Source organism: Opisthocomus hoazin, chromosome 8, assembly GCF_030867145.1.
Source record: "Opisthocomus hoazin isolate bOpiHoa1 chromosome 8, bOpiHoa1.hap1, whole genome shotgun sequence".
In the NCBI taxonomy this organism is placed as follows: Eukaryota; Metazoa; Chordata; class Aves; order Opisthocomiformes; family Opisthocomidae; genus Opisthocomus; species Opisthocomus hoazin.
Genome location: NC_134421.1, coordinates 15228672 through 15365823, shown reverse-complemented (window position 1 = coordinate 15365823; position 137152 = coordinate 15228672). Strand labels below are relative to the sequence as shown.

At 49.6% G+C, this 137152-nt stretch overlaps 10 protein-coding genes across 29 annotated transcripts in view; 7 read left to right on the top strand and 3 right to left on the bottom strand.

Moving 5' to 3' along the window:
* Positions 1–6726, top strand: part of RAC2 (Rac family small GTPase 2) — a 9906-nt gene extending 3180 nt beyond the window's left edge. Inside the window, exons 2-7 of the mRNA XM_009937775.2 lie at positions 1–70; positions 1398–1515; positions 3400–3462; positions 4172–4331; positions 5599–5733; positions 6473–6726. The exon at positions 1–70 is cut by the window's left edge and continues 2 nt beyond it. Coding sequence (XP_009936077.1) covers positions 1–70; positions 1398–1515; positions 3400–3462; positions 4172–4331; positions 5599–5729 — 542 coding nt within the window. The 3' untranslated portion in view covers positions 5730–5733; positions 6473–6726. The remainder of the gene's footprint in view (positions 71–1397; positions 1516–3399; positions 3463–4171; positions 4332–5598; positions 5734–6472) is intronic.
* Positions 6727–8579: 1853 nt separating this feature from the next.
* Positions 8580–15791, top strand: SSTR3 (somatostatin receptor 3). Of its 3 annotated transcripts, XM_075429576.1 has the most exons (3): positions 8580–8704; positions 9692–9825; positions 12975–15791. In XM_075429576.1, the coding sequence occupies exon 3, from the start codon at positions 13030–13032 to the stop codon at positions 14233–14235; it is 1206 nt and encodes a 401-aa protein (XP_075285691.1). In that variant the 5' UTR covers positions 8580–8704; positions 9692–9825; positions 12975–13029; the 3' UTR covers positions 14236–15791. The 3 variants fall into 3 exon arrangements, with proteins under 3 accessions (XP_075285691.1, XP_075285690.1, XP_075285692.1); XM_075429575.1 differs by lacking the exons at positions 8580–8704; positions 9692–9825 and adding an exon at positions 9418–9657; XM_075429577.1 differs by lacking the exon at positions 8580–8704 and having other exon boundaries at positions 9674–9825.
* A 6408-nt stretch (positions 15792–22199) lies between these two features.
* Positions 22200–33860, top strand: C1QTNF6 (C1q and TNF related 6). Of its 4 annotated transcripts, none has more exons than XM_075429087.1 (4): positions 25180–25276; positions 26135–26372; positions 27974–28419; positions 32352–33860. In XM_075429087.1, the coding sequence occupies exons 1-4, from the start codon at positions 25193–25195 to the stop codon at positions 32442–32444; spliced, it is 861 nt and encodes a 286-aa protein (XP_075285202.1). In that variant the 5' UTR covers positions 25180–25192; the 3' UTR covers positions 32445–33860. The 4 variants fall into 4 exon arrangements, with proteins under 4 accessions (XP_075285204.1, XP_075285202.1, XP_075285203.1 ...); XM_075429088.1 differs by lacking the exon at positions 32352–33860 and adding an exon at positions 30624–31135; XM_075429089.1 differs by lacking the exons at positions 25180–25276; positions 32352–33860 and adding an exon at positions 22200–22272 and having other exon boundaries at positions 27974–31135.
* A 9354-nt stretch (positions 33861–43214) lies between these two features.
* On the top strand, positions 43215–58097 carry IL2RB (interleukin 2 receptor subunit beta). Of its 2 annotated transcripts, none has more exons than XM_075429075.1 (10): positions 43215–43464; positions 44744–44841; positions 45171–45297; positions 46830–46935; positions 48118–48226; positions 49219–49367; positions 49783–49954; positions 51732–51828; positions 53662–53746; positions 55131–58097. In XM_075429075.1, exons 2-10 carry the CDS (start codon positions 44760–44762, stop codon positions 55956–55958), a joined length of 1755 nt encoding a protein of 584 aa, XP_075285190.1. In that variant the 5' UTR covers positions 43215–43464; positions 44744–44759; the 3' UTR covers positions 55959–58097. The 2 variants fall into 2 exon arrangements, with proteins under 2 accessions (XP_075285190.1, XP_075285188.1); XM_075429073.1 differs by lacking the exon at positions 43215–43464 and adding an exon at positions 44462–44607.
* Positions 58098–59672: 1575 nt separating this feature from the next.
* Positions 59673–81873, top strand: TMPRSS6 (transmembrane serine protease 6). Of its 10 annotated transcripts, none has more exons than XM_075427720.1 (19): positions 59673–59880; positions 60220–60380; positions 62434–62590; positions 62762–62904; positions 63099–63166; positions 64403–64587; positions 67349–67390; positions 68219–68423; positions 68779–68915; positions 69493–69605; positions 70073–70182; positions 71242–71387; positions 72333–72431; positions 74454–74567; positions 74864–74980; positions 75734–75902; positions 78359–78630; positions 79926–80062; positions 80764–81873. In XM_075427720.1, the coding sequence occupies exons 3-19, from the start codon at positions 62443–62445 to the stop codon at positions 80920–80922; spliced, it is 2364 nt and encodes a 787-aa protein (XP_075283835.1). In that variant the 5' UTR covers positions 59673–59880; positions 60220–60380; positions 62434–62442; the 3' UTR covers positions 80923–81873. The 10 variants fall into 10 exon arrangements, with proteins under 10 accessions (XP_075283835.1, XP_075283834.1, XP_075283832.1 ...); XM_075427719.1 differs by having other exon boundaries at positions 60198–60380; XM_075427717.1 differs by having other exon boundaries at positions 59673–60121.
* Positions 81874–82299: 426 nt separating this feature from the next.
* On the bottom strand, positions 82300–89578 carry KCTD17 (potassium channel tetramerization domain containing 17). Of its 3 annotated transcripts, none has more exons than XM_075427726.1 (7): positions 89366–89578; positions 88634–88742; positions 86781–86872; positions 85736–85831; positions 85236–85361; positions 84366–84510; positions 82300–82996 (listed from the first exon to the last, which is right to left on the bottom strand). In XM_075427726.1, exons 1-6 carry the CDS (start codon positions 89576–89578, stop codon positions 84415–84417), a joined length of 732 nt encoding a protein of 243 aa, XP_075283841.1. In that variant the 3' UTR covers positions 82300–82996; positions 84366–84414. The 3 variants fall into 3 exon arrangements, with proteins under 3 accessions (XP_075283841.1, XP_009936072.2, XP_075283842.1); XM_009937770.2 differs by lacking the exon at positions 84366–84510 and adding an exon at positions 83911–83984; XM_075427727.1 differs by lacking the exon at positions 84366–84510.
* A 6769-nt stretch (positions 89579–96347) lies between these two features.
* Positions 96348–99038, bottom strand: MPST (mercaptopyruvate sulfurtransferase). 2 transcript variants are annotated; one of them, XM_075428109.1, is made up of 3 exons: positions 98981–99038; positions 97927–98579; positions 96348–97367 (listed from the first exon to the last, which is right to left on the bottom strand). In XM_075428109.1, the coding sequence occupies exons 2-3, from the start codon at positions 98519–98521 to the stop codon at positions 97069–97071; spliced, it is 894 nt and encodes a 297-aa protein (XP_075284224.1). In that variant the 5' UTR covers positions 98522–98579; positions 98981–99038; the 3' UTR covers positions 96348–97068. The 2 variants fall into 2 exon arrangements, with proteins under 2 accessions (XP_075284224.1, XP_075284223.1); XM_075428108.1 differs by having other exon boundaries at positions 98916–98990.
* A 32-nt stretch (positions 99039–99070) lies between these two features.
* Positions 99071–107839, top strand: TST (thiosulfate sulfurtransferase). 2 transcript variants are annotated; one of them, XM_075428110.1, is made up of 2 exons: positions 99071–99762; positions 107348–107839. In XM_075428110.1, the coding sequence occupies exons 1-2, from the start codon at positions 99168–99170 to the stop codon at positions 107644–107646; spliced, it is 894 nt and encodes a 297-aa protein (XP_075284225.1). In that variant the 5' UTR covers positions 99071–99167; the 3' UTR covers positions 107647–107839. The 2 variants fall into 2 exon arrangements, with proteins under 2 accessions (XP_075284225.1, XP_009936070.2); XM_009937768.2 differs by having other exon boundaries at positions 99074–99753.
* Positions 107840–110099: 2260 nt separating this feature from the next.
* Positions 110100–114058, top strand: CIMIP4 (ciliary microtubule inner protein 4). Its single transcript, XM_075429546.1, has 6 exons — positions 110100–110285; positions 110674–110749; positions 111368–112014; positions 112518–112665; positions 113665–113775; positions 113973–114058. Exons 1-6 carry the CDS (start codon positions 110100–110102, stop codon positions 114056–114058), a joined length of 1254 nt encoding a protein of 417 aa, XP_075285661.1.
* Positions 114059–118734: 4676 nt separating this feature from the next.
* On the bottom strand, positions 118735–136551 carry LOC142362168 (cytokine receptor common subunit beta-like). The gene is given in 15 exon segments (XM_075428197.1): positions 118735–119835; positions 119837–120547; positions 122078–122175; positions 126264–126333; positions 126607–126697; positions 127740–127914; positions 128018–128163; positions 129060–129220; positions 129323–129455; positions 129552–129723; positions 130196–130344; positions 130910–131055; positions 132812–132941; positions 135581–135766; positions 136287–136551. Coding segments are annotated over 14 exon segments (2511 nt in total). The 5' UTR covers positions 135669–135766; positions 136287–136551; the 3' UTR covers positions 118735–119594.
* Positions 136552–137152: the final 601 nt, after the last annotated feature.

Sequence of the window (137152 nt, the reverse complement as noted above, 5' to 3'; positions counted from 1 at the left end):
CTGTGGGGAAAACCTGTCTCCTTATCAGCTACACCACCAATGCCTTCCCAGGAGAATACATCCCCACTGTGTGAGTAGTGCATAAACAGGTCCTGGGGTGGGTGGGAGGCATGGAAAGCAGGATGCAAACAGGTGCAGAAACCCCCTGTTCTGCAATCTGAATGCAGAGTCACAATCTCCATGCCAGGAGAGGAAAGGCTGCCAAACCAGCAAAGGTGCCCCTACGCTTTGGATCTGTCACCTTTCCCCAGAAGCACAAGTGGCCTTATTTATGAGGTTTTAACCCTGGTATAAATGGGATATTTGGGAGACACAAACCAACCCAAGGGTCTATCTGCCTGCTAAGTTTACAAACAGTAGATGGGGTCTGCTGGCAAAACAGCCAGGCACCACTACAAAATCTGGGGCAGACCCAAAAGAAGGCCGTTGGCTGAACAGGGGTTCCCGGTTCCTTCCTAGTCACAGGCACCCACAGTTGTTGGAGCAGGCACTGATAACCCTGACGATAAGAGCACAGGATTCAGCTCAATGCCACAGTAGAAGCACTGTGCAATCCAGGAGATGCAGGCATGAGGCTGGGATAGACCTGCAGACTGTTGGGATAAGGAGCAAGCTTAGAGCTGCTTTAGTATGAGTGGTCAGATGCATTTGTGTCCCCACAGTGCATTGGGATATCTCTGGGCATGCACACCACACATATTCACACTACACCATCACTGAGGTGTCTAATACAACTACACGCTCCCTGAGGTGGAAAAAGGAGTTAGGCACAGTGTGTCAGACCGCCAGCTCAGGTTCAGATTCCTTGGGAAGGAGAGGTACAGGAAAACCTCAGAGCCTCACAGCCTTTTTTACCACAAAGTCTTTGCCCCCAAGCATGCAATACTGACTTCTGTTCTCAGATATTTCATGCTGGGTTGTCAAAGAGTAAGGGGACACACCTTGGCTTATTGGCTTCAGTTCCAGCAGGGGTGCTGAGGACTGCAGGGGTCTGGGGGAGCTACAGAGGCATGGGCTCTTCTTCTTCACTTTTAAGAAGAAAGCTGAGTTTTAGAGCACAAAAAAAAGACAGGGGCTTGGCTAAAGCAGACGCAGCTGTGTGAAGGATATTGGGGAAAGTAGTGGGAAACTGAAGGGTTTATGGATCTGCATGCGCAGTGGCAAAGGTGGAGCTACAGTCAGGCACATGTCCAGGACAGCTGGGTGAAGGGGAGGAGGTTGATGCGGAGTGGGAAGTCCGTAAGATAGAGGTTCACAGGAAACCAGAACCACTCATGTGAGCTGAGAAGAGGAATCACTACCCTTTGCTCTGGGGTGCACGTAGTGAACTCCACCTAACCCCTAAAAGAGCTCCCTCTGCTCCTGTCTGAGCCATGGCCTATGTCTTTGCATTTCAGGTTCGATAACTATTCTGCCAACGTGATGGTTGACAGCAAGCCTGTAAATCTGGGGCTATGGGACACTGCTGGACAAGAGGATTATGACAGGCTGAGGCCGCTCTCTTACCCGCAGACGGTGGGTGACGCTCCATGACCCTCCTCCCTTCTTTCTCCCTCATTTACGCCTCCGCCCCCCTGCAAAAATCAACATTTGCCATAACACAGTGACAAGACTGTTGCCATCTCTCTACCTTTTTCTGGGAATACCTCTGTTGATACACAAGTGCCTTGAAACCCTAAAGGTAAAAGACATTGAAGGGTATTTTGGACCTTTATCAAAACTTTATTACTGGGTTAACTTAGCAAGAAAACTGAGATCTTCAACGACACTATGAGTCCAGCTGACACTGATTTCAGTGTGAGACAGATGTCTTACACAGCCCTGGTGAAAAAACCTCCCTCTAAAGTGGCTCAGGGAATTTACAAGCTTGTCACATTTCTGTGAACGCCACTATTCTGGCATCTGCCTTTTAAAAGAGTTCTGATGTGTGCATACATGCGTTTGATTTGCTGATGCCTCATCTACACCCAAGTCTCTAACAGAGCAAATGGATGCCTCTCCTCAGATACTTTGTTAACCAGTTTTTCACCATGTTGACAGTGTGATTTCAGGGTTTCAAGATCACCTCTCCTGGAGGACGTTGTTTCAAGCAGCTTTTTGGCAAGCTCAGAAAGTTCCTGCTGCCTTAAGGCAGGTTGCCATTACAACCAAAAGGGCTAGGGATTGAGGGCACTACTTGTTTCAGCTAGGTTCAGCCACCTAAAAGACAGACACCTGCTGTAAGCTGCTCGCATAGGCTCCTTCAGCAGTCTGTGCAAGCAAGCGCATTTCTCAACGACATGCTTGCACCCACCCTGGGACACATCCCAAAGATCACAGAATCACAGAATCACAGAATGGTCGGGGTTAGAAGGGACCTCTGTGGGTCATCTAGTCCAACTCCCCTGCCAAAGCAGGGTCACCTACAGCAGGCTGTACAGGACCTTGTCCAGGTGGGTCTTGAATATCTCCAGAGAAGGAGACTCCACAACCTCCCTGGGCAGCCTGTTCCAGTGCTCCATCACCCTCAGAGGGAAGAAGTTCTTCCTCATGTCCAGACGGAACTTCCTATGCTTCCGTTTGTGCCCATTGCCCCTTGTCCTGTCGCTGGGCCCCACTGAAAAGAGCTTGGCCCCATCCTCCTGACACCCACCCTTCAGATATTTATAAGCATTTATTAGGTCCCCTCGCAGCCTTCTCTTCTTCAGGCTGAACAAGCCCAGCTCCCTCAGCCTCTCCTCGCAGGGGAGATGTTCCAGATAGGTGGGGGAACTGTTCTCAGGGTACTTGGATGGACTCCAAGGTCCTTGCCTCTGACAGTTGTAGAAGTATGCAAAAGCATAGATTGGGCTTGACACTCTTGTTTCAGCCAGGTGAAGTTGGATGAAATAAAAATAACCTTGAAGAGCTGGTTTGGTTTGGTTTGGTTTGGTTTGGTTTGGTTTGGTTTGGTTTTTTTGGAAGTCTAAATTCTGCCATGCCCAGGAGAATTGCTTATGCAGATAACCAAGCCTCTGCCTCATTTACGTCCTACATGTGCAGTTCTTAGGCTGAGCCTAGCTCTGTGTCAGCGGCAAGCAGAATTATTCTGGCCTGAAAGCTGTCTGGTGCTCTGCAAGAAATGAGCAGGACACTGTCAGGCTGTTTCCCATGAGGATGAGTGTGCCTACCGCAAAAACCCCATCCTCATAGTTCAACATTTGGCTCTTCTGATAATGGTGGCTATAGTTACCATGAGTCAGGGGAGCAAATACCCTTGTCTCCTCTAGAGGCAATTAGCAGCAGTTAGCACTGTGTTACGTTCTGAGGGACAGCTTTCTCTAGCATGCTGCCCACCCAGCTCTTCTCTCCCCTCCCTGCCTCCTGTCATGCAATCCCATGCTCTCATCCTAACTCTGCACCATGGTTGTATGCCTACAGGACGTCTTCCTGATCTGTTTCTCCCTTGTCAGCCCAGCATCTTATGAAAATGTCCGTGCTAAGGTGAGACAGAAGTATCCTAGTGCGTCAGGGGCTGAGGTGGGTGAGATTGGTGGTGGCCTTGCAAAGAGAGTGACTGTGGGTGGAGACTGCTAATAGGACATCTAGAATCAGAAAGAGAATATCTTTTTTGTGTCAGTCAGCTGGAACTAAAATATCTTCCTCCTTCAGATATCTTTTCTGGGTCATCTCAAAGAAGGTGTCCAACCCAATTAAAGAGCTAGTATTCATCTTGCTGAGCTATTGAGCTGTGAGGTCATAGGATTATTTTCTGATGGCATCTTTCAACCAAGACTGTCACAGCACAGACACGCAGGACCAGTCCATAGGGTATGAGAAGCAGGTACCCACAGCCTTTGGACTGGAAGTGAGGGAAGAAGGAAGAGATGGATGGAGAGGAGAACAACATAGTATTTCCTTCCTACCACTTTCAGGTTCCTACCTGGGTTTCAAGGAGCCGTGAAGGGTGGAGAGCAGCTTGTGCTTTTGCTTAACATAATTTGAACTCCATATCAGGGATTTTGCCTGTGGACCCAGTAACAGGGGCTGGTCAGGGCTGGGCTATAGTGCCAAACACTGGATGGAAGGGCTGTGAGGAAGGACAGGGTGTTAGCTATCTTGCTGACATTTTTTCAGAGGTGCCTCTTTGTTTCCCTTGTGCATGCCCATACGTGTGACTTCTCATATCTTCACCATTTTGCTCCCTTGTTAGTGGTTCCCCGAGGTGCGGCACCACTGCCCTAGCACGCCCATCATCCTTGTGGGCACAAAGCTGGATCTTCGTGATGACAAGGACACCATCGAGAAGCTGAAGGAGAAGAAGCTGTCCCCCATTACATATCCTCAGGGCCTTGCTCTGGCCAAGGAAATTGGTATGTGCTTGGGACAACATCTTGGACCTAGAGAAAGGCAAGAGGCATAGGATAAGGTCTTCCCCTCAACCTAATGAGGCTTCCTTAGAGGTATCTCGCAGTGGTATCTCTGAGGGACACAGGGAGACACATCAAAGTTCACAGGACAAAATGCACTTCAGGAGTCTCAGGAAGGAGATCTGCTCCTTGAGGAAGCCTCAGCCCCTCAAGTCTCTGTTTTCTGCCTCTCTGGCCACCACCCTCCACACACACACGCACAAATACACATTTGTACCTTCCCCTCCCCTTTTACTCTGCTATTTCTGTCTGGGCCAATATTTTTCTGTGAAAGCTGCAGCTGCTCTGTGGGCAGACGCCTCTCCTCCACATCCGGAAAGGGGCGGAAGGTTGAGTTTTCTGACATCTCTCAGGAAGAGTTGCAACTGCAGCTTCCTGTCCCTGCCTCTGACTACCGGGGTTTACATACGCAACCCCGGGGATGTGTGTCTCACCCCACCACTCATCTCAGGGGCATCAGCCCCCTCCTCTGTTTCGGGACAAGCATAAATGCCTGTTCCAGGTAATCTCCCTTCCCAGATGCAGAATGAACAGGCAGCAGAGAGGGTGGGAAACACAGCTTGAGGGAGAAGTTTTCAACCAGGAATTCAGAGAAGAGGGTGTACCACCAGGATAACGTAGGCAGCCTCACATGATGTCTCTGCTCTGGCTACAAGGGTGGAGAATAGACAAACCATGGTCTTGTAAGCTGCTGTGCTTTGCCTTGAATTCAAGACTGCCTGAGTGAGCAAAGTGTGTCCTGACAATGCTTAATGGCTTTGATCAGCTGAGCTGTGTTTATTTAACTCAGCCAAGATCCAGATGTCTTGCTCTTCAGCACAAGGTCGCTGAGAATTTGGGGGTACAGAGTCCCAAAAGGGAGGTGTCACATGATTTGAGATGCCACCAGAGGTGCTTGACACTCAAAGCCTGAGGAGACTTGAGATCTCATCTCAAGACGCAACTCAGGGAGTGTTTAGCTGGTGTGTTTGTGCCTCAGAACACTGTAAAATGGGCATTGAGGGAGGAGGGTGTTGTGGCTGTGAGGTGATGGGAGCCTGAAACGTGCTGGTGACACAGGCACATGCATGTCTTCCTGCTTGACACCATCTCTGGTATTCCTCCTGCGTGCTTCTCTTCTGAGGACACTTCACAGCACACTCCTGGGTACCCCCACAGCCTACCCCAGTTCCCTCCCTCCCCATTACAGCACCTGCTTTCCTCTCAACAGACTCCGTGAAATACCTTGAATGCTCAGCTTTGACGCAGCGTGGCCTCAAGACGGTGTTTGACGAGGCCATCCGAGCAGTCCTCTGTCCGCAGCCCACCCGGACAAAGAAACGAGTATGCAGCCTCCTCTAAGCGAGTAAGTCTGAAAGGATCCCTGGGAGTGACACCAGTGGCCCTTTCCTGCTCCTGAAAGGTCAGGGCCACTGGGTTCCTATGACCTGCTATGCCTGGTGGGGTGGGTCACCCTCAGAGAGAGAGCAGTCCTGCTTGGGGAAAGGACAGGACAAGGTGTGAGGGAGCACATGGACCCCTGAACCAGTTCCCCCTCCTTGCTGCCTGCCAACGGGCAGGTTTGCCCGCATCTCCTGGTGCGGGGTGGCCCAGGATTTTCCACCTGTACCCTCACAAAGAAGAACTATCTGTCACCTTCTGCCACAGAGGGAACTGGGTCCAAGCTGCCCTGGGGATGACCTGCTGTGAGAGCTGTGAAGAGCAGCCTTTGCCTATAGGAGAAAAAAAAAAGCTGTTCCTTATTCGTGGCAGTTGCCCAATGGCCCTTCCCCTTACCAGGCCCTGCTCACCTAAAGGGGGTTTTTGTGCTGCTCTTCATTGGCAGACAGCAGCTTCTCCCCCAGGACTCCTTTACTCCTCATATTGTCCTCACCCGTCCTTCCCCTTCAACTCAAGGCAGCAGTGGGAGGAGAGGGTCTTCAGGATGAGAGGTAAAACTGGCCAGAGCCTGAGGAGAAACAGGAGCGTGAGCTTTTTAACTGAGACCCTGCCCCTTTGCTCTCCCACCACAACCAGGGCAGGGGAGGGAGAGGAGGAAAACAGCCGAGCTGGTTTCACGAGGTCTGTCATGTTTTTGGCTGCAGATCAAGTCCCCATCCTGACGCCAGGCTCTGCCCAGCACGCAGGAAAGTGATGGCTCCAGCATCCCGGAGCTCAGTACCTTGTCACTGCGCTTTTTACTTCTGCCGGCTTGAAAGACTGTTGTGGGTCTGTAGCACTGGTTTGTCTCTTTGCACTACTTCTCCACACTTGCCCCACCCCAGCTGCCCCTTCTCTTCCTCACCAACCTCTGAGGTTACAACGTAGTGAGTAAGACCCAATAAACAGACCGTACGTTCTTGCCGTGTCCGTGATGTGTTGCACCTCGGGGGCACACAGCCCCGAAAGCGAGCAATGGGACGGCTGGGGTGGAGGCACCTGCCAGCCGTGGCCCTTCTTTGGCAGCACCATGCTGAGCTTGGTGCCAGGGAGCCCTGACCACTATAGGATGAAGAAAGGAGGCCTGATTCGTGCACCGAGTTGCTAAGTTCTCAGCTGAGCCCCCTGCATTCCTCAGTAAAGTGCAAATATTGTGTGCTGGCCAAAGGCAGCAGGGTGATTACACCTTGGCTTTTGCCCTTCATCTTCTCAGCCTCCATGTGTTCAAAGGAAAGGTTGTCTCCCCTCCGAGGCACGCAGAGGATGAGATGCAGGCTTTGGGAGGGGACAGCCGGGCTCCTCTCCATGGGGGCTGCCCCTGCAAGTTGCTGGAGACACCCTTTCACCAAAGCATTAATGCTCCTAAGCTCACGTCACAGGCAGTCATACCGGTACCAGCACTCACTCACTGCCAGGCACAGGCAGAGAGAGAACAGGAAGGGGGAGGGCAGGGGAGAAAAAAAAAAAAAAGAAAGAGCGAGGAATGAGTCATCAGTCCAGACAAATTGCCTCCAAGTCGCTAAAATTAAGCTGAAGAGAGTGGTCCCAGCGGTGCTATGGATCTAGCAGCTGTGAGCACCTGCCTTCCTGATGCATTGCGGGGACTTGAGAATAAGGAGAGTTACAGGGTGGTTGGGGTGGTTGCTGCTGCCACTGCTTGGGGGAGAGAGGAGGGCTCGGGGTGCAACGATTGGCACTGCAAAATCCTGCAGTCCTAGGAGGGCACAGGGAAACTGTGGAGTTGAGCCAGCACACCGGTCCCCGATGCGGCACCACTTCTGGGTTTCAAAGGCTGCCTCCTGCACTGAGGAGGTGCATTGGGTTGTGTCAGAAACAACACGCCACAGTGAAGCCCCTGAAGGTACCCTGCTGCCAGAGAAGTTTCTGCAGATTCAATTCATGGTTGGATCTGAGCAAGGAAGTTAATTCAGTGATGTGACGCATTATCCACTGATAACGTCCAGAGAAACCCTGGAGGACATCCTGTGGCAGCGAGTTCCACAAATATCTGCACTGCACACGGGCTGCCGGATGAATTACCCAAGCCCCATCTAAAGGTAACGTAAATTGTGTCAATGTTAGTCTAGAAGAGCAGAAATGAAGTCTCTGGTGGAAGGGCAGGGGGCACAAAGCCCTTGAGACTGGGATGTAGCCTCCCTTAAACATCCTACACATCACTCAAACCAATTCCCAGGGGGTTATTACTTCCTCTCCAGTTTTCAAGCCCTGGCTTTCACCTTCTCAGTATTCTCTGTCCCTTGTCAAGTACAGCAACGCGGAGAGGGGAGGTTCACCATGTGCATGAAATAGAATTCATGTATCTGCCTACCTGTGGAGGGATGCGGGCTGAGCTCTGCTTCCAACACAGCTCTAGGAGTTTGCACAACCCCACTGGAGCTGGGGCAGAGAACAGGGCAGGACTGTGAGCATTGAGAAAGAGAGCTGAAGACCTGGAAGTTCTGATCCTGTGACTGTGTTTATGCTAATAAGTCCTGCAAGGGGTAGATGGGCTGGGCAGAGCTCTGCTGTTGGGCGGCTCTGTTTCTTCCAAGACAGGAGCTCGGGGGCTCTCTGCATGGTGCTGCAGATAATACCTGCCCTGCCATGACAAAGACAGCCACTGGGTGCTGCCCATGCCATTCCTTCCCCAGAATATGCCCTAGGAGCTTAAATGCCTGTTACAGCAGTGCCAAATGTGAAGAGCTGGGTGACTGCACAGCACAAGGAGTCACTGCTGTTGGCTGCAGGGCAGGGCATGAAGACTATAGGGAAGCACTTTGTGCAGGGAATGGAATGGGAAAATTCCTTCCGGGGAGAACTGCTCACACAAAGGAGCTTCATTTCTTGCCCTGTCCCATTTCTTCTGGGTCCACTCCTTGCAGCAGAGATGAAATCTGGTAAGATAATTTGGGGCTGTTGAACTGGAGCTTTTTCCCAAAGAAGGCGCAAAAGATGTGAGATTGTGGATGGAGCCACGGCAGGGAGAGAGTTGAAACAGACAGCCCCCCCTGTTTGCCCATCTGCCCTCATCTCCATCCACCTGGAGGTGCTCGAAGGGCGGAATAGCAGGGAGAAGGGTCTGCGTGCTCACCGTCCACCCCGGTGCCCGAGCATCTTGCCAGCCAGCAGGCTCTGCCGTGTGGCTGCGGCTCTGAGCATCACCGGTCCTGCCCGCAAGATCATCGGAGCAGGGAGCCCCTCTCCTGCGTGCCCGTGGGCATTCGCAGGGCGCTTTGCACTGCCACAGCTCCCCCCGCCTAGGGGAGCCGAGTCGAGTTCCCCCCCCCCGCCCCGCCACGCCACTCTCCCACCGCACAGCTGCTCCCTGCATCCCTCTATTCCTCCTCTCCCTCTCCCCTCCACTGTCCCCAGCTTCTTTTACCGCACTCTTCATTCCTCCATCCTCCCCTCCTCCGCACTCCCCCTCTCCCCTTGCTCCTCTCCTGCATCCCTTCCCCCCTTTATCCTCCATCCCCGCTCCTCTCGGTTCCCCTGCCCCACCGCCCATCCCTTCCTCCTCCCCCCCTCCTCCCGCCCGTGTTCCCGTGCCTGGCTCCCACCGGTAGCCGCCACCCGTCCCCCGGCGAGGGGAGCCCGGGGGGGGGGGCCCCAGCCCGGCCGGCCGGCCGCCCGCGGGAGCGGGGCCCAGCCCCACGCCGGTCGCGGAGGGGGCGATGGGCAGGTCCGGGAAGGAGGACTTGCCTCTCCGATAGTGCCTGGTGGGACTCGCTCCCCCCCCCCCCGCCCCCTCCGAGACCGCTCTGCTCAACTGCTTTAAGAAAGGGGAAGGGGAAAAACATGACACGGATTCTCCCGGCGAAGCAGAGGAAAATGCGCATCCCAGCGACGCGTAAGTACCAGGCGGCTCTGCCCGCTCTTCCCAGCTGTCTCCCGCGGGAAGGACTCCACGCAGAAGTTACCTCTGCAGTCCCAGAGAAGGAAACCTGCCAACCCCCCACCGCGGGACCCCCAGCTTCGCCAGCCCAGCCTGGTCCTTACCAGAGAGCGCGGCCCCGAGGTAGGGCAGAGGAGTCCTGAGCTGGAGCAGGGCCCTGGGAAACAGGGTGGACGGGAGGGGAGGGAGGGTGGCAAGAGGGGCTGCACGTTATTGGACTCTGTGGTCCCTCCCAGCTCCTATTCCTGTTTTGTAACCAGGTCTAGGCTCAGTTTTTAGCATCCACCTCCTCCTCTCATTCAATGCAGAAAAAGATTTTTTTTTTATTTTTTCCTAAAGGAAGCAGTAGCACCAATTTACTGTCTCTTCCTACCTCTCTGCCTCCTTCCTGCTCCTAGATGTATGGACCAGGTGTATTCTGGCAGCACCTGTTAGAGGATCCCGAACCTCTTGCCACAGGTGTTATCCACATCAGGGACACACCCTAAGCAGATGCCAACACACTGTCAGTGTGAGGCCAAGGTTCCTCATCCATTCCTACCTGTGCCAAAGCATCCAGCAGAGTGGATCCAACCCAGATGAGGCACTGGTGTCCACTGGTTGTTCTGTCAAACTAGCCAGCATGTGTGACACAGCGTTTGAGCTGGCAGATGATACTTGACAAAGTTAGAATGGCACAGAGAGACCATGCCTGCTTAAAGACAAAGTCTCTCCACTGCAGCTGTCTGAGCAGGAGAAGGAGTTTGTAGGGAATCAGTGCTTTGTGTTGTGTGCCTTAGTGTTTTTGATCGGGTTATTGGAGCCCTGAAGCTGGGTCTCTTGTATTGTTAAACCACAGCCTGAGCAATCAGCTTTGAGGTCCAGACCCCAGACACTTCCCCAAATGATTTTCAGCCCCAGAACGAGTGTCCCTGTCCATATTTGATATTTGTAGGGCTCTGTCTCCAAATGAGTTTTTTTTTAAATTCCTTTGAATGCAGAAGGAAAGTCCAAAGGGATTCCTAACTATGTCCCCACCTTTTAGAGCACCATCTTTTAATGAACGTACTGTTCTGGTCTCTGTCGCCGTTTGCAGGGATCTTTGGCCCTTGAGCAGCCACTGCCCTCCCTTTTCCTCCAACACATGATTTGCATCACTGGGCAGCACTGGAAGAAAAATACCAGAGGAAAGCTCCTCGAGCTTAGAAATAGAGTTTCAAGTCACTTCATACTCTGCCCATTCATTGCAGCCACTCATAATGTGTGGGACAACCTAGTACTGCAGAACCCCAAGAGATGTGCTTCTGTCAGGACAGTGTGTCATAGCCCGAGGCATCTGCAAATAAAGAAAGTCTAAACAATTCCAGTCCTTCAAAGCTCATTTAAGTATAGCAGGAAACATCTATGCAGTAGCTTGTAGAAATGGCCTTAAGACATAGTCGCCCAATTGCGTTTTTATGGGACTTATCAGATGAGGTTCTTTCAGCATAAGATTCGACACATCTGTGGAATTTGTTGGGTTTGCCTATCTGATATCCAAGGAATCCATCCAAAGCTCAGGTCTCCCCTAAGGTTTCCAGAACTTGAAAGACATCTACAAAAAAGAACAAAAGCTGTAGTATCAAGACGTGTGAACAAAGTTGCAATGCTACAGAGAATCCCATCTGGGAAGAAAGTCTCTGGAGCATTTTTGGCCTCCTGAAAGTAGCTAATATTGGGAGTCCTTTCCTTTGAGATCTCTAGTTTTTATTTGAATAGCAAAGAAGCTTCAGAGCCCTAAGAGATTTGTTGGGATAGGTAAAGGTGAGCCTCAGGGTCCCTGTTCTCTTCTACCAAGTTGTCCTCACTTCCAAGGAGCTAGTTCATCGAGAGAGACCCTGCCAGTCCACTGTTCCGGAAGATTTTGCCAGAGCCTGGGTGATCATGAAAGCATCATAAATATCCCCTGAATAAGGTTTTCCAGGGTGTCTCTGGTCTGGAGTACATGCTAGGCTCTGTATCTCGCATATCTGGAGCCCTGGCAAAAGACAAAAGGCACATCCTTCCCTTCTCTGTCTCTTCTCTCCCTGCAGCTTCTCACCCAGTGTCAGCAGAGAGCTGGTGGAGAGTGGAGAGCTTGTTTGTTCAAGGCTCTCTCTGAGTGAGCTGAGTGCTGTTTCCATGCCAAACCTTGATGTGAAGGGCAATTGGGCACCTCAGATTAGGAGGGCTGGGACACTGCTTTGGCGTTGCAAACAGCTGGGACAGGCAGAGCCTCTTCCATCAGCAGTGTGTTGCAGGGTGCAGAAAGAGAGAGAGAAAATACAAGAGAGAAAGAGATAAGAGAGATCTGGACTGATCCCTCTTGGTGTACCAAAAATAATCTGGCTCTTCCTTTACTCTCAAACTGGCATGATACAAACCAGCTACCCTCTGGCTCCAGTGCTGAGCTCAGCCTCTTGACTTGGATTGAGTGGCAGTGCTTTAGTTTCTGCTAGCGGGGCTAACAACCCCATGATAACCTGGCCAGGCCCAAAAGAGCTTCAGCAAGCAGGAGAATACTCAGTGAATTGGGGAACAAGAGTTGGAATGGCACTTTGCCACTGGATGCTCCTCCCTCTTTTGTTCATAAGGCACCTGCCACTCATAAATGCAAATGAGGCCCCTGGTGACTATCACAGAATCACAGAATGGTAGGGTTTGGAAGGGACCTCTGTGGGTCATCTAGTCCAACCCCCCTACCGAAGCAGGGTCACCTACAGCAGGCTGCACAGGACCTTGTCCAGGCGGGTCTTGAAGATCTCCAGAGAAGGAGACTCCACAACCTCCCTGGGCAGCCTGTTCCAGTGCTCTGTCACCCTAGAAGGGAAGAAGTTCTTCCTCATGTCCAGACGGAATTTCCTATGCTTCTGTTTGTGCCCGTTGCCCCTTGTCCTGTCACTGGGCCCCACTGAAAAGAGTCTGGCCCCACTATGTCCTCAGTACTGGAGCCATTAGCAGAAAATGAGAAATATCCCTGTCACTCTCCTAGACTGTGGTTCTTCCCCCAGAGGATCTTTCTGTAGGAGAGAGGATCCACTGGCCTGGATTGAGCCATGTCCCTGTTTGTCCCTCCACGCCCACTGTGCCTCCCAGCTCTACATGGGGTCAGTATTGTCCTACATCTTCCAGCGGGTGCCAGCATCCACAGACTCATCTTGACTTCCCATACCTGTCTATACCTACACACTGTTAATATGTTTATTTTATCTGTGGCTTGTTCAGCTGTCATGTCCCCAGTATCAATGGGTTTTTTCTCCTCCTTTCACCTCTAGATTGCTAACTGATCCTGCAAGGACATCACCCCCCATCCTCTTCCCTGGCTCTGCTATGGACACTTCTGCTTTCAGCCTCCCCACGCCGACAGTGTCAGAGGAGGGGAATGCCTCTGGCAGCTGGGCAGGCTTCACCACCCCCAACGGCTCCACCACTGCCAGCCCTGGTGTGGTTGTCAGTGGTGTCCTCATCCCCTTGGTCTACATCATTGTCTGCGTGGTGGGGCTGGCTGGGAATTCTCTGGTCATTTACGTGGTTCTACGGCACTCTGTGAGCGAGTCAGTGACCAATGTCTACATCCTGAACCTGGCACTAGCTGATGAGCTCTTCATGCTGGGCCTGCCATTCCTGGCTGCACAAAATGCCCTGTCCTACTGGCCATTTGGCTCTTTCATGTGCCGCCTGGTGATGGCCGTGGATGCCATCAACCAGTTCACCAGCATCTTCTGCCTGACAGTGATGAGTGTTGATCGCTACCTGGCTGTGGTCCACCCAGGGAAGTCCTCCAAATGGCGGACAGCACGAGTCGCCAAGGCTGTGAGTGCAACTGTGTGGGTGCTGTCTTCCATAGTGGTGATGCCCGTGGTTGTCTTCTCAGATGTCCCTTTAGGGATGAGCACATGCCACATCCAGTGGCCAGAGCCTGCCTCGGTGTGGAGAGCTGGCTTCATCGTTTACACTGCCACCTTGGGCTTCTTTGGGCCACTGCTGGTGATTTGTCTCTGCTATCTTCTTATCGTTGTGAAGGTTCGTTCCTCTGGAAGGCGGGTGAGGGCTCTGTCCTCCAAGCACAAGCTTTCAGAGCGTAGAGTGACCCGCATGGTGGTGGCTGTTGTGGCTGTCTTCGTCCTTTGCTGGCTCCCCTTCTATGTCCTCAACATAATCAATGTTGTCTGCCCACTGCCAGAGGAGCCGTCCCTCTTTGGTGTCTACTTCCTTGTGGTGGTGCTGCCATATGCCAACAGCTGTGCCAATCCTATTATCTATGGCTTCCTCTCCTACCGCTTCAAGCAGGGCTTCCGGAGGGCCATCCTCAGGCCGTCCCGCCGAGTCCAGAGCCAGGAGGTGCCAGCATGCCCCCCAGAGAAGAGTGATGATGAAGGGGAAGAGGGTGAGATCAGCAAGATCACCCAGAATGGTAATGACAGGCAGGAGCACCCTCTAAGCAGTGGAGAAGGAGAAAACAATGAGCAAAAACCACTCCCTGAGGAGCCCATGGGATGCAAAAAGAGCAACAAGTTGCGTGTCAGTTATTTATGATGAAAGGGATGGTGCAGGGGAAAGAGACAATGGGACATGGGATCCCTTTCATCCTCTGCGCTTTTCCACCTCAAAGGCAATGGGAGACATTGATATAAGGGAATATTAAAGTCCAAGACCCTGCTTAAAGATGAAGAGGACTCTCCATGAACTTGTGGAAAAAGCAAGGCATTGTTCTTGGCTTTGGAAGGGACATCTGAGGTTTGTGTGGTACCAGGTAAAGGAAGGACTGCATCCAGGGAGAGCTGAAGAGGTGATGGGCACTGACAGTAAGGAGAGAGCGAAGTCAGCCTTCAATTGCATGATCCGTCCTCAGATCACCCACCTGTGAAGGGCATCAGCTGCCATCTGACTGTGGCACCTCAAGGAAGTCCTCAAATGCCATATACAATGAATAGGCATCCCAGTGCCTTGATTATCTTCTTGTATACATGAGGAGTGGTTTACCCTATAAGAAAAACAGGAAGAAAACATGTATGCAGTGAATACATACCAGCTAGTTGCATGAATGGCTGACTCTTCTGTAGCTCTCCAATAAGTCTTGGGGACAACTTTCCTACCCATGCTGGCCGTGGCTGGAGACCACTCTGACTGCACAAAGCCTCCTCTTTCTTTCCAGGGCTCTCATGGACTCTGGGCAGGATGATGAGACTTACCTGGAAGAGCAAATGGGATATTTCTTTCCTGAATCTCTCATTCTTCAGGGTTTTCCTGGTCCATCTGCACCCTGGTGGAAGGTGTAACAAGGGTAAAGAAGAAGACAAGGAGTCACGGGTTGGAAGCAGGGTTTCTTAAAAGCTGAGATGCCCTTTCCCTCTTCTTCTCCCTAAGCCTTGTTGTAAATAAACAAAAAAGCCTTTGGACTTTAAAGGTCAACTGAGCAGAACCATTCTGTGTCTTAAGAGGAGGAGGGAGCTATAGATTTGGCTCTCCTGAGAATACATGACTTCTTTGAGATAAGTTGATCTCTGTATGGAGTAACATTTGGCTGGTACAGGAGGTCAAGGCATGTATCAGTACAGGATGAGGGCAGAAAGCAGAGGGAGGTCAGGGGATCTCCAGTGTGTGAGAGCTACGGTTGCAGGATTCTGGGCAATACTAGGAACTGACTCATCTTGTGGGAAATGGTAGAGTATTTGGCTCAGGATGGAGAAGAAATGATGTGTCTGCGGGTGCACAAAGGTGATTGTATGCAAAAGTTTGATCGCTGGACTGTACGTGTATGAGAATGGATGAACAGGACCAGGGATCGAGGAGTCACTGCTAGTGGGAGATGTGCATGGGTTTGGCCCTGATGCTAATCTGTCTGTGGCTGTGAGATGTGTATAAATGTGTACAAATGCGCACAAGGGGACATGCGTGTGTAGAAGTGTATACAAGGACAGATGAGGAAGTGTGTTTATGTAATTACGGGATGTTCAAGCATAGATATGGTTGTGTAGGCACGCAAGTATGTATGGAAATGTGTGCATACATGTGAATGCTTGGGTAAGAGTGTGAGAGCATGTGTGTTTCTGTGAGCACTGGATGAGTGCTTACTTCTGTGCGTTGGTCGTAGGAGGGAAGCTGTGGGTGGGCCTGCCTGAATGTGCAGGCTAGAGGAGCAGCAGTGTATGAGGGTGGGTGGGATGAAGGTCTCTCTCTCGACTTTGGCTTCTTTCCTGCAGGCGCTGCTAAATGTCTGTCCCCACACCTTGAACTTCTCCATGAATGCTGTTGCTAAGCTACAGCCACCAAGAAGGCTCTCATACCAGAGCCCTTGGTTGTATCTGGGCACTTTTCCCCACAAATAATTTTGAGAAATGGGAAGGAGGGACCCACCAGAAGGCAACATACCTCCCTGAGGTTAGGAGATGTTGGAGGAGGCACTCTGTGGAAGGTCAGTGACAAGAGCTCCTTGGGTGATGGAAAAATGTTTCAAAGATCACTTGAGAGAAAGGATGAGATATGAAAGGATGGCATGGGGTCAGGTGTGCTGGGACAGGAGACAAAGGGGCTGGGAAGCAGAAGAAGTTGCAGCAGCTGAGGATGATGGCAACAGAACTACTTTACGAGGATGCAAGAGATAAGGTCACCCAAAGGCAACATGAGAAGAAGTGAAGGCCTGGCAGGTATGAGGAGAACTGCAGTGCAGGGCACCCCAGTTCAGAAAAGCACTGTTGCAGAGCATCTGGTGAGGAGACATGTCCTAGCCAGGCCAGAGAGCAGAGGAAGGGTGGAAAGGGACTGCAAATGTGACCAAGCAAGACAGTCATCTGTGCTTTCAGCCACTGGTACACCTGTCACCTCCCTGACAAAGAAAGATTGTCCCTATGAATCCTCCATCCTCATTTCCTCTCTGAGCCTGGGATGCTGGTGCCAAGCTCTCCATGCCCGTAGGCTCACCCCCAGGATCTGAGCTACCAGCGATATCACACAGCTATTGCTTTGCTCCTCTGACAAAGTGTGTTTGCCCCCCTGAACGTGGGCAGTCAGACACCCAGGAGTGCTGGCTCGTCTCATGGGGAAAAGACAGTGCTTGGTAGCCAGTTTCCATCCTCTGCTACCTCTTCACATCTCATCCTTCCATCCACGCATCAGGTGCCCACACTGTGGGCCTCAGTGAGAAAAGCAGCCAAACTATTCATGGGTGTTGGATACACAGTCAGTTGGACTAAAAAAGCCTTTTTCTTTTTTCACTTGGAGAGCTCCTGCAGCATCCACTGGATGAAGCACAGTCAAGAAATCCTAGCAGAATGAAGATAAACTGTCAAAGCTCCTGCCTCTGTATGGGGCAACAAACAGGAGGAAGATTAAAAGGTCTGGCTACCGAGTGGTCAACTAGACGGACAACACAGCACTTCAAATGGGAGTCTGTGTTGCTCCTCTTGCAGTGAGGAGCAGGCCAAGGTGAATGCTGGGCACCACTGGCACGGCAATCACTGCAGGACAGCGGAGAAATGGTATTAGCTGGGGAGCACGTAGTGCTGTTCATGGCTGATGACCAGGCTCTGGAGAAGGTGTGTGACAGTGAATGAAGACCGTGTGGGAGGCAGCTCAGATGGGTGGGGGGCAGATATAGGAAGGGTTTCCTTCTCCGCAGAGTGGCTGCCCAGCTGCCTTGGGGAGACAGGGGAGTTCCTTGGCTGCCAACACACTTACCAGAGATGCTCTTCTTCACCACTGAACTGAGCTAAGACTTCATTTTGCACGCCTTTGCAGCTCCATCTGCTGCAAGTTACCACTCAAGAAACTCCACCGGCTGGTTGGCTTCTTAAAATACCTGCATCTCCGAAGAGCCCAAGCGCTTCAACGCCAGCACCAAGCAAGTGCGCCAAGGAGACACCACTTTGATACACGGAGTATGAAGCTCCCTCGCAAGGCAGCTCTGCAGAGGAGACTGCTGGGGAAAACAAAAGGTTTTCCAGGGAGACCTGCAGAAAACTGGAGGTCTTTAGTTTAAACAGGAGGGTCACAAGCATCATAGTCTTCTGTCTTGTGTTTTCTTCTTCCCGCTATGCTGCATCCTATTTTTCAGTGACAAATTGGGAAAAAAAAAATGGAGATGAACCAAAAATAAGACTGGGGGAAGGAAAAGGTATTTTTTTGTCTGAAATTTATGAGAAAATAAGCACTACAAAATTATGCAATGTATCACCATTGATTAAAAGGCTGTTTTTCATAGGAACAGACGTTTGGGATGACGGACAGTACCTTGCTGCCTCCTGACGCCTGCCACTGTCCTCAGCTCTGTCTCCCTCCCGGTGAATCCCCAGCTTTCTCTGTGGTCACAGCATTAATGTGGCTGCCCTTGTGATCCCTCGCCCTCTCCTAACGATGCGGTGGTTGACTCCGGGCAACCCAGAGGCCACTGGGTTGTGGCGCAGTGGCTAGGTGAAATTCTGGCTGTGTTCAGTGGGATTTGTTCCAGTCAGATGTGGAAATGGATTTTTCTATTCTGGGTGCAGAGACACGGAGATAAGGGCTCCATCAAGCCCCGTGCTGCACAAAAGGTTTTATTCTCATCACGTAGAGATCAGAGCTGCAAGACTAGAAAAGGCCGCAATGATGTCAGCAGCATTGTGCAATGCCTCTTCCCAGCGAACGTTTGATCACAGACGGGGTGTTGGAGGCGCGGAGAGCCCATTCTGCCGGCTGCTCGGAGAGTTCACGTGCATACGTCAGGGTGCACGAGAGCAGATGGAGAGAGGCATATATATGTGATGAGTATACATGCATACAAATGAGTATTTATGTGATTGCGTGTGGGTGCGTGTGAATGTGTATATATATAAATACATATTCATGACTGGGTGCTTTGATTCACTGTACCTCCATGTGCATGAGACCATATGTGGCCACCCACACGGATGCACACAAACCCAGACATGCATGTACCTCTTGGCTTAAGCATGAAGGCAAGAACACAGCGGATACGCCTTCACACAGCCAGCCCAGGTATGGGCTAAAGCCGGGAGACGATGACTGGACCTTGCAGATGACCCTCCCCGCACACGGACCCACCATATGTACACACCCAGGCGTGTTTCTGCCAGACCAGCAGTGGCCTGGGGCAGCTTTGGACCCACTCAGCGTGAGTCTTCTGCTCTGCAATGGATCTTCAGGAGGGAAACTGGAGCGCAGTGAATGGCGATCGGGGAGGGGTGCCAGCGCGGAGAGGCGAGGGCACGTTTCCAGGCTGTCACTAACACAGCCCGCGCTTAATGTCATTTGAAGTCGTTGTTAGGGAGCCCGTTGTATTTGTCATCAGCAGAGGAACACAGCAGATCAGCTCAGGGAATGGCAAAACTGTCCAGGCCACGTTCTGCTCCAGCTCCTGTGCAGGACGGCGGAGCGAGGGGCTCGGGGGAGGGGGCGGCAAGCAGTTAGCCCGTTGTTGAAATAGGGGAGGCAGCAGATAAAAGAGACAGGGGGGTACAAGGAGGGGAAACACCCTGGAAAAGAAGATGCTGCCGGCCCTCCTGAGGATGCAGCAGGGAACTGAACTGCTTTATCTGCTCGAACGAGTGGAAAATATGCAAATATTTGCTCGTGAAAACTTGGTGTTCTTTGCCTTCCCAAGCATAAAACATGCCAACACCACGCAGAAGGCAGCCGGCTCGCTCAGGTCTGGCACCCACCGCATCACGCACACACGCACGCACCCGGCACACGCCGGCGGCACGTCCTTCTGTGCGGGGAAAAACGGGGCGGCGGGGGGAGGAAACCAACGCGCCTCGGCTCACGCACCGCGCGTGGGTGGGCACCGCCGCTGCCTCCTGCGGTGGTCTTTGGCCGGAGCCGCTGCGAAGCTGCGGGCAGGGGTCTGCGGGGGGGGGGAGGAACGCGAGCCCACCCCAGGCGTGTCCCGGCGGTGGGGGGCGCGGGGCGCGGCGCGGCCAGCAGGGGGCAGTCGGCAGCCGCCGGGCGGGGCGGGAGCGGGCGGGGGGGAGGGGACCGGGTCGGGGAGGGCGAGGGGGCCGTGCCGTGCCCGCTTGTCGCACCCCTGTGCCCGGCGGCTATCATAGACTCATAGATAGAATCATTAAGGTTGGAAAAGACCTCTAAGATCATCGAGTCCAACCATCCACCCAACACCACCACGCCTGCTAAACCGTGTCCCCAAGTGCCACAGCTACTCGTTTTTTAAACACCTCCAAGGACGGGGACTCCACCACCTCCCTGGGCAGCCTGTCCCAGTGCCTGTTCCAACGCCTGACCGCTCTTTCAGAGCGATGGTGTAGCTGGTCCCAGCGCCCCTGCGCACCCCTTGGAGTGCTGACTGCAGGAGCGAGGGGTACTCGTCGGGGCTTTCCCCGTCTCCCACACCGCTGTCTCCTTGGAAATCCCATATATTCACCATGTAGGTGTGTGGGCCTGGAGATCCATGCAGAGCCTTCTGTTGGCCCTCAGAGGCTTTGTCGCTACTGCAAGGCTTCACACAGTTTCAGCAGAGATTTGTTGCGGTGAAAAAGCATCCGATTTTACTGCACAGGTATCAGATGATGCCTATGCCCTATGCCTTGAAGCCAGAGTGATGAACATTCTTGTGCTAAATTAAATGGCCAGAGAACGTGGCCCGACTCGTGTCCTGTTGTCTGGTTTTAGGACCAGACTCAGGACAGTGCTACTGAGCGACAGTGGAACCTCTCTGTTTCAAACCCCACCCCAATGTCAGGGTGGTTCCCACAGTGGGAAGTACCAGCCAGATCCAAGAATTTCTGTGAGCTCCTAAATACCAACTTCTCCCCTCTTGCCACAAAGTGCTTGTTTCTATGTTGAGAAAGCTCATGGGTACCTCTGAAGAAAATTTTCTTGCCCTAATCACTGCCTACATTTCTCAGCATCCCTTGTGAGAGTTGAGATAACCCCAGAAGTGACCTACTGTCGATAACTGCTCAGGGCAGGGCTAGAAGGATGTGTAGGAGAGGACAATATGGGGGTAAAAACTCCTGGGTCTACACAGGAGTGGATGGGAGGAGGAGGCATCAAATACATTCAGACGCAGAAGGCAGCAGGCTCGGCTGAAGGCTGTATTTGAGAACTGGTTCAAACAGGCTGCAGTGTCACCTGGTATCTCCTACCCAGCCAAGCTGTTGGGCCCAGATGCTCCCAAGGCAGAGAAGTCTTGCGGGTTGCAGTAGGGTTAGCACTTGTAGTCACCTGCCAGAGTTTGAGGCGGACACTGGCACAGTTTCTTATCCCAGTGGCCTTGCAGGCAGAGGTGGGGGTAAGAGATGGGACACTCAAGCTGGAAAAGCTATCTGTGGGGAGAGGGGCAGCCTGGGCAATGCACCCGTAGCTGCAAGACATCTCCAACTGATGCAGCCTGTCAACCTGTGTCTGCTACACGGTTCAGATGTGTCTGTCAGACGTGTGGTGTCTGGGACTAGCTGTGGGGGCAGTGGGAAGTGGGAGACAAGCTCACACCTTCATGCTCAGTGACGGAGACTGCCAGGTCTAGCAAGAGCTTTGCTCTAGCGATGAGTACAGGTGAACGGCTCTTCCAGCTGCTCCTCAGCCACGTGGCGTTTTAGGAATGCACAGTAAAAAAATGCCGCAGCTTTGCCAGACCTTGATCTCTGCGTGAGACAGTCCAGGCCGCCAAGCAGCCCACAGCAGAAATCCCTGCTGGCAGAAGTACCCTCAAACTCGGTTGCAGCCTGCGTAAAGCCAGGGAACGTGTCGTTCCTGGTTGGCCCAGGCCCCACATGGGCAGAAGTTACAAGAGAAATGTAGCCACGCAGCTGATGTCCAGTCAGCCTGCCCATCCTCAGAGACGTACAGGATATTCTCAGCCAGTAATTTCATACTGCGTTGGTGCTCTTGGGTAACAAGGGCTGGCTGTTACACAAGCCTCATGCACAGCCGTGGAGTCCACAGCCTGGAAAAGATTCATCTTATCATAGAATCATAGAACAGTTTGGGTTGGAAGGGACCTTTAAAGGTCATCTGGTCTTCCCAGCCCCCTCTGCACCCTGGCCAGAGATGATCAGCGATCCCAATACGGCAGAGGGACGGCTGCTCTTACAGGGTAACCCGCGGGCACCCCAAAGTACTGAAGCATGTAAAAACACATGGCCACCTCTCCATGTCTCAGGGGTCCCCCTCCCCACCTGCAGGCACTACAGAAGGGCAAGGCAAGGGTTCCTGGCAGCAGCTGGGCAGTGATGGAGAGGAGGTGAGCACAGAGCAGTGCTGCCCTTCGCTTCCCAGCCCTTGAAACACGTGTGAGCTCTCTTTCCAAGGGCAGCAACGGCAGTAGCCAAAAGCCCGAAGTTTGCTTCCAGAAGGAATCAGATGTTGAGCTGAGCAAATTGTGATGCTGTGCGGGGTTGGTGGAAGGAGGGAGGGAGAGAGAGCCAAGCTGGAGCAGGGGGGAGGCATGCAGGAAAGCCTGGGAGGCAGGATGGAAAAGACGGTAATTACATAAGAGCACTTGGCGAGCATCTGGCTGGAGTCAGCTGGGCCCTGCCAGCCCTCCCTCCCTGCGCTGCTAACCAGGAGCAGCTGAGGATACGGATAACTCGGCGCGGGACCCCTCGGAGGGGAGCGGAGGTAAGAGGTCCTTCTCTTCCCCTCCCGGCTTGCGATGCTCTTGGAGAGCAGGGGCAGAGGGATGGGGAAAGGGAAAGCGGCTGCGGTGGAGGAGAAGCAGCCAGGAAGGGGAAGAGAAGGGGGCATTTCTCTGCCTCTTGGTGTGGAGGACACCTTTGCTCCGAAGGTTTCGGTGAGGGAGGAGCTGTGAAGGGCGAGCGTGTGGGTGTTTGTGGGTGGATGCGAGCATGTGTGTGTGTGTAGCAGGGCAGGGGGTCCACATGTGCAACAGGGGAGCTGAGCTGTGCACAGGGGAGAAAACCTCGAAGCCGTTTCCTTCCTTCTGTACCTGTGGTGGAAAGGCTTAATAGGATGGAGGCAGTCACTAGGGGAGAGCCAGGCTTTATCCCCCTGCTTTGTCCATGCTGGGGGAGTTGCAGGGGAAGGGAGGAAACATAGAAGGAGGAAGAGGCAGCCGCTTTTGAGCAGGGATTGTTGCAGTCCAATCTGGCCAGAGCTCCCCTGGGCTGCCTCCAAGGCAGGGGGAAGACTGTTGAGCACACAAGGTGCCTTCAGGCTTGGGTTACACTTAAAAGCGTGGCTGGCACAGGGTTATTGCATAGCATTCTCAAACCTTGCGTCTTTCAGTATTCAGCCTTACAAGCCAAACCCTCCTGCAAATGTGGCTACCCTGGCAAAATGTCGCTGGTACAGCCAGTTCCCTTCAGGGAGCTGGGCAATATTACCCTGGTGAGAGCGTCTTTACTGGCATAAACTGCTGCCCAACTGGGCAATGCCACCAGTGCAAGTCTTTATCTGCTGGCTCCTTGAGGGTCGCTACACAGCTCAGATGAGACATTAAATACAAGGTCCTGCTCACTGCCCACTGCGAGCTGCTCTTGCAGTCAGGTGAGACAAAGGCAAAGGCCCCAGCTGATGAGGTCCTCCACAAAGAACATTTGCTCTGAGCATCTTGAGAGTGCAGATGGGAAGGTGGGATGGAAAGGAGGGCAACGGCCTTCCCTGCTCCTTGTTCCCTTTGGAAAGGTAGAGGAGGACAGACGCAGGGCAGAGAGCTGCAAAAGAGGGTGATGTCAAGCTTGGAAATAAGCCAGGCAGGAAAACCTGAGGGAGTGAGCCACTGCAACAGCTTTGATGGGACAGAGAGGAACTTTGCCTTCAGTGTCAGTCTCTGAGTTTTAATGCACCCCGGAATATTTATTGGCTTTCAGCAACGGTGCTGTCAGCTGCCAAAACCCCCACCAGCAGCAGGCAGGAGTAGACAACACAACTGATCACAAAAACCCGCCTCTGTCAGCTGGCAAGGCTCCGTTAGCAAGAAGTGTTGCCCTAACCCTTCCCCCTCTCATTTTCCAAAAGGGGAAACTGAGGCACGGGCAGGCATGGGAGACTTGCAGTGGGTCTCATTGCATGTCAGTGCTGGAGCCTGGCTAGGAACTCACGAGCACAGCAGCGAATTTCTTGGTCCTCTTCCCACCCCGGCTGGGAGGCATGTTCGCTCCATGTTCATTGAGCTGTAGGCTGACAGGCAGCCTGAGAATATCTCCAGGCCTCCCAGCCCCCCTTCCTCCCTTCCCCCCACGGCCTGCAGCACATATTTTCCCAGAGTTTTCCGCTTGCTTCTCCAGTGGTGCTGGGGTCCTGCCAAACGCCAGCCACTCTCTGGGAAGCGGGGCCTCCCATTCCCAAACTGAATAATTGGGAGAAGGAAAACAAACAAACAAAAAAAGTCCAAGCACACGTAGTCATGCACAAAACCCTTTCCCCCTCAGAACCCTTGGAGCCTTCTCCAGCTTCTCTCGGAAACTGCAGGAGGCACCGTGCTGACTTGGCACTTCTGGCCCCTGCAGAAGAGAAGAGAGCCATTGCCCATCCTTCCTTCTGCCTCCCAAAGATACATATGTGCACCCTCACCGGGTATAAGATCCCAAATCCAGTTTTGCTGCAGGGTAAGAACACCCAAACCCTCTTCTCAACCTATTCTGCAGTGTAAGAAAAGTCTGTCCCCTCCAACCCCCCACATTTCCCCCCTAAAATGCCCCCATTCCCAGGTTCTGGTGCAGCCACGTAGTGCTCACTCCGACAGCAGCAGCACGTCAGCTCGGCGCCAGGCTGGGAGCAAAGATCACGGCCAGAGATTGCTCCAGATCCTCAGCTTTGCTGGCAGGCAACCCCCCGCAGCGGGGCTGTGCTTCAGGCCAGCCATAGCCCTCCGGTGGGAAGTGCTCAGCCCAGGACCTGACCGGGTGATGACACGCGCCGGAGTTCAAGGCTTGGGTCTCTGCCCAGGGAGAGGGGATGACCAGAGCGGGAAAAAGCTGATGCCTCTCCCAGTTGGCAGCTGAGCCTGATAGAAATATCATGCCTGGGGCAAGACACTGCAGTGGCGTGCGGAAGAAACAATGCAAGCGAGAATGAAAAAGGGAGTTTGGGGGCTATGAGTGGGACAGGCACAGCTGGGGAGAGGGCACGGCCAGCCAAGAGAAGGGCTAACGCGTGGCACGAGGGGCTAATGCAGGGGAGTGAGGGCAGAGTCCTGCACCATCCCGTCTGCAGGAAAGCCTGTCTCTTGCACCAATGCACACCACCTTGCCCATCCTGAGATGCTCAGGGTGGGATGCTGCCCTGCTGCCTGCCCACCCTTTGTGCAGAGTGCCATCTGTGCTGCCTGCATTTTGCTGACCAGGGTTACGCTGTTTGCAAGTGAAAAGACGTAGAAAAAAAAAAAAACATATGTAAGGAAGAGGAACTACCTAGGAAAGAGTTAAAAGGCGCCGATGAAACCCAAGCAATGGAGAGCTCGCAAAGCCAGGGAGGGAAAGGGAGGGAGAGGAGAGGGGAGGGAGCAGGTCCAAGCCCAGCCTGTGCACCCAGCCAGCCCTTAGCAGTCCCTGTGCCAAGAGCCAGCATTCTTAAAGCCATGGGCCCGGGGGCCGGCCGTGCAAGCAGAGGGGACCCCTCGGGCAGCGGCTGGAAAGAACGGAGGGAGCCCTCAGCCTCCCGGGTGAGCTGCCACGCTGCCATGGGGTGCAGGCAGAGGGGAGGGGGGCAGAGCCTGGGCGAGGGGCTTTCTCAGCTTGTTTGTGCTTCTGTCTTCCGTAAGCATACTTCTCCGGAGGCTGCCTGCTCCGAGCTTTGCTGCCTTCACCCTCTGCAGTGGAGCAGCTCCCCTCTGGTCTGTCTGCGAAGGCTTGGCGCTGCTCACTGCTCTCGGAGGAGCCGGCCATCCCTTTGGGAAGGTGCTGGGCTTTGGCTGAGAAGACAACTGAGCATGGGTGGGAGGAGGCTGAGGCACAGAGAGGGATGGGATTTGGTGGAGGGAAGGAGTTCCCAGCCCACAGGAGAAGGGGCCTTTCTGCAGAGAGGTGTGGGTCAGACTCCAGCTGGGACAGGGAGGTTGCTGGGTTAACTCCTGTAAAGAGCTGATGCCTTGAGACGAGAGGACTGGGGAAGTTTTTCACAGCCTTCCCCACAGACTGAGCAGCCTACCAGAGCGTGCTTTTGCTAAAGGGGCAGTGTGGTTTGCAACGTCTCCTCGCTCTGTCGCAGCCTGGGGACTGAACCTTCTAGCGACTCCAGAGTGGTTTGCCTAGTGAGGGTGAAGCCCTCTTCCAGGGTTAGCACCTAGTCTCTATTGGTATGGGCAAAAGGGCGTGGGACATCCTCTTGGGCCATGCGGTTGTTACTCAGATTGCAGCCTTGAACCTCCAGGGACTTCGAGCATGTAAACTCCCTCCACAGGACAGTGCCACTTCTTTCCAGCCCTGGCTCCAGCCACAGATGTTTTGTGCTGATCTCTGCTTCATCTGCCGTGTCCTCCCCTTCTATTATCTCACTACGATGCTTCCTCGTATCTTCCCAGGTCACCATGGACATAATTTACCTGTGCACACCCCTGGCCTGGCTTCTTCTGCCTCTTCTTGTGCTTGGGGCACCCACTGATGAGCCCAACCTCACAGAACCAGCCCCTGGTGCTTGCAAGCGCTGTTGTGACCCACTGGACTCCTCCACAGATGCCCCACCGGTCCCTCCCAGCCACCACCACTTGCCCTACCCAGTGCCGGAGGTCCGTCCCTATATCAACATCACCATATTGAAGGGTAAGCGCCTATCTTGGCCCCAGGATGCCAAGGCCTGCTCGGGGACCAGTGCCACTGCAGTGGAGGTGACAGCTGGGTTGCTGGCATGCTGGCTGTGCTAACAGACTGCCAGATTCCATACTGAAGGGTATGGGCCCACACACACTGTGCCCAGGGTCTAGATGTTTTGTGCTATGATCAAGAGTAGACTGGCAAGAGGGTAGTCAGTGCAGATATGTGCTGTGAGCTCTGTGTCTCAGGATGCTGCTTGCTACCAGCTCTTCTTCCCTGCTAGCCACAGGAGCAGCAGTGGTAGCCTCTTGACAAGCTGGGAGGACACCTTCCTTGCCTCAGACTTCCAGAGCTGTGCAACACCTGAGCGAAGGAGCAGTCTTTAACCCAGCTGCAAAATAAGGAGGTTTGGAGGGTAGGCATTGGCACCTGGGAAACCTTCTCCTGCTCCATGGGTCACATGAATTTTGGAGCGGGAGGAGAACAAGGCGAGGCAGCAGCTATTTGCAAGAACCTCCAGGCTAACTGGCAGTGACCTTCAGCTTGTTCCACCCTTCTGTGGTTGGCTTGGCTAGCAGGAAAAGGCTCCCTATTTTAGATCAGCTCCTCCCTTTAGGGCTCCCCTTTTAGCCTTTGCTGCGGGCAAAAGCCTGTTCCCAGCTGGACCCTGCTCTGCTCACTTATTGTTGCTCTGTGGTTCCTCTGGACTATCTGGGCAGATGTTCCCCCTTCCCTGCCCAGCGTGGAAATAGCTGCAGTCCATCAAAGCTCAGAATTGTGTCTGAGGCAGATAGAGGCCTGGACTAGATTGGGGGTTGCAGGAGGAACTGCAGTACCACACAGGGGATGGAGAGGAGGAAAAGAACAAGACACAAACTTGGGATGCTGTCTCTTGTGCTGGAGGCTGTTCTGACCCCCATCTCTTCTTCCTATACTCGGTACATTCTGGTGCTGCTCTCCCTCTGTTTTGATGCCTGCCCAAGTGTGTGACAGGCTACGCACAAACTGCAATATTGATTATACAGAATGCCCAAAGGATACCGGTATTATCAAAGTACCAGCCCTCCAACTTGCAGTGCACCATCCATCAAGTCCAGCTTGGATCTTTTCCCTCTGATCCACCTCATTATCCCTCTCTAGTCATATTCTCCCACAGCTATTAGCATTTCTTCTCCAGCCTACAGCAGAAGCGGTGTTCACGCAATGTGGATAACTGGGTCATGGGAGAGGTGTGCAGGAGGTCAGGGACTGTGGTGGAGGTGAAGGAGTGTGAGGGAGGAGGAAGAGGTCAAGAGCTCCAGTGGTACTTTGCACTGCTGGACTCCATCTCAGGCTGAAGTCTCCTAGGGATAGGTCCTAGTGCCTTCAGCAAGGCTATGTCAGGTCGTGAGCAGGAAGTTCACAAGAGAAGAGATGCCAGTCACACACAGAGCTCTGCTAGCCCCTTTCCCATGAAGCACAATGATATTGTGACCCTCAGGAGCATTTCTTCTTCCGGTATTGCCCCATCCTTGAAGAACCCTCTGTTTCCTGATTGGGCTTTCTCACCACTACTTCCATGTCTCTCTCTGGTATCACACAGGAGTTATGTCCTTTGCTTCCCCTTATAGGAGAGAAGGGAGACCGGGGAGAGCCTGGGATGCCAGGGAAGTGGGGCAAAGAAGGACCACGAGGTGAGCGGGGTGCCCAAGGCCAGAAAGGCAGTAAAGGACAGATGGGCATGGCGGGAGACCCCTGCAAGCATCAGTACGCTGCATTCTCTGTCGGTCGCAAGAAAGCGCTGCACAGCAGCGAGGGATTCCAGGTCTTGATCTTTGACACTGTCTTCGTCAACCTCTACAGCCACTTTGACATGTTCAATGGCAAATTCTACTGCTATGTCGGTGGACTTTACTATTTTAGCCTCAACGTCCACACCTGGAACTTCAAGGAGACCTACATGCACATCATGCACAATGAAGAAGAGGCAGTCATCTTGTATGCCCAACCCAGCGACCGCAGCATCATGCAGAGCCAGAGCCTCATGCTGGAGCTTCAGGAAAATGATGAGATCTGGGTGAGGCTCTACAAGCGGGAGCGGGAGAATGCCATTTACAGTGATGATGTTGATGTGTACATCACCTTCAACGGGTACCTGGTCAAGCCCAGCCTTGAGTAACTGCCTCTCCTCCTTGGGGTCTCTTTGGCCTTTTCCTTCTTACTCTGTCTCTCTCTTTTCTGCCCGCAATCACTGCAAATGACTTGGAAATGGGCCTGTGAAGTCTCAGGCACTGAGTGTGAAACTTGCCGCACTGGCTTCCACCTCACGCTCTCTTGTAGCCAGGCCTGTATCTGTCCACTTACAGCATGGCACTACCATCTCTCGCCTCCTCACCTCATGACCCCAGCTTGGGTTACTGGCTTCTTCTAAATCTGCCAGCGAACTGTGTCTGGCATTTAGGGTCCTAAAGCAAGAAGGCTAAAATCCTGCTTCTGGAGATGTGTCCTGCCTTGGGACTTCATACACAAGGCACTCCCATAGAAAGGGCTAGAAAGTCCCCGTGGCCCAGGTACATCTTGGCTCCTCTCTGTCCCAACTAGAGGCCAGTTTTGCAGCCTGCAATATGGCCTTAATGTCATCTCTCACACCTGTAGTCTGGAGAGCGGCCTGGGGTCTGTTGGGCTCCTGTAGCACAACGAAGCTGTTGGAGCAGCAAGAGATGACACTGTCTTTCAAAAAAGGGGTCTGTTGGCCTTCCGAAGTATGTCATTGCCTTTCCTTAGACACTCTTCTGGGTCACAGAGTCCAGATTGGCTGTAAAATCTAGGCCTGGTGGGATTGTCCTCCTTGGTGCTAGCTCTAGTTCTTCAAAGAGATGAAGGGCCAGACACTCAGCCAGATCCTTCAGAGGCATCTGCTTTTGAATCAGTAGAGCCCACCACTCTACTCCCACTACGGATCATAAGTACAGAATGAGACAGAGTGACAACCCCCCCAAACCTCCCCTGGGGCGCTACTCGGTCTCGGTTCCCCAGCTGTGGGAAGCTAGTCTGGACAGTGAACCTTTGACAGAGGTGCACCCGTGCACTTCCATTGGTATCAGAGGTCATCCCTAACACTTGCTGATGTGAGGGGAGAGTCAGGGCCAGGCCCTGGCTCCTGCATGCCGTTACATTGGTCCTCCTGAAGGTGGTTCTCCCACGCTGGAATTGAGGGACTACTGTTTCAGGACCTGAGCTGGAGGCTGCAAGGGCAATTGCAGTTAAATCTGTTCCAAACCCAGTCAGGCTGGCACCTCTTTGCCTCTGTGATGGAAAAGATGTGGAGGTGAGACAGTGGTTTGAAAAGAGGTGAGACTACAGCACCTCAACCCAGGGTTAAAAGCTTTCCTGCCTCATGCTGCATGCGCTTTTCTGGCAATATCTCATCAAAGCAACTGAGAAAAGCTCGTGGCTAAAACAAATCCTCACTCTTCTTGTCAGGCTGGAGATGTTGCAGTGCGAAAGGAATGCCAGCGGTAGGATTTTCTAGTAGCATTTGTACATTTTGCTCTCGCTCACATCCCTCTGGGATTACTGCGGTCCTGGGGGGAGCAGATGATGCTGACTCAGCACTTTGGGAAACCTACTTCCACATGTTGTGATGCTCCCGCAAACAGCAGTGCCTTGAGTTTTCTCTTTTTGAGTCTCAGGACAGGACAAGCAGGAGAAACTGTATTTCTCCTCTGCCCATCACTGACAGTGAAATCTTCTGACTTGTCTAGCTTCTACAGTCTCACAATTAGCCATGGTCTCTGCCTCTAGCACCTGGGACTACCAGAGCTCTCCCAGAGGAGATGTGCATCATTATACAGGACTAGGTCTGGTACACTCAGCCTGGGATGGCAACGGCACAGGGACCCAGGGTAAATATGAAAAATGAACTTGAGAGAATTGCAGGACATTTTCTCTCTTGCCCTGTTTACTTACCCTCCCTGCTTTGCTAAGGAAGCTGTGCAGACTGGAATGAGTTTCAGGCACTTTCTGCCCTGGATCCTCCCCACCACTGCCACTGAGGCAACGGGTACAAAAAGAAGGTTTCACTGAGGCAAAGCCGGGTCTTCCCCAGGGAAACATGTGATGATGGGATTATGTGAACTAAAGGATACTTGAGTTTCTTCCTCTCCCTTAGCAGGTCAAGCATGTGGAATTTCTCAGAGACAGGATTTCGGGCACTAGAGAAGAAGCAGCATGATGGAGGTGATGCTCAGAACCGAATCCCTTTCTCTCTTCCTCCAACAGGCTGCAAGCCCAGATACTGTCTGTTTTCAGTGTATAGTGCCCCTGTGTCTCCCTGAAGAGAAGCAAGCCTAACACTGAATATCTCCAGAAACAAGCTTCCTTCTACTTCCTTTTCTATTCCGTGTTTGAATGTCAGTGATGATAGGTCTCACGTGCTACCCGTGAGGAGCCATGTGGTGCCTGATGCACGTGAGAGAGGAGGGAGGGGGACCAATGGGTATGTTTAACAGGCTTCTTGGTGCTAAACAAGATGGCAATCCCTTGGTGCTAAATCAGATTTCAGGAGTATTGGGTGCTTTCTGGAAGGTGTAGTAGGCTGAGTTGTAATGTACTGTGGAATTAATGGTGCTTTATGTTACAAAAACAAACTCCAAGAACTTTTGTGTATATATATATTTTTTTTTTTCAGTGGTATTAAACTTTTTTTCCCTGGTTGTTTTGCACTTACATCTGCTTTTCCCTCCCATCCTGTTCCTTCTAGCTCTGGTTATCGCTGAATAGTGCAATAGAAAAGACACTGACCTGGGCAATCCTTGGCAACCTTCTGTCTGTTTCCTTTGTGGAGAACCATAACTTTAAAGCTATTTACTACTTTGACACTTCTAATTATGACAAACCTCTCCTCTCTGCTGGGAAAGATTTTAGCAAATTCAAGGAAGGATTCTTTGGAAATTACAAAAAAAACCCCACCGGACAACACAATGGGTTGTAAGATTAGGCTTCAAGTACTTAACTAATTCTATTGAGGAAGGCTGGGCTAATGCTGGACTTCTCGTAAGAGGGATCAGACTCTTTATCTTGTGAAATTTTCAGCACATCCTTCTGTCAGGTACTTAGTAAGCATGTGTGTTTTCTCTTTTCCCTGCGGTGTTTCTCTTTTCTCTGCCAAGAGGTAAAAGCCAGGAAGTACAGACATAAGAGGGACTTTAAACTGTTGACTAGACACTTGTGCTTGCTAACAACGTGGGGGGGGCAGTTCCAGAGTTAAGGTGAACATACATTTTTGGAAGACCTGTGCGTGATGGAAAAAGCTCGAGGTTCAGGTCAGAAGTGGAAAGACAAGTGGCAATTGCCCATAAAGTTGGGGAAAGCAGAGAGATGTGAGGGGGGGAATGGAGATTTGGAGGCTTGACTGAAGATCCAGGAGTATTAGAGTCCTCAGGACAAGGAGATGCCTATTGAGGTCTCAGCTTAGTTCAGGTTGAAGAGGTAAGCGGGGTTTTTTTTAGCATCTTTGGGGTTTGGACTGAGGGGACTCCTGCTGAAGTGGAGGAATGGACCAGAAAATGAGAGGAGATGCCCATATAGGAACTTCTGTCTTCAGTTTAGTTAATCTTCACATAGCTCTTTCTGTGGTTTGACATGTACCAGATGCTTTGTTTGGCAAGCGTTGGAAAACATAATCATACACATCCTCACAGGCTTCTTTGGTCCTGTGTCAGGCCCAGAGCTAGGGCTACATAAATCCTAGTAAATGCGATACTTTGTCAGATTGTGAGCCCAGCCTTCTTCAGGCTTTTTATTTACTTCTGAGGAAGCAGAGAGAAACGTGTCCTCAGGAAGTGCAGGGGTTACGCTTCTGCATGTTCCTGGCCCCTTGAGGTGAGATGCTGGTAGATTGGAGGTGCCTTTGTCACACTTACAAAAGGTGAGGAGTGAGGGAGGAGGGAGGAGCAGAAATGTGTAGCCAGATCTTGTAGAAATGTTTTCTTTGATTCAATCCTTCAGCCTACCCACCTGGACATGAAAGTGCTACCTGGAGAGTCTCGTCAGCCAAATCACTTGTGGCTAAGATGCAAGCGTGACAAATGGAGTCTGTAGCCGGTGCCATCCATCACGCTGTGGATGCCTGTCTGGGGACTTGCCGTAGGTGAGACTCCGCTCAGGCAAGGTGGAGCCTGCAATGCTGTTCAAGGAACGAGGATTTGACTGGGTCAGACCAGCCCTGCTGCCCTGCCAGTGGGTGCAGCCATGCCCTGATGGCCACAAGACCTCCAGTCACCTCATTCACCCCAGGGCTGGGTCCTTTTCCATGAAATGGGGCTGCCCTGTGGTATGTGAGCCTGGGTTTGGTGACACCCAGCACTTCTCTCCTGGGCAAAGGAAGAAGCATGCCCTGGAGTGGGCAGCTACGGCACTACCCTTGAGGCCATGCCTCTCTTTTCCCCTGAAGACAGGTCCAAGCTCTGCTGCAAAGGGCTCTGCAGCCATGTCTCAAGCTTGTTCAAGTGACGTGCCAAGGTGCTGGCCCTTTAAACTGGTAGGTTTGTGGTATTGCAGGAATGAAAGAGGAGGAGTGGGAGACAAGGTAAAGGGTACGATATGGCTCTGTGTCTGAGGAAAGAAGCATGTGTCGGGGCCAGCTCAGGAGAAGCTGAAAGCCCTGAGATAGCTCCTTACCCTGTGATACCTGGGAGAAAGGGGAAGAGAGAAGCAGGGCAAGAAAAGGGGTATAAAAAGAGACCTTTTACCCTGCTGTGGGCACTCAGATGGACACAGGTGGACGTGCCTGCACCCTAAGCACCAGGGAGGGCAGGGGTGCAACATGGCAGGACCTGGCTCTGCATCCCCCCTGATCCTTTGTCAACAGCAGATGCCAGCAGAGCCCTCACCTCCCTCCATTCTGTGCATTGCAGCTGGGTGCCATCAGTGGGCTGAACCTGCCCCAGATCCTCTATTTCCCACCTTCCCTCTCCTGCTGCCGGCTGGGAGCTGCCATTGGGCCCAAAGAGCTGGATGCATACCCTGCCTGTGGCTGCGTGGGTGATGGGGCACAGCTACGTTGTGGACGGCCATCGACCCACCGCCCAGCGTGGCATAGCCCTCCTCTGACCACAGTGGGAAAATGGGGATTTGCTGATCCACGCTGGGCTTCAGAGGCCAGCTCAGTGTCGCGCTCTGCTATGACACCCACACATATACGCACACACACTTACCAGCCCCGTATGGACATCTCTCACCTTCCTGCCAACGGAAACTGTTGCCCTTTGCAAGCCTGACTCGCTCTGAAGATGCTATCAGGAGGTGGGTAGAGAGGGGCTGAGGCTCCAGGCCTCTTCAGTACAAACGCAGCTCCCTGACCTCCCCCCTTCTCCCACAGACCCTCTGTGATCTCTCTCCCCACAGTTATACTACGGTGAGTGCCAGGGCAGAAAGTTTAAATCAAAGGCTACTGACAGTTTCTCAGCCCACAGACCAGTTCCATCGCTTCAGTTTGTATCACTGAACTCACAAACAACCAGGGAATTATTGCAAAAATCTCACACGTTTCCCAGTCTCTGTTTGCAATGACTAAAATGGGAGGGAGCAGGATGGAGGGCTCTTGGGTTGGAGAAGCTAAGGAGTATGGGGCTCCCCATCCACCTGGGAAGACTGGGAATCCAGCCCCGGGTGAGTGGGAAGCGGGGGCCTGGGTTGTTTCTTGATTCCTTTTAATCTGCTTGCATCCATGCCTTTGAGAAGCGAGGCTGACCTGCATCAACCTCAAAGCTGCTGAGGTGCCTCTACTGCCAGGGAGCCCAGGCAACACAGACTGCAATGCACCCCTGAGGTGGGAGATGTGTCCAAGCCTCGCTGGTTGCTACTGAAGACAGTTGGAATGCTTCCAAATAACCAGGGGAAAGAAATGCTCAGAGAGAGGAAGGAGGACAACAGGTCCCCTGTTTAGCTGACACCCATCCTGCAGCATCATTTTCAGTGTTCTGGTCCCCTGCTCTGAGGTCCTGACTGCTCTCCAGGTGTACAACATAACAATGTCCTAGTGCAAGACTTGGGCAAACATCTTTCATGGGGTGCCCGAGGCTTGCTGCATTTTCCTGCTTGCCCCACATGTGCTTTTCTGGGCTCATGGCATTCTCCCCTTTACCCCTACAACACACTTTTTTTTCCCACCATGTGTCCTCAATTCTTCCCCTGAAGTAATGGAATGGAGCAGAGCACTAGCAAGGACTTCCCAGGCAACCGAGCCCTGTCCTCTGCAGCCATGGGCAGCAATTCAGCAGATCTTTTGGGCCAAGGGCCCACAGAATTACCGTTACCACAGTCCAAAACACCTCCCAAGCCCTCACTTCGCCTGACTTCCACTTCTCTCCATGTGGTGTGCTGGTGGCATTGCTTGACTCTTTAGAAGACTTATGCAGGCTTTTACAATTGTACCACGTTTCAAGCCTGGTCCTGCAAGGCTTTGAAATGTTTTTTGTTTTTGTTTTTGTTTTTAAATTCCATTTGTTCATGAGATGTCAGAGCACTCCCCTGACCCTAGGACAGGCTTACTTCTTCTCCCCTATCGCCATCCCTGCCAGCCGTGGAGGCAGAAGGGCTATGCCCTCATTGCAATGGCTAGACCAGGCAGGGACAGTGGTGCCCGTGACTCTCTTGTCCTGCAGGGTGGCAACCTGAGCTCTGGGGAAACAGGGAGAGGATCACTGTATTGCCTTGTCTTTGCCACAAGGCTTTTTTTTTTTCCACTCCCCCTCCCCTTTAAACTCCTGTGCCAGCCCTCCTCACCATCACAAAGCACTGTGCAGAGAAGTCTCCGAGCACAACGTGCAGGGGAAGCGGTGGGAGGGTCAGGTGAGGACTGAGAAGGGCGAGAGGAAAAGGTCAGTGACGCAAGCCCAGAGCGATGGCTCTCAGCTGAGCTGCTCGGCTGTTTGTCCGCGGTGCGCTATTTCTACTTGGCAACAATTCACACATCTGGGGACCACAACTCCTTCCACCGCCCACGCTCTTCCTCCCCCCTCACGGGGGCTGAGGCAGGGGATGGGGGAAGGAGGGAGAGATACAGCACCAGACTGCCAGCATAATTTCCAAGACCGAAGGGAATAAAAAAACCCGAGCAGTCCTTTTCAACAGCCACCTGCCCTCCGGGCACCGAGCATCTCTGGTGAAGGAACCTGCTGCCTGCAAAGGAGGTGGGGAGAATGTGAAGAAAGGGGTGATCCTTCCTCTTGGGGTGCAGGGAAGGTCAGCACTGGGGAACCGCACTGACCCCCTCGTCCTTCAAACATAGAAGCAACAGTGCAAGTTTCTCCTTAGAATTAAGCTCTCACCTGGGCAGACCATGGCTAAGCGAAGGGACCCTGGTGCCTGTGGACACACGCTGTCCTTGGCCTGTTTCCAGGGTAAGCATCCGAGCGGAGCCAAGCGCTTGACCCTCTCCATGTTGCCCCACTTGGCTGCAGCTGCGAGTGCGTGCGTGTGCGTACGTGTTGGTGCATGGGAATGTGTGCACAGGTGCAGGCAGAGGGCATTCCCCCCAGACCTTCTCCACAGCCTGCTCCCGACTCCGGGGCACGGCACCCTGCCTAAAATAGCCCTCCTAGCCCCGTCCTGGATGCGAGGGCTGCCGTTGCTCTTTTGAGCTGCAGGGAGAGAGAAGATGAAGTTGTCAACTGCTTCAATGCTCTGTGCCCTTTCCTGCTTCTTAAGCGGGAGGTGCTGGAGCGACAGGGAACGGTGATACTCAGACAGGCATTCCCCTCCTGTCCATGCACGCTGCTCTCAAGAACACAAAGGAGGAAAGTGACACTTTGGTCCTGTCTTTCTCTCAAGGAACCAAGTCCCATTTCTCCTGAGACCTCCACATCCTGTTTCCCAAATACAGGGACAGTCACTGGGGCATATGTGGTGACATGGGGCTTGGGCTTTGTGTTTATAGCAACAAACGTGAAATGTCTCACGTACAAAGGGCTCTGTGTTGCATCTCTCAAGGAGAACCTTCACGCTCCTCAGAGGCCACAGTGAGGAAAAGAGTCTTTTACACATCACTTGTTTGTTCTCCAAGTGGTGGTCTTGCAATGTTCATCAGGATCTGGTTAGTAGTCTCCAGTAACAACCAGCCTTTCCTGCTCCAGCCACCCCATCCAGAAAATCAGCTCTTGAATTCCGGGCAACCATACCCGTAAACCTCATCAAGCTGCAGAGCCACTCTGCTGCAGGCTGTTCACTTCAGAGGAGGGATCCTGAGGAGGAAAAGTCTGCCAAGGAGCAAGCCCAGAACTGAAACCCTGGCAGAGGTGGGCTCTCAAGTGGGTTGAAGAGCCCTTTGGGCTGACCTGTTTTGCAAGGCGGCAGATCACTTGGGGAAGCGAAGCGCTCTCAAGTCCTTGGGTAAGGTCATGGACCTGGACTTCACTCTTCCCTTTCATTCCTTCCATCTAGGCACACTGGTTGTGGCCATTGCCTTTCTCACCATATCTTCTGCCTCCCAAGGTGGGCAAGAAAGAGTAAAGTGCTCATGAGCAGTGACATTGGAGGGGCAAATGTGGCAGGGCTGAACGCGGGGGAAAATGGGTCTCCTGACTGAGCCCAGAGGAGAGACAGGAGTTCAATTCCTGAGCACTGAGCTGTGGGGAGACAGGTAGCTGCATCCAAATGAGTCATTTATGTTCAGGCATTTTAATCACATGAAAGATAATAATTGCCATAGTCACAAACCAGTAACTCCCAGAAAGGCTTAAGGGGGGGCAGGGGGCTGGACTTTGAATAAGCATGACATCACCAAGCGTATTTTAAAACAAAATCAATAATCTAATTAACTCCCTTCCTAGAAACTGCTCCGGGACAGGGATGAAGAAAACAGAGAAGGAGCAAGGAGAGGTCTGAGCAGAGTGGGGGTGGTTGTTGTAATGTTTTTTTCCTCTAGAGAAGGAAGGGAAATGTGATTAAATTGGGAGCAAGCCTCGCTAATCAAAACACCTGAGGGTTTATTCCCAACAATCTCCTTGCAGTATCATATCTTGCCTTCAAACAATTTTGAATGTACAATGAATCTCTGAATCCTTCTCAATTTATTAGGTCTGGAAGCCATCATTTTTTCATATTAGGCTTGTCAAGAATTTGCACACAAGCCCCTCCAACTTTAAGTAGAGAGAGGTGTAACACATTGGCAGGCTGCAAAACAGAGCAGGGCTTTATCTTTCCAAGACCGCCCAGGTAACAAGGTAATAATTTCCCTGAAGAACGAGAGCAGTCACTGGTGCTGAATAGAAAATCAGTCAGCGTTCAGCTTATTATCTTGCTCGGGCACAGTTTTGGTGTAAGGCTGGTCTCTGAATCCAGTGCTGCCCTCCTGTATGCAGATCATATAACTCGCACAGGCACTCCCTCTTCAATACAAGTCTGTGAGCAAGCTCAGTAGGCACTCTGGCCATGCATCTTCAGCATTCAACACCAGGGGAACCCTCAGGGACTTGCATAGGCACATTTTAATACTAGAAGTCAGTAATGTCCCTACAGACCTGGGCAGTGGACATCTGTGTGTGACGCAGGATCTGGTGCCAGGTCTGCAAATCTCAGTTCTTGAAGAAAATGGGAAGTTGTCCTTCATGCCCCTTTCTCTGCTGTGGAAATTGAGACTCAGAGAGGATGTGAGCACTGTACAAATACGTCAAAAGTCCCATGGGTACGCCACCTTCCTTCCAGTTCACACTGGTGAGTTTTCCATCACAGGTGTGCCGGGCTAAGACCATCTGCATACGCAGATGCCATGATGCAGCTGACAGAGATCACTTGCCACACTGCTTTGACTCAAATGCCTGCTGTGCCTCACACACTATGTCTACGGTCTCAGACAAGGGCACAGATCCTGCCTTTCCTTCATGTTGCTGAGCCAAAGAGTACTGAGGAACACAGAGTGCTAAGCCCAGGGTGAAAGGCTAGGTCTTCAATGAGTGCCTCTAGGGAGGGACTTCTGGTCTGAGCAGCCCCTGTGGCACCACAGGCACCCATCGTGGAGGCAGGCATCCACATCTGGGAGCTTTCTTAAGCCTGGAGTCTGCTGCATGGGCTCCAGCCCTTCAGACCAAAGTCCTGATGCTGCCTAGTTCTGCCCAAATATAATGAGGAGCCGGGGCTCACGTCCTGAGTGGGGGCATCTCATGATTGTCCCGTGCTCATGCTCATGAGTTCATAGCTATGTGTTCACAGCCAGCCAGGCTAAGAGTGAAACTGCTTGAAAGTAGCATGCTCCCCTCCCACCTTGTTTCCCCACTTTTCTGGGCCTGTGACCATCACTGGCAGGGAGTGAAAGTGAACACCTCCTCCATCCCCTCCCACCTGTGGCCCCAGACTTGCCGCGAGTGAGAGTGCCTGCAAATACCTCAGCTTTCTACCACTTTTATCTGTGTTCCACCATAGCCTGCAGGGCTAGAGAATCCCTACTTTTGAACATTTTGTGTATCTGTGTATATTTGATATCTTCTGCTTTTATCAGGCTGACCTATCAGGACACTCTGTGGAACAGAACTTGGCAGGGAAGAAACACAGGAATATCATCTGCTGTGTAGGTGGGCTTCATGCTTGCTGCCCAGCACGGTTACTGCATCGCAGTACGTGATCCTAGAACTTACACTCCATTGCTTGAATGCCTCTCCACATAAACACAGTGATGGAGATTAACCTCAGGGCAGTGTTTAACCTATAGCAGCAATATCCCTTGGGATGATGGAGCAGGAGGAAAAAAACCAGCTTGACTCTTTAATGTCAGCCCAAGGTTGCCATTTTGATACAAAGCAAAGCCTCTTTTAGACTGGTAATGTGAACAAATTCAATAAAGATAGCACTGATACACTAAACAGCGGTTCCCCGCGGGGCCTTTTTAACAGACTTTTTTCGGAGTAGAACCACAATTTAAGGGGAAAATAATGGCAGATGTAGAACAACATCGTAGTTTTGAGAAGTGCACATATATGAACGGCAGGAAATTCAATTTAAAGGTTATACTTAAAACAACATTATTTGGAAAGTACCAAAAATAACCTGCAGAGTGTCTAGAGATCTTCATAGTGTATCCTGTCAGGAAGCGAACTTTGGTGGCCATCAGGGCATCTCTTCCCTCATCCTCTCACCTTCTGCTGTCTCCGCACCCTTCCCACGGCTCCACTCCAGAGAGCCATGGGGACAGGACACCGAGATGGATCCACTGAGCCTTGCACTGAGCTCACCCCTGGTGAGCTGGGTGGTTTGTAGACCTCAGACGAGGCCTCCCAGTTAGCCTGGGACTCCAGTCCTAGCTGAGAGCCAGCAAAGGGAAGGGATGTGCCTAGCCTAATGGCAGCTAATGAGCTGAGGAATCGCGAGATAATTAGACAGCACGCGATACTTTTGCCCTTCACACTTCACCCTCTGTTCTCCTCTTCACCTCTGCCATTCTGCAGAGGCTCTCAGTGGACATGCAACTGAAAATAAGAAGTTTCAGCAGCACTGCTCTTCTCTAATGAAAACAGAGCGGCTGGGGGGGGGAGAGGGGGAAGATGAGCCTGTGTGTAAGCAGCTGTCCCAGCCTTGAGGATTTTCAAAATTTACAATGCTTCTGAAGCTCTGATCTGGCCCAAACAACACCTTTAACCAGACCTTCAACACCATATTTTTACCTGCTGCTTCAACACTGAGCAACAACGCTGACTAGTGAGTTCGCCTGTCTCGGTCACCATTATGGGGACAGGAAGGTAATCACAAGAACACCTCGCATGTGTCACTGACAATGTGGTTTTGTTTGGCTTCTCATGTTAGAAATGGCACCATTCCTAACAATGTTGGTGTGAAGGAGATAAAAAGTGCCAAATTCTCAGTAGCACAACATCCTGGGCAATCAAGTCTGAAAACTCTGCTGACAGCAAGTGTGTTTGTCTGTATCAGATCGAGTCTGAACACAGTCATGGTGTCATGCCTGTGTAGGAAACACTTTCTTACTTATGCCACGCAGTTGTTGTTTTAGTACATTTTAAACTGTGTTTCCAATGGAAATTAAACGTGCTGAGGCAGTCCATGTCTCCATGCGTTGGTGTTTGGCGGTCTGTTAGCTGATCCGTTGTACCATTCTGCCTCCCTCCAGAAGTCTGGAAAAGTCAATCAATTCCAGTCTCACTTGACAAAGAGGTATATCCCTTACTACTGTTACAAAAGTTTGTCTGGGTAGAGGAGAGCTGGCTCTCTGTTAGGACTCTCATTGGGAAAGCCTTCAGTGTGACACCAGTCCTTACCAGAAAGCAAAATATCTGCACGAGAATCTGTCGTAGAGACCCAGATCTAAGAAAAACTGTCTTCAGTGAACTGGCTGACTGGATAAATCCTTGTTTTCAACTGTAGCAGCCACTCGTCTTCTCTAGGGACTACCTACGTGTTATGTTCTCCTCTTCCACTATTTCAGGTACCACAGTACAGAATCATCCTCATCTGATTCTTACACATTAACCACTAAGATGGATGGGGGAAAGGGAATCAGTGGGGGCATTTTTCCTTGATAAGCTGAACAATAAATGGGTGCTTTGTGCTCTTCCCAAAGTGATCTCTGGTTTGAAGGAAGGTGCAGATTTCTGAGTCTGAAGGACAAATGGGAAAAATGATGGTTAACATGAATACTGCATTGCAGCTGGTGATACCAAGAAGTTACAGAGCACTTCATTGCTTCAGCTGAGGACATCTGCACCAAAGTAAGCTGCATTCATTTCAAGAGTTCCAGGGAAAGGCAGACTGTGCCCTGATGATGCATGCCATTACAGCTCCACCCTGGTGGGAGCCTCCATGGTGCAACTGCCACAGCAGGTGATTACCAGAGCAGGAGAGCACGCAGCCCATCCTCTCCCCTGCTCCTCTTCAACAGAGGCTGGTCAGATTCCCCAGCTGCCCTCACAAAGGGTAGCTGTAACAGGAGTCTTCAGATGACTAGCAAGAGCATCCAAATGACACCTCTCAGACTCCTGGTCCATGTCGCAAGCAGTGAGGAAAGATAAGGCTGTGGGGAGACCTGATTGCAGCCTTTCAGTACTTAAAGGGGGCTTACAAGAAAGATGGGGACAAACTCTACAGCAGGGCCTGTTGCAGTAGGACAAAGGGTAGTGGTTTTAAACTGAAAGAGTGTAGATTCAGATTCGATAGAAGGAAGAAATTTTTTACAATGAGGGTGGTGAAACACTGGAACAGGTTGGACAGAGACGTGGCAGATAGCCCGTCCCTGGACACTGAGCAACCTGATCTAGTTAAAGATGTCCCTGCTCATTCCGGGGGGGGGGGGTGTTGGACTAGATGACCTCTAAAGCTCCCTTCCAATCCCAACTACTCTATGATTCTATGATTCTCTCAGAAATGGCCATGAGATCCACTGTTGCAACCCCCTTCAAAATGGCTCTGCCCATGCCTTCAAATCACTGTTTGTTCCAAAACACATCAGACTTCTGAAGTCTGGTATCTTCTGAGATCCAGTCTCTGTGCTGGACTGCCTGTGACTAAAAACCCATCCTCCTCCCACACCCTTTTTCCACTACCTGAAACCAAGATCCCTTTGTTGTTAAGGGAGGAGGCCCCATCCTCCAGGTTTATACAGTCCTCAAAAAGGAACTCTCTGGAGACTTGAGATTAGCCTCTGGCTGCTTTTGGTCACCAAAAATTGCTTGCTGGACCTGATCTTGGTCCTTGAGCTGCTCTAGGAAGAAAGATGAGGAACACAGTGTGTGGTGACCACTGTGTGTATAAAAGGAGATTCTCATCATCTGGCCCCACACCAGTGGCCATCTTCATGCAGCCCAGACCAGACAGGAAACGTGACGTGCTGCACTTCAGAAAATTATATTTGTGTGTGGAAAAAGAGAGGTGTGCAGGGCAACGCATGCATGTGCATGCCTATGTGTGAACGGGGCAACGATTGGGCTGTGGATTTGAGTTTGTGCGTCTCTCTTGGCTTGGGAGGTACGAGCCATGCGTGCTGGGGAAGATGTCTGGATTTAGGATTTCCTAAAACTAAACATGCCCTGAAGGGCCTGTGAGGGGTTTTCTGTCTGCAAAGGTGAGGTCACGTGAAGCTTTGGAAGAAGGCGAACATATTTTCTGCATCCCTTTCTGGCCTGTTGAACGGGCAAGCCACACCAAACAGGCACTGCAGCTCCTGCAGGGCGGTGTTGCCTGCCTGGACTAGCTGTGACACTCGGGTCAGAGGAGGTGATTCTTCCTTCTGTGGAGCGAGTGGGGTGCTCAGCTTGGTAGGGAGACCGTGAGATGGGTGTTCCTGTGGTGTCACACCATCTGCAAGTGTGAGGGTTGTGCCTTCAGCTTGCTCACACTCAGCACTGCCCTCGTTCCACTCCCACCCTGACCCAGGATGGATCCTCTGAAACTGGGGCACTGGTAGGGAGGCTGGTTTCATTCTGATGTTGCTTAGGTCAATGACTCGAGTTATTTTTCACAAAGTGGTCCATGATATTTGTACTTTGGATTGACTCCTATCCCTGGTTTCAAATTGACCTGTGCACATGTGCAGACCCTGAGAGGGGTATGAGTGGTCTGTCTGGGTGTCTGAAAGAGGAAGCTATGGGTCTCTTGCCGCTGTCCCAAGAGGACAGGTCCTTCTGTCTCTCTCTTTTGCTTCCCAGCAATAGTTACAAACTGGTCCCAGTATATCTGAGCACTATAAGCTAACACCTGATCCCTCCACCCTTGTTTCTGCACCTATTGCTTTACCAGCAGGAAGTAGGACGTGGTTTGGGGCTTTTTATTCTCGGCCTCGCTAGCCTTTTCGATACTTCGGGGCCTCGTCTCAGTCTGACAAGGCAAGCAAGCAGCAGCTTCCTGTGCAAAGGTGAGAGGGAGAAGACAGAGAGACCACGCACATACGAGAGGAATTGGTCTGCAGCAGAACTGCCAGGCTGGAGGCATCTGTCTCACTCCAGCAGCACTGCCTGACAGTTGGACATGCATTGAGCTCGGATATCTGCCTCCACCCCTCTCCCTTTCCCCCCCTCCCCGCTCCCCTCACAGTTTGACATCCAGCACCTGCTTCCATCCAACCCTGCGACCCGGTCCCCAGGGACTCCCTTCGTCTGGACCACCGGGTGTCTGGAACTGGAAGGTAAAGGGGGTGATGCCAGTTCTCTCCCACATGCGGGTGGCTGATCTGAAAAGCGTCTTGGAAGGAGTTTCAGTCTGACAAACTGAATCTCGCCGTTGGGGAGGGCTGAGCACATATTTATCTCTCTCTTTCTCCACAGTCCTCTAATCATACCCCACATCTCACCAAGCTGCCTGCTTGCTTTCTCTCTCTTTCTCTCCCCTTTGTCTGTTAATGCATTGTCGTCATGTTTTTCTTCCTCTGAACCTAATCTTTCATCACAACGGGAATCGATATTCTGCCTCATGCCAGTCCTTTATAAACCCTCTCTTCCTGCTCCCCTGGCAGTCCCAGCAGGCTCCAGCATGACTCTGTCTTGTTTTGCTCAACTCTGTCTGGGCTCCAGGCTTGCAGAGAGGTGAGGGTGGTCTCTTCTCCATGGGCAGAGGCAGAACTCAAGGTGCGGGTGTCGAGGTGGATGGGAAGAGGAGGAGGCTTGGATAAGAAGCCCATAAGCCCAGTCTGCTGATACAGAGCATGGCTGTACAGGCTTTTTAAGACAAGCAGTCTCACTGGGTCCCATAGGTAGATGAGGGGTGCTGCAGAGTTTCCCAATTACAAAGCCCAATTTTTCTGATACATCTAAAAGCACGGTTCCTTCCAAGGCAGTGCAGGGTCTACTTGGCAAGGATGGTGCATGCTTTGTGTGTGACACTGTAATATTTTGTGACATGGTAAAGCCTTGACTTTCCAGAACCTGGTAAACTCCTTCTTCTCCCTGATTTCCTCCCCTGTCCCAAACAAGCCATCTGAATCTACCTCCAAAGCCACGAGCTATGCAATGAACTTTTGTCAGTTGCAGCCAGACACCCCTCTTACTCAGCAAGCACCTAGTTATTTCAGCCTCAGGGCTTACCAAAAAAAGAAGCTCTTCAAAACGCAAGCCGTGCGCAGCCAAGGCAGCACTCTCTACCTGAGTCAGCAAGCAGCCTGAAAAAATACACGCGGACCGCTGTGCACTCACACACACGTTTCCAGAAGGCATTACTCCTGCAAGCAGCCCATCTGTGTCGCACACCGAATGGTTTCAGTGCTGAGCAAAGCACCCAAGGCAGGAAAACAATGAGGCGCTGAGGGAAAAGCAGAGACTCCGGAGTGGAAAGGGTATGATTTTCTGAGCCTGGAAGACTGGCACTGGCTTTGAGCCCTGCCTTGGGACAGTGGATGACTCCTGTGAGATGACATTTTCCTAATTTGCATTGCTGAGCTGTGCTGGGGGGGGGTGTCTTCTCTCTTTCAGTGTGTCACCAGTGCAGATGAAGCCCTCTTTGCTGCTTCTGTGTCACCTCTGGCTGTTCAGCCTCACACCTCTCTCGCAGGCATCAGACTCGGCACAAGGTAAGGAGTGTTTTCCCTTCACCCCCGCCAGCTGGGCAAGCAGGGAGAGGGGTCAGTGGAGGAGTGTGTGTGCCACGGTGTGTTGCTGTGCGGTGCTTGTTGTGTAACATTCAGCCAGAGGAGCTTGCAGTAGCTAAAGGTCTCTTATGAGCACAGTAACCTCCAAAGACATAAAGTGCGTGGCTCTGGCTTTCTTACTTGGAGACAGTAACCCAGCAGAGGAGGCAGTCTGTAGTTTTGGATGGGGCAGAACTGTCCAGGCTGATGGTTGATGCCAAAATTCATTGCTAATTCAGCCACTTTACTGTCCGTCTCTTCTCTGCTGGCAGGTGCCTCCAGCCTCACTTGTTGGTATGACTCACGGGCAGCTCTATTCTGTGACTGGAACCCAGTGAAGGACCTGGTTGAAGCACCATGCCAGCTGGAGATTTTTTCAACGTTTGGTTTTTGTGACAGGTGGGTGATTGGTGAGGCTGAGGAAAGCAAATGCTTTGAATGAAAAATGTCCTGGAAAGGTTACCACTTAACAAAAATGTAGGTTCTCCCTCCCCACACCAGGTGTAGCGGAGTAACAGAACCAAGGGGCTTTGTTTTGAACTCTGTCTCTAACCCCACGTGGGCTGAGATGCTGGCCACTGCTCGGTGTTTGTCATCTGACAGTCCCAAACTGTCTAGCACAGCCCATCTTCCAGCTCCATAGCTCTGTCTGTGCTTCATGTTCCAAAAAAATCCCTTTTCCGTGGTAGCTTCCCTCTGGACTGAAAGGCATTTTCAGTGGAAAAGGAAGATGTATAGAGATGGGGGTGGAGAAGAGTGGAATTGAAGTTATTCAGGGGCCATTTGCCCATTGCCAGGATGAGCTGGGATGTTGCACCCTGAGTAGCCATAAATGAAGGAAAATATTGTTTCCCTTGTCTCCCTTGGCCCTTTCATCTCTCTCAGTTCATGATTTTTTCTCTCCCACACATCTCCCAGCAGAGGGGTAGACGTGTGGTCAGTACCACAGTGGGGGCTGGCTGAGCCTCAGTGGTCTCTAAATATGACACCTCCAGCCAAGAAGCTTACCAGCCTACAGAAGGGCTTCCCTGGATGCCTGTCATAAGGAGAGACTCAGTGTGATTCTGGCAGCGGGTGGGTTGCTCCTGACTGTCGTAGAGACACCTCCAATGGGGTGAGATTGGCAAATATATTCCAGGGCCTCGTGGATGGACTGAGAAAGCCAAAACATTTCTGTTGCTCTTTGGGACTGAATCACAAGGGCTGGGGATGGAATTTGGGCTGGATTTGGAACTGTGCTGTGGCTTGACCAAGCCTGTAGGACACCCCCTCTCAGAGTCATCAGCAAGTCCCAGGCTTGATCTGACTTTACAGCTGGAACAAACAGCTAATCTGATATCCCCTCAGCTGCAATCCCATGGATGCTCTCCCACCCTGTCACTCCCTGTGCTGTAGCTCATCTTAGGCTGTCCAGCCACACTTGTCAGAGCAGAAGAGAGGTCATGGTGTAGCACTGCCAAGTGTGCGATATGGTCCTGGCTGACTGGAATGTGACCTGGTTCAGATCATACATTTCTCTCAGTGTCTGAGATCCTACAGGACTGTCAGTGGCTTGAAGGAGACCTGTGAACCCTAGAGGGTGAAACAGGCTCCTGTCCTCCAGGGCTGCATTGGCACAGTTGTGGGCAGCAGGTGTGTTTGGGCTCTGCATGCCCTCTGATAGCAACGGGAAGCAGAGAAGGTAGCAAGAGAAACCTACTATTATCTTTGGCTTGAAATAACTGGGATGCATTGACTCTCCATGTGCCAACACATAAAATTTGTCAGAGTGATGCAGTGGGGAGAGAAAGTGGGGTTACCCCTTGCTGTAACATGTTCATCAGATATGGTAGGACGTAAACTGCTTTGAAAGGCCTTTAGTGTTACACGAATTTTGACTAAACACAAAATAGCCTCCCCAGCTCACTGGACTTCTCATGCTTAAAACCCAGGTTATTTGCCTTACCTGAAAAATCTAAGAGGCACTGTGAATTACTCAAGGCAGAACACATGACAGGACTAAGGAGATGCATCAAGACCTTCAGCGAAAACAGTAACGTGAGTGATTCATCTGGGATGTCCTGGCTAATGACAAGGTGGAAAGGATTTGTACGTGGATTTTGGGTGTATAAGCAGTGTGACACTCAGGAGCAATATAAAAAGGCCAAACCTAATCCCTGAGTCCAGTTCTGGAGCTGGGCTTGATGTTGTGTGTTTTTAATATGCATTGCCCCCATGAGTTCCCCTGCAGGAGGGACTGGCTTTGTTGTGAGCTGGGCCATGCTGTCCTGACACATGCAGCAGAGGTGCAGGACAGACAGATCACATGCAGTGTCCCATGTCTCAGTTGCCTTCATTTGGCCCTAATCCTTTCCTCTGAGGAGGGATGGACATCACCACCAGCTCTGAGGTCACCTCTTGACCTCATTTTCCTTGAAGAGGTCAGTACCATTTTCCAGATCATTAACCACTGTGAAGCCTGGTTAGATGTGTCAAATGCAAGACGCAACAACAACACATCACTGGAGCTAATAGTGATGCAAATCCTCAAGCTATTATTCTTTATTTAAATTAGTGTTCTTTTAGACTCATTATGTACTTCCTCCAGTCATATCCAGAATTATTGTAGCCCTTGTGTTTTCAGAAAAAACCCCACCCAAATATGAGCTAATTCTCCTTACTGATAAAGTCACAACCAGTTCAAACTACAGACAAGCTTTCTTACACTTGCACATCATGTGCAAAGGCAGCTTGTAGGGTTGGTAAGCAGCTCCAAAACCATTTCTTCCTAATTAACATAATTTCCCTATTTCTTATTTAATACTGCATGATGCACTTGGCCCTTTATTATCATTGCATTTCAAGAGTAATATTTAATACTAATGTCATCTCAATCTTACCAATCAACACAAAATATTTTAGTAAAAATATTTTTTCTCGATAAATATCGTTCCCAGAAAGTAACTTTCTTCCTGCCTCGTCAGCACATACAGCAATCCTAGTGAACTAGCACATCACAATATTTTGTACTCTTCTCACCAGTGATCAAAAATACCCAACCACGTCAAGTACAAATCTTTCATTCCTTTACTCACCACTGAGGCTTATGCCTTTCAACTGCAAATGTCATCCATATTTATTGTCAAGTATTCCTAAACCTCTTGTACGTATGCAATGCTTAGAAATATTAATGCTTATTGATGAGGCTTTGGTATTGCTAATGGTAAATTTTCCTTGCAGACTCAGTGCTTCACTGCTGCAGACCGTCTGAATATGTCTGTACACTGCCAGATTGGAGAAGATAGGTCTATACCTGTGAGAATAGAAGATTTCAGTCCACTTGCAAATAGTGAGTACTCCTCTGTCTTGTAGTTTCTGAAGCTTCCCCGCAAAGTGATAGCTAATTTCTCTTCCCCATCTACTCCTATGCAACACCCATAGCTGATTTTGAACTCGTGTCTTTTCCTTTTCTCCTGCTACAACTAGCACAGACGAACCATGCGGACTCCTGCCACTTGCACCTCTAGCGCGCAATGTCGTGCCAGCCACTTGCTGTCCTGTCCTGTGTCTGGGCCACTGTTGCACGAGAACACTTTGCACTAGGAGTCTGGCTTCAAGCAGGGAATGACAGCTCAGCTGACCTTCTGAAAAATGCATGCTGCAAAAAGAAGGGAAAGTCTTGCTGCTCTTCCCCTGCTCCTTACCAGATATGTGCGTCCAGCCTCCTTTAAGACAGCTTTGGCATGCATCAGTCTTTGCTGAAAGGATTCAACTCACCAATCCAGCAGAAAAACGTCTGCTTGGGTCATTTTTTTGCTGGATGTGTGAGTGTTCCTGGCTTAAGGAGAGGTCCAATAGAGCTGCTGCAAGGTGAGGCATAGGAAGGTGTGGCTAGAGTCAGGGCTTGGGAAGGCTCAGCCCACGCAGCCTGTGTAACTCCATCCCATGTGGCTGTAGCTCTCTGAAAGAGCAGCTGGGAAGCAGCTATCACCCCAACCATGCTCCATTCCTGTCTGTACAATTTCCTTGTGGATCAGCCCTGCAAGACAGGATGCACGGCCGTGTGGGAATGCACTGACTGCAGGGCTGCTCTCATAGGTTCACAGAAGGAGCTGCTTTTGATGCAGCCTGGAGATGACAGGCCTGTTGCCTTCAGCGACAGTGGGGAAGAAGGAGAAACAGAGAGGGAGAACTCACTAACCACCTTGCGTGGCCATGGCTGGCTGGGGTCTGTGAGCACAGCCAAGACACCCACCCTGCTGCAGTGGTGGGGTTTGCAGTGGAGCCCTGCTATGGACAGACAGTGCGGAGGTAGCAGCGCTGCTCCTTCTCTCTTTCCAGTAAAGATGAGGCCTCCGGGAAATCTTCAGATGGTTAGCAAAACTGAAAACACCTACAACTTAACGTGGAGCCTGAATATTTCCTCTCACTATTTGGATGGATATCGGGAATACCAAGTGCGGTACAGAACCACAAGTCAGTCCTGGGAGGTGAGTACAAATTGGGGCACTGGGACCTGTCACCATATGAATCCTGGTCTTCTTTACATCACCCAGGACTTGCTCCTCAGGACAAAACCAGTTTTGGTGAAGCTGGAGTGCAGATGACACCCCCTCACACCACCCTTTTATCTATGTCACCAGCTGCCAATGTATGGTAATGTCATAGAAGCAGATGGGAATCCTATTTTACTTAGTGCTGTCACAAAGAAATCCAGACAGCTCCAGGACAGACCTGAAAGAGATGAAAAAAACAAAGCAAAGAATAATTTTCCTCCAGGCTGAACAAGCAGTGCAAGAGGTGTAAGGATATGAGACAGGTCCTCTCTGAGGGTCTTGGAAGAGACGGGTGCATAAGGCTGTAAGCCAGGGTGTTGATGATGCTCTAATTTTGCCCCACTCCCAGGAGTCCAGGAACTTCACCATTGAGCAGGACCAGATGTGGATGGTGTTTGAGAGCCTCTCCCCCGGCTTGAAATATGAGGCAGCTGTCCGTGCAAGGCCAAGAGCCTTAAATATCTACAAAGGCGTGTGGAGCGACTGGAGCGAGACGATACTGTGGAGGACACATGCTGACCGTAAGGACCAGAGTCAGGCAGTCTGGCTTGGAGGGGAAACAGGGGACTCAGTGAAAACAAAGTAGGAAGCCCAAGCAGGCTGAGAAGCTGGAGGAAGATGGAGAGGGAGGACTGTGTTAATTAAAGAGTAATAGAAAGGTCAGAAATTATCTGTCCCGCCTAATCTGTTAGGTCAGGCTGGCTCAACAGGGCTTAAGGGCAAAGACTGCCTGACCCCCCAAAGAGCCCCTCTCACTTCCAGAAGCCAGGCAAAATCTACAAGATGTAAATTAGGGATGGCTTCAGCCACTCTAGCTTACTGTGGGAGAAGAAAGGCCAGATCAGACGTCTGACCTGCAGAAGCAGTGGCCAAGACTGGCATTTTCTCAGGTGCTCCTGTGACCTAGGAACATAAATCAAGCTTTTCACTGGAGCAACTGATGAGTGAAATGCAGTGAAACAGAGCACTCGGTTCTTGAACCGAAGGATACCTGAGTCTAGGAAGCAAAAGATTTACATACGTATAAGTCCCTTCCAAAAAGGTCTGCTGAGACTTGCATCAGTCATTAACATGAACCACAGCATGGGGGACACCTCCAGCCTTAAAAGACAGTGCCCAGAGCAAGTGTCTTCGGTGAGTCATTGGCTGTGGTCTCTGTCATTTCTTTTCCGAAAAATAAGCAGATAGAGGTTATTCCTTCTCATATCGCCCCCACTCTGCCTCTGCTCAGCCTCTCGCTGTTGTGCCTGGCGCTGGTATAAACAGAGGAGCTATGTTTAGAAAGGGCACTGCGTTGCTGTGGCGATCAAATTTTGACAGTGTGTGATGTCAATGAATAGGATACAGCCGCAACCGGTTGTCATAGCAACCAAGACCCAAAGATAACTGGGGTACCAGAGGCAGAGGAGACAAAGTAATCTTAGTAGCATCTCAAGGACAGGCAAAGAAAGAATGTCCTAAAAATGTCTCCTCCTTCTTTTATTTTGATCTGCTTCCTCACAACTACTCCAGAGGAGCTCTGCAGGCCCAGACCAAGGGGTACTAGGGATGGACAGAGACTGAGGTGGCAGACAGAGGAGACAGGCACCAGAATAGCAAGACCAAGTAAAAATGCACTGGTGTGATGTGTGTGAAAGAGACAGATTAAGAAAAGTTTGAGATAATGCCAGACAAGCCTGAGGAGTGCTGGCAGTGCTGGCAATGTGGGAATTCCATCTCTTTCTCCTAACCCTGTGGTCCAAGTACCCAAATCATCATGTGGTGGAAAGCTGTAATCTTCCTAGCTTCCTAAATCTTTCCTACACATCTCCAAAGAAAGAAGCCACCCCCCTGACCCCTAACCTTCTCCATCCTTGGTCCTCCTGCCTTCTTAAAGACCCATGAAACCCATGACTCTGCCTCCTCCACTGACTCTTAATGCTGTTTGAAGTCTTCAATCCCACTTAAGATGATTTTAGGACTCCCTGCTTTCCTTTGTAATGAGACAGGCAGGTTGATAGACACTTCAACCAGTAGACTGTGCCATCTCATCTGTGGCAACCTGCAGCTGCGGTGCTGTTATGAACAGGGAGTTCAAGCGGTTCAGCACAAATTATCTATTAAGCAATGCCAAGCAGTCTCGGAAACCCATCTCAGCTCAAAGGCATCCGACACAACACAGAACTCATTTATCTGACTTGTATATTATCATTTTATGTCACTGATCAGCTTGAACAGCCATGGAAGGGGTGCAGTTCCTACATCCAGAATTCTGGCTAAATTTTCACAACCACTCCCTCATTCTCTCTCACCTTGCAGAAACATCCCAGCCAGTCCTGCCCGCTCTTATAGTGAGCATCTGCATCTTCGTAATCATTGGGACTGCCTTCCTTCTCAACTTACGGACCCTGAAATGGTAAATGAGAATCAAGTTTTCCTCTCTGTTCCTCTCCTGTATCTTTTGTGTCTTCTCAAAACCAGGGCTATTTTTCACTTGGTATTACTCAGGATAGAGAGTAACATAGAGATAGAGAGTAAACATCACTTATAGCCCGATTTTTGTGTCTGACACTTGTCTGAGGAGATGTATCACCACCCAAGATGGTGTGGTTTCAGCACCGTCATCGTATTGTGCCACGCTCCTGTGACCTGGTGCCATGCTCTGGCTGAATTCAAAACAGCTGCCTCAGCAGTTCTCTTGCCCATGGGTTAGAGTGGTGTTTCCTGGCAGGGATGCACCAAAATTTCCGCTTCAAAAGCAGGCCATTGTGCTGAGCACTCCTTCAGCAGAGAGGACCAAGTAAGCCTAGGTACCGCTACTTTCTCGCTTGATTAAACACTCTGGCAAGAGCTCAGGCAGGACATGGTGACATCTGGTCTGTAATCAAAGTAAGGAGCACAATTCTTCCTCTCCTTGGTCTGTGCAGTCATGCAGTGTCTCTTCACATGCCGGTAAACATCTACATCATGCTTTAAAGATCTCTTTGCCAGCGCTTCTACCAAGACATTGCTTTTATTCAGGACTGAAAGTGTCTCACAAGGTTACTCTGTGCAATAATAGGGAAAGTGACCTGCCAGCACGCCAAGGTTAGAAATAGCCTCAGGTTTTCTCATCTCAGGGCAGGGGCAGAGAAGCAGGATGCTGATGTTCGTGGCAGGGAGCAGGGAGAAATGTTGTCAGGGATGAGGCAGCAGAGGCTGGGATGACTTCTCTGTAAGGAAAGAAGATGCATATTGAAGGAAGATGGATACTCAGAAAGTCAGTGGTCACTGTGTTTTAGCTTGAATCGTAACACAAGGATGAGGAAATGTTAGCTATACAGCACAGAGAGAGATAAAAAAGGCTCCTTCCTCCATGGAGTATAATTAACCTGAGGAAACTGGATGGAGGATAATGCTGAGGTAAGATCCAAGGAAGGATTAGACACGCATGAATAAAAATAGCATCTGCAGTGATATAAGGTAGTTTATATGCAAGAACTAGCAAATTCTGATGCTTCAGAGAGTACACTGATTGCCTCCAGAGGTCAGGAGGGTTTTTCTTCAGATCATCCCACACCAAAGCTTCAGCAAAGACCTGACAGGATCAGCCAACCTCTCTGAGGGACTGAGGAGCAAATTAGATCACTTCCTGCTGCCTCAGGATGACAGTACACTGGATCCAGTAAAGTAGACACCACTGGGCTTGCACAAGGTGTGCTCAGATTGCTTGCACAACTAGTGTGTCCTAGCTGTACCACGCAGTGTCCTGCTGACAAGACATACAGACAGTTGTGGCACAGCTTTGCCAGTGATGGTCCCATTCAAGCCATGTGGTCCTCCAAGTCATTGTGGTAATAGCAAAGCAAAGAGAGGGGCAACTCAAAAGAGCTAGAGCTTGGAAACAAGGGAGACCTGCCCTGCTTGTCATCAGAACAGGGAGCTAAGGGGGCAGGTGGAGAAGTTAAGGTGACCAGTCAAGCCAGGGAAGAAACAAGGGAACTGCTGGTTGGGCTTCCCTAGGGAAAAGGCTGAGGGGAGTGTATTGTCCAGGTTTAACTGCCTCATCTCTTTACCTCTCATCCCTCAGCTACTGCATTTCAGGACACACAAGAGCAAGGAGAGCCCTCAGGCTTGTTCTTATTTTACCTTTCCCCCAAGCCAGGGTAGTACCCATGAGCTATGATGCTCTCTCTTACCCCCACCACAGTGCCAGATTGGTCAGGTTCAGGTCCTGCTTCATTCCTCCTTCTCCTTTTGTTTTCTCAAGGTTTAAAAAGATCCTGAAGATTCACATTCCAGATCCAGAGAAGTTCTTTCCCCCACTTGTTTCAGTTCATGGAGGTGACATTCAGGTATGGGACCAGGGATGAAGCCACGTGGTTATGAGGGAGAAATGAGGGAAAGGAGGGTCCAGCCACACATGCCTAGGACAGACACCCGGTTGTCAGATCTACATGTGCACACATGACACATGTGCCTGTAGCACCAGCTGCTGGGTCCTCCCCTCGAGTTTTTTTTTCTGACCTTCTAAAATCTGACACTCGGCTGAGACATTTCTAATTACAGAACTGAGAAACGGCAAACCACGCAAACCTCAGCACCCTGCTCCCCTAACGGGCAGCCTCAGAGAAAACAAGGGACCTGCGGGAGGGAGCTTGCCATCTCAGATCCCCTTGCACCCCACTTCTGTCCCTCCTTGACTGCCCTAGGTGCCCAGCTCTTGCTCCAGAATTCCTGTTGTGATCCACTCCTCCTGGCTGTGAATCTTTCTTCTGCACCTAACACGAATTGCCATCACTCTGGATGGCACCTGGCTGTTATCTGCATTCTTGTTGTCTCTTTCCCTTCTTTCCCCACCCCCACTTTCTCCCATCCCCTATTCTTGCTGTGAGTATGGGCAGCTGCAAGGAGACAATTACCATTCTGTGCAGTATTAAAGGGAGTGTCAGATGCAAGACGTGGGAGGTGATCCCAAGGGGCATCTCGCTTTAAGAAGGGTGGAAACTGCAGAGGTTCCAGAGGACAGCAAAGCTTTGGAACAGCCTAAGAGCAAAAAGCTTTAGAAAGCTTAAACTACTGGGAAGACTGCAGAGTAGGCGGGGCAGGGGTGTGCAGTAGGCACTGAAGACACTTTCTCAGTGCGGAAAGAACCAGCAAAATTGGCTTTACTTGCCATAAAGGCAATGAAGTTGGATGTTATCAAAACCAGTTTATTTTTAAGGACAATGATGCACTGCGGGATGGTGCATTCATTCATGGTGAGTGTGGAAATCTAGGCACAGGGGGCCTGGAAGAGCACTTCAGACTAGAAATCTGTACAGAGCCATGCGGACATATCACAAACTGGTTCAGCACCTAGGAATAGATTGCATGAGACACATCCCAGTACTGCTTTTCACGTTTCCACATTCACTTCATCTTATGGCCTTGCAATTTTTTTTATTCCTTTCACTTTAATCCTCCATCCTCTGTTCCCCCCTCCAGAAATCTCAAAACATAGGCTTGCAAGATCTGCTCTTGATTTCAAAGTTACAGAAAGATACAGTCTTTCTGAAAATCCTGCAGATGAGACTTAACAAGTGTGAATTTCCTCCCACACACACCTCCAGCAGCTCTTGCTTGGATGGAGAAAATGTCACTTGATTGCTGTGGCCACTCAGGAGAAGAAACCCTTGGTTCCTCACTGAGTGTTATACTTCAGGCATAACAGTCTCTGTCTTGTTTCTTCCCCATCAGAAATGGCTCTCCTCCCCATTCTCCACATCTTCCTTCTGTGTGAACAGCACAGCCCCAGAGATCTCCATGCTTGAGGTGATGCAGAAGAATGACCAGGAATCCCAGTTTCTGCTTTCCAAGGGAACTCTGACTCCTGATCCTCCCATAGAAACCAGTGGTCACTCTGTATCCAGCTGCTTCACCAACCAAGGCTACTTCTTTTTCCACCTTTCCAACTCCTTTGAGATTGAGCCCTGTCAGGTCTACTTCACCTATGAGCCTTTCACCCAGGAGGGCAGTGGCAGCGAGGATGGTGAGTCTTACCATGCTCTCCCCTCCCCAGACCTCTGCACGCTGGCAGAGGACGTGTCTGTGTTGTCCCACAACTTCCTTCACTGCATCAAGGCGACCCGGGGCTTCCAAAACAGCTCTTTCGTGGAAGAGACAGAAGGTGAAGCCCAGCGGGCGATGGCTATTTCTGGGGCTCTCCGGTCAAGTGAAGGCACCTCACCAACACCAGTTCTGAAACAGAATGAGAAAGTGACAGACAAAGCAGCTTTACAACCTGCTGAGGCCCTGTGCCAGCTGGACACTGACATTCCTGACCGATCGGACCTTCATGACAGCGATACTATCGATGTAACAGAGGGGAGTGGGAAGGCAGGCCCTCTGGTTGACCCCTGTACACCAGCAGCACATGCTACCTCTTCTTTCTCTCAGCCTCCACCTCTAAGGCAAACCCAGGATGAGGATCCATGCAGAACAGCCTTCTCCAGCCAGGTCCCAAACACTGGTGCCTACCTTTCTCTGAGGGACCTCCAAAGCCAGTACAGCCATTGCTCTGCCTAGAATCTGCCTGGAGGAAATCCACAGGCGGGAAAGGCCTTCTCTTCAGGGAAGGCTAGATGAACAGTTTTTCTATATAGGACGTGAATGTAACTTTAGCATCAAACCCATTGGGACTGTTCTTTAATGAGGCTGGAGAACACAGTTACTCTAGAGTGCTGCAAAACCAGAAAAGGGATAGGATGGACAAGGTGTAAATTCACAGATGTTTAGATCATTAGATGCTACCCATACAGAACTAGTTCCCAAGGTAAAGCGTTAGTGAGACAGACTGCTGGAATTGAGAGGACATTTTGCATGGAGAACTGGGCTAGCGGACAGTAAAGCAACACATGGAGAATGATAAAGGCACATTAAAGCTGTTCAGCGGCTACACAGCTAACAGAGATGGAGAAGCCTGATTCTTAGGTATACAGGCCAACAAGGACTCTCCTTCATAACTAAACCTGTTTCTCTGCTATTACTGGATGTGGTGGCATAGAAACCCCTTCCTACACTGCTCAAGTGCCATTCTGAACCTCACCAGCTTGTTTTTTCCTTCCTAGCTCCCAGTAGGAGGCTGTGCCAGCACTTCCATGTTCTGCATCTTGGTGCAAAATAGCACTCAGCTTTGAGGTTGAGTAGGCACATGGTCCATTTGCCTCGTCCCAGCCTAAGAAATTCTAAAGGGAGGGAGAAATGCCTGAAAAGGTGGATATAAAATTTTGTACAAGGGACAGTAGCACTGCCAGTCAGTGCTGAGGCTGATGATGGGTGAAAACATCTCCTCCTGACTGACCAAGGGTGTATTTTTTTCTGTGATGTCCCCACTTCAGCTTTTAATCAGAAATTACATTCTGAGCTACTCAGTCCAGCTTTAGACTCAAGTCTCTAAGACCAGGTCAGAGGCACAACTGTGTCAGCTGTCTAAGCAGTGTAGTGTAAAAGAAATCCCCATTACTGGGTTAAAAATACTGGGGAAATCCCCCCCCCCCCTTCTTTCCCCCAGGTCTGATGATGGCAGTAAAATGAACGCACACGATTTCCCACTCTTGCTGCAATATTTTTCATGAAATCGAAAGCCTTTCTGCCCTGCTGGCAAAATACGGTTATTTGACTACGAAAAGCTGAATGCAGAATAGTTCATCCCACATCCTGTATTAGTGGAAAACATTGCAACAGTGCTGCCTATTCCTTCCATTGCTCAAGGGAAACCATTGCCTGATTAGTGGCAAAGATGTGGTGAATGAGCCCAGAAAACTAACCCACGAATCAGCACCTTTGCTGAAAAGAAAACCTCAATCCACTCACAAAGAATGGGGATAGCAAAGACTACTTTTTTTTTTTCTTTTTCCACTATGTTTGCTGATCTATGTTGAGAAAAAGCAGCACACCACAAAATAAAAGTGGCAAGGCAAAGGAAGACAAGCTGTTCTGGTTACATCCATCCCTGCATTCAACATCTGTATTGTCTGTCCACTTTCTTGCCATATTTCTGGACTATTCAGCAGTAGGAAAATACCAGCCCAATGCTAAAGATCTCTCTTATAAGAGTTTTTATATCGAAAAGGTCAAGGATATCAAACTTGACGCCCCTGTGAGTGTCACCCAGAACTAATTCTTCCCTACTTCTGTCTGTACAAGTGATGAGCTTCCCCTTTGTCCCGGTCCCACACTGTTACCTGGCCTTGCATTGTGCAGCCTGAATGTCATTATCGTCCCAGCTATGGGGTCACCCTCTGGCTTGGATTTCACCTCAAAAGAGCTGCTCAAAGGAGTTGAGCCTGCTGGCAGCTGAGAGACTGGGGGAGCTATACCTTTCCTCTCACCAGCTTCTTTACCATCTGCATCAAGATGTGGACTGCTCCATCATCTCCAGGAGACAGCAGTTGAATAAGACCCCACAGCTTCCCAGATAAGGAAGCATAAGTCTTGCCCAGCTGTTTGCTGTACTTCAAGAATCTTCCCAGATGGACTTCAGAAAAAGACACTGAATCCCTTGCCCCTAATGGGCAATTTGCTATCTTACATGGGCAAAAGGATCCTAGTTGTACTGATGGTTATCCTGTCCCAATGTAGATCTTCATAAGCTTCTGAATTATCCTTGCTGCTAAGATGAATACAGAAGAAAAACTTTGCCTCTTCGTGAATAAAAGAAATATTAAGGAATCTACAGTGTTTTTCTGTCCTTTGTGGTGGGGGGAAAGGATTAACAGCTTTTTTAAATAGGGGACCAGGCAAAGCTTTGCTCGGACCAATATACCTTTAGCCATCCTTCCTACTGCCTTCACCAGGGGACTCAGCCACCTAAAACAGAAAGCAGACTTGGAAGTGATCCTGCAGCAAGCCCCTGAGGACCATCCTGCTGGCTCAGTATTCCTTCTCCCCCCCCTTCTGAAAATGCTGACAGCTTGCGAGCTGGCAAGTTGTGAGCACTGCATTCGCAGCCCCGCTGGGTGTGAATGTGTGACACACTGCGGCAGGAAGTGCTCAACATCAGATCTGGCGATAACCGGACTTACTTCCAGGAAGGCAAGATCATGTGGTCTCATACGTGAGTAACCTAGGCTGTGAATACCAAAGGCATAACACTCTCTGTGATACAAGGCCCTTTCTCTGCTGGGTCCCCGAGACCTCTTTGGAAATGTCACATGGGGAGCGGTCCCCTCTCAAGCTGATGTGAATGCACAGTGTGTGGTTCACAAAACCACAGAAGGTGCTACAACAGTGTCCATCAGTACCAGAGGCAAACCAAAGCTGAACGCCAGCACTGTGTGGAAAAGATTGAGCTAACAGCCATAGACACGAGTCCTCTCTTTATCTTAAGCCTGGAGACAACACCGATAGCTGTCACACCTCTCATATCCCTCTTTCCAAGACACTTTGCAAATAAGCAACATCACTCTCAGCCTCCTCCCACATCCCTTACTCTTTTTTACTGTGGAGAAGCGGAAAGTAAAAGGTACTTACAGCAAAGGAATTCCTCTGAAGTCAAATCTGATCAAGGTTTTGAGTCCTTGGTTGATTCAAAAGCCTGCGGTGATAGATGTGGTACGCTTGCTTAGATAGATCAGATTGAGATTCTGTATTTTTTGGTTCTGCTGAAAACACCAGAGAAGGAGGATGCTTCTTTCCAGGAAAGATGGATACAAAAACGTAAGGTCTCTGGCACTGGGAAATACCCTCAGCTGGGTTCTGACCCACTGTGGCAAGCCCTCATAATGTAAGCTTGGGAAAGCCATACACGGCTATGTCTAAAGATGCAGCTAGACCCCAGTTGTCTGCGGAAATCTTGGCTGAAAGTAACTTTTAGAAGTTAAATCTGGTCTCTTACATCTCTCAAGAAGTTCTAAAAGCATTTCTTACTGTGATTGCATCCCTCAATTTCCCATACATACAGCAATGAGTTAGTTGGGATAACCACACTGACACATTTCCAGTAAAACACTGCAGCTTTTCATACACACACAACATTTATCTACCAGAATCCACCATGAGGCAGCTACAGAAATGGCTTTTAGTCTTCATGCAGTCCCAGACTAAATGTGAACCAGTGGCAGAGCTGAAAACAGCTATCCTTACCCAGCTGCCAAAAGGAACCCAAACGAGCCCTGGCCCATATAAGCTCAGCCCCAGGTCAATGCCACTGGCTGGAGCTCAGCCCCAGGTCAAGAGTTGTCCCACCCCTCCCATTTATTGACAGAATAATTCTGTTTACTCTGCTCTAGGTGGAGTGTGGTTGCTTTCTGTGAAAATCAAAGAGGCATGTACAGAGCTGCAGGGCTGTAAGCAGGTGGTGCAGGCAAGGTAGGTGAGGAGGACCTGGGGCTAGAAGAGAAGCAGATGCCGCAGAGATGAGCGAGTTGTGGTGCAACTGAGTGCACGGAGCCCAGCATCAGGAGACTGGGCAGCAAGAAGCACAAGAAGACTGGAGAGAGTCTTGTAGGTGAGGACTGAGAGACACTGTTCTTTGCTTTTGTCTGCCTGATAACTGTGGTAACCAGACCTGCTGTCTACTACCACCTTCCCTCCTTCAAGTGATCTACACCTGCCAGACACCGTCTGCTCCAACTCTGTGCTGGGGAGCACACACCCTGCACTTTGCCTTGCCCTCCAATGGGACCAGGGAGGGTAGCTAAGAAATACATCAGTTGCTCAGCAACCTCTTGTCCCCCGAGGAGGACAACGTAAGCTATCTGCACCAGCCTCCTGGATTGTTCTTCCCTGCACAGCTGGAGGTGCTCCTACCCTGATTTTTTCCAGGCTCTCCCTTCTTACCCTGCAGATCATCTCCCCCTGCAAGCCTCTGAAACCTCCATTTCAGAAAAGAAAAAAGCCATCGCACAGGGTGTGCTGACCCACCACAAGCAGGACGGTGCAGGACAAAGGCCGAGCTGAAGGGACATGGCATTGGGTTATTGATCGCTGAGAAGACTTTGAGCCTAGGTAAATAAATGTCCTCCTTTCTCCCCGCCCCTGTGAGTGTGTGAGCTGGCTTGCGTAGGGGGTGTGGGCCAGGGCCCACAGGCAGCAGCAGGTTTCAAAGGTAGGTCTGCAGCGCCGGGGGAAGCCCCAGTGCCTACCATCAAATCTTCTAACAAAGAGGCTCTTCTGCTGCTGCTTCCTGCCCTCCTCCCCCCGCCCCTCTGTCTGCGGTTCTTTGCTTGTGCCTGCTGCTTCTGAAGGGATGCTGTCGTAGCGGAGAAGTGCCCGTGGTCTCCTGGACTGCCCAACCTGGCTGACTGGGGAGGAGATCCTCCCCAGGGGTTTTACGGACAGGTGGCCCATGAGAAGCAAGGGACTGCAGTCTGTGCTGGGCCTGTTTGTACTGCTTGGCTCTCTGGAAGCATGTGTTACAGCAAGCAGATAAGTGGCTGATTGTCCGAGTGCCGATGTTCACCAAACCGGGTTTAACGTTTCAGAGTCATTTACCTGGTATTTATGTTCTGTGAGCATGTTTCTGTGTTGCAAGGCAGCCTGGAGGACTCGGGGCTCAGTAACTCAGGGAAAGCAAGGAGACCAAAAAGGCCGTTTGCCCCTGTTGTATGAACACTTCAGGGTACCCAAAAAGGGGCGAGGTCAACCATCTCTTCCCACATCTGCAACAAGTCCCTCCCGTGCATTCATGCCTGCACAATCACACACACCACTGGACGTGAGGATGACTCACGCATAGACAGGGCACAGGCATTCCCCAAGACCTCTGTGCCCTCCCACACAGATGCAGTCACATCCCTTTCCTCTCCAGCCACAGAATCACAGAAAGATTTTGGTGGCAGCCATGCACTGGGTGATGGCAGAGAAGGAGAATGAAGGGGAAAATGAAGGCAGGTGAGATAGATAACCAATATTAACGTGGCTTTCTTGGGCAATGGCATTTCTTACCCTCAGAATCTGGGGCTGACAGAAGGGGTGCTGGTCAGGCTGGGGTAAAAGAATCAGTCTGGGGTAGACAAGGGGTAAAGGAAGCCAGAAGGTGTTCCCTGGCACAAGCAGAGCATGGTGGAGGGCTGAATATTGTTCAGATGCCCTCTCCTGACTAGCTCAGCTACTGAGTCATAGAATCATTTATCTTGGAAAAGATGCTTAAGATCATCAAGTCCAACCATTAACCTATCACTGCCAAGTCCACCACTAAACCATGTTCCTAAGTGCCACATCTATACACTTTTTAAATAACTCCAGGGATGCTGACTCAACCACTTCACTGGGCAGCCTGTTCCAATGCTGCACAGCCCTTTTGGTGAAGAAATTTTTCCGAATTTTCAATCCAAACCTCCCCTGGCGCAACTTGAGACCATTTCCTATTGTCCTATTGCTTATTACTTGAGGGGAGGGACTGATGCCCACCTCACTACAACCTCTTTTCAGGTAGTTGTAGAGAGTGATAAGTTCTCCCCTTGCATGGAAATAACAGTTTTATTACACTTAGCAACATCATTTAAAAAACAGAAAATTCATGTAATGTATTAAATTAGTCAGTGCCAGCATGGACTTAGCACTGGGACACATCATCTGGTGGGAATGCCAGGGTTTGCTTACTTTTGGGGACCAAGAGCAAAATGGCACAGCAGGCAAAGGGCAACTTCAGGCTCCCAGGCTGTGCAGTTGTGTGCAACTTCTGTGTGCATCTGAGGTCACAGATTTTCTTTTGCATTGATTTCTAGGTCAATAAAATACCAGTTTTAAAACAATTCCCAGCCTGGGAGGACAACACTTCTGTCTCTGGAGAAATTCATTGTTGTACTCATTTGTGGTTTTGACCTTTGAAAATTGAGGGATTCCCTAGGAGATGTAGACAAGGCAGTGTCCTGGAAGCCCGTCTCCCACTGAATTAGGCGTTTTACTCACATTTGCAGTGAGCAAAGTCTTTGATGTAACCAGATCGCTTGGGGCTATAGATCTTGGGAGAGGAGCACAGAGATGGCGGAGCATCTCCAGAGACAGATGTAAACGGATACAGAAAACCCAGCCTGACCATGGCGTGCTGTGTCACTAGGTGTACCTGATGGAGGCCGAGGAACAGGAGGAAGATGCCAACTCCCTCTCAAAGGACGAATCAGAGAGTAACTCACGTGACTGCCTCCGCTATGTGGCCCTTGGGATAGCCTTGCTTGTGTTGGCTGGAGCTGCTGCAGCAACCTGGTATTTCCTAGGTAAAAATTCAACATGTTTTGCTCCCCATGCAGCAGGTGGATGGGGTCAAGGCAATGCCCAGTCCAAAGCACATTAGTGACTCTGAGTGATCTTTACAGATTCATACATAGGGATAAACCCCTCTCTCCTACATATCAGCAAGGTAATCCAGTAGTGTCTTCTGTTGGCAGACTACAGACCATGGCACCTGGAACCGGCCGTCCTGCAGTTTTACTCTGGTAGTCTCCAGGTCCTCAATCGCCAGTACTCCCCGGACCTTGGGCAGGTGGAGTCCAGAGCCTTCTGGTTGGAATCAGCTAAGCTCCAGAAGATGGTGAGGGCAATTTCATGACCAGAGCTGGCCCTGAGGCAGTTCAGTGAGTAGAAAGAGGAACGGGTCAGATACTCCCATCCAAGTGACAGACTCTGTGGGTCTGTACAGCAAGAGGGGTGAAATAAATGGTTGGCCATAGGTCCTTTTCCACTGTAACATTGCAAGGTAGTTATCGGATGACATTCTCGTTGCAGCTGAAGGAACTGATTCACGCCACAGATCTGGGTCAATATTACAACTCGAGCACAGTGTATGCCTTTGGGTGAGTAGCACCAAGAGCATTTTTGCTTGTTCATGTATGAAAGCTTCCAGTCAATTGTACTCTGGTTTCTCTGAAATCCGGCCACTATAAACTGCTGCAGTCCCCATCATGAGCTCTAGGCTAGGCTGGGCAGTCCAGATCCAGAATAGTTCCAGCATGACAGAGCCGGGGATATTTTGATGTTCATGTTCATCTGAGGTCCTGACGAAAAGCCAAAGCTGAGAAATTTTTCAGACAGGCAAAAGTTCAAGAAAGGAAAAAATATCACTGGGAAGAACTGAAAAAAAAAATGGGCTTGGTGTTCTCAGTAGAAACTAAGCAGCTGGAAATTAATTTCTCTAATTCAAGAAAGTCATTTTATGGCCTGATTCTAGGCACCAGAAGGGAGAGGCCAGAATGCACCATGGAAAAGCTGTTCCAGCCAAGAAGCATGGTCCACCTGGGAATAGGGTAACAGTGGAATGGGACAGATGTGGGACTACAGCTTTGCAGGTCATCACAGTAGATTGAGAAAGCAGGAATAACTTCCAAACTGACGTATACATTTGCTTCTGAGTTATTTTCCATGGAAAACTACACCCCTAAATTTGTCCTTCAGATAAGGAAAAATCCAATTTTGATGTAACTCCACTTTCAGCTGGGCAAAGAAAAGTTTCACTTGCAATTCTTCCTCTAGCCTGTTACTGAACAAAGGTTTGTTTCAACATCTCTTCCCCCTCCCCCAGCCAATTTTCTCTGCCAGCTGGTTGAACAGAGCTTTCCCAGTCACCGTCCCCTGCAGCTTGAGCCTGCCCAGCATTAATGACTTGTGGTAAGGTACTGAGTCATAAATCATCCACTTGTCACCACCGGGAGGTGAGACAATGAAGTCTCAAGTGTTTCTTTTCAACCTCTGGTCAGTAGCAATCAAAGGTCAGTTCTACCTGAAATGAGACTACTCATTAGACCACTCTTGATTAATTTTCACATTAATTGGACCACATATGGTCATCGCTAAAGCCAGATGGCATAAAATGCCTTCTTCTCCCAACGGACTGAGCATTAACTAGTGCCATGGACATAGCAGCTCTCCTGCCTCACTCAGTGGTTCGTCTGGGTCACAGCAGTGAGCTGGAAAGTCCACATAGATATGTGTGATTTCTGGAAAACCAGTAGGGCGTTGATCTCTAAGGTTTGCCTCTCCAGTGATTCTGGAGAGGAAGAGAGAGGATATTTAACACGCTATTTCTCTGTTAGGGAGGGGGCTCTGACCTTCTTCTTCTGGTTTGCCCTCCAAATCCCTGAGAGTCAGCAGAAGGAGGTGACTGCTGAGAGGGTAAACATGATGCTCCGTCAAGAGCTCTCCACCAGCTTCAACAGCTCGGGCAGCCTGTCCTACCAGACGGAGTACAGGGTCAACCCAGACTCACTGGTTCTGCTGGGTAAGTACCAGCTGCTCAGCTGTGGCCTGAGCAGTCAAAAATGCTCCAAGGTTCATCGGGTGCTGAAGGGAGGTTAGGAGAAAAGGCCAGAAGTCACTACTGAAGGGGAGAGGGGAAACCTGAAGAGGACAGGGAAGAAGTGAGGATCAGGAGATACAATTACACGTTTCTTCCTCATGGAGGAGAACTGAAGTTTGATTCTAAAAACAAAAAGCATCTTTCCTTTGAATGATTACAGATTATTGGAGGTACAGATGACCATGTCTAGCTATATAATTTTTTTTTCTCCTCTCATCAGTTTTGGCTTCTGTGGAGTAAGATCTTACACAGTTCATGACTTTGATCAGATGAGTTAAAAAGTAGAAAGCAACTAGGTTTCCTGCTTTCCTTTGGGAGATTATTCCAGGCTACTTGATTGAGAGAAGAACAAGGCAATATACCTGACTCATCACTAGTTTTACGCCGAGACAAAGCATTTTTGTCACTTCAATTCCTGACATGCAATTTTAAGGATTATTTATTGCTGCCCAAAGTGAAGATCACAGCCTGCTTAGAAAGCTGCCCCTACAGAACTGCTGTAAAATAGGTCATTGATAAAGGACATGGGGATATATCTATATTCAATGCATCCAAGTCCAATGGAATTTGCATTTGATCTTTGCAAGAAGCCATAACTTCTTGGCCTGATCTGATCCCTCTTACACAGCCCCAGACCTCACAGGTTTTAAAATACATTGTGTTTATTCTCTTCGCTTGGGGCTCTCGTTTCCAAGTTTGTTCTTACCGTGAAATGTTGAATCTCTAAGGTTTTTTCCCCAGACATGTTATCTTGCATTTTTCTACAGTCAATCTCCTTTTAACGTATCCCACCCATATTTTCTTTAACTTTTCCCTCCATATCTCATTTATTTTGCTTTTGGGGTTGGTTTTATGGTGTCCCCAAAGAAAATTTGATTTCCTCAAAATGATTTTCACTCTCTCATCCAGACCATTGTGTTAAGATCTTATTCTGAAGCTGCATTAGCATCTCATGAAGACATCTCCTCCCTCAGTTACCATTAGTCACTTACTTCTACTTATTATTTGTCTCCAGCATACTAGATCTTATGCTCAGCCAATTTAAATTAACTTTCTTTAGAAAGATATCATAAGACAATACACTAAATTCTTCCAAGTCAGCCCATCTAGCATTTTCTCTTCATTTGCTCACTTCATAATGTAACTCATAAACAAATAAAAGTGACAGTGCCATTCTTCTAGCTGTTCCCAGTTCTCTCTTTTTCCCTTTGCATCTGTTTCACTGTTTTATTCATTTCAGCAGACCACACTTCTTTCTATTTTGGAATTAACACACCAGTTGTAGTTTCTTCAGCTCCTTCTGCTTTCCCTAGTCCTTTCTGCCTCCTCCAGCCAGAAGAACAATCTAACAACTAAGGCAAAAGCCAGAAACCTCTTCTACTGCTGGGCCAGGGTGACCTCAAGCCAGTGACTTAACCTCTGGCTTCATTTGGTCTGTAAAATTGGAGTGAAAAACTAGCTAGCTTAGCAAGTCACTAGCACTTCATTGCTTTCTGGCAGACTCATTTACTGACCTGCTTAGCTCTAAACATTAAGTCTCGCTGCAGCCTGCCTGAAGACACAAAGCTGCAAACCTTTGGCTAGCACAGGAGCCTCTCCAACTTCTCCAATGCTTCATTTTTACTAACCGCTACACTCGCCTCAGGACACTAGCCTCCCCTTTCCCCCGAGGAGTTTCAGGACATCATTCTCCTTACAGGAACTTAGTTTTATTATCTTCAGATAAAAGAGTACTTAATATCAGCTCAGCATATGTCCTTCCCTACAGCACATGAGATTCTCTAGCAGCCTGTCTTCTGCCCGCAGTATCATCTTTTCCACAACATCTGTTTTTACCACGATGAAACTGCTCAGCCTGTCCCCACAGGATTGCAAACTCTGCTTAGGAGCTACAAAAAAACCAAAGCCCTGACCTAGGCAAGCCCCCAACAGCAATTTTCACACCCAACTGACCTCACGGTGCCTTTTATTTTGGCAATTATTCCCAGCAGCACCTGATCTCTGGCCGCTCCCAGTTTAGCTGGGAGGCTGGAGCAAAGCCCAGCTCTCCTAAAGGCGTTGTCCACCCAGTGACTCTGTTTTGCACAGATTTGTACTCCTTGCTGGTGGCTTTCTCTGCATGTCTTTTCTCCAGAGGTGGACTCTACAAGGATGTTGAGTAGCTCATCAACCAGGGGTCATCAAAAGAGACCTCCTTCCCTACCCTCAGTAACTCTCATGAGTTTCAGTGAGAGTTATTTAAACTGGGAGAGCAGGGAAGGGTAAGCAGGTGGTGAAGGCTCTGGGAAGTGGGGTTGTGCCCTGTGGTTCGGCTGGCAGAGGAGGGGGGTGGCTGCCTGAGGCAATGTCCAGCCCTCCTAGGAAGGGAAAGAGGTCCTGGAATAGCACATGAAAACAAGAAAGGAAAAAAGGCAGAGAAGCTTGTGGTGGGCTGGTAAGCATGAACTGGGGCTGTTGGCTTTTGGGCAGAGGCTAGAGAGATTTCCCAGAGATATGGGGTAGGGAAGGCATGACTGAAACAAGTCCCTGAGAGCAGACAGCGAAACACCTGGAGTGTGCCCCATGCCGAAATTATGAGCCGTTTACGTAAAAAGAAAGGGAGTCATCACCTGCCCTGCTAGCATTCAGATACTGACAGTTTGTCTTTTTGTTTATCTTCCTTTATATATTTCCTTTCTAACAGAATCCAGTGTGAAAGACATAGTAGTGCTGAAATCCACTCTGGGTAGGCTAACTTTTCCTTTCCTTTTGAGTTTGTGACTTGATGGGAGGGATTTTTACAGGGGACAGAAAGTTTGTTGGCTTCCTGGAGTTGTAAATCCTGGGAAGGACAGATGATAACAGCAGCAAGGGAGCACCAGTGTCGCTGCTTGGCCAGATCCAAACTACATGAGGCAGCTACATGCTGGACTGCTCTGAGCATCCCGACACCTCTGTCCCAGTAGCACATCACTGTGCAGAGGTATCAGCTCCCCAGGGGCAGTGCAGTCACCTTAACCTTGTCCCTGTCCTGATGAGTCCTGTTCAAATAGCTTGGTGTACTGGTACAATGATGCTAATTCCAGGCTAGCAGTGTTGAAACTATTCAATTTGCTACTACACTGGAAACTCACCTTTAAGCTGACTTTTACTGAAAAATCCTGGACTGGAAGCCTGCTGAAACCTGGAAATCAGATGAGGGGGATCTAAATACAGGAAGAGTATGGGGGTGAGTGGAGAAAGAGATGAAAAAAGAAAATTCAGCCAGTGGAAGATAACTGTGTTGTGCTGATATTTAAAGCCTGAGGTAGTATTGGCTTAACCAAGGAAGAAGGGACAGCCCTTATAGAGACAAACTGGGGCATTGGTACAAGGGGACTGGTGCCACTGCAACATATGTAAGAGTAAACTGCAATCACTGGGATGTCAGCCTTACCCCAAAATAGGGCTCACACTGATATCGCAAGTGATAATTCCATATCTTAATTTCTCTTACAACCACTTCTAACCCTACCTTTGCCTCCATTTACATCACCTTGAGGTTTAAATTCCTATATCTTTCTCCTTGGTTCAGGTTGCTACAGGTACAGCTACGTCCAGGAGGATGACATCCTAAGGCTGGAGGGCCCTGACTACTTGGCCTCCAGTTGTCTTTGGCACCTCCATGGCCTCAAGGGCTACATGATCAAGCTACGCCTGGAGTGGACTCTCACAGACTGCAGGGACCGCCTGGCTATGTACGACGCCGCTGGGCCTCTGGAGAAACACCTCATCACCTCGTAGGTAGCTCCGGAGCAGGGCGAGCATGTCGGGGAAGCTGGGTAGGATGGCACCACACACCACAGCAGGGGAAGGTGTTAGACTACATCAGAGGAAATTCTCTTTGATGCAGAACCTGCCTCTCGCTGATCAGCTGAAGTCACTGATGTGGGATATCACACAGCCAGACGTTTGTCGGAGAGATTACAGCAGTACAAGCTGTCTCTCTGCTGGCCCTTTGTTTGACTCGGTTATTGCCTCACAGCAGGCGTGTGCTGTGGATAACACAGACCTCCATCATCTCTCTTTCTTGTTATTCTCTTTCGTTTGTTTGTTGCTTGCTTCACTCCCATCCTTTTATCTCTTTCCCCTGAGGATCTATGGCTGCAGCCGGCAGGAGCCCGTTGTGGAAGTCCTTTCATCCGGCCCTGTCATGTCCATTGTGTGGAAGAAAGCCATGTACAGCTACTATGACCCCTTCATCCTCTCTGCACAAGTGGTGCCCCTCAAAGGTGAGGAATGCTGGAAGAGGGAGGCCATAGACACCAGAAGGAGATAGGTTATCTTCTACAACATCACAGCTCCTAGAGATGCTCCATCCCTGTTAGGGGCAGACTTCACTCTAGATTTCAAGGGTAGAGGTGGTCAGTAAAAAGCAGGTTAGGTTTTGCTCCCTCACCTGGACTCATACATTAGCATCTGGCTCAAGTCTTTATAGCCCAGGCTCTGGCAAGCAGAGTCTGAGTGACCGTGATACTCTAGGAGCAAGCCCTAGCTCCCATGCATGGACAGACCAGATGTGGCCTGGACATCACATCCAGATGCCCTCACAGATAAATGTCAATTCAATATAAGTGTCTAAAGCAGCAATATACATTATCATTACCCTTCTCTGAAAAAGAGGAGGAGGCTGAAAGTCTTGCCAGGTAGAAATGGCCCCTTGAAGGGGGATGATGGAATATCTCAATCACCTTTAGCATCAGCTCCTAGAGCCCCTTTTCTGCCTTCCTACCATGGGATGAGTACCTGACATGCCCAGGCTGAGGCTGAGCTGACAGGTAGCAGGGTTTTGAATGTCTGTATTTACAGCCTGCGAAGTGAATATAACTCTGCGGGAGGGCCTGGAGCTGCAGGGGAAGATCGGCACCCCACACTACCCCAGTTACTACTCACCCATCACACAGTGCAACTGGCACATGACGGTAAGAGCCAGCTCCCCCAAGAGCATCCACACCGTCCCTGAAACCCACGCAGCTCTCCCCACATTAAGGGAGGGCACAGCCAATGCTCTGTCAGATCTTCAAGAGAAGCAAGCAGCCTGCCTAGCCTCCACATAACATGTGTTTCTGAAGGGGAAGGAGTCAAATATTGCATGCCAGTGCAGCGATGCCATAGCTGAGAAGGAATCTGAAATCTGGTCTCCAGAGGAGTCCTTCAAGGCAGAACCAGATTGCTAGAAATTGCTAGGAATTGCCACGCCTTGTGACCAGCAGCAGAGCCACCCCGGATGTGGCATGGCCCCAGTTTAGAGGGTGCTTCCTTCTGGCCTGCGATGTGTGACTTGGCAGCTCTTCCCTCCACATCTACCCTGCTCGTTTCTGTCATTCGGAGTGGGATGCAGGGATCGTAGGAGTCATCTACACTCTGCGCTGGACCCCCTTGCCTGCAGGTCCCATCCCTCGACTACGGGGTCGCCCTGTGGTTCGACGCCTACGCACTCAGCAGACAGAAGCATGACCTGCCCTGTACCCAAGGACAGTGGATAATTCAGAACAGAAGGTGTGTGCTGGGCTCCTGGTTTCTCTCTCTCACTCCCCACCTGGGATTAAACTGGGACTAAACCTCTGTAGGTTCCCTGCTCACTTCAGGCACCAGATCTGAGGAAGGAGAGCCTGTCACCACACTCAGCAGCCACTGTTTGTGCTGGTGTCTCTTGCTTGTCTACTTCTTTTTCAGCTTCTCTTGTTTGCAGGTTCCCCAGTGAGCACATTCTTACAGATTTGCTTTGAGCTACCAGCCTGCGTACTCTGTCTTGCTATTTGCATCAGGCTTCCTAGTTTTCTCCTGTGTGTGTAACCTTGGTGTCCTCCCACGTCTCCCATGTTTGCAAATCTGCCTGTCACCACCTCTGCAATATTATCTGTGTGTCATTGCCTCGCATCCACCTCCGTACAGATCTTCCACTTAGCTCCATATCCTCCTGCTTTGACTACAGCCACTTGCCCTTGCGTGACTTCGCAAAACCAGCATCCATATGCAGCTGAGGCTGCTGCCCACCACTGCCCAGGTGCAAAGCACCGAGAGCTGCTGTGCTCCCATCTCCTCAAAGCAGGTCCCGAGATGGATGGACCTAATGCTTTTGTTTTTCCTCCCACTTACTGCAAAATTGTCCCTTTCCCTTCTAAACATCCCCAGCCCACCTCATTAACTTCTTCTGCACTGCTTCTGTGGGGTAACTTCTTTTCCTCTTATGGGTCTGATCCAGAAGCTATGTTTCCCTGGCTTAGGATTTCAACTTTTTCTCTCCCTGCCTTCCTCTCTTCAACTGTCAGCGTCACAGTTTCTACAACACGGCTTCTTCGGGAAGATAAATATAAGAACTGAATTGCTTTGTGTGGCCTGAATTGAGCGCTTGACCAGAAAGTGGGAACTGTCCAAATATAGTAGGGTTACTCTGGACCTCATGCCATATTGAAGGCATTTTGCCTTCCAAGCTTCCCACATACACCCAGGCTGTGTGGCCCCCTTCCACCCCAGCCCCACTGAGCCCCCTTGCCCCACTTCATTGTCTTCTCCTCCCTCCCTGCCCGAGACATTCTGCCTGTGTTTGCTCCTCAGGTTGTGTGGCCTGAGGACCCTGCAAGCCTACGCCGAGCGGATCCCAGTCACGTCTTCAGCTGACATCACCATCACCTTCACCTCACAGATCTCCTTAACTGGCCCCGGCGTACAGGCAGCTTACAGCCTATACAACCAATCTGACCGTAAGTTCAGGCTCCTCCTTGCTCCTTAGTGGAGTGGTGGCTACCAGCAGCCCCTGTACACTTGGCCGGTGTTAGGAGAAACACAAGACACATCCCATGAGCCCTAGGTGCCATCTGCCCTTCAGGCACATGCTCACAAATCAGTGACGCACACACCACTGATGTCCCCAAAAGCAGAGGCATTTACATGCAAAGCTGCTTCTGCACATGTGGCCCTCCCGCATGTTGCCAGAGCATCCATGCACCAACGCCCAAGGTCAGAGAGCTGTCTGCAGTCTCACCCCCGTGCCACATCACAGACTGGCCTTGGGAATTCAATAACAGACCATCTCTGGCTTGAAGAGACTTTTATTTCAATTCTAAGAGCTCTTAGAGAGAGCTGTTTCCTGCTCACCTTGGAATCCATGCAAGTGAGAGAAAAATAAAACCACACACAAATACACATACACACATATGCAAATGCACGCCCACAGTCAGTCTTTCCAAGGTTTCTCCATCTCCCTCCTAAAGAGTGACTATAACGCACACCAGCCCCTGCATATGTCCACCTGGCAACACGTGTCTAACACCAACCCCTTCAAGGCCCTGACAAGTTTTAATAACAACTCCAAAGAACCTATTTCATCTTTCCTGCAGCATTCAGGAGTCATGAAACAGCACTAAACCAGAGGCATAGCATGCCAGGCTGGTGATCATCCTGGCTCTTGCCCGTTGGTACAACGGGAAGCAGGGAAACAGCCCTCCTTCCCTGTTGCATAGCCTTGCTCCACTTGCCCTTGCTCAGAACAGAGGACTTTGGAGAGCACAGTGAGTGCCGCCAGCATGCTGCCGCAGCACACGTGGTCAGGAAGGTGTGCAGCTTCACGCTCCACTTTCAGCCACGGTGCTCTGCTGCAAGGAGGTTTCCAGTCACTGGGGACCAACTACTCTCTGGTGGTTTCACAGCCTGTCCTGGGGAGTTCCTGTGTTCCGTGAATGGCTTGTGTGTCCCAGCCTGTGACGGGATCAAAGACTGCCCCAATGAGCTGGATGAGAGAAATTGTGGTGAGTGATTTCTTGCCCCGGACGGTCTCTGGTCTCAGGAGGACACAGCCCCTTGCTCCTTCAAAGGCAGGCAGAGACCTGGAGGGTTCAGTTGGCCTAGGTACAGCCTCGCACCTCTCCTCCAGGAGCTTAAACCTCTTCATCCTTAAAAGCCTCATCCCACTGCCCTGTGGCTTCAGCCTGCTCAGGAAGGAGCAGCAATGCTTCTTGCTCCTGCGCACAGAACAGTCTTCCTGGGAGAATCTCTTAATACTCATGCACCAAGAGTTCCAGACAGCCTGAAAGAAGCCCCCTGCCCAAGCTGTCTCCCACCTTGTCCTACTTCCCCCCCACCCAGGACCAACAATTAACCTCAGCCCTGGCCACTGCTGTCATACCACTCAGCATCCCCTCCCACCTTGCCCACACCTCCCTAAGACCACCCGCTGCTCTGCTCTCTCCCCTTTCCCCCCAGGCCATTTGTGATGCTTGATCTCAACAGATCCTCACCTATGTATTGCACCCCAGTTTGGGAGCATCTAAGTCCTCGATTAGCCATCTGTTCTTCATGCCAACAACAGCAGTTAGTGCTGATGCAGACATCATCCCTGTCATCCCAGGACCCCTGCAATGCCCCATTCTCATAGGAACAGCTATTCAGGCTCAGGCACGACACCTAATTCATCTACTGTCCCATCCCTGGTGGGACTGGGGCCTCATCATCACATTGCTGCCACCACTAATTTTTCATTAATTATCGCCTGCAGCTGTTTTTTTCAGAGAGATCCCTGAACCACTGGAGACAGTGGCCAGTTCTGAAAGATTTAGAGGAAGTTATAAAAAAGTCTGAAGTAGAAAGAAGGAGAAATATTTCTCAAATAAGTTTTTATTCAGTGCTGGAAATGTGAGAGCTCTCACAGGACCACTGAGGCTGGGTTTTGTATTGTCTGCAATTGTGCTGATGGTGCACTCTGTCCCATCATCCAGCTGTCTGACATCAGGGCTTGCCTGCTTCCCTCATGCAGACATGGGTACATATGCATCCTCATAAATATCTAATCCTTTCTTGAATCCTGTTAGCTTCTTGGACCCAGGGATGTCTTGTGTCATTCAGTTCCATGGGTTAACACAGACCAAGAATGAACAAAAATGTATTTGTTTCTCAGCATTCTGAAACACCACTTTGTATTTGAAAAAGAAAATAGAAACATTGTAATTTCCTTCCTTTCTTACACTCTTGCCACTATTGCATCTCTGCTAATGCATTTCGTGTCTGTATGGAATTGTGTTTAAAATCAGTGTTCACTTTGCCTCCGATCTTCATGTACCTTTGGTCATCTGGAAGCTTCATGCTAATTACTGAAGAAATCATAGTCATTGCAGTAAGAAAATGGCTGGAGGATACTGGCCCATCATGCTTGGTGTTGCACGTAGATACACATATACACAGGACAAGTTCCTGCTATGTAAATGTATAATCAGAAGTCAAACTCTGTGATGGATAAGCACCTTAGGCCCATCTCCATCCTGAGCAGCTGTCAGAGCTCATGGACATTGAGGAATCCATTGCTCTTCGGGGCTCAGGTATCAGAGAGCAAGGGGAGCAGCCGCTCTGCAGGGGAAGGTGAGCCAGGAGCAGAGGGTGACAGCAAGGCAGGAGGAACAGTGACCTCACCAGACAAGATGCAGTCCTGCAGAACCTGAACAAGGAAAGCAGAACAGGTTTGGTGATGGTAACCCGGGGTCAACCAGGAGTGCAGTGACTGCAGGGCAAGTCCATAGTGATGAGGTAGGTCCGAGGCCAAGCCAGGAAGTCCAGGAAATGTAAGTCAGCATCAGCAAAGTGTAAGACAGGGTGCAGACATACCTACAATGTAGATCAGGGAAAGACTACACAGCTGCACCACACCCGAGCTGGTCTTAAGCACACCTTATGAGGTGGGCGAAGAGGTTGCAGGGCCTGATGGTGCACTTAGGACCTTGACAAAACACCTGATGCCTTGTCTTGCGTGCCTAATTCCTGGGCGCTTCCCTCCTGCGCAGTGTGCCCTGCAAAGTTCCAGTGCCGTGAGGACAGCACTTGCATCGAGTTCAGCAGGGTCTGCAATCAGGAGCTGGACTGCGTCAACGGGAGCGATGAGGAGCAGTGCAGTGAAGGTAGGGAGGAGATGGCGCTGGGCTGACAAAAACCTTCCCCCGTGGTTGAGCCAAGGCTGTTGGTAGCGTACTTCACTCTCATGCGGTAAGGGCACCAGCTGGGAGTTAACGTGCCTGACCTCCTCACAATGTTTTCTCTGTTTGTAGCTGACCAAACTTGCTCAGGAAACTCTCCGTCATCCTTTATGGAGTTCCCCCAAGCACTCTGTTGCCTTTTTCCCCCCCCTCAGATGACTTCAGGCTGCGTCTACAAGCTGACGCCCTCCCTCATCCCTGGCTCCTCTTCCTCTTTGCAGGGGTTCCCTGCAGTCCTTTCACCTACCGCTGTGAAGATGGGACCTGTGTGAAGAAACCCAACCCGCTCTGTGACAGCACTGCAGACTGCAAGGACCTGTCCGACGAGAAGCGCTGTGGTGAGGAAATGCTCAGTCACATGTCAGCCAGGCAGGTTCAGGATGCCACGTAGCTGCAGGTCCCCCCCTCTTCCCCTTGCCACCCCAGCATGAGCACCCACTGTCCCTTGCTCCACCACTGTCTCCCTACCCTGGCCCCATGGCAGCGGTGCCATTGCTCCATCCTGCAATGGCGGTGGTAGTAGCAATGAGCCAGCTCCCTGCGCTGTGAGCAGGCATGTGCTCTTTGGAGAGCTGCTCTCCGTCTCCTTCAAGCAGAGGCATCAGGCCAGACAGACATGGACATGTCTCACAGGCCAGGTCCTGCCCACAGTCTGGCTGTCGGACCACTGTGCTGGCTTATGTGAAGTGGTGCCATCCTACAAGGCTCCAGCCAGGGAAATCACCGTGACTGCATGGTCACTGGCAGGGAGAGATCTTCTGTTTTGGTTTCCCTGCTTGGGCTTTCTGGAGCCTTGGTGGGCAGTGAACAGGAATGGCTGTAAGGTTTCCCGACAGGACAGTGCACTACTCTGAAGGCATCCCCAGGCTGCAGCTGGAGGTGGGGTAAGGCTGTGCAGGCATCAGTGGGGGCATGTGCTGGGAGGGAGTGCTTGCTAGACTTGTCCTGGGCAGTACCCAAAGCATCTGCTGGCTGGGTAAGGCAAAGGAGCAGAAGTCCAACTCTTCAGTTAAGTAGGAAAGGAAGGGCAGGCACAGTGTATCATGTTCCCTTCCTCCCCTGAAGTACTCGCTGTCTCTCCTTCTCCTCAGACTGTGGGCTGCAAGCCCCTCTCAGCAGGATCGTGGGTGGTGCGAATTCTGTGGAAGGGGAATGGCCATGGCAGGCCAGCCTGCAAGTTCGGGGACGCCACATTTGCGGGGGAACGCTCATTGCTGACCGCTGGGTGGTCTCAGCCGCGCACTGCTTCCAGGATGAGAGGTAAATGGAGGGAGCTGGAGAAAGGGGTATGGACACATGCACTGGTATGTGGGTCTGCATGCAGGGGAAAAGGGATTCAGAGAGCAGCTTTGGGAGGGTGGTGGTAGTGGAAGACATTTCACAGCTGCACCTTTGCTTTGGCTCTGGCTTGTCCCCATGCTGTCACAGCTATGGACGTGTCAGTGTGTGCTAGGATGGGGCCACGATAGCATTACCTGCGGAGAATGCTGTTTGGGTTCCATGCTGCCCACCCCTAGGGTCTACCCTTTCAGAAGGTCTCTCCCCCAGTTCCTTCCACCCCGTGTACGTACCACAACAGCGGCAGTAACATACAGATCAGTGGAGTTCACCCATCCTTTCAAATTGGGGAGAAGTGAGGAGAAGGAAGGTCCACAGCTGGACAGGACTGCGTGGGTGAAGGATCAGATGGAAATAATCAGAGGGCTGGAGCACCTCTTCTATGAAGAAAGGCTGAGAGAGTTGGGGTTGTTCAGCATGGACAAGACAAGGCTCCAGGGAGACCTTATTGCAGCCTTTCGGTACTTAAAGGTGACTTATAAGAAAGATAGGGACAAACTTTTTAGCAGGGCCTGTTGCAATAGGACAAGGGGTAATGGTTTTAAACAAAAAGAGGGTAGATTTAGAGCAGATATAAGGAAGAAATTTTTTACAGTGAGGATGGTTAAAAAACTGGAACAGGTTGCTCAGAGACATGGTAAATGCCCCATCCCTGGAAACATAGAATCACAGACTCATAGAATCATAGGTTGCAAAAGACCTTTAAGATCATCAAGTCCAATTGTTACCCCAGCACCACCATGCCTACTAAACCATGTCCCCAAGTGTCACATCCACATGTTTTTTGAGCACCTCCAGGGATGGTGACTCCACCACTTCCCCGGGCAGCCTATTCCAACGCCTGACCACTCTTTCGGTAAAGAAATTTTTCCTAATCTCCAATCTAAATCTCCCCTGAGGCAACTTGAGGCCATTTCCTCTTGTCCTGTCATTCAAGGTCAGGTTGGATGGCGCTCTGAGCAACCTGATCTAGTTGATGATGTCCCTGCTTATTACAGGGGAGGCTGGAGTAGATGACCTTTAAAAGTCCCTTTCAACCCACATGATTCCATGATTTTAAGAAGTGTGCATCCTCAGGCCCAGTCTCCACCTCCTCCAAAATCCCCTTTTCCTCTATCAGTGAGCCGGTGGGGATCCCCCGCCTCCTCAGCTGGTACTGCTGGACTTACCCAGATGCCCTTCCCTCCTGAGCTGTGTGAGCTCGGGAAGGAGGAGCTGCTGCTGATCATCCTCAGCATGGTGGCACCAGCCTTGGTAGGACTGGAGCTGCTTTGTGGTTGCAATTCTCACCTCACCCTGTTCCTCAATGCTCCTACCCACGTCCTAAAACCCAGCAAGGAAACCCACTAGCACTGGGAACAGGCCTTTCCACTGGTCCATGTGAGCTGAATTTGGCCATTTTGGAGTGTCCCAATGCAAGATGGATGAAGCTAGCACAGCCATGTTAGATGGCATATGTGTGTGCCTGTCAGGGAAAGAATTTAAGTGATGTGAGAGGTAAGAAGAGGGGGACAAAAAAGAAGAGCAGAAGAACAGCAGCATCTTGGGGTGGGCCATGCTATGGGCAGCAGCCTGTGCAGGCAATAGGCTGGAGATGAGTCTGGAAGGGGCGTTTGGAGCCAGACAGATGGTCAAACCAAACCAGGGAGTCTTTCACACCCAGAGGGGCAGCATGGGAGAAAACGGTATGTGTAAGGCAAAGGATGAACAGGACTCTGAGTCTAAAACTAGCCTTCTCCTGCTTCCTCCTGCTCCGGTCCAGGGTAAGTTCCGCTCTGCTCCTCACCTTCCTCCTGGAGACAGGGTCTCCCTTGGCTGTTAGCTCTTAGCTATTCTGGTCTCAGAGGTGTCACCTTGTTAGGCTGTCCCCAGCTTTAGCCCCTGTTTCTGTGAAGGGATGTCACGCCTCTTAATGCCCTCACCTCTGAGACGCTTTTCTCACTTCACTCCCTCTTAGAAATTTCTCAGAGTTTGTTCCCCTTGTCTACATCTCCTTCTCCTTGTAGCTTTGCTTCAGCAGCTCAGCTCTTGCTCTCTGCCCTGTCATAGTCACTTGCACATGACCAGTTGCACTTGCTTGCCTAACCTACATACACCTTTTATCCTGCTTTGCTAAAGAAAATAAGCAAATATGAGCAAGTTACCTGCATGTATGAGTGTCTGCCCAAAGTTGGTGCCACTGTACAGGCATGTCAAGGCATCAAAGAGATGTCCCACCTAGTTTCTGGAAATCAATAGCCAAATAAAAAAAGAGGCCGCTCTGAGTGAGATGGTCATCCATATCAGAGACTCCTCAAAAGACTGCGACAGAAGCAGCCAGGGTCTGCCCATCCTTTCCTGTTCATGTGATGAGTTATCTTCTCTGCTGTGTCTTACAGACTGGCCTCTGCCTCCATCTGGACCATTTACTTGGGCAAATATTTTCAAAATGCCACCAGCCACACAGAGGTGTCCTTCAAGGTGATCCGCCTGTTCCTACACCCTTACTACGAGGAGGACAGCCATGATTATGATGTGGCCCTGCTCCAGCTGGACCATCCTGTGATCATCTCATCTGTAATCCAGCCCATCTGCTTGCCTGCTCCTTCTCATCTCTTTGAGCCTGGCCTTTCTTGTTGGATCACTGGCTGGGGGGCCCTCAAGGAAGGCGGTGGGTGCAAGGACTTTTCTGGTGGCCCACTGTAGCATAGCCAAGGTGGAAACATATCTTAAGAAATGGGGTAGGCAGAAAAGGTTTCTGTTCTCCCCAAAGCATTATGCCTCCTTCACTCCCTTTGATTTTGGGTCACAGGTCGGCCAAAGTTACCTGTTGAGTGCCTTGAAACTGCATTCAGAGAGGAAGACATGAGAGTCTGGTAATCTGTATGGGGACAGCACATGTTCCTTCATCCAAAGACTAGAACAGCCCTTTAGGAATTAGGGGTCTGTCTAGTGGCTATTCAGCCATGGTCACAACATGGAGCAGCACCAGTCCCAAAGCCTAACTCCATGCTTACATAGACATGTGGGATCCTGTTGGGTTGTTCCCTGGGGACAGTGCCCCCGGGGTCAGTGCCTGACCGGAGAGAGTTTAGATAGATAGATAAAAAACCTGCTCTTTGTAAAACTGGGACTGGGTCTCCTGGGGACACTGTTAGTGGCCCCTGCAAGAACATTTTTCCCATGTCAAAGACCCTAGGACCTGGGTCCCCCCAGCAACACCTGTACTAGTAAATTCAATGGGAGCAGTGCAGGATCCCATGAGGATCACACTGTGTAATTGTTAGTGTGCGCCCTGGTACCATTTGGTGATTTTGACCACATAGTACCCACACACTGCTGGGGACAGCATGGGCCAAGACCAGTTCCCATGGGGTAGTATGGATGAGTCCATTCAGGTTTGTGAGGAAGAGTTTAGGTGTATGGGCACGGCCCCTTCATGTTCCCTCCCTTTAGGGAAAACAGACAGGCCGAGGCTGTTCTCTAGCAGTGCCTGGCACAGGAATATGGATGTGCTCACCTAGGTCAGCTTAGTGCCTTTGCTCACACTCACACACTTGCTCCTCTGGCTTCCTAAATGGAAACACTCAGGGGTCTATCCAGAAGGGGACACTCCTGGTTTGCATACTTAGCCAGAAGAGATTAATATCAATTGCAATGAGAAGCAAACCCCAAACTCTGATATCCCAGAGGTTTCCCCAAATCAAAACCCCCCTTGCCCCCAAAGCTGATGTGCCTACAGCATATCCCTTTAGGGAAAGGTACCGCAGGGGAATGTTACTCCTTCCATGCAGGTGAAGTGCTCTGCTGAAAGTCAGAGACTTCTGTCTCAGTGGAGAGCAGAACAGTGATGCAGATGGCAGCTTTCAGCATGCAACGAGATGAGTACATGCTGGGGAACCATAGTAAATGGTGGAAAGCTCCACCATTGCTCACTTGCACTGTTTTTGGTACTCTACCCCTCAGGGCACATCAGCAATGTTCTGCAGAAGGTGGACGTGCAGCTCGTCCAGCAGGACATCTGCAGCGAGGCCTACCACTACGTGATTTCCCCCCGGATGCTGTGTGCTGGATACCACAAGGGCAAGAAAGATGCCTGCCAGGTGACAGAGGAGATGTGGGATCAGGGCTGACTACCAAAGGTGGGGGGTGTCCCAAGTCTCCCATATGCACTCAATAGCCTGAAACGAGGGTGAAAAGACCATAAAATGCCTGACTCCCTCAATCTGGACTCCGGTCTAAGGAGCTAACAACTGCTCTCAGGACCGCTTCTTCCCAGTATCTTTGCCTTAGGATCCAAATACACTTCAACTTCTCCTTTTCTCACTTCAGCCCATTCTCCACTCTTTACCTCCCACTTCCAAGCCTACATCTGCCTCCTCCCCCCTCAGCCTCATAAGCATCTGTCACACACAGTAACCTGTCTGTTCCTTCACTACTATCAGTCTCAAGGAATTCCTGTCTCTCATCCCTCCGGGTATCCAGTTAAATTCCATCATCTTCCTTGCTCTCCATGTATTTGGAAATCCCACATGGAGCAGAAGGAAACAAGAGCTGTCAGCTTCTTGGGAGCCAGCTAAGAGGGAGGAATTTGCATGATGAAGGAATGCAACGATGGGTCGTATGTTTGCACTGGAGACTGTTTTTGACATCTGCTTAAGGTACAAGGGACGTTGCAGATGTCCCAGGCATGAGTTGAGACAATATAGTAATCTGCGTACAGAGGGACTCAAAGCCAGTGTAGTCATTCAGCAGGAGAAGTTGGTGGATCACCATCACCCCATTTTTCTTTTCCTTTCTCTAGGGTGATTCTGGAGGTCCGCTGGCCTGCAAAGAATCCAGTGGCAGGTGGTTTCTGGCTGGTTTGGTCAGCTGGGGAATGGGATGCGCACGTCCAAATCACTATGGAGTATACACCAGGATCACTCAAGTGCTGGCCTGGATGAACCAAACCATGAGCTGAGAAGAGTGAACTTCTGCCTTCTTCCCATCAGACCTACACTCACATGGCACTCATTCCTGATCTTCCTCACTCGGCTCTCGGAGAAAGAGTGTTTCTGTGTGGGATGTAGTCAGACCCAGGATGCTCTTCTGAGTGGGGTAAAAAAAGCCTGCACTGGGGATCGTAGGGGAAAGCAGACAGACCCTCTTGCCCCTCAGTGTCTCCCAGGGAGCATCCCAAGGTGTTTTTAGGCCATCCATCCAAAAGAGTTTGGGGGTGGGGGGAATGACACAACACACCACAGTGGTCCCAAGTTCATGGTTTCTGATAAGAGGAATAAGGGGAGTTGAACTTTCTGTGAACCATGTGATTCAGCCACAATCTTCTGCTGGAACATTTGCTGAAAGAAAATGTGACTGATGCAGTTAGAGATTCCAGTAACTGTGAAATCAATCTGCCTCCCTCTTCCTTCCTGCTGCTCGTCCTTCTTCCCCCTTCCCCTCCCATCACTCCTCCTCTCCCATCTCCCTAATTGCTTCTTTTCTTAGCTGGCTTGTGCTGCTCAGCACGCTGCTCAGCTCAGCCAGGCAACACTTCACATCTCATTGACTCCCAGGCACGAGTCCAGCGTCACACCCCGCAGCGCAACCTGCCTCCCTGCTGGAGCAGCACCCAGCCTCCACCGCCGTGCTTTCCGCAGGCAAAGGCCCCGGCCCCTCAGCAAAAGCATTGCAGCAGCCACCCATCCCCTTCCTTCAGCCCTTCTAAGTAGCTTTAATGTGAGGGCATCTCAGCTGCTTCCATCTCCTAACTCAGACAACCCAGGCGGTGAAGGAGAGGGCTTAAGGGCACAGTGCTTAAACAGTGACTGCTACGGGTTTGGGTTTTTTGTGAAAGATATACATATATATGTGTGTGTGTATACACAATAGGCCAATCTTTGGAACTAGAAATAAAATTGATTTGAGGGTTTTTTCGCTCTAGTTTGCCTTACCCTGTTAAAGCTCTTGGGGTTTATATCTTTCTGACCAAACTCCAATCCCGGCACTGGCAACTGGCGAAAGTTTCCACACCCCTGCCCTCCCCATTAGCCATCCCCCAGGGGCAGTGGGGTCAATACACCAGCTAGATAGGTGGTCCTCGTCTATTGTTGTGATTTAGGGGTGCAGATACCAATAAGCAAACCTGCTCTCCAGCCCAGCTGCACACAGCGGGGATTCAGCACAGACGCAGCAAGACATACGTCCACCTCCAGCCCCCAAAAGACAGGCACAGCACAAGCAACTTCTGGTGGCTCCAGGTGATGAATCCAAATTCCTCTTGCCCACCTCCCACCCCCTTCTACCAGCACCAAATTTCTGCCACTTGAAACAAGAGGCGGCGAGGAGGAACAGACCGTGAATTTTATTCAGCAGTTACAACCCGGTGTCCTCAGACATAGCAGTGAAGCGAACGCCCTGCTCCCAGAGGTAGGGATCTCCTGGTGCTAACCGACACGACACCCGGCGCCAGCGTGTTCCCGGTACCCGGGCAGCACGCCTGTCTCCTCGTCACCCTGCCGACACAGGGCTGCTTTGGGGGACAGGGAGAGAGGCACCGAGGAGTGTGATGCTCAGCCCGGGGACAGCCCACGAGCAGCGCGGGTGGCCCAGAAAAGGGCGATGGCTCTGCATTTACCTTCTGGCCACAAGCCCAGGCACCGAAAGGGTGAGGACTGGTCCTTACAGCAGCTGCCACCCCCTCGGGGCACCAGTGGCACCCAGGGCGTCCGGGCAGAGACCGCAGGCTGCAGCGGTTGATCACTGATGTCCCCAGCAGAGGACACTGTGACATTAGGGAAAGCCAGCCTGCCAGGCATGGCAGGGGGCCGTGGGCTCCAGCATCTGCCCTCCTCCGGGGCTGAGGCTCAGGCCTCCGAGGAGGTGAGTTTGTAAAAAAGAAAGGCTGCATGTGGAGAGTGAAGGCGGCTGGGGAGTGTCACCAGGGGGCGAGGGGCTGCCACACACTGCAGTACAAAAATGAAGATGTAAGCCAGAAATTGCAAGGCTGGAGTGGAGTGTTGAGATCACATCCCCAGACTTCTGGCTTGTAACAGCTAGAGAAGGGGAGAGAAAGAGAGAAATAAAATCAAAAGTAGAGAAACGAAAGAGATTGAGCATGGAGGGGAGAGTGAGAAACAGGAAAATGACAGAGGATATGAGAACAGAAGAAAAAGAAGAAAGATGAGGAGTGAGGGTGAGAGAACAGAGCAAAAGGAAGGAAAAGTCCGCGTGATCAACACACCCTGACTTTTAAGAGAATAACAGTCAGGCCCCACAGCCATGGACAAGCAGGCTCTCGAACAGAGGGAGAGAGAAACGTCAGCCAGCTAATGAGTGCCCTCCACCAGGACAGAGCGGCAGTGAGCTCCTCTGGCTTAACAAGAGCCCCACAGCTTCCCAGTACGAGAGAGGAATCCTCTTTTCGAAGCTTTCTGTGCCCAGCCCCACGCACCCCACCAGGCAGCCTCCCCGAGCAGCAGGCAGACCACAGTGGCTCATTTCGCACGCAGCTGCGAGAACATCTGGAGAGGGAACCGGCTGCTTCCGCTCTGCCTTCGCCACGCTCTCCCTCTGTGCTCTCACCCTGGCAGAGTTGGTGGGCGAAAAAGCCCAGGGAAGTGAGAGCAGGGAGGGGAAAATCACAGGCTGCCTTCTGCAAACCGCTCTGGGGCTGGCAGGTAACGGAGCTGCGGATGGCAGCCTGGAGAAGCGGTCTGGCATGCGTGTCAGGCGGACACGTGGCGGACTTCCCCCTCTTCCCCGTGCTACCCTTGGCTGCCTTGCATTCATTTCCACCCCTCTTCATTTCTCCCAGCTGCGCTTTCCTTTCTGCTGCCAGAGCCTCTGGTCCAGAGCCGTAGGGCCTGACTGGCAGGTAAAGGCACGCGTAGGATGAGAATCAGAAAAGCCACCTTAGGGATGAGTAAACCTCCCTCCCCTCCCCAAGCTCCACAAACCATGGCCGTACCCACAGAGAGGGAACTGAGTCACTCATGCAGAGCTCAGGCTGGCAGGAGCTGAGTGTGCAGACAGGTAACGTACCTGCAGAGGAGGAAAAGTGAGGAGCAGAGAGAGACAGAGCCCCGGGCAGGGACCGCTCTGAGCCCTGGGGAGCAAAGGGAGCAGAGGGAAGGATGCTGGAGGCGGGGGAGTGGGGCAGCGTGGGAGGCAGGTGACAGCACGGGACCAACATGGAGGGGAGCAGGAGGGAGGATCCGGAGGAAGAAAGAGTTTAGCGCAATCTCAAATAGATGGACAGTCTGCAAATAAAAATATAACCATAAATAAACTAAAGCAGCAGCCATGGTAACAGCTCTCCCCTTGTGATCTTTATCTTCAGAGAGATTCCTGCTCCTGGAGAGGACTTCCTCCACACCCCACACCTGCCCTAGTCCTTCCCTGCTGCTAGCTGTGAGCTCTCACCAGAAAGGTGGATGCATCTCTGCTTGGGGGGTCATTTTTATCACTTTCCTCAAGGATTTGGTGCACCTTTCTCCTCTGCTTCTGCTTCTGCCTCTGTCTCCTCCTCCACCTCCTGTTCTTCCTCCTCTGGGTCCTCCTCTGTGCTCTGTGGCCCAGCATGCAGGACAAAGGGAAGAAAGAGTGGAGATACTTGCAAGATGAGCCACGGCAGTTCTTTCTGACACACCAGGGAATACAGCAATGGTTATGACACTGGAGTAAAAAGGGACCTTTCCCCGTGGCCAAGGCAGCTCTGGGTCAGTGAGCAAAGAGACCTGTCTTCCTTTGGAGCATCAGGTCAGGGCTATCTAACCCACTGACAAGTGCCGTGATCTCACTGCCCAACAACTGCCACCAGTCGCTAGTGCTCCTTCCCATGTCCTAGGTCTCTACAGAATGCCACGCACTGTCACACATTTCTGTCCTTCCCTCATAAGGGGAGCAGGTGATCTCCTGCCCCGGAGGTTGTGACTCAGCAAGGAAAGAGAACGCTGCCAAACCTTTGGGGGAATCACACCCTAGAGGCAGCGTGACACACACAGCATGGCCATGAGGAGGCATGAGGGGGATGTTAGAGCAGCATGAGAAGTGCCAGGGTCACTTGCTAAAGCCATTTGCCACACACAGCTAGACACCACCACTCTCAACACAGACACTCCTCCTTCTGGGCAACGGGTGTAATGTCACAGTGCTGAACACCAGGACTAGCCCCTGTATTTCATCACCGAGGTGCCCCATAGTCACAGCAGAGAGAGGAAAGAAAAAGGGACCAAACAAGAGCAAAGGGGCTGATAGGCAACAGGAGCAGGGCCGTAGCAAAGTTGGTCTCACCTTGGCTTTGTGGCTGGGCTCGGAGCTCAGCCCGTTGGAGGAGTTGTACAGCTCTTTGGAGACCACGCAGAGGAACTCTGTCTGATCCTCACTCCCGTAGTTATACGATGAGCCAATGTTTACAAGCTAGAAAAGACGAGAACAAGAATCACAAGCCCGTGTTACTGCAAACATCCATTTCACCTGGGGAGCAAGGCAGAAAGCCCAGCTAGCAGCAGGCAGTCCAGTCCCTACCCCCAGCAGAAAGGCCTCATAGCTAAGCTGAGGATGCAACACAGAAAACCAGGAGAGCAGTCAGCCGGGATCCAAAACAGCTTAACCTCACACAGCATCCTCTAAACCTCTAGAGAATAAGGAAGAGGGAGCCAGTGCAACAGCACCATCAGTCACTGACCCAGTATTCTCAGAGAAGGAATGTGCCTTGCCTGGGGACTGTATGGTATCCGTGACCTTTTCCCCAAAAGACAACTCCTGCCCAGCCTCGTCTACCTTCTCCATACCTGCTCAAAGCACCATCCATCGGACATCGTGGAAACCATCTGAGTGAGCTCCTCTTCCTGGCACTGTAGCACGCGGTAGACATGCTTAGGAGGCACCTGGCAGAAAAATTGCAGAGCATGTTGACAACGGCCAGATGCTAAAGGATGTTGCCCTCCTGCAGCATGAAGCAGTAGTACCTCTCCTTGACAGACCTGTGCTCTTCCCCATGTCCCAGCTTAAAGGGGAATGGAAACCACAACCCAAATTTCTACCGTGCTGTCGTGGGGAGCAAGAACAACGGTATCTCTGCTGGAGAGGAGGGACTGAGCTGAGTGCTTCTTGCATTGTCCCCAGAAGATACCGGGCTCTTCTGATGGGGAGTTTGCATTTGTCATTACAAAGTCATTTATGCAAATGCCACACATGCTGATGGGGTTTTGCAAGCACAAAGTGACTGTGTTACTGGAGGCTTACAACCTGAGGCAGACATGATGAAAAGTGAGATATCAGCCAACACTCGCAGAAGACAGATTTTAAAAGGTTATTGGCCAAGACAAAGTGTATTAGTGCCACAGGATGGATTCCTTGTGCGTCATTGTCTGCACTTAACCCTTCCACAGACATCTCTCCACCTACTCCCTCCAGGTTTCTCTACAGGTATCCCCATGCTCTTCACTGTGATTGCACTCCCAGGACTCCCCACAGCAGAGCCCTCCTCCCCACAACCCCTTCGCTCTCCTCACAAACACTCTTCCACATCCCACAGCAACCACCTGCCTGCTTCCAAAAGATACAGGAGCTGATTTGGTTTCACGGGCTACATCCAGCTTTACTTCTGGGGATGCAAAACAAACCTGTAACTTGTTTATTGTAACTAAAAAGGCGGCAACCTGTCCCCTGCACGATTTTGCTATTGAGACATCAGCACATAAACACTAATTAGTTGCTTCTTTCCATTCCTGCTGCTTCTCCCAAGTCTGCTCTTCCTCTAGACTCACCTCTCCCTTTCCACATTCCCTCCTTCACCCACCCCACTCTATCTTTCCTTGACATTTCTCTCCACACCTGAGTTACTGTGTAGTCCTTCTCCTCCAGTCGATCCTTGATTATTCGGATTAAAGGACCAATGTTATAGAACTCAGCTTCTTCTAGGACCCCTGAGAAAGAAGGACCATGAAGACAGAACGTTAACAGCCCATCTCTGTTTTCTGGCTTGCAAAAGATCAATTCTGAGCTTCCCAAGGTCCACAGGGAGAAATGACACTGCAGCCTCATTTTTAACAGGTTTCCGTTGCTCAAAACTCTTACTGAAGAGAATTGAACCCTGGCTCTCTGCATCGCACTGCTAGTGCTCACCCCAACTTCCTTATGCTCCCTGCTACTACACTGACAGTGCAGGCTTGTGCTGAGGACTGCTAATATCTTTCCCAGATAACCGGCCAAGAAGAACAAATGTAGGCTCCAGCCTCTCTCAATGACCTCTAGTTATCACCTTGTTCAGGCCATCTTCTTTAGGCAGAGAACCAGAACTTGTTCTGATCTTGTTCTCAAAAGACCCTAGGAAAACCCAAATTTCCTCCTGGGCCAGTTGGGGTTGCACCCACGTTGCAGCCCCATATGACTTCAGACCATCTTTATCTCTCCCTCCCCTGCGCTACACCTCAAAGCAGGCAAACAGATAAGTGCTTTGGTTTTCTTCTCCATGGTGCCTGCATCCATCATCTCTCCTGAGACTCACCTCTTTGCTAACAGGCCTTCAGGGAAAGAGAGGTGGGCTCCCAGGGGGTCGGTGAGGGAAAGGTGGCTAGCAGCTAACAGGCACACGTCCCCAGGGCAGTACACAGACAGTGAAGGTGGGGAGATTGATCCTTCACTACCTGACACACTCAGACCTCTTCCCAGTCCCTCCTTCAGCCGTGAATCGTCTAAGGGTTTAGTTTTCTGCCAGCCTGAGTGTCTGCAGCAGAAACAAAGGGCAATGTTGAGCTATGAACAGGACTCCTGTTTATGCTTCAGATTTGGTGTCAAAACCTTCAGATGAACTCTGTCTGACCTCCAGATTACAAGCAATGGCAAATAGGAAACACCTCAGAGTCCTGTTCAGTGCAATTCTGTACCATTGCTTAGACATATTTTTGGAATTTTAACTCATAAGACAACTCCAAAGAAACTTTCCTTGCGTTAGGTAAAAATATGTAAGAGAGGCAAGATGACTAATGAACATGCAGAAACTGTACTTGGCAAGGGATGTACAGCACAGCCTGTCTTTGGAATTGGCTGCTTGTCAGACTCCAGCATCCAAAAAATAATGAGGCATTGGGGACCGCTGGCTGGTAACACCACAAAATTACTGATTTATCCTATTGGACCCCCTGTCAACCTTGAATGAGGGATTGGTTTGTCCAGCTTGCTGCACTGGAATTGCTGCAGTCCACAACCCATCAGAGCACCAGCAGCATACATTGCATGTCACTGATTAATGATGGTCTTTATTACAGTCAGTAGAAGAGATGAGCTTGATTTTGTTTGGTCTTCTGGGTTTTCATTCCTAATTAGAAACACTCAGTCATTAACAGAGAACCCAGTTACAGAGCCTGGTTAAAACTGGATCAGGAACAAGTAAAAAATGGTTTATTGAGACTGAGAGATCTTGCCTACTTCCATCTTGGTGACATCTCTGCTGAACAAACAGTTGAGAAGCCACAAGACCTGTGGGATGCCTTCCTCACCTCCTCCAAACCCCTTTAGTTAAGGAAACATCGGCATGCCTTCCAAGAGCTGCAGGGATACCCTCTCAAATCCCCCCAACATCAACCTCCAGAAGAAGAATGAGCGACAACAATGTCAACAAGAAGTCCTCCTGTGCCCTGGCTACAGCAGCGATGTTAGGTGGGAAGTTTCTGAGCTCCAGGACTCACCCTCTTCAGCCATATCTTTATCCAGGACCAGCTTCCCATGACGGAGGAAATTCAGGATGGGTCCAAAGTACGTGGGGTCCCGGTCTATTAGGTATGCACCAGTCTCATCCTAGCCACAGAGACAGACCACGAGGAGAAAAATCCCACGGGAAAATGCTTCAGACTATAAGAAAATACAAACCTAAGCACAAGCATCCGCTATTTCTATGACTCTTTGGGAACCGTGGGCCCGTAAGAGTTGCTATCCAAGTCAGCCCAGCTTGGATTTTAACTCCTGTGTTGGTATGCTGAGCGTGCCCACCTCAGCACGGACCAAGCCAGCTGAGAAAGCTAAAAAAATTGCCCTCCGTCTCCTTCTGCAACTGTGCGCACAGGCCTGGCGTGAGGGCAGAGTCCCCTTACAGAGGAGGAGGCTGAGTCAGGCAGATGCAGCGGGGAGGCAGACCTCGGGGGGATGTGGGGTGATGGCGAGGCGAGAGGGCAGGGGCAGAGGGGAGATGGCCTCGCTTTTCCCCAGCTCGGGGAGACAGGTGCCAGGCTGCAACACAGCCAGGTGGGATTTGGCAAGGGGAAATCCTTCCCGGGAGAGGAGGAGGGGGGAAAGAGGAGGCGTTTTTCCCTCAGTCCCTCCAGCAGCTGTCGGGGTCTGGCTCCACGCACGCACCCCCGCATCCCTCCAGCCCTCCCCATGCTCGGCGGGGCACGGTGCGGGAGGCAACCCAGCTGCCTTACCCGGTCCGACTGCAGCTCCTCGCCCTGGCACAAGCGACACAGGAAAGATTTCTGCTCCCGACACAGGGTCTGCCTGGTGGTGAGGAAGACGGTGCCCCCCACATTCAGCCTCACCCACTTGGCCTGGACGCCAGCGGCTGGCGGGATGTCCCAGGCGCAGCGTAGCCCCACGGCACCCTGCATCTCCTCCCCACCCTCCATCCTCATCCTCATCCCCCCCCGGGCGTGCAGGGACTGCCGCAGGTGCTGCCTGCTGGGGAATGCCGGGATCTGTAGTTTATCTGCCTCTCCTTCCCCAGCAGCCGCGTTTCCCGGGGAGGGGGGGACACACACAGGGTCCTCCCTGTGACCGCCAAGGGGGTCCCGAGGGGAGGAAGGCTGCCCTGTTCTGGAGGGGCAAAAGCACAGCTCCACGGCGCTGACTCTCCCTGGCTTTTCCCCCGCTCCCATTTTCACTAACCAAAGGGCCAGCGCTTCAGAGGTGCGGGAGGTGGGGGGGGGGGGGTGTTCTGCAAAAAAAACCCGTCGGTATTTATTTCCCTCGACATCCTCTCGGGCTCTTTGAAAGGTTCTGGGAGCTGTAGTTTGCGCAAAAGGCTGCCGGGAAGTGTAGTTTTCCCAGCCCGCCGTCCCTGCAATGAGGACGCTGTCATGAAGGGGCTGCACTGCACTACGAGACCCCAGCCCTGCGGCTTGGTATTTCGCCTGTTTCCAGCCCTGGTTCTCGCCTGCAAGCTTGCTCGGGGTCAGGAGGGACAAGGTGCTCCCCGGCAGTCAGCAGGGTCAGCCCGACACTCCCCGGCTTTCCCTCCAGCAGACCCATGACCCCAGGCTCACAGCTCACCCCTGCATCAGTTGCTGCGCTGTTCTTGCTGCAAAACGTGCAGACTGTTGCCTTCTCGCCGACATACGTAGGGTCATTTACGGGAACTGTATCCTGGATCTGCATGAAGTGCTGGCAGGGGGCAGGAATAATTTTTCTTCCAGCTCGGAAGAGTAGCTGACTCAGCGAAGCCCCCCCCCCAGTGCTGCTCTACCAGCACAGACGATGCCAGAGACCCCCTGTGTCTTTCCCCTGCGCTCCTGCCATCCCCGTTTGTGTCCGGGCAACAGAGAGCTCAGATTTTGTCTTAGCTCTGCGTGGAGCTTCACCTCTGCCCCAGGCACGTATCACCCACTGAGGCCGATGTGCCGAGCCTGCTGTACCCTGCCTCTGCCACTCGCCCCTGCCAGGCCGAGCCTGGAGCTCAGCAGCTCCCGTCCCACGGGATTCTGTTCAAATGCGCTCCTTGGCACGGACACAACCTGAACGAGCTCTCTCTCCAGCAGCTCTGCTTTTCCCACTCCCACCTAAGCACCGCCATGCTTGCCAGCAGCTCGAGCATATGAGGAATGGAGAGGAAAGGCTGATGTTTCACCTGAATGTGGCCCAAGCCTTCCTTCATCTAAGTAACTTTCTGGCTCTCCCTTGCCAGGGCAATGCAGCACTGCAGAGACACGTGGTGCCATGCAGACACTTCATTGTTCTTGCACCTAGATCTATGTGTCTTTCAAGGTGGGGGTTTACTGGGGGAAGAGGGTGGATAAAGAGAAACCTTGTGTTTTACTCGTATGTTCCTTTTCTTCTCATCCTTCTCTTTTATTTACAAATAATTCCCTTTTATCTTTACAGGACATGAAGGCAGCATCACCCTTCCCCTAAATCACCCAGGACTTCCTTCACAAAGATGATTTAAGTGTGTACTTTGCTCCTTCTGCGGAGGAGTGCAAAGGGGAGGAGCAAGAAGAGAGGGTAGCACGGAGAAGGCTTCAAGCTTGCTGACCTCCAGCTAATTTAAGCACAGGAACAATTCAGCTGCTGCAGCATGTAAAATCAAATAGCTCTGGATCTCCTTGAAGTTGTACCAGGAGCTGGCCAGCACTAGAGTGACCAGTAACAGCGAGAGGGTGAAAAATTGTTTTTGCTTACCTACATGGAGCAGACTTTGGCCCAAAGTAGTGCCCAGCCCTTGGACCAGTCTCAGCTGAGCAGCGGTCTGCATCAAAGCTGCTCAGACTAATACTGACCTGAGCTGATGCATCACAGAGTGCAACTTAGCTCTGAGCTGTGGGACTGTTGCCCTCCTACTTCCGACTCTGGGTCAAACTATGGCAAATCCCAGAGCTCTGCCCTGCATTCTGGTGTGCAAAGGATGCAGGACCCTGTCTGTGCTGGCCACAGCTCCAGCAGAGAACTAGGGGGAGGACTGTGGCTCTCTGATAGGAATCCAGTAGTTGGGTGGAAGCTTATAGCCCCTTATCTCCCCCTCCAAGAAATCTGCCCTGCCTTAGTTTTCTTCTCTCTTCTATCAGTGGTTCACTCTGTCTCCCTTTCCTTCTCTCACAGCCCCTCAGCCTCTTGCTGCTTTTCAGGTCCATCTCTTGTTCTCAGCGCCTTCTTCCCCAACCTCCCCCATGCCAATGCTGCTCACGGGTCAGGGATGGTCTCTGTTATGAGCACACCCACTTCCATCAACACCAGCCTCCACCTGTGGCCAGCGCCTCAAGTCTTGCTCAGCCCAGGGCCATGGTATGAAAGATAAGTTGGTAAATCTGAAAAGGTACACTATGAGTAAGGAAAGAGTTCAAAGTACACCACTCCCATGCCCAGAGCCTTCTTTTCTGCAACATACAGCACAAAATTTATTGGAAACTCCCCAGGCCAGGGCATTCCCCGTAGCACACGAAAATCCTCTTTAGGAAGAAGGTCCAGGGTGAGTTACCAACTGAAATGCTATGATGAGTTGGTGGTGTGGGCTAAATATACGCCTGATTTGCACACCCTCACCAGACACAGTTCTGAGATGCAAGTAGCATGCCCTTGTTAAGGTCCATTAGAATCAAGCAGTAGAACAGAGGAGAAATAAATTTAAATAATCCAATGGCTGTTGCTCCTGCCTTGATGATAATTACATATAAAACATGCACTGAAACAGAGAGACAGGAGCAAGAGCTTGCGATGCCACACTGCCCTGCTGAGTGCCTGGTTAAATCAGAGGGACAATTGCACAGACAGACTGGGGGCAGGAAAAAACTTGACAGCCACTTGGTGGATAGGTGATGGGGCTGAACAAGAGTTGAAGAAAACCGAGCAGGGGGTAAACTGAGAGTTTCTTGGTTCAGCAGCCAGCAGGCCTGCAGTGCAAACGTGCAGAAAGCTACACACGCTGCAGCGCTCCGTACATGTGATGCAGCCCGATGAGTCAGCCGGGTACATGGCGTACGATGCATCGCTGACATTGCAGAGCTGCTCTTAGGGAACTGTTGCACTGTGGAGCAGCAGGAACACGTCTGGGATTAAACCTGCATATTCATTTAGTTAACAAATACAATGTGGCATGAGGCACTGGATAAGAAACCATCTCCTTTCTCTATAGGGAGTAGGGAGGTGAGGACAAGTACTGCTCTGACATGTGCCATTAAGACAACAGTGAACTGAGAAAAGAAAACTCCCTATGCTGGACTTGGGGGTGGGAGGAAGACAGTTAGCTTGTAGCCAGCCGAGCCAGGCACATCAAAGCAGGGAGAGACAGGTCCCATGGCATGTGGGTGAGCTAATTTTTCTTCAGCTCCTTGTGCTCTGTGCGGTCTGTGAGCAGTGTACCTGCATTCAGAATAGTGTGTAAAGTCTGTGTTTGTACAAGCATCACTCTGCTGGAAGAGTGCTGGGAGGAGAGAAAACAGTCACGTAGCACCTAGTTGTGAGCTGGGACCAGGAGAGGTGGACAGAACAAGAAAAGCCTCTGCAGGTAATCGCCATTACCATTGCTCATGCAGTGGCTGTTAGCAGGAAGGGACAGCAGTGCTGTCAGAAGGGCTGCTTTGGGATTTGGGAAAGTTTGCAGGGGAACAAAAGGTTTGCTGGGAAGTGAAGTGTGAAATAGTGCAGTCTGACTGCTAGGCAGCAGTAGGGAAGGAAGAGGAAGGCAGGTGGTGAAGACAACGTGAGGAACAAGGGACTGTGGGATTACTTTTGGAGAACCATTGACCAGACTGTCTTCATGAAGTCCAAAACTGCCTCAGGACAAAAGTATTTCAGACAGTAAAAAATACCAATAAACCAATAAAGAGTGTATATGCTAGCCTGGTATTCTCAAATTCATAGAGAGAACTATAAAAGCTCCAGTCTTGAGCCACAGGTCAATGTGATCCTCCTCCTACATCAGCGTTGTTTTTCAGGGTACTTTTTGGCCACCACGAGCCCTGTCCCACCAAAGATGTGCTATTCCCCTTTCCCTGCGGCAAATTCTCCACAGGAGAGTCATGAACATCAGTGATTTGCGTCCATATCCACTCCTCCCCTTCCCAGTTTCCAGTTCCCACCGGGAACCCACCCAGTCAGTCAGGGACATAAAGATCATTTATAGAACATTTATAGTCCTGGTGCAAGCCCCCTCAGCTGTTCCATATATCCAGTAGCATCTGTCATGTCTCAGAATAGGTTTTTGCAGTTTCCAGGCTTTTAAAACATTGTTTCAGTCTCCACAATGGCTTCCAGTGCTTTGCCTGCAGCGTGAGAACTGATCTCAACTAAGATGAGGGAGAATATCAGAAGACACTCTTGGGCAGATTTTTGATATGTGACATAACAGCACATACCCCAGAAAGACAAAATATCTTGTAATGAGGAGGAAGTTCTCCATTTCTTCTCTGTGGGGAAATCAAGGTAAAGCTCATAATCTGGTAAATATTTGTCAAAAGCTGTGAAACTTCAGAACCACTGAAATTTTGTGGTTCAACACCCAGCTGGGAGAAGGGCAGTTGAGTAATGCCAGACTTGGCACACATACCAGAGAGGGGGAAGGGCTCTGCTAGATGCCATCAAGCCACACAGCCAAAATATAGAGCAAGGGAAGAGGGGAACACTTTCACTTCGTTTGCAGTCTCCAGGTGGGGGCCAGGCTGCACCAGACAGCTCCCGGTGACACACAGGACAAAGAAAAGCAGCTCAGTCTCTGTCAGACAAAGCAGAAAGATTCCCACTGATCCCAGGGGCTGCTGGGGTCAGTGCAGAAAAAGAAACACAGTGCTTAAGCTGCATTGCCAAGTGTTCTGGAAGGACAAGAGCAAAAGCCAGCCCCTTGCATCCACTGGAAATTATTAAAGAAGTCTGAAAGAATATGTCAGTTTTCTCTAACAACTTAATTTTCCTGGAGAAACAGAACAGGCACAGCACTCCAGTTCATCTGTGTGTACACAGGGGCCTGGCCACATATTTACAAAATCAGCCTCATGCCCTAGCCACACCCAGGGTGTTAAACCTTAACAAACCACCACATGAAAGACTCTTAGCTTGGCTGATGGCGGGAGAAGCTAGAAATCCTGAACAGAAAAGATGTCACAAGCCAGATCCTTCTATAAGACCCCATACTAGACCATACAGTCTATACAAGTATCTTTAACTTATAGGTCCTTAAAAAGCAGCACCCCTGTTGCTCAGGTCGGGAGGCCCCTCCACAGAGAGTTTAGCACCACTCACTGTTCCCAGAGAGTGCTTATCCTTTTCATGTCAATACCATACTTCAGCTTAAAAAGGTTTTTTTAAGTGCTCTCAGTTGCAGACTGCAATCAAATGTCCTACATGACTAGTTCTTCCCTTTCCCCTGCAGGAAACAGTTGCTAGTAAATTACCCTACTTGGGATAAAGCAAGGTGTTGCTACAAGCCTTTAAAACACAGTGATTACCTGGGTGTGGAAATTCATAAAACATGGGACTAGAAAACCTTTCCCTAGCAGGAAGGAGAATAAAATTAATTACACCATCAATTACATCCAGAACTAAAAGTCTTAACAGTTTGCAGGGCGTGCTGTAACCTGCAAAGGAAGCCTTTTCGGGAAGTCTAAGCCCAAAGAACTAAATAGAAGCTGGCAAATACAAAAGGTCATTATTTCATCCACATCTGTGTCTTGCACTGCCTACTAAACGGTCGCTCGTCTCGGACCCCTGTGCACTCTTTATACTCAGCACTTTTGCTGCAATGCCAGCCCCAAGTCCCTGAAGATCTAGGTTGCTACACTGGCTGTAAGTAGGATATTGAACACTTTCAGTCACTGGAAACGGGTGGAAAGAAGGGCCAGGCTGCATGTGGGTGGGGAGGACAGAGGAAGAAATCCGGACAGTGAAACTCTAGCTCCACAGGAGGTGAGCAGAAACGGAGCTTGTGTGCATGCAAGCCAAGCCCAGGAAGAAGGCAGAGCTGCAGCCAACAGAGGCCAAAGGAAATGCAAAGAATAAACCGTCTCCAACAGGAAAGAATACAGCCCTTGTATTCAGTGGCTAGGAGGGGACCCTGCAAATCGGAGATCATAAGCATCCATAGCATCACCTAGAAAGAATGACGCCATCATCCTCAGATATCCACTGGTATTTGTTGCTGCAAGACCAAGAGCTGAACCTGTCTCATTAACTAAGTTACCAGCGGGCACCAGAACAGGCACAGGCTTTTTTTTTTTTTTTTAGGAGAAAATCCTAGAGAGAACAAATTGTTGAACATTGTCAGCGACGTCCAGGGGGATTTCACTCTCAGATACAAGACAGTGGTCCTGGGGAAAAAATACTTGCCATTATGGGCTATTCCTCTGCAGGTCTCAGCTCCCCTAAGTTTTTTTAAGGTCACATGGTAAGCCTCATGGAAAGAATGGAAACACCCATGCAGTCCAATTGTCACCACATGAACTGACATCCAGTCTTTGAAGAACAGAACTATGACTAACATGGAGTTCTAGGCCAAAAAGCAAATGGATAAGGACTGAAAGGAGGAAGATGGTGACAAGTCCCAAGAGAGAGGCATGCCATTGTCTTTCCTGGCCCAAAGAGCCTGATGAGGGTAAGAGATACAGTTCTACTCATGGACAGAAGGAAACATCTCATTTGAATCTTCAAGACAAAGGGATCCCATAAAAATAGAGCTCCTGGAATCAGCCACGCAACACCCACACAAGCTCCATTCAGCAGAAAGACCTTGAAACACATGTTTATTGACTCTTTTTTAATCCCAGGATCTTTTTTTTTCTTTTTTTTTTCCCCAAGGGGGATTTTGGACCGTGGGGGTACAAAACTGGCTAAGTACACATTGCAGTTAAAGTCCAAGTGCAAGAAGAAATCTAAATCAAGCCTCTAACGTAAATGCCAACCTCAAAGCCATATCTGCTCCTTTAACGGGTACGTCTTTCCCCTAACTTTTGCGCTCAAAATGGCCATAAAGTGCATGGATGGCTTCTAGAACAGAGGCAGAGAACAAGATCATGAGGCACAGTTATACAAGTACGACCATCCTGCGAATGAACATGGTAGAACATCCTCAGCCACGAGCTTGGCTTGACCCAATTACTTCCCCATGCTGCCACCAGCACTCTCTCTCTTCCATCTCATACTGTAAAAAGGTCACAGAATCAGAGAACAGCTAAGGTTGGAAGAGACCTCTGGAATTCATCTGGTTCACCCCACTTACTCAAGCAGGGTCACCTAGAGCTGGCCACCCAGATCATCTTTATGCTCCTAAGCAGCAGCGGTAGGATCAGGAGAAAGTGCCCAAGCACCATGTGCCTGTACTTGTTATCCAACACTTTCACCTCACGACACTTAACCAGGAATGCTTAACCCATCTTTTCCAAATCCTGTTTCAAGGCAAATTATCTGCACAGGAGGGACACAAAGCAACCCATTACACGGTCTTCCCCTTTCCCTCAGAAATAATATTTTCCGGCTGTGCCCTCATGTACCATTCCACCCAGGCCCCGTCATACACGGCGACGTCTGGTTTGCCACAGAGGAATGCCCCCAGAGCCACATGGCAGGCAGTGACCCCAGAGCCACATGTGGCTACCACCGGCTTTGAGAGGTCCACCTTCTTCTCCTGGAACAGACTGCGGATCTGCTCGGGGGTCTTCTCTAAGCCAGACTCTGTGAGGAAATCAGTGAAGGGGATGTTCATCGACCCAGGGACATGACCAGGCTCAGTTCCTGGAGGAAAAGCAATACAGATAGGAATCATCCTCAACCGTTTAGGACAAACGCATTGCAAAACCCGTTCTGTGTTTCACTGGGAGACATATTTATTATTTAGCGTACGTTATTAAAACAAATCCTTGTTTTATTGTGTTGTGTTGGACACAATCCTGCCAAGTTCTGTTCCTCCTCCCAGTTCCTTCCACATCTTCCCCGCATCACAGCGACCCACTCTGATGAGGCACCAACTGAAGCACCTCCACAGGTCCTTCTGAGGGGAAGAGTAGCACCAGTACATGAAGAGAACAATGAAGATCTTTGAGGTGCATGAAAGCTACATTCCTCACCCCAGCCCCTCATGAGAAAAAAACCACACGGCTTCCCCACTCCTGAATTTTCACAGAGCACCACTTGCTAGTCAAAAGCAGAGGACAGGTGCACAGATACACTGCCTCAACTCCCATCTCGTAAAGGACAACCGCATTCCCCTTCATTTCCTCTACAGGAGTCAAACTGATGAGCACCTTAAATGAAGACCCTTTTTATCATGTCAGTGTCTCAGGGGGCACATTACCATCTCGGGGCTCTGGCTCTACTCCCCGGAACCGTCCTGCGGCGCGTGCATCCACTAGTTGGAAGCGGTGGGAATCCAAGTTATCTAAGACGTCCTCGTACGTTTTCACCAGGGACTTGTCCAAGGCGGCGTGGAACTCAGAGGGAGCTACCTGGCTTTTCCCAGAGCTCAGCGCATTCCCCTCTCGCTGCCAGTTCTTCAGGCCGCCATCCAGAAGAGAGACGGCTTCATGTCCGAAGGCCCGGAACATCCACCACACTCGGGGTGCCGAGAAGAGACCTTGGTCGCTGCCATCGTACACCACAACATGGGAATCATTCCCCACGCCCAGCTTCCCCACGTACTCGGCAAAGTCGTCAGCCTTCGGCAGCATGTGATCGTAAGGCGAAGTACGGTCGCTGCACTGGTCAATGTCAAAGAAAACTGCACCGGGGATGTGGCGCTCCTCAAACTCCCGCCTCGGGTCACGCTTCATCTTTGGCAAATACCAAGATGCATCCACGATTCTCAAGGCCAGGCCAGCCTGCTGGGACCTGATGGCTTCCGCGAGCCATTTTGCAGACACCAGAGCACGGTAGAGGAGTTGTTGCGACATCGTTCCCGAGTCCTGGCCGAGACCACCCAATTCCTGTGGTCTGCCTGAATCCACCCGGCTGCAGAAGGAAGAAAGCCACACGTTAGGAGAGCGGCCTCACAAAAAGCAACCGGACGAAGATGGATTTGGGGACCAAAGGCCTGTGTCTGCACCGAGGTGCTGGCTAAGCCCACAGCGAGGGGTCGGAAACGCTCTGGCCCTGGGAACAAGGAGTTTCGCAGAGCTCAGCCGAGACCCTGCCCTGAGCCCGGCCCCCCGCAGCCCACCTTGCCCCCCCACCTCCAGCGACCACCGGCAGCGGCAAGAGGGGAGCGGGGGGTACCGAGCGCCCCGGGGCACGGTACGGCCCCACCGCCCTCACCGCCCCGGAGCCCATCTCCAGCCGAGGCCTTACCGGGACCCCGCCGCCTCCCGCCCCGCACACGCCCAGCCCCGACGGGGCCGCGGCTCCCTCCGTACCTCCGCTTTCCGGGCCTCAGCCGGGCAGCGCCCGCCCTCAGTCCCCGCCAGCCCCGCCCCCCCGCCAGCCCCGCCCCCCCCGCCCCCGCCCCGCCCCGCCGGGCCGCCGTCCGTCCGCCGCCATTTTGTGTGCGTGTGTGCGGGGCCGACTCCGTGGCGGAGCCCATCCAGGCCTCGGCCCTTGGCGATGGCGCCGCAGGTGCTGGGCAGGGCTCTGGTCACGGCCAAGTGGCTGTCGGAAGCCGTGCGGGCCGGGCGGGTGGGGCCGAGCCTGCGGGTGCTGGACGCCTCCTGGTACCCGCCGCAGGAGCGCGACGCCCGGCGGGAGTTCAGGGAGAGGCACATCCCCGGGGCGTCCTTCTTCGACATCGAGGAGTGCCGGGACCAGTCGTCTCCCTATGACTTCATGCTGCCCAGCGAGTCCCACTTCGCCGACTACGTGGGGCGCCTGGGGGTCGGCAACGACACCCACGTGGTGGTGTACGACGGGGACGAGCTGGGCACCTTCTATGCCCCCCGCGCATGGTGGATGTTCCGGGCCTTCGGGCACCAGGAGGTGTCCGTGCTGAACGGCGGCTTCAAGAACTGGGTGAAGGAGGGCCACCCCGTCACAGCCGAGGTCAGCCAGCCCGCCCCGGCCGTCTTCAAGGCCAGGCTGAACACGGCCCTGCTGAAGACCTTCGAGGAGATGATGCAGAACGTGGGGTCCCTGCGGTTCCAGGTGGTGGATTCCCGCCCCGAGGGCCGGTTCCGGGGGACCGAGCTGGACCAAGGTAACGGAGGTGGGAGCGGCACCTGCCCCCCGCACCAGAGTGCCGATACTAGTCCAGGCATATCAGCTCCTCCCAGCCAGCAAACAGATTTTCCCAGTGCACAGGCATGCCTCAGCCTAACCTGTTGATTTACCTTCAGGGATCCACAGCTGAGCATTCGGATCCTGCTGCCCACACAGAATGCTTTTCTCGTAGTTGGCTGTAAAGCTGCAGGAGGGAGCAGCAGAAAAGGTCTGCAGTCAGTTGGCTGCAGGATCCCCCATCCCACACCCCGCAGAAGCTAATCAGACGGAATGCAAACACGAGAAGTGAGAACTCCCAGGGGTTTGCTCCAGGTCCTATCTAACGCTAGCAGACAACGCACAAACTATCGGTATTCATACAGGCACCGCACCGTAATGAATGCACCAGCAAAAGCCCAGGTTTTAGGCAGTACAGTAACCCAAGGGACATTTTCCTTCTTGCTCTGGCTCCCAGCAAATGTTGCTTGAGCTGATCTTTGTTGTTTTGCCCTCTGCCATTAAATCTAACAAGACTAAGAAAAGCCCCAAACCCTTCCTGAATGTATGGGCTGTCAGCCTCTCTCTTTTGGGTGCTCCAGGTAACAGGAACAAAAATTGGTTTTGTTACCTCGGTCAAACACTGGACACAGAAGCAGCAGGGGTGGGAGGAGCCCTGTGCAGTGGGGACAGCTGGTACAGCAGTGTGCCTAGAATGAAATTCAAGTTGGTTGTTAAAGGGAGGCCCTTACTGTGTAATTTAAGCCTTGGTATATCCCAGAATAACCTCTCCTCTGAAAGGGAGTCAAAGAAATGGTTGAAAAAGAAATGCAGAGTTTCAAACTGAAACAAAGCACAGAAAAGCTCAGCAACAGTTGTTGGGCCTGAGTCCAGAGCTCCACACTGCAGGAGCGGGCATGCGGCAGGCTTCTGTGGTCCTGAGACGGTGCTGTGCTGCTGCTTCGTGTACAGGCTGTCATTCTGTTCTGGGTGTTGTCTTATGTGTGCTCCTGTACAGCTGTGGAGTGTGATGCTGTGTCCTGAAATAAATTCCTGCGTCCGAACCCCGGGAGCATTTGGCTGTAAATGGCTCTGTACATGTGGTTTGCAGAAGTGTCTACAGTGAGTCTGCCCAAACACACTCAACCTGTGCAAGACAGTGTGGAAGGTGGGAAATGTAACGGGAGTGACAGAGGAGACTGTTGCAGGGAGAGAAGGGGAGTTAGGCTTATCACTCTGTTTCTTTGCCTACTGCAGCCCATCAAAGCGAAGGTTGAATTTTAGCCTCAAGATGTGAATAAAACGCTCCTTGGTGGTAGCTGCTAGAGTTCACATTCTCTTTCCCAAAGGGGGACTTGTCACCAGGTGACAAATATCACAGCCCCTGACAGCATCTTGAAAACAGATTTTTCCTTTGAAATAAGTCAGCATGGAACGGTTTATTTGTAGTGGTCCGGTTTTGCTTCCCGCAGCAGAACCAGCAGGAGAAGCACTCCAGTTGCAGCTGCTCATTCCACAGGAGCTCAACAGCCTCCTGAACCAGGTTAGCAAGTAGCTGTGCTACAGCCAGCAGTGGGTAGAAGACAGTGCTTACACCTATAAGAGCAATTTGAAATCAATGCTAATTAATTACCAGGGTCATCCAATCAGGGAGGAGAAACTTTGCCTGCAATTTAGAGAAGAAGAATGGTCTTGAGGTTAAGGAACTTGCAGTGTTCTCAGGTGATTTCAGTTTAATTATTGCCTCAGCTCTTGACTTCCTAATTAAGTCAATTAATCTCTCCAGTTCCATGAACGCCATCTCTCTAGAAGAGGCTAATTTCAGCTGACTCTTTTGCCTCTTTAGTTTTTCAGTTCCTTGTGGTAAGAATTAGTTGTCCCTGTTTTATTTTTATGCAGCAGCTACCTTGCTGGGATCTAGACCTCTGTAGCATAAGCCATAACACATGGCTGACTTTTAGTTGCTGGGAGAGGTTTACCCAGGTTGCCAGGGTGGAGAAAAAAGGACAGCGTTTCTATAAGCCAAGGCTCATAGGTCTTAAATGCAGGTATTGCTTTGGATGAAAAAGCTTGGATGCTCAGGGGTGGTGTGCCGCGTAAGCCCATCAGATGTGCAGCCCTGGCCTAGGCACGGAGCGGTTAAAGGTGTCCCTGCACAGTGCTGTGTTTCTGGAGGACCTAGCAACTCAGGCCTGCTCATTATCTGTGATTCAGAAGTGGCCCAGCCAGGTTCTGCAAGGGCCCGCTTACTCAGGCGCTGTAGGATGCAGGTCTGTGGAACCACCCTGGACTGAGACAATCCCAGGGAATCCAGGGGCAGATGATGAAAATAATTCCATGATGGTTACCAGTGCTGACTCTCTCTAAGTATTGGGCACTGAAAACTGAGGAACAAAAATTACAACTGAAGAAATGCATACAGAAAGGTTGCAAATTTCTGTATGCATTTTTCTGCAGACACCTAAGAGGCGAAAGTTGCCAGACAAGAAATCCATCATCTAAAAAAGAAAGCAAACCCAAAGTCATTTCATGAGCTTCCAACAATTTTCCTTCTTATTCTCAGCCTTGAGGTAGTCCTTGCCTCCCTTGCACATGCACAACTCTGAAGGGTTTGCCCATTTTCCAAGCTCTCAGTTCTCCCTGCTCTAAACATAAAGCTTTTGCTCAGCTAGAATGTTCCGTGGCAGTGGGAGTGAAAATGAAATGTTGCTGCTTCTTCCCTCTCTTGTCTAAGTGGAGTCTGGAGCTGGGAATGGCCTGGCTTTACTTTGACCGTGAAGTAATACTCGAGGCACAACATGGAGAGTGAGAGACTGTCAAAGTCTGTTTCAACCCCCAGGAACCTACAGTCCAAAGCTGTCCATTCATGTGATGAGGCTGACAAACATCAGCTGCCAGAATTAGCACCATGGCGCTGCTGGTTCTTAGAGCTGACTCTCGTGGCTGTATACACACACAGTAGTTTGACATCGGTGGCGAAGGCGTATTGACCTGACTATGAGGACTTCATAGGGAGCTGGCTAGGACCAAGCTTAAAGTGTTACTTCCAGTGAGTTCACGGTAGGTTAAGTGAGATTACTTATGGTCCCTTCTGAGGTGTACAATTTGAATGGAAGAGAGAGATAAAAAACGAGGCAACAGAGCAGGCATTTGGAAAGGAACAGCTATCTGCAGCCAGCCAGCTCCAAGACCACGGGGAGTTAAATGTGGACAAGGCACATATTTTGTCTTTTTGACATGAAGAAATTCCATCTGAAGCTTTCATCGCAAAGGGAAAGGCTAGAAAGAAGGGGCTGTAGTCTTAGCTAGATAAATAGCCAACAAAAAAATATATATTTAAGCAGAGAATCTTAACAGATGTGGAAAATGGGATTAAGCAGTAGAGAAGTTAACACATTACACATTACAAATTGTAAGGGAGGATTGCCAGAAGCCATGCTGAGTGAGGCTTGGCAAAAGGAATTAAAACAAATAACAAAAACTGCTGGAGCAAAGTGAATAAAAAGAGAACAAGGAGAGAAAGGGTAAATAGGGTTGCTATGCAGTTAGCAGGGGTTCCAGATGAAAGATTATTTGTGTACGGTCTCAGAATTATACTGAGTCTGTGCTACCCTTTTTTTTTTTTTTCTTCTGAGGATAAATGCAGAGTAGGGGGAGGGGTAGCAAGAAGAAGGGGAAAGAAGCAGAAATTATAATTTCTAAAGAAGGAGTATAACCAAAAGATATCTCTATGCTCACATTTGTGAGGCAGATGATCTCTGTCCTAAATCTGTGTCAAAAATCAGTCATGTGACATTGCAACTCTATGAGGCAAGAATTTAACAAATTTAATCAGAGCATGGCTCTGCAGGACAGAAACACCGGCAAAGTTTGTATTTGTATTTAGGATAGGAGGTACAGCACAGCCTTGGCAGCTGTTGATCTTTTATCACAACATGGATAGACTGGAAGGCTTTCAGAAAACTCTTCAAGAATAATTGAAATGAAGGCAAAATTGAGTAAAATACCTTGGTAAACTTGCACTGCAGCTAAGGGCTCTGTTTCCTTACCAACAGAATTGATTTGCCACCTGAGAGAAATGGGAACAACGCATGCCTGGAAGTTATAGATCATCTTTTCTTCCAGCTGTTGGAAATGCCTGTGAGGTAGACTTGTTCCATTTGGACTTCATTAATGCTTTGGACTTAATATTAGAGGGGCAATTATTGGTTTAATGTGAGAAGAGGGGAAATAGCACAAATACTGTTAAATTCCAAAAAAACTGGCTGAAAGGGAGGTAGTGGAGATAAGAACTGCTTATGCTGAAAGCAGATCTGTGGGGCTGGAATTTGCCAGCGTGGTCCCATCATTACGCTTCTATGTTGTCTTTCATATTTTTCTGAATCATAGAGGCATTGAAAATAGGGAGTTGCTGCTGAAATGTGCTGCTGGCACAGCCTGGGGGAGGTTTAAATGATCACATGGGGAGTAATTATGTCAGGTACCACCTGCAGTGATAGAAGTGGCAGGAAATGTAATGCTACAGAGAGCAAGGTTGGATGCTTAGTAGCCTGAAACTCTTAATTCCTTGTGTTTCTCTTACAAGCTGAAGACCCACATTTGGAAGCAATAGAAGAGGATAAGACTTGGATTAATTGGTTGGGTACAAGAACCTCAGATGCGATTTGGCCTTAACAGCAGTTATCAACATTCTGTCTACCAGTCGACATGCTAGGAAATGCCACTTCCTTATGCAGAAGCCCGGTGGTTCACCTAGAACTGTTTCTAGGGTGGCTGAAGCAGGGAAAAGTGTATCTAACGAGCTCTTTCTGGTTTTAGGCTAAGGGCACAAGGCTGTTGGGAGTGCTGAGTGCTCGCCGTCAGTATGTTGGAACAGTAGCAGAAAGGGAGAGAAACTGTTTCAGCCGCAGGGCAGTGTTAGCTCAAGGATAAATGATGTATGGACTGACTGTGATGAACTTAACATTGGAAAGGAATACTCCTCCTCACATGAGCAAGGAGGTGCCTCAGCTGGAATTTTCATGGCAGGAATCCAAACTGGTTCTGAGATGGATACTTTTATGAGAGGGAGCCTATAAAGTGATCACTGCAGTAGCTGGGAGCCAGGCTCTGTAATCCTGTGGTTACTTCCAGGACTTTCTAAGTGTGACTGCATGAATCTGGCATGGAGTATGCTCTGCCTTGTATGAGGCAGGAGCAGATGTATCCTCTCCTGTGTTGAGATCCCAGCTGCGTCCAGCCTTGCCTTCCAGTGCTGTGTTTCTCTGCTCTTGTCCTAGCAAAGAGAGAGCTGATAAGACTTCCTCAACCACTCAAGAGTGCTTCTTAGGCAGTCCAAGGGATTGTGGTTGTGCAATGTCAGCTCATTCTTTCAGCTGAACACCCACACACATGAGTAAATGCAGCTCCTGCAGAATTCCCCATCTTTCGCTCTCAGAGTGCAAGCTTTGGTCTCTGACTCCAACAGACTTTTGAGTCTCTGAAGCAAGGAAATGTCTTTATAGATCAAAGTAAAAAATGCTCTCAGATGAGACTGTTCTGTTCAGATCTGCTCAGCTCCTAACTGGAGAGTTGTTTGAGAGTGGTGAGTATATGTCATGTCAGTCTCCAATAAGAGAGGGTACAAACCTACCTATTTTAAGGTGTGTGAACAGTCTAGAAAAGCAGTCATGACCATGGGACCTGGGACACCTAAGAACTGAATTGGCGGCCCAGCAAGCTGCCTTGAGCAAGAGCTGGCCCTTCTAGTTCAGTCCTGAGGACTTCTTGATCTCAGTACACTTCCCAGTGCCCGAGGATGGAGTGAGAGCATTGTTCCGCAGCTCACAGACTTGTCAGTATTGGGGTGATCACCAGTACTGCAACAGAGCCTTGCCAAATGGCAGGATCGGGACCATTCACTCTGTGGTAAAGCGGTAGCCTAACCCAGGCATGTAACTCTCCAGTAAGCTCTGCAGTATGAGAACTACCAACAAGGTTTTCTCACACTCATTTCTTGTATAATTGTTATTTCCCCTCTGTCATGCAGACGTTACATTAATGAGCGTGGGTTTTGCAGTTCTCTGCACTGAAGTGATGAACTGTTGTTTTCTGGAACTGGAAAAAATGTGGTGAAAGCATCAGTCCAAAACACTGTCTTTTTTTTTCTTTTTTTAAATGTTAGTCCCTCCAGAAGTCAGCAGTTTTTCTCCTGACTTCTCCCTGTAATGCTGAACACTTCTGAAGGATGCATGAGGTCACTAGCAGACAACAGTGCCAGATTTCTAAGGCACTCGGGGAGATGAAACAAGACAAAGAGGGTCCATCTGGAGCAGGGAGAGATCTTGTGAAGCTGACTCAGGGCAGCTTTGGTTGTGTTTAGGCTCTCACTCTTTGTCCAACAGAACAAAAATTCCCTCCTCAATACCCTCCCCAAACCCCGTTTTCCCCATATGACATGTCTCATCATGTCATGACATCACTCTGCGCCAGCGATGAAACTGGTGCCATTGTGACGTGTGATGCCAGTCTCTGACTGGGTATACTTTAATCATTTGAATGTGACAAAGGTTCCCTGCCCCAATCTCTCCCATCTCCTGAGATCAGTTGCCCTGATGACTTAGGCAAGTGGAAAGCTGTCAGTGAAATAGGTTACTATTTATGTGACTTTCCCAGCGCTGTCTCATTAGAAGTTCCAACCTAGCAAGGAACCATTCCCTGAAATGCATTTTCAGTGTAATATATAATGTTTCCTGTCCCAATGAGACTTGATACAAAGCCTCAAAAAGTCAATGGAAAAGCTTCCATTCAGTGTAATGGACTTCGATTAAGCCTATAGTGACAGAACTTGAATTTTAAGAGCCTGATGAAAATCTTATCCATCATATTTTTATATCTGCTTCTCTCCAATGACCTTGTTCTTGAGATGCAACTTTCAGCTTGTCTGAAGTGGTCATTTATACCCATAGAAAAACAGAACCCATACTGATTTCATCCATGGGCTGGATAAAAAGTGATATGAAATCTAAATTCTCACTTCTCTGACCCCATTGCCCCAGGACAGCCACCTCAGCGGTAATGTGGCTGACTTTAAGGTTGCTTTACTTTTCTGAAATATGATTTTAAAGTGTCACAGGATTAAACTGTGAACAGATAGCTACTTTCACAAATTTCACATATGGGCCACGCTTCCTGCTTCTGAAAGCTGTGTCACTACACACTGCTGGCATACTTGGGGAAGGTCAGAAATGCGCTGCTGTGTTTCTCTTTACACAGATCCCCCTTAATGCCTTTGTTAGGATCTTTTCTGTGGTGGTTCTTTGATTCTTGTCACGTCCAGGGCTTCTTCAGATTCCTGCCTCTCATTGCATTTGGGGGGGAATAGTTTGTTAAATATTCTGGAAGTTTTGACTTCAGCAAAGTTGAGTAATCTTTGTCCTCCTCTTTTTAGGCCCATACTGCTTTGCATCTTCATCATCAGCTGAAACAAACTAGTATCTTGGAGGGAGTGGGAGTATCTGCAGTGATGTCTCTTTAATGTCTTTTTTGTAGGTGTCTTTCATCACCTATGTTAATGTCTTCTTGCTCGTGTTTCCTTTTTTTGTTTGCTCTTGCAGGGCTGGAATCTGGTCACATCCCTGGTGCTGTGAATATACCCTTCCGTTCATTCCTAACAGAAACTGGCCATGAGAAGAGCATTGAGGAGATCCAACAAATATTCCGTGAGAAGAAAGTGGATCTCTCAAAGCCACTGACAGCCACGTGCCGCAAAGGTGTTACGGCATGTCACATTGCCTTGGCAGCCTACCTGTGCGGCAAGCGCGATGTGGCTGTTTACGATGGTTCCTGGTCAGAGTGGTTCCACCGTGCCCCACCTCGCTACAAGGTCTCGGAGTTGAAGCGCAACAAGGCCTAGAGGGAGAGCTGCTTCCTGGGCAATGAGACCTAGCAGCTGTCTCCAGCCCAGGGTACAGGGAAAGGGAGGAGGTGGAAGTAAACAAAAACCACACTGATTTATGTTTTGCCAGTTTTTCTAAGAATGACAATGATTTTCTATCAATCTTGTGATTTCTTACAATGAATAAAATCTAAGATGATACATCTGTGAATATTTCTAATTCTTGTCTGTTGCCTGTGACCTGCTTGTGCTGGGTGGGAAAAGTGGCTTTGCAACATGAAGGAGAGTTGCACTCTTCACTGGAGACTTGCAGAAATTCCAGTGGCCTGGTGAGAGCTCAGGTCCATGGTGGAGCAGAATGGATGAAAAGTCCAGGGCTGAAATAAGGCACTGGGTGCTGGACACAGGAGGGCAAGCTGTGGTTCTGTCATTGACTCAATGTAAGAACTTTTGCCAGCCCACCATCTCCCCTTTTCTAATGTGGAAAATGGGGGCACCTTCCTCTTCCTTTCTGATGGGGGTCAGTGAGTTCATTTGAAGCATTTGGAAATGCTGGAAGATCCAGTTGTGCTGAAATACAATCTTGTTGATTATCATGACTGTGTTACAAAAGTCTCCAAGAAATCCCGTGTATGTGATGAGAACTTCTGAGCACAGCTGTTTCATGAGACATGAGCCTTTTACTCTCCTCATTGTTTTTCAGTCAGCAAGGATGACCCTGGTCTCTGCTAATGTTTTTTCTGGTTCCCATGGAGACCACAGCTCATAGAGGGAGGGTTGTTCCCTAGCAACTGTCTCTGCTCTTCAGCCTTCATCCCACCTCCACACCTGGACTTCAGCAGGACCTCCATGCTTGTATGAATCACTGTGGCACCACATCGGGGATCTTGGACCAGGTGAGAGAGGTAGTTACAGAAGAGGCTTTGCCTCTTGTTAAATCCTGGTTCTTTTCCTTTTAAAAAAAACAAAACCAAAACCAATAAAAGATCCAATGTCATTTTGACACCTATGGGGCTTCTCAGGTCTAGAAAGTCACTCAAATCTCATCATATTTTGGAGGCCCAGCCAGATGTGGAAGGCGTATGAAACCATTCTTGACCACATCTGGTGGCTGGGGAGAATGGCATACCAATTCCTATGCCTGTAAGAGGAGGTTATTTTTCTGCCTGTGAGAGACAGCTCCCTCCATAGCTGCATGTCAGGAAAGTCAGAGTGTTAGGCAACGCTGAACATCCATTTCTGAGGTTTTTTTTCATTCAGAAAGAAAGATCAAGTTTAATAATTTTTAGCTTTTTGATCAAGGTATGTCTTTTCTAGTACATCTTCTGTTGTCCCTCACAGAATTGGCTTAGCAAAGGAATAGGTAGACATAGTTCTGTGGCTTCTGTTATCCAGGCGGATGGTCAAATGGCCTTGAAGTCCGTCTTGGCATCAAGATGTAGGAGTCTCAGGGTGGTGCTTGGACTTCTGACCTTCAGGCTCAGAATTAAAATGAAGAATAAGCAATAACAACATATACAAACTAGAAAGTAGGAACGGTTGCAGGCTTCAGCGTCATTTTGTCCAGGAGGAACTGGGGAAGTGAAAGTTATCAGTGAACAGGACATGGGAAAACAGCACATTGCCTCATGACTCAGAAATTCTGCTTCGTTGGAAGAAATAGGAGAGGAGGAATTTCTACAACAGCAGGCTGGAAAGTTCTTTCCACTGCATATAGTAATAATAACAAACAGGCATGTTTTTGTTTTAAGTAGGAGGTGGGAGTTAACATAGGAGCTTATTTAGCAACACAGATTCCTGCACTTTGATCATGTGTAAATATTTGGCTCTTCTTTAGAAAGAATGAAAAGCAATACAGAAAAGAAGCAGATCCTGCCTGGTGAGCCAGGACTGGCTTCCTCTCTTCAGCTCTTGTGGCTCTGCTCTTTTTGTGGGAGAGGTTCTGTCTCTTAATACAGTTGCAGAGCACACAGCACTGACTCCTGGAGTCTGGCTGATACAGTAACTTCAGCTTCAGGATCCCTATATTACACCAGAGCCGCTGCTGCAAAGTCCTGGCACAGTGTAAGACACAAGCTGCTGGTTCAGGTCAGCCCTGGTGAGTTTACTCTGAAGCGGTAGACTCCCTGCCCCATCAGCAATTGTGTCTTCATCCCAATAACTAGCCTCAAGAGCAGAAGGTAAGCGTACATGTCATGTCATGAGCTAATTTGACAAACGCAAACATCCCATTTGTACTGCTGCTAGTGCCAGCAGGCTCACAGTTACCATATTCACCAGCGTGGGCCATGGCTTCAGTTGTAACCTGTCACAGGTTTCACATGGGCTGAGCACTTAGGGTCCTGCTGGGATGAGGAACGCAGACCATCAGCAAGACACGACTGAGGGTTATACAGACATTCCCTCTGCAGCAAAGACATCAGCTTCCTCCTAGTGCAGGAGGCAGTTTGCAAAGGCTGGGTGTTGGATCGATGACATCAGCAGGACTAGCAAAGCGAAACAGGGGATATAGGCAGTGCCAGAATCTTGGAGGAAGCCCTGTCTCCAGCCCATCTCCCTTCTTTTGCATAGCCAGCACTGCTCAGGCATTTTATGGTTATCACCTCCTCTCCCCATTTTTCTGGCCTTACTTGAATGCACCAAAAGAAGGAAATGCTGTAATTGTACAGCACATGACACGTCTGACATCTTTGGGTGCTTCAGAATAAAGACATCTTCACTGAGATTTTTTTCCATTTTGGCTTGTGTCTGCACCACTGCCCTTGAAAACTCTTGCAGCTCAGTATACCTCAGAGGCACTGGTTGGCCGTGTCCTGGGAAGGCTGTCCCATGTGAGCTGTTAATGTGAAATCCTGCAGGACTTTGGTGCTTTTTTAATCTGAGAGGATCGTGGATTGTAGGACCAACCACGCAGGCAGGCAGGGACAGCTCTATCTTGACCTGGGAAGGCGTATAATACGTTTGTGTGAGAATAATCTATGTCATCTAAAGACATAGATTCCTTCCCATCTCTGAGCCTGACACAGCCTTTGTTTCTCTTCCAAGTATGTGGTAGAGGTTCCAGCGTCTCCTATACATGATGTGACAAAAAGCGACTCTGTGCTGGCCACCAGTACTTCAGGTAAGCACATACAGCTTGTGAGGCTATGTGTCATTCGCTCCTTCCCTTCATGCCACCCAGATTTGCAGGTACCTCTGTGAGTGAAAGCTACTTGGACAGGGATACCATGTGCCATGGGCTGATGGGATAAAATACCCCTGCCCCGAGCATGTCTTCCTCCACTGGTGCACTTGTCTCACTACCTCCCTCCACAAGCACAATAACCCACTGCTGTGCTATAAACTCATCAGCAAATACCAATGAGCCACAGAGACTGTAAGCAGATGTTCACGAGCGTGAGAGTGATTATGGGTTGGAGGGGCCCCTACACGTGAGAAAACAGAAACCTCGGTGTCCGTATTTGACCAGAAGATTTTTACTTCCACACTTCTGTGCCTGTTCATCTCTTAAAAGCGTTTAAGACTCCCCAGGAACCTTCTCCCGGTTCAGCAGGAAGATTGGTATAATGCTGCTAGGTTATTGTTATTTTCTCTTTTCTTTCCCTCTTTGAGACCTTTACTGTTTCTTTTGTTGTCTGACAATGATGCAATGACGTCCCGTTGTTTCCAGCTCCATTTACGTTACCACCTGTTATCAAAACTGTATCAAATTTATTGAGCTATTATCTCTGTCTTTAAGTGGAATCTGAGGAAGAGAAAAAGGAGCGTCTTCCAGAAGGCTTGTGTCCCGGCAGACAGAGAACATCTGGAAAGAGCTCCAACAGAGCCTGCTGGAAGATCTCCAAGGGCCCAGTGGCTCAGGGAACTGCAAAGAACTCCGCATCTATTAAATCCCAGGCATCTCCTTCTGCAAAGTACGTTCAGCCTAGAAGACAGACCAAAGACAGTCTCCAGGCCAAAATTCCCTCTATGCAGGTTCTTCATTCAGGAAGACTTGAAGAGGAAAGAGAAGATACTTCTGCTACCGAAGACCCGACAGTGGGGCAGAAGCCAAGAGAGATGAACAGCACTTACTGCCTGTCTGCAATATCCAGGCAGAGGAAGGCAGAGAGCACCAAATCCATCTCAAATGCCAAAGAACCAGTAGCAGGCCAGCACCAAACACTGGGGTCTAGAGGGCCTGGATCTTTCCGGAAGAACATCAAAGCCAGCAATGAAAAAGCCAAGGAGATCTGCAGCAGATCAAGTGCCAAAGAGTCCTTAGCATCGTTAGGGCCAGGTATGAAAGCAGAATGGAAGCTCCTTCAGGAGAACAGAAACAGCTTGATCCATGCTAATGGCAAATATAAATCTGCCAGTGCAGGGGAACTTACCAGCGATGAAGAGGTATTGGAGGAAGCCATTTCATGTCTCCTTTGTGGCAGGTTGAAGGCTGTTTTTATGGTCTAGCAGTGGACTGAGTGGGTGGGATATTAGCAGTTTCTAGAAGACATGTAGATGGATGGATTTGGGCTTCACAGTAAGAGGCAGTGACACATTCTACAGACAGCCCTTCTCCATCTCTTTTGTAATTTTGTTTTTCCATCCTCCTTTCATTTATAAGGGTCCTGTAGCCAGGCAGAGTCCAACTCAGCAAGGCAAAACAATGTGGTAGCAGGACCCAGTTCAGGGCCCAACACCATCATCCCTTTATAATTCCTCCCTTTTTACCAGCCCCAGTTGTCCTATGCAATTACAATGCCTACAGAAGGCACTGAGGGAGACTCAAGGACAGTCCCAGGCCCCAGGGATTAGTCATAGCTCACAGATCTATGCAGGGCTGGAACTGTCAGTCATTTGCTACACTTGGGGAACGTGGACTGACAGTGGTTCCTTGTTTGTGTTTTCAGGAATGGCAAGCTCTGTGCAAGGCAGCATCAATCCTGGGACAGAAAAGACTCCGCGACCGTACTCGAATGCTAAAAAACCCCCTGAACTCTGCACCTTTTGCTGATTACAACCAGCTGGGTTATACGCTGAGGTCAAATATCTTCCAAGGTGAGGGGACACACATACCTATGGCTGACCTTCAGGCTGGTTCCATCTACACTTTGCCTGGGCAGCCATGCTGCTTTTGGTAGACATCTGACTGTAGGTGAACCTCACTTTGCCCTCTTATTCCTTCTATCCACATTTCTCTTCAAGACCTTTAGAAATGTGGGGCTCTGAAACATCTTCCCCAAACCTCTGTTTCCAAGATCCCCAGTGATCCCTCCATCTAAACAAACATTGGGAATGAAGTATTCATCCCATTCTTGTTATGATCATATCCAAGAAGCACTGAAATAATTGTCTCCGGTTCCAGTTTCTCATGTACCAAGAGGAGACAGATTCCTTTTCCTTATACAGTGCATTCCATGACAAGACCTTGCTGGGTATTGAAGACTGCATTGTCCTGGGTTTGTGCAGCCACATAGAAAGTAAGGACATCTTTCCCCAAGGAGTTCAAAATCATTATTGTCAAGGAAAGGGTACAATAAAAAGGAAGGTGAAGAGGAAGGGATGTGAGATTGAAATAAAGCCCCCTCAAATGGCTAAAAGTCAAGAGGGGATAAAAACAGAAGTCACAGTTGGGAACTATTTGTAAGTATTGTGGCAGAAAAGGAGCTCAAAAAAGGACTAGAGTGGTAAGATGGTCCTTTTTGTGGAGCTGTGCTGCTGAGTAGGAAGTTACTTACATGAATGAGGGGACTGAACAGGAGATAAGTGGACACTTGAGCAAAGAAAAGGCACTGGAATACAAATAAAGATGATACTTTGCAGCACCCTCTGTGTGTGTCTCATCCTTGAAGATGAAAAGCAGATAAATTGGCAAACACAAGCTCCCTCCTGGGTGATTATGAAGCTGTTATTCAACACCTAGCCCCACACCTGACACACGTCAACACATGCCTTTTCTTGAGCCCTTGAAACTGCTGGTGTTGCTCCCCTGCTTTAATTCCAGAACTGCAGTCGGGCAATTTCTGCGTACAGTTCCTTATTTGCTGTTCCTTGCAGGTGGCCCACTAGAGAGCCGGAGCTTGATGAAAGATTCCTACACCCCTGATGTAATTCAGAAGGCAATCAGGGATCCCAAGAACTGGCACGGAAGGAGGACTGATGAGCTAGGTATGGCTTCTGCCAGAAGTACACTGCTGAATTCCCGAGGTGGATGCTGCTTCTGCCAAGGACAATGAATGGGTTTGGGCAAGGGTGCAGGTGGACTAGAAATTGGCATTTTCACAAGAGAGGAGCTCTACAGCTAGAAAAATCCTTGAGGGATAACAGCATTAGAAGGGAGGCTATGATTCTATGATTCTTTACAGGGAAATGGCATCAGAAAAATGCCCTAAATCTTAACTTGCTGAAAGCATCGGAGGACAAATATGGGAAGAAAAAAGGCAAGCCTTAGAAGATGAAGACTGAGGATTGGAGGACATTCAGCGAGGGATCTTCTTCCTCAGCCATCTAATAAACCTCCATATAAAGCATGAACCCATTGCTTGCTAGTTGTCAGCAGCAGATTTGCTGCTGGTGCTCTCTTCCCCTCTCAACTAGGGTGTCTTTGGGGGGGAGCAATGCAAGATAAATCTGAATGTGAATACAAAACCAGTCACTGTGTTGGTCACTGGTAAGGCGGGCCTGGTTGGCATGTGAGGCACACACCCTTGCAAGAGGGATGTGGTGGTGAGAGGAGGCCACGTATAGATTCATCTGCTGAGCACAGTAAGGTGGAGTAGGACCTATGAGGCAGGGCCAGGAATCCTGAAGAGTGATGTGAGAGAAAGGGGGGGGGGGGTGGAGGATGAGGAGGGGGCAGTCCAGAGAGATGTAGAGGGGATGCACTGGGAATGAACCAGGGTTGCCCAAGGACCCGAATGCTGCCTACCTCTCCCCACACTGAAGGCTGCAAAATGCCCACACGGGGAAGCTTCAGAGCCATGTGTACAGAGCAGCTAGAAACACCAAGCAAAGAACCAGCTCCTTATTGATGCTTCGGAGGTGAATTCAGACTCTCTGCCAGCAAGGCACCAAGCGGTGTCCACTCAATAGCTTGGGCACAGCTCCATACGATTGGCACCAAATGCCTGTGTGGGGTAGGAAAGGAGGATTCTCTGCCCACCGCTCTGGTTTTGTTGTGTTATCTACCACATGGAGGATTTCAGGGAGAGCTCTTACCCTGGCAGGGAGCAGCAGTAGTGTGTGAAAACAAACAGAAAATCACCTGGGAAGAGGAGGCACCAGGCTATTCACTAAAGCCCACACCATTTGCAGGCCAAGCCAATGCAAAAAAATAAAAAAACCCAGCTTATCCCACCTAAAGGGAACGGGAAAGCTGCAAGAAGCCCCAAGGTTTCTCCAGTCTGCAACTCTGATAAGCTCTTATACGCCATACTCCCCCCTTTCACCTCTTAGCCCAACTCAAAGATAAATGCCTCTCAGAGAGAAGCACATGCACCCACCATACCGTCTGCATAATCCGAAGTTCAGAGAGTGCATCTGGACAGTAACCGAGGACAACCCAAGGGCTTGAACGATGTCTTTCAGGCTTCCTGGAGTGGTTTTCTCACAGTATTTAATGGCCCTTATTGCAGAATCTCGCCTTCCAGCTCCAAAGTGTAGCAATTTGGTGCAGCAATCACAAAGTATGTGTCTGGGAGTAGCGATGCCTTGATCTTTCCCATCTGGCCCCAGGCATTCACCATTTTAAAAGACTGTGATGCTTTGCCCCCTGATATGAACTGTTTTGGGGGCAGAATTAGGATTGCTACTTCACCCTTCATTGGCTGAGGATTAGATAACAATACACTGACTTCATGGAAGTAGGGAAGAAGGTTAAAATCTAACTAATGATAATCAAGTGATAATCATTTTCCACCAGCAAATAATTAACCATTTGGAATTCAGATGTTTGCAGACACATGTCCAAGTCTTTCAAATGAAGGAGACTGGCCAAATGGCAGCTTGTAGGAACCTCCTTGTGGGTGCTCCTCGTACATCAGTACCAGTGTGGCTGCTGTTTGAGTACCCACCACTCCAGCTTCAGCTGAATGGTGCAGCTCGGTTGGAGCTCCCTATTCTCTGTGTTGATCCGGCACTGATGATCAACGTGACTCACAAGGCCTGCTGTCTTCTGAGGCTGCAGCAAGTCCTAATCCAGAAAACACAGAGCTGAACAGAAATCTACTGACATCGTTTGGCTCACTGGAAGCAGGCGGTTCAGGGCACAGTTGACTAATACACAAACTGTAATATGTGGGCTGAATCAGCATACAGATTTACAGATCTATTTCTAATAGACGTTAGGGCAGGCGGGCTCCAGGATTATGGTACAGCTTGGAGCAAATGCCCTTTGCTACCTGTGAAAGGCTCGGGAAGAGGCTAGATCAGAAGCGAAATGGACTGAAAGGTCTTGTTGGTGCACCACTACACTGCCAAAAACTGTGTTGTTTCCCTCCTGCCGTGAAGTAAAGTAGCTTCATAAACTTTTTATGAATTAAAATAATATGTTTGTAAGCATTTAAATAATACAAAATGGTTGGCATTGTATAATGCACTCAAATGGGTGACAGCTGTTTGATGCCAAGCGGACATACATGTGACAATCCCTGATGAACTGCTTTGCTTTACCAAATGTTACAGCTCAGCCAGGGGCAAACAGTTTCTGATGGGTGACACGTTGAAAGCTGCAGAGATAACAGAGATAGCTTTCAGTGAGACAGATCAGCTACTGGGAGCAATCAGTACCTGAAGTCTCTGAGTGGTGAAGAGACTAGCCAGAACCTTGACAAGGAATGTTACCCTGTGTGGCACACGGTGTTGACTAGAGTGCTTTGGGTACCCAAACTCGTGTATTTAAAGCCAGCTTTGGAATCTTCAAGTAGCATGTCAGATGCAGTTAGAGAAGAATAGGGCTGAAAGAAGTGCTTACTGCAGCCGAAATCTCCCTTCCACCCATTCCTCTGCTCTCAGCAGTTCATTCCTGCTTTCTTGTTTGTACTGGTGCTGACACTTCCTTGCCCACACTCTAAACTTATTCAACTTGATAAACCAGCAGAAAATCGATATGGAAGAAAAAAGCTAAGTTAAGAGGTGCATAAATTAAGTTTTCTAAGCAAAGGACCTTGTTGCAGGCAAGGCAATGAGTGATGGGGTATGCAGATGTTGAGGAAGAGGAGTGGAAAGGCAGTGGAGGAGGAAATGGCATTTCACTCCCTTTTTTATGCAGTGAGAATATGGTTGGCCTCTGCTAGACAGTCTCACTGAACTCAGCATTTTGTAACATAGGTAGCCTATATTCAAGATTTTACAAAGTCTGATCATTGGGTGGCAGCTCTGAGCCAATGTTTTTATCTGGCAAGGCAGCTCTTGGAAAAAAAATGGGTTATTCTCTGGTTTAGCTAAACCATTCACCAAAATAGCTGTTTAAGAACTGTTTCAGTCATCTATAAATAGAAGAGACCAATTACATCCAAGCTTCTGCAGCGCTTTCCTCATACCTTCTAGTATTTCTTCCAGTTATGGGTATTCCCCAGTTTAGGCTTATGTGTCCCTGCAGTTGAGGCACAGATCATTCTGCAGTATATCACTTTTAATAAAGATTTCCTGTTCTCCAGCCAATCTTTTTTTTCTTTTCATTTAATCCCCTGCCTTCTGCCTGTCTTGTGCTATCCTGAACAATTCTAACCTTTGGTGTCTCCACTGCAAATGGCTCATTAAAGAAATTGTAACAACTGTAAGAATAGGAGATAGGAACTGCAAGAACTCTTATCAGTCTTCAGCCTGCTATTAAATTCAATCCTTTATGCTGTAAAGCTTGCACTGAAATAAAACTTAAATTCAGAGCTACATCTATCCTAAGGTAAGCCCAGTGTTCCTAAAAGAATGGAGTACTTACTGCTGATCCTGGTTATAATGGGATTAAAGAGAAATCCACCACTGCTTGAAATGGCTAGAGATCACACCAAAGAGGGAGCAAGTGAACTGACTTCAGTGGATTTCACTCTTGCACACTGGGGTTGAAATACAATTGTGTCTTAAGTTTGAAGGTACTTAAAACACTTATCCATCAGGAGACAATGGTGTTTTGAGGGTTAGGAATCACTTGTGGTGTTCCCCTTGATAGTGGCAGAGCGAAGGAACCATGGAGCAAGAAAGTGAAAAAAAACCCAGAACCCAAATGTTCCTCAGGGTTCTCTTTGGAGTTTGTTTGCCACAGACTTCTCTCCGAGGAAAGGAAATGTTGAAGCGACAGCGTGGGACTGCAGACAGAGCCAAGGCTTTGTGGGCTGAAGCTGCTACAAGCAGCGATCCAGTATCAGAAGTGAGATTGCTGCAGTTGGGAACAGTAAGAGAGGTTTAGGAGCAGCATCTTCTTACAGATGGACAACAGACTCTCTCAGCTCTGGGCAAAACAGGGGAATGGGTTACATTAATTACCAAGAAGCTTTCGAGTTGTATTGCTGATTTGAGTAAACAGGCCTACCAGTGTTTATGCTGAGTTGCCATTTTATCCATTTTAATAAAATTCCTTTTCTTTTAAATGCTTGGATTCATTGCTCTTGAGCAGGAAAACTGATTATCCAAACTTATTATGTGTCCAAGCAAAATAATTTTCTTTTCCTATAACCTGAGAGGCTTGAACTGAAATTTATTACCTATTTTTAGAAAGAAGCCCTAGCTAAATCTAGCCTACCTAAATGCAAGTACACGGGAATTATGGCCTGTATCTTTTAACAAATACATTATTATAACTAGGAAAGAGGTAGGATTGCTTGATGTCTTTCACCATGTCGGACTAGGAGCTGGAGAGAAGAGGTAGTATTTAGGGAAAGAAAATGGGATTATAATGATGTCATTTTTCAAATTTTTGTCTCGGTTATCGAAGACCCCTACAACTGGACAAGGGGAGAAACCATGATGAAAGGCTCGCGGGTTGAGATAAGGACAAGGGAGATCACTCAGCAATTATGGTCACAGGCAAAACAGAATTAACTTGGGGAAATTGATTTGATTTATTGCAAATCAAATCAGAGTAGGATAATGATATATAAAAACAAATCTTAAAACACATTCCTCCCACCCCTCGCTTCTTCCCGAGCTCAACTTCACTCCAAGTTTCTCCACCTCCTCCCCCTGAGTGGCGCATGGGGATGGGACATATGGGCTGTGGTCAGTTCATCATGATTGTCTCTGTCACTCCTTGCTTCTCATGCTCTTCCCCTGCTCCAGCGTGGGATCGCACCTAGAGGAGACAGTTCTTCATGAACTTCTCCAGTGCAGGTCCTTCCCATAGGCTGCAGTTCTTCATGAAGTGCTCCAGCATGGGTCCTTTACATGGGTGCAGTCCTTCAGCAACAGATGGTTCCCCATGGGGTCGCAAGTCCTGCCAGAAGACCTGCTCCAGTTTGGGCTCCTATTCACATGTTCTGCCAGGAGCCTGCTTTAGTGTGGGCTCCCCACAGGGTCACAGCCTCCTTTGGGGCACATCCACCTGCTCTGGCGTGGGGTCCTCCATGGGCTGCAGGTGGATATCTGCTCCACCGCGGACCTCCACCATGGGGTGCAGGGTGACAGCCTGCCTCACCATGGTCTTCTCCATGGGCTACAGGGGAATCTCTGCTCTGGCGCCCTGGGGCATCTCCTCCCCCTCCTTCTGCACTGACCTTGGTGTTTGCAGAGTTGTTTCTCTCACATATTCTCACTCCTCTCTCCCAGCTGCTGTTGCGCAGCTGGTTTTACCCTTTCTGAAATGTGGTATCACAGAGGTGCTACAAACGTTGCTGATTGGCTCAGCTTTGGCCAGCAGTGGGTCCATCTTTGAGCCGTCTGGAACTGGCTCTGTCGGACACAGGAGAAGCGTCTGGCATCTTCTCACAGAAGACACCGCTGTAGCCTCCCCACTACCAAAACCATACCACATAAACCAAATACACTTGGGGATATTTCTAACTCATCTTCAACTTCTTACTACATTTTAGGTTGGGGACAGGGTAGCAGAGGGAAACTGTTACAGTGCTGCCAGGATTAAGTATGACTATGTAGTTCTCCAACACAGGTTTTTCAGGAAAAAAGATACTCCTTTTCAAAAAATATGTAAAGACATTTTTAGTGAGTTCTGAATGTCCATGGAGACCTGAGGGGTCCCCAAAGACATCCAGGTGCAATTCAGGAGAAGAGGCTGGTGCTTTTCCCAGGAGAAAACTCATGGCAAGAGTGGTCACTGGGGGGCTGGGGCTCCTGTGAGTCACAAGGTAACTCCCCAGCAGTGACAAGTGGTGGATGGGTCCACTCTCTCTCTGTGGTGATGTACTCCAAGCTGCAGTGCTGAGGAGACGTGATACAGCTGAGAGCCTTTGGAGATTTCTGCTCTTCTGTTCTCACGTTCGTGCCTTTCCCACAATCTGGCAGGGCCGGGGAGACTTTCTCATCACTGAGGTGCTGCATCATTTCCTTCTGATGTGGGAGCAGGAGGGGCTGTGGAGGACCTGCTCCTGGCTGTTCTTGCCTCTGTGGAGCCTGGGGACAGTCATCCTTTGGAAGGGTCACATGCTGAAGGGAAATGAATTTCTCACGAACTCCCACTGGGTCCAATTCCAGGGTCTGATGCATATCAGGCTGGGAGGACATCATGGAGCTGTACAAGTATGGACCATTGAAAGCAAAGCAAGCCTGGGAAGCAATACTTGCAGGAGCAACACTCTTGCATGGAAGCGTGGCAAACAGGCAGGACGGACCAGCAGTCTGATTTGGTGGGCAAACAAGTGCAGATGATGAAAGTGAGGTTTTACATGGCACTCCTGAAGTCTGACAGAAGTTTTGTGGAGCCAGTGTAGCATGGGAAAACTGCACTGTCTTTGCCTCAGCTCCATGGAGCTCTGCTGGACTGCTCTTCATCATCCTGTTCAGGTGAAAAAACAGGACTTAGGTGCTATTGACAGCTCTCTAACCAGCAACTCTCTAAGGTGATAACTGCATACAAAAAGGCGATGCTTCAAAGGGGTCCACTGTCTTCCAGGAAGCTAGAATGAACCATTGGCCACATCTCTTGTACCTTCCTCAGAAAATGCAAGCCTCAGACTTTTCTGTGCCACAGCAAGACATCAACTATTTGTTGCCACCTCCAACAATGTCAAGATGTGCAAGCACAAATCAGCTTGGATCTCCCACAGTGTCTCTGCAGTCTAAAACACAGCTAAAGTTTTGTGTCTGTGTTTTTCAGTTCAAAGTGCATGACACAATGTGACCGCTGTGTTACAACTGTATTCACAGTGTGAAACAGGATGTGTGTTGCATAGCCTGGGTGCACAGCCTGCTAGAATACTGTTGAAGGACACTGGACACAGCCTAACCTGGTACAGTTCTGTCCGTGTTGCCCACTGGGAATGGCTGCTACTCTGTGCTGTCTCTCAAACTGTGCCAGGACATTATGTTGGAAAGCGCTAGTTGGCACAGGCCAAACCACGGCAGGGAGAGCGCTGACAACAAAGCAGTGCAAGCAGTTACAAGGCAGTGCTTGATACTACTTCTTGACCCTGATTTCTTTAGCAGTATAGATTCAGGCAATGTGGCATCAGCATTTATGCAGCTCTCAAGCTTTCAGTGATACTTTGCAGTTGCTTCTTCAAAATAAAGGGGCCCTGTCTCTTACAAGCACTGAATGTGAAGCTAGACAAAGGGAGAAGACAAAGATTTCAAAGCAACAAGTAAAATCCATGATTTGTTCACATGACTTAGAAAAGCATATATTAAAGAGAGCTGACCCTCTCTCCTAAGAGGCAGATAATTATCATGAAACTCAAGAGTCAGTTTAATTCATGTCAGCCTCCCTGACCCCTCTGCAACCTAGAATAGTTTCCTGAACAGAGCACTATGGTCACCTCCCTGCTCTGTTTTTGAAGACCTAACACAAATTTGAGGCTGTATGGACAATTTGGAGCTATTTCTGATCAGCCAAACACTGGCTGTGACCACTGCAGCTCTTCTTTGTTCACATTCCACTTGCAAAGTCAGACTTTGCTTCAAGGACAAGAAAGTCATTTCTAGAGGATGAAGAGGTAAGGGATTATGTGTATTTTCCTGAGAGGGAGGTTGTATTTGGGTGGGCTGGGAGGAATTCAGCCAACAAGATTTCCACCCTATTAGGTCAATGCCTTTTATTCCAACCTATTTCCAAAGGAAATGCAGGGGAAGAAAGGGAGCAGGTTTCTATCCTCAGACTTCCCAGCCAGGGAAGTCAAGGTCTGCAGCTGCAGCAATTCATTACAATTTTCACAGATGTTTGGAAGGTGTACAAAGACTTTGGAGATATACAGGTGAAAATGCTTTGTCCTCGCCATCGCCATGGGTGGTATCCATGCACAGCCTGCTCTTACCCCATGGTTAGCAAAGAACCTTTCAAGAAAGGAATAGGGAGTGGCTGCTTGCTTACCCATCCAGCACATGAAGGCAGTTAATCTGCTCCACCTCATCAGAAGTGTTCTGCCCATTGAAGCCCACCTGGCTGGCTGGCCGTTGGCTGACAGCTTCCTGAAAAGAGAAAAAGAAGACTGTAACACTTCTAAGGAAGGAGAGATCCCTTTAAGTCTCGAAGAGCCAGAAGCCATGGCACAAGAATACTAGTAGCACATTTTTTGCTTCAGTCTTCACTGGCAACCTCTCTCCTCGACGCTCCCAAGTCAACGGACTGCAAGATGGGGACCAGAGGAGTAAAGCCCCTCCCACTGTAGGGGAAAAGCCAGTTTGCGACCACCTGAGGAACCTGAACATACATAAGTCTATGGGACCTGATGCGATGCATCCCAGAGTCCTGAGCGAATTGGCTGATGTAGTTGCCAAGCCACTCTCCATAATATTTGAAAGGTCATGGCAGTCAGGGGAAGTCCCTGGTGACTGGAAGAAGGGAAACACTGTGCTCATCTTTAAAAAGGGTAGTAAGGTGGACCCTGGGAACTATCATGTGCTAAGGCACATGGAGGACAGGGAGGTGATTCAAGACAGCCAGCATGGCTTCACCAAGGGCAAGCCCTTCCTGACCAACATAGTGGCTTTCTACGACGGCGTGACTACATCAGTGGACAAGGGAAGAGCTATGGATGTGATCTATCTGGACTACTGTAAAGCCTTCAACACAGTCCCCCACAACATCCTTCTCTCTAAATTGGAGAGATATGGATTTGATGGGCGGACTGTTCAGTGGATAAGGAATTGGTTAGAAGGTCGCAGCCAGAGGGTAGTGGTCAACGGCTTGATGTCCAAATGGAGACTGGTGATGAGTGGTGTCCCTCAGGTGTCCATACTGGGACCAGTGCTGTTTAGTATTTTCATCGATGACATAGACAGTGAGATTGAGTGTACCCTCAGCAAGGAAGCAGATGACACCAAGCTCAGTCATGCAGTTGACATGCCAGAAGGATGGGATGCCACCCAGAGGGACCTAGACAAGCTTGAGAAGTGGGCTGCGTGAACCTCATGAGCGTCATCAAGACCTGGGTCAGGGCAACCCCCGCTATCAATACAGGCTGGGGGAGGAAGAGATTGAGAGCAGCTCTGCAGAGAAGGACTTGGGGGCACTGGTGGGTGAAAAGCTGGACATGACACAACAGTGTGTGCTCAGCCTGGAAGGCCAACCGTACCCTGGGCTGCATCAAAAGCAGTGTGGCCAGCAGATCGAGGGAGGTGATTCTGCCACCTTACTCTGGTGAGACCCCACCTGGTCCTGCACCCAGCTCTGTAGCCCTCAGCATGGGCAAGACATGGACCTGTTGGAGCAGGTCCAGAGAAGGGCCACAGAGATGATCAAAGGGCTTGAGCACCTCTCCTATGAGGAAAGGCTGAGAGAGTTCGGGTTGTTCAGCCTGGAGAAGAGAAGGCTGCGGGGAGACCTGATTGCAGGTTTTGGTACCTGAAGGGTGCCTACAGGGAAGATGGGGAAAATCTTTTTAGCAAGGCCTGTTGTGATAGGACAAGGAGTAATGGCTTTAAACTAAGGGAGGGTAGATTTAGACTAGATATAAGGAAGAAATTTTTTACCGTGAGGGTGGTGAAACACTGGCACAGGTTGCCCAGAGAGGCAGTGGCGGCCCCACGCCTGGAAACATTCAAGGCCAGGTTGGACAGGGCTCTGAGCAACCTGGTCTAGTTGAAGATCTCCCTGCTCACTGCAAGAGGGTTGGGCTAGATGACCTCTAAAGGTCCCTTCCAACCCAAAACATTCTATGATTCCATTCTATGAGTCTGTAATTTGTGACAGACACTTAGGACAAGAACAAGCTTCCAGGCATTCACACCATATAATTAGTTTTACCAGTTTATCAACCTGTGTTTTAGAAGTAATCTTTTCTAAATAACTTCTGTCTCAACACCCTTGCTGTTCTAATTTTTAGGGCCATGCTGTTTCCCCACATAAACACAGCAGAAACATTGCTACAGGCAATCTTTTAATAGACTGATGAAGGTTAAAAAAACTGCTATCTGAAAGTATTCCTGGCACCTTCATACTCCTCTGATTTGTTCTAACATCTATCAGCTTTTCCCTCCTTTGTCCTTGCTCCAGTCTACAGATCCTCTATACATTTCAACATTCATTCTCTAGCCAGAAGAAGCTGAGATCTATTTCCCTTCGATCTTAAGTCACAATGGGTGGTAATGTGGAAGCAATCCCACCACTGTGCCTACAAAGTATGTCCTGTCCTCCAGAAGACTATTCCTTCACTTCCACATTGTCTATCCCTGACCTACCTTTATGCAGCATAGGAGTCAGTGGCTGCTGTAGCTGCAGGCTCCTGTCACAATAAACCTCAAAGATGCTGTTTTATGCAATGCCTACTCTGATTCAGCAGCACATGAGGACACTCTCAGCAACATTTCACCTGTAGAGCTAAAATGACTGCCGTTCTGTGCCGGCTGGCCAAAGAAACAGAATTGCTGGGATGTTCACAAAGTTTCGGATAAGAATTTGCTATAGGGTGAAAATTCTCAAAACCACAAGACTAAGAACAGGGAGCACTTGTGGATGGAGAGCTGGGTATGAGATGGGTAACAAAGCCACTGTGATGCTTTTTAGAGAGGTGAATGGCCATATACTGGTGTTGATTATTGTGTGTGGACAGAAAGAGAAGTTGATGAAGTCTGTTGACAGCCAAATTAATCAGATGGAACTTTAGAACACTGACTGATCTGCAAGGGGGATTTATCAGAGCCTGCAAAACATGCAGATATGTGCCATGTAAAGCAATCTGGTGTACCACACTTCCCCTATATCAACTGCTGACTGGGTGCATGCCGGAGAGACATTTCTTGCTGACTGAATAAGTGGCTGAGAAATACTGCGTGCCAAATGAACAGTTAACCGCAGACCATGACAGCCCACCATGTGCAGCATCCTCAAGAGCAATGCTAAGACCAGGCATTCCACTTAAGCTGAAAACATAAAATGGGAGAAAAGGACTTGCAAGGTAGGGGGTGAGGCTGATAGAGAAGACAGCTGGAAGGCGAAGAACGTTGCAATTGGAGAAGTCACTGTTAAGTTCATCTTTGTAAAGACCGTTCTCCCCTGGAGTAGTGCATCACTGACTTGCACTGCAGGGAGCCAGAAATGAGGTGGAAGTCATTTAGCTTAAGTAGAAGATAAAACACAGTGGCAAAAATAGCATGAGCTCTCTGTTGGTGGAACGGAGATTAGCAGCATTGCTAGAGATAGAGACATTAGAGACGTGAGATCAAATACAAATCAAACAGTTCCAGGGGAGACTTGCAGATAGGTGAGACTGTGGAATTACACTAGTGAGAAACTGAAACATGCAAGAGTCAGCTGCAGGAAGGAACCTAGCCACTCTCGTTATAAAACTCCAAGTATGCTCCATGCAGTGCTCTTTTGGTGATATCCACCTACTGGGATAGAATTTCTTTGGATCACAAGATGTGCATGGCCCTTGCAGATGAAATCAGGAAATGGGTGATGGAGAGAGATGGAAGAAAAAAGAACCACTTGCTTTCAGAAATGCCTCCAAAGATACCACTGTGCAAACTACACATTTCTTTTTCTTTGCCCTCTCCTTTCTTACATGGTGGAAAATGTCCATGTCCAGGAGGTATAGCACGTAGGAGGAAATACAGCTCTCACAATATGAAGTCAACCTCCAGCGACTGCAGAAGAGAATACAGGGAGGTAATCATGCAAAGGCTATAGAACACAGCACTGAAGAGAGTCAGGCAACATCCTGACCAGTAACAGAGAAGGGTCAAGTCCATTTAGGGACAACAGGTTTCATGTATGAGGAGTCTGAGAGGTATTTTGGAGGCAAGGCATGGCAAATGTGACCAGATGTGTCAGAGGGGAGCGTTGGTTTTATTTTTCAACTCTCAGCTCCTGGATACTGAGGTAGGAAAATAAGCACAAGACCAACGTCAGTAGTGAAGCATTCATGAAGCACAGCCAGGCTCCATAACCTTCCTGTGCAGGACAGCACTCTGTTCAGTGACAGTCCAGACCCTGAGTTGGCAGCTACCCCTCAACCAGACATCCCAACACACCTCTCCCTTCATTCCTTTCACCGTAGAATAACGCCATGATGTACTTCTGCAGGAGCACCCTGCAAGGTACTGCTGCCTCTTACCCCCAGGTAGCTCTGGATCAGGAGACTCTTGCTGGGGTTCGGAATCTTTTCCTCCCACGTTTGCCTCTTCCTGCAATAACACCACAGAGTTTTCCAGATTTGCTTCTCAACGTGCCTGCAACCAGTAAAGACTGCACCCCATGCACAGCGAGAAAACTCCAAGGCCCTGGCACACCAACACCCAACTCTCACCCTTGCACAGATGTGTACAAGCTGTCCGTTGCACACCAAGCTTCATCTCCACACAGACCTCTCTCTCATGGGGGACAAGAAGTGCCTCAGCCTTTATGCCACCCACACGACCAACACGCTGCTAAATCTCCTAGTCACAATGCAAACCCACCTGAGGAAATACTTATAGCTGCAATGAGCAACTATTAGCAAAGCGATGATGAGAGCTGGCAGCGTCACTGGGAGAACCACTGGTGGCAAAACTGAAACGGAGAAGAGAGGAAAAGGTGGCGGCTTCCATAACAGGTTTTTCACTCCGGTCCCTCCTATGCAGGCAGATCAGGGAAATGTAGGTGGCATGTCACGGGATAGGATCATGAGGCCTTCGCACTGTTGGGATACCCTCCAAAGTGGGAGCGACCAAATGTGACCTGAACAGCTTACTGACCAAAAGAGTTCATCACTTCCTTCACTGATCCTTTTTTATTTTTTACTGACATCATAGTAAACCATTTAGGCTGATAAAAAGATGGTTTGGTACCCTCCTCCACCATGAACGATAGGCATGACTTCAGGCATCTTAGGTCTGCTTACTCTGCGTGGTCCTGAAGAGATGGGAGTCTCAGGGATTTTCTAAGAAAGAGCTTCCTTTGCTAATGCCCATAACTGATCCTCAACAACATGCCAGTTTCTTCCTGAGTACACTCACCAGAATTTGCCTAAGCCACTGGCTTACCACTACAAGCTTCCTCGGGAAAAAGCATGCAAGATTGTATTACTTTGGGCACAAGAGCAAATGTCAGCAGACATTCTGCCTCTAAGTCCAGAAACGGCAAAAACGTGTGAAGGGTTTTATCTCCAGCAGACTCGACTCTGTGTTTTAGGCAACCCTATCATCATTCTGCAAACAGAAAAGACTGATGGCTTGTGCTCTGCCTTCTTGCACTCTCAGGCTCTTCAGTCCTTCTGATAGCAGAATGGACTACTGGAATCAGGAAACAAGGACGATCTTTGGGCAGGATCCTTACTTGATTCTCCATGTGGAAACCTTTATGGTTGGCTGTACTCACCTTGTGAGGGGAAGGAGGAAAGAAGCTTTAAAAGTCACTGCTGCTCACCCCCTTCATTAGCACTGGTGCTGTGCCACAAGGATGCAGACAGGGCAGCTACCTTGTCAAGGGAACCCAGCTAGCTCATGGCTGGACCCAACTTCTGCCCCAGCTGACAGAATGTATTTTTCTAAAGAGGCATTTTGGCCACTAGCAGTCCATAAAACCTTTCAGAAGTAGCCTGCATGAAAAGTACCCTGCTGGGTCTTCCAGGTGAACTCCTCACTCCATTCGCTCCAAGGCCCCTCATAATCCAGAGGCGTATTCACCCTTGCACGCATTTTCCCCCTGTATTCTGTAGATGATGCCAGCATCTGCGGGGTGAAGACGAAGGGAGGTTCATCGTTGCTGACATCTAACTTCTGGAGAGTCTGGGGAGAAGAAAGAAGCACAAATGACAGACGTGAGAGGAACCGTCCTTCCCATTTGCCCAGCAAAGGGAAATCCAGGACTCCTGCGCTTTCTAAGACTTACCTTTTCATATTGGTTGTCTCTCCAGTACTCAACTTGGTATCTCTGTTTTATGAAGCCATATCGCAAAGTGTATTTTGTCCACTTCAGCTCATACTCTTGGTTCTCCGTCACTGTTACTGACACATTTTCAGGTGGCAGCACCTTAACTGGAACACACGGCAGGTCTCAGAGTACTTATCAACATGGTGGTCCCGCACTCCCCTTCACCACTGTGAGTAGTTTCCAGAGGCTGAAACCAATCTTGTTTTATGCAATACAGCAAGTCTCAGCTTTTTAACACTTCTTAATTCTCTGCATCTTCATTTTCTACTCAAATACAATAAATCAGTGGACACCTTAAATAACAGAAAATCCACATCTATTAACATCGACAGCACTCCCTGTCTACAGAAAGGCAGTCAAACAATATTTGACTCCTCCGTCCCGGTCCAGCACATTTCCAGAGATTTTCAGCTCCCTTGGAGCTGCTGCCTGATATTTTCACCCACTGCAGGACCTCTTCCAGCTTTAGTCTGTGACAAGTAGCACCAGTACCTCCAGATACAGGCAGAGATGACCCGCCTGATGCACCTCACTCAGCAGAAGAGTCCTACCTCATCCCATGCTCCAGGGGCCACTGCACAAACCCACAAGAGCTCCACCGGCTTCTTGAGAAATCACATAGTGACACACTCCACAAAAACAGCTCTCATCGCAGCTCCCTGTCACCTGGGACATCCGTGTAGGTCAACCACAGGGAAGTCAGCAGGGTGACAATTGCTCCCCGAGAAGCTCTGGGTCACAACCTGAATTTCTACACAGCAGTTTCCACCGCTGCCACCTTCCTCAGAGTAACAAGTGCCACTGAGGACCTCCATACCTACAAGCCACCTCTCCAAGACCTCTGACCTGACACAGCATCTAGTTCCTTTCTTCCTCAGTCCCGGTCTCTTCCTCTTCCCACCCACTTTTCATCACCACTGCTGTCCTCAGCCCCACTTGACGAGACAGGCATCACGCCAAGGAAAAAACAGGAGAAGCAAGACAAAATACAGCAACTTACTGTTTTTACGGGCATCAATCAGTTTCTCCTCCATCTTGGCCCGGACAGACACATGGTACTGGCTCTGACTGCTGGAGTTGCTAACAGGGATCTCACAGCTCTGGACTACATACGGGATGTGGGGCAATGCCTTCTCATGCACAGGAGAGCACTCCTTTTCTCTGAGGGGAGAAAAAGAGCTTGAGCTCAGATCAGGGGGAATGGGACAGAGCAGAAGCTCCAGGGGAGAGGCGCAGGGATGCTGCCATGGTCAAAGCACATACACGGATGCCGGCGTGGACCTGAAGAACAAGCCAAAGAGGACAGAGGTGATGATCGCTTTCTTCACTTCCCAGCTGCACGTCAGACGATCTGCACCATTGAAGAGGCAGCGAAGGTTCCTGGGCTGAAGGTCCCCTTCAGACAACATGAGAGCAAGCTCAGTGACAGGAAAGGTCTGGCTTCTCAGCCATCGCTTCCGCCCCTGTACAGCCCCACTCCGTCCCACACTACCTTCAGTGGTCTCCCACGACACCTCCATGCTCCACTCGCTGAACTGCCCAGAGAAACCACTGTCCTGCCCCGGTCTGGCTCGTACACGGGCAATGTAGCTGCTCCCTGGGACAAAGTTCTCGTGGCTGAGATGGCACCGAGTGGTGTTGAAGAGCAAGAGTGAGGCAGCTTTCTGTTGTTGGGGGAAGGAGGGAGAGCAGCGAGGGAGGAAATTGTGGAGTTGGGGATGTGCATGCTTAAAAAATAATTAAAAAAAATTACATCCTCATGGAAGGGGAAGCAGTTTCAAATGTACTTTGCCATTTTCCCACATGAATCCACAGGCTCCAATTGGAACATGCTTTTATTCCATTTGGGAGGGATTCAGGGCAAAATCAATTCCAACTCAAAACCAAGTGCAGTGCTTTTTTTTCAGTGACGAATAGATATTTGCATTCAATTCAGGACAAATGGTATTTCTCTGGGCAAGTCACTTGCAAACAGAATCAGAGCCCCTTCCGCCTGACCTGAAACAACATTTGTTGCATCTCCTCATAGTGCCTGAGAACGGAAAGACTGCTCATTTTCACAACATTCACCTCGGGCTCTCCACCGCCCAAAGGGGTGCAGCCCAAACCAGGAGAGCCCAGCTCCTCTGCTCTTACCTCCCAGGACTCCCACACGCGCTTGTAAGTGACTTCATACTCCAGTGCACTGCCCAGCCCTTGGCTTCCATCAGCTGCTTTCCAGGTCAGCAAGAAGTCTCCTGATGTCATCAAGCTGACTGAGAGGTTTTGAGGTGGGAGGGTCTGAACTGGAAGGTGAAGGTACGACCCAGGAGATTAGATATTGAGGACAGGGACATGAAGAGGGGAAGAAAATGCCTAGGTGGTGATTTCTGAACGACAGAATCTGGATATTTTACAGCTTCCCTGAATTGCTACAAATAATCCATGACTCTATTTCACCGCAATTGTGAACTCTACAAGACCTAGGAAATATATTGATGAAAAGCAGAGGAAACCAGGGAGAGCAGTGCTGTTGTGAAAGAATCTGCTGTAATGCATGTAGAGCACGGTGCTGAAGCAGAAAACTTTTTTGATATGCTCCACCAATTCCAATCAAGACACTGTTTAGCTGGCAGGTCTACCCCCATTTTTTCCATCGTAGTCATTGAAGGTAGAGTCATTTTTGTCTGTACCAAATGCACTGAATTTGAAGGTGATAGTATGGCTTTATAGCCATTTAACTTCACTCTTGCTTACTTTTCAGGTAAGAGCTGACCTAAGTATCTTTTTAGGGTTAGCCATTCAATACATTAATCTGAAAAAGATTTAAATACTCAAGAATAGAGACAAGACTTAGTGGTTCATCTTTACCATTCTGAAACAAGTAGACGTTTAGCTCTGCCTGCAGTGTCAGGTCAAATTTGAAGTTGTAGTTTTCTTGATCATATCCATGGATGTGACACACCCAGTGCATTGTGAAGTTCTGGCAGTCAGCGTGGTTTTCAGCTTTGTGGGACCTGCAGGTAATTTCTTTGTTACTGGTTACACAGAAAAATCATGACTATCTGAACAGAATGCTGCTAGATGGCCCAAAGTGTGATTTTTGAAACCTTCCCTGCATGCTATTTTATTCTGTTTCTGAATCAATGTTTAACACTGCATTATGTTGGCATATTCCTGTAGTCCTCCAAGTGACATGATTGAATTCTCTAATATCAAGCACATCTGTTTTGTTCTCTCTTCCTTTCCTCAAAGGAAGAGGCATTCATGATAACTGTCTTGGCTTGATAGGTGTCTGGGCCCTGAGCACAACCTGTTTCACGCTCCGCCTGCAAAGGATTTGACTACCTGTGCTCAAGCCTGTCTAAGCTGGGATCAGCCTGACTGAGGGCCTCCCTACCTTCACTCAGAAGCTGCTTTTAATTTCAGGCCCTTGCCTTTCGTCCTTGCCTGAGCTATGATGCAGCCATATCTGTGCTTGGTGATACACACTGCTGCTTGTGATCTGTGGAACTGGCTTCCTAGTTTGACCTTAAGCCTGGCTGCTGGATAGGGACTTGCTTGTGGATCTGGACTGATGGCTGATCCTGGTCACTCTTACTGTTCTGCTTTTCTTCTTACTGTGGGATTACACCATTGTCAATGAGGTTAGTACCTAGCTGTCACACTCCGCTCCTAGCTCACCTTCCCTTAGCAGGCAAAGCTTGTTGCTTCTATAATAGCAGGGTTGGCAGTTTAGATGTGTACATATCTATGTTATGCTATGCTTCCGCTAGAGAAGTCAAAGAAGATAAGCCAAAGAAATGCAGCTAACCATTGGGACAGAAGTTTTGTGAGGACTATGGGACTGCAGTGCTCTTAAAAAAAAAAAATTATTTCCATGGAGACTGTGGAGTCCTTTGTGCCACAGGAACACTTCTGTGGGTTGTAGACTTCAATTCACAGCAAACTGCTAACATTTGGAATGTGGTTCAATACTCCAGAGACTGTAAAGGGCACCTTCTCCATTGACTTCAACACCTGTCAGATCAACTAATGAATTACTCCTATGGCTCTTTCTCAAAAATGAAACCAAGACAACTTCTTACTATTCTTATTTCACATTTTCTTCCCACCCTTCAATCTCTCTGCTGTTTACCACTCCATCTTCATTCTTTTTCTCCTTCCCCTATCTCATTGTTCTTCCCTGTACCTTCTTCTCCCTCATACTCTCCAGCTTGACCATTCTGTTTTCTTCTTCAGAGGAAGCAGAAGTAGCAGAAAGATAGTGCAAGATGTAGCTTTGTATCTCTGAGAGGAAACCCAGTGTGTGAAACAAACACATACAACTTCTGTTTTTCTCACAGTTTTTTTTACAACAATTATTTCAACATAGCTACACTCTTACTGGCACAAGGAAGATGAAGCCTTCTTTGCCATTCTGATTAGTTGTTATCACCACCGCATCTAGTGTAACGCATCCTTCTCTGCTTGGGTGCAATAATAATTAACATGTCCTGCCATATTTTGTGTGTGCATGCTCTTGCAGCAGAAGCAGGTGAAAGTGATTGAAAAGATAATTAAAACAACTTGATTAGCATGCTCTGCTTCCTGTTATTCCTCATCCTGTACAGATTCAACTTTTTGCCTAGCCTGGACATAACACTGGTTTCTGCAAGCTGGGTACTATGCTGGCTGCAAGCCCAGTCCACCGTCTTTTTGCCCAGATCCATCTCTTAGGTTCAGCAGTCAAGCCCCTTCAGATCCTTCACAGAAGACCAACCAGGCACTTACTTTTCACAGCTGTTGCTAAAGTTCAGTGTCACATTTACGAACTGATGAGCCTCTGAACACTCCATCCACGTGCACGTTGTAAGAGATGTGTAGTCGTTATAACACTGTAAGGTCTGCATTGGGATGCTCTCTGAAAAGAGGAAATAATCAGAAGATGGATGGGGCTAGAGGCAATGGGAAATGGTAAAATGAACACAAGCACTGCTGCTGTACTGGAGAAGGCAGAGACAGAGGAGTAAGGAGCTGGGTGATCAGATGTGCTGGGAATATCCCTCATGTTGTTCAGCTCACACTGCATGGATTTCACAAGTAAAATCTGGCCCTTCGTGGGAAAGTCTGATGGCAAGAAGTCTCCAGCAGTGCTGCTGTGCTTAGAGTAGGCTGGACTGTCATTATGTTGCCATTTATCAGAATTTTGTCATGAGTCTTAGGACTGAGAAAGCCTCAACTTTTTGACTCTGCTTTTTTGTAAATGAAAAATGGTTATGCAAGAAAAGTAAGATTCTGGTCTACAACCTGTGAAGAAAGTCTGGAATTGTTTTGTAATAGGTAAAATTAACTTTCAAAAGTATTATTCCAATTGAAAAGATAAGTCCAAAGAGTTAAGCTTGGTGGTTTTAAGACTCCTTGGACTTCATGATTTGAAGCAAAAGGGCATCATAAACCTGACTAAAACCTCAAACACATATTCTCCTTTCTGTTTCCCACCCCCAGACAGGAATCACAGCCATTCTGTTACGGTGACCTGTGACCTAAGACTTCAGATTGTACCTCTGTTTCTCTTCCTGAACTGCAGAGGCCTGATGTTCCATCAAACCCCAACACAGATGGAAAGTTGGTCAAGCAAGTGTGAGTATAACACAGAAAGCCTTAAGGAGCAGCTCTCTCTTATGAGAAGCCTTTTATCTCCCATGAATGATCTTGTGGTAGGAAAAATCCTATCACAAGATTATGGAAATGAGCATACCAAGAGCAACTGGGCAATGCTGCATGGGGATTTATTTAGCTGAGCACTCACATGAGCATCAGTGTCCTAGGATCAGCATAATTCTGAGTCCTGGTAAATCTCTGCATAATTTTGTAATAAACAAGGGTCCAAGTTGAACGGGAGGACCCCAGGACCTAGGCAGTAAAGTGTTGACTTTTGTATCCCTAAACGACACAAAGAATCTGGGATACATTTAGAAAAAAAAATTTTGAAGAATATAATTATAGATTTTTAAACAGCCAAACAAATGCTCTCACCAGTTCACCGCTCTTCTAGCAGTCAAGAGATGTTTCAGTAGAAAGGCAGTAAATGCAAGATAGGAGTGAGTGATTTATTGTTTAAGGCAAAAAAACAGATGCCTAATTGAGCAGGACATTCATCTTTGCCTTTTTGGGTTGTTGTCATGGTGGTGAATACATTCACATGCCCACCGAATAAGTCCACTTTCTTTAGCAAGGGTTATGCCTCTAGGAAGTCATATGGAAAAGTGAGATAACCTACTCTGGATAGCTACAGTGATATTTAAGTCAGAGAAAGGAGGAAAGCACATGTGAAAAATCTAGCAGCTGAAAAATTTGTGTTCCTCTACCAGTAAACAAACATACCTCATAGGTGGATTTATGGAGAGCTTGCTTTTCCTTTTTCTTTTGTGAAAAAGCTCTGTGCAAGGAGAAGCAGTGTCTGTGTTGAGGAAAGGTCACTGTTAATCTGGGAAAACGAATGTGGTCTTCCCTGAGAATTCAGACTCCAAGAACAGGCACTGGAGTTGTCTCTGCTATGATGGGAACTACTGACCCAGGGTCGGCTTGGTGGAGAGCTCTTTTTTTCAGAAACAGCAACCACAAGATGGCAAGGAATGATTTTGCCGTTCCTAACAGGCCTAGGGCACCTGATGCCTAATCTTGCAAGAAACACCTGTGCCCAAGCCAAGCCACTTTCAGGTGCAGAAGGTGAAATATGCTGCAAGGACAAGGTTGATTCCATCATCGTAGGGTTATTGCTTGAGACACTACAGAGACCATCGCATTCAGTACTGCAGATCACATGTTAGGCAAGGGAGCATAATCCTCCCAAGTACCAGAGACATGTGTCTATCTCTAGAAAGACAGGTGTGCTACAGGTACACTTTTCAATACCTTTTATTTCAATACCTTTTATTCAATACCTGAGAGCACCCAGCACTTAAGAGTAATGACTAAGTTCCTCGCTTGCACAAGTGCTGTGCTCTGCCCTGCCAGCTGTTTTATCAACCGGCTGTCAAGTGCCTGTCTCATAGGAAGCAGTCAGCCCTCGCTCTAACTCTAAAGAAAAGGAGAGCATCACTTGGAGGCAGGACAAGTCAACAGACATAACAAAGAGACACCTATTATTGAGGAAAAAAGGCAGATTGGAAAAAAAGTTTTCTTCTGATATAAATCAAAATGATATCGAACAAAGGACAGGCAAAGTCACAACTCATACTCGTACTAGTCAGGCCTACTCAGATGTGAAACTTCATGGCTAGTCAATTTAAGTAAGTGTACTAACAGGCTTTGAATATTGTCCAGCCCATGAAGTTTGGGGTCTTGCCTAAATATCATACACAGCTCTCCCACTGACATACATCTGGAGTATTTGGTATAGCCCTGGTAAGTACATACATGTATACTCACAGAGTTTCCTTCTCTTTCTGTCACCATAAAGTAAAAAATAAAGGGAGGATGGAGAAATACCAGGCTAAAAGAAATGGAACAACAGAAAAGTAAGGAGGAAAAAATAGAGGCAAAAAGTCTGAAACTCACCTCGAATATTTCCACCCCCCAAAGCCAAGCATGGAGCCAGAAGAAGACTGATGATCTCAATCATCTTTACACCTTTGCACACAAGCATGATCTTATGTCAGGCAACAACTCCTTGCATCACTGACTGTTCTTCCTCAAATGCATGCTCAACAGCCACTGTTCTTTCTTCTGTGTCACCAGTTGTAGCTGAAATCAAAACTCATGTGGTTAGCTGGGAGAGTCTTGGGCCTGCTGTTGGCCCCAAACCACCTCTTCCGTCAACACTGATGTGATCTCTCAGAGTAGCCTCTTACGAAGATAATGTATTAACAGGAAGACTTTCTGCCTCTTCAGCAGAGGACAAGGACAAAGCTTGCTGTTTGGAATTAACGATAGGATTTTCAAATTCTTTCTTTCACCTTGAGAGTAAGAAATAACTCCTAAGTTAAGAGAAGGAATTAATTATCTGTGTTGACTCACCCATCTGATCCATACAAAGTACTGCCTGCTGTTCTATTGAATTATGAACATGTCCAAAAAGAAACACTTCCTTGCCTCTCTTACCATTCCTACTTGCAAAAATGTGCTTCTGGCGAACTGAGAGATCCAGTCCTCCTATCTCTTCACTTTAAGACCTGATTCACAGGGCTTTTAAGTCCTTGGTTTTTTTGAGGAGAGAGGGCTCCTTGCCATTTCCTTCCCTGTAGTAACAACACATTTGCCTTACCTGAATTCTGAGTGGTCTTCAAGGCAGGTGCTTCACAGCAAGTGGTTATTTGGCTTTCTCATTTATCACTCACATGGAGTTGCTTCAAATGCAACTGCCAGTGGGACACCCACAGCCCTACCCCATCAAATGAGCCTATGCTCTGTTTCCCTTTCAGTTATGCTGTTGTAGTCTTCAGCACCAGAGGCATGTTTGATTTGTTTTCTCCGACCTTCCTCTTCAGAGCACAGGTCCAGCAGCTGGGTTCATGATCAGACGTCATACAATTAAGAGGAAGAAGGAAGGAAGTACTTTACACTGTTACATTTTGCTTAGACTGTTTCCAAGAAATGTGACTAGTTTTTCCACAAGTAAGACGTAATGATCTCTTAACAGAGGCGAAACTTTGCTGGTTGTTCTCTTTTCTGTTGAACCTGTCCTTTAAGTCATCATCCTCCTTGTGTGCAAAGTTTTCTAAAAGGAAAATTCATTGTCATAAAGTTCAACGGTCGTTAAATAAAACATCAGTTCATGTTGTGAATGTTGGCTTAAAGACACATTGCTGTTGCTAAGCCTGACCTGTATAAAACTGTCTCCATCCCAATAGTAGCACCGGAAGTGTGGATTCTGCTTAAACCAAACCCGCACTGTGAAGGGATTAAAATACAACCACACTCTGATTACATATTTTAGTTTAAGTCATCATTTCACTCTGCATCAGTAGAAGTGAGGAAAACACACTCATATGGAGACAATGTAATTTAACGTATATTTAGATCTTCTTATTAATCTTATGGAAAAAGGGAGGAGGACTGGTGACATCTAAAGAAGTGAGAAATGGTGAAGTTTCTTACTGCTTTCTCTAACCTAGACTGCAGTCTCTGTGA

Excerpts from the sequence above, each read along its gene's own strand:
- CIMIP4 (XM_075429546.1), top strand. The coding sequence starts at position 110,100 with ATGACATCAGCAGGACTAGCAAAGCGAAACAGGGGATATAGGCAGTGC. Across the intron at positions 110,750-111,367 it reads GCTGGCCACCAGTACTTCAG|TGGAATCTGAGGAAGAGAAA; the intron begins GTAAGCACATAC and ends TCTGTCTTTAAG. Across the intron at positions 112,666-113,664 it reads GAGGTCAAATATCTTCCAAG|GTGGCCCACTAGAGAGCCGG; the intron begins GTGAGGGGACAC and ends TGTTCCTTGCAG.
- IL2RB (XM_075429075.1), top strand. The coding sequence starts at position 44,760 with ATGAAGCCCTCTTTGCTGCTTCTGTGTCACCTCTGGCTGTTCAGCCTC. Across the intron at positions 48,227-49,218 it reads TTTCAGTCCACTTGCAAATA|TAAAGATGAGGCCTCCGGGA; the intron begins GTGAGTACTCCT and ends CTCTCTTTCCAG. Across the intron at positions 51,829-53,661 it reads AACTTACGGACCCTGAAATG|GTTTAAAAAGATCCTGAAGA; the intron begins GTAAATGAGAAT and ends TGTTTTCTCAAG.
- KCTD17 (XM_075427726.1), bottom strand. The coding sequence starts at position 89,578 with ATGAGGATGAGGATGGAGGGTGGGGAGGAGATGCAGGGTGCCGTGGGG. Across the intron at positions 88,743-89,365 it reads AGGAGCTGCAGTCGGACCGG|GATGAGACTGGTGCATACCT; the intron begins GTAAGGCAGCTG and ends CTCTGTGGCTAG. Across the intron at positions 85,362-85,735 it reads ATGGATGGTGCTTTGAGCAG|CTTGTAAACATTGGCTCATC; the intron begins GTATGGAGAAGG and ends CGTCTTTTCTAG.
- TMPRSS6 (XM_075427720.1), top strand. The coding sequence starts at position 62,443 with ATGGAGGCCGAGGAACAGGAGGAAGATGCCAACTCCCTCTCAAAGGAC. Across the intron at positions 62,591-62,761 it reads AGCAACCTGGTATTTCCTAG|ACTACAGACCATGGCACCTG; the intron begins GTAAAAATTCAA and ends TTCTGTTGGCAG. Across the intron at positions 74,568-74,863 it reads TGAGGAGCAGTGCAGTGAAG|GGGTTCCCTGCAGTCCTTTC; the intron begins GTAGGGAGGAGA and ends TCCTCTTTGCAG.
- SSTR3 (XM_075429576.1), top strand. The coding sequence starts at position 13,030 with ATGGACACTTCTGCTTTCAGCCTCCCCACGCCGACAGTGTCAGAGGAG.
- C1QTNF6 (XM_009937773.2), top strand. The coding sequence starts at position 25,193 with ATGGGCCCGGGGGCCGGCCGTGCAAGCAGAGGGGACCCCTCGGGCAGC. Across the intron at positions 25,277-26,134 it reads GGGAGCCCTCAGCCTCCCGG|GTCACCATGGACATAATTTA; the intron begins GTGAGCTGCCAC and ends GTATCTTCCCAG. Across the intron at positions 26,373-27,973 it reads CAACATCACCATATTGAAGG|GAGAGAAGGGAGACCGGGGA; the intron begins GTAAGCGCCTAT and ends TTCCCCTTATAG.
- MPST (XM_075428109.1), bottom strand. The coding sequence starts at position 98,521 with ATGTCGCAACAACTCCTCTACCGTGCTCTGGTGTCTGCAAAATGGCTC. Across the intron at positions 97,368-97,926 it reads AGAGCCAGAGCCCCGAGATG|GAACTGAGCCTGGTCATGTC; the intron begins GTAATGTGCCCC and ends CTTTTCCTCCAG.
- TST (XM_075428110.1), top strand. The coding sequence starts at position 99,168 with ATGGCGCCGCAGGTGCTGGGCAGGGCTCTGGTCACGGCCAAGTGGCTG. Across the intron at positions 99,763-107,347 it reads GCTGGACCAAGGTAACGGAG|GGCTGGAATCTGGTCACATC; the intron begins GTGGGAGCGGCA and ends TTGCTCTTGCAG.